The following is a 144,179-nucleotide window of genomic DNA, read 5'->3' as shown; positions in this document are numbered from 1 at the left end:
AGAGGGTGACACCAAGGTTTCTGGATGAGGAAGAGGGTGGAGAGGGTGGGCAAGGGTGGATAAGTCATGGGGGGTAGAGATGGAGGGCTCAGTAAAGAGAGAGGAAGAGGAAGAGTACCTCCATCTAGCACTACTACTCTTACTCCAACTCTTCCTCATCCTCCTCCTACTACTAATAACAACCTAGCTCCTTTTATTTTTAATGCATGATAGTTCGTAATATTCTTCTAATTCAGTGACCATAATACTGTTTGTGTCTTTACTGTAATGGCATTAAGTCTAAATCTATAAGGATGCAGAAATATTGGGTGTCACACAGTTGAGAGAGCTGTGGCAGGATGAGATCGAAATCTAGGCAGATTAGAAGCCCTGACCTTTCCCTGTGAGCGATTCACACCCACCGCCGATGTCTGACAGGAGAATATCCCAAATTGCTACTGCAATGAAGGATGGTGACTCAGGGGAAACACCTACTCAAAAATGAAAATGGGTCAGATCACCCTTTCAGTTGTTATAATTTGCAGGCTGTCGCAGTGAGACTCACGCTGTTTAAACAACTGGATGGTTTACATTGGGATGATCTTTTTTATTAAGCACACAATTCAGCCGCAACACGTTACAGCTTAACTAATGAAATTTAACTAATGGGAATATTAACATTCAATAGCACTTCTTATTCATAATAAGCATCATTATTTCAATTTGTACATGCCAGTTTCAGTCATGCCAAATGTTGTACTTGAAATGACAAATTCCAATTGGTAAGATTTACAGAAATCAGCTATATAACACAGACCTTATTAAGTCCTTATTCATTCACACTTGGCTGATTTTCTGTTTCCTGGTCCTGGAGTTTGGAACATTTGCCTGTAAGTGTGAAAGCTGCAAATGTTCCTCTGAACAAATAAAACGAACCATCCCAATACCACATTGAGGAGGTGGTCTCGGTTTGGTTGCATTGATTCTGGGGATGGTTTGCTTATTTCTGCTTCAGTGTGAAAGAAAAATGTTCAGTTCTGTGAAATGATTATAGAATGATAGTGTGAGACCATCAGAGAGCATTAGCAAAATCCTGTGTAATACTTTTCTGCAAAGCTTTCTTATTTGTCAAAGCTAAACTATCACTACACTACAAAATAGCCAGAAGGAAATGTGAGCAATTTGAGAACATGGCTTAAAAACATAATGATGCTTTCATAGCATGAGGATATTTATTTTATTGATGTTGTACCCTATTTCATGTTTAGATGACCTTTGTTTGATGTGGTTTTATAATGGCATTTACATTTTCTAGCATGTTATATTGCTGTTATTAAGAGGAACACAAATCAGGGAGCTCAGAGAGCCACGCAGTCCCTCAAAATCACAGCAAGGACAACAACAGTAACACAACTGTTGTAATTCAGACTTAAAGCACAAGATTTAGCACAACTAAAACTCACATGCAGACAATAATACTGTGTTTGTTTTTCATTGAAAAAAATGGTTAGGGTTTTAATTAAATTAATTAATTAGTAGTTACTTGTAATAAGTAGCATAGCATCAGGAAAATCTTGCAGTAAAACAAAGACAGGCATTATCTGGTTATGTTTCAACTCACTGAATTCCTCAAAGACAGGCTTGTTTACTGTCTGCACCTATGTGATGCACGTTACAGTAATTTGCTTTTTGTTTCTTCTGCTTGAAGCAACAATGTATTTTGAAATATTTAGGCCTAAGCAATTTAGAAAACACTAAATACAGACTAGTACATCTGCCATAATTAAACTGCCCATGTAGAAAGTAAATATGGGCTACAAGAACAGGGAGGGAGGCCTTTGAATGAATTGTGGATTATACCTAAACACATTTCCAATAGCAGCAGGGTATTTTACAATGTTTTACTGAATTGATTTTCCCTATCTTAAAAAAACAGAAAAGCAAAACTCTTCTGTTAACAAATTGTGTGTGAGTTCCTTGTGAACATTTTAATTACTTGAAGCATTGTCTGTAATACTAATGATTGAAACGGATGCACGAATAAATTAGTGTCAGTATCCATGAACATCACGTCGCTCTTTTAACCTACATGCTTAAACAATTACGTAGTTAATTGTTTTATTGAGATGATGCAAACATTAAAAAATATGCGTCAGTCACAGTGGAGTTGCATCTGTGCAAGAACAAGCCATCAGAGATGATCAACGCTCTAGTGGACGGAGGATTAAACGAGAGGAGCAAAGCCCACAAAACCCCACTTAAAAGAGTTTATGAAACACTGTCAAGACGATAGAGGACGACAAAGTGCTTCAATACACCAAGAAAGACTTTAACACATCATCTATTATTATTGTTTTATTTTTTTCAATTACATCTATCATACATAAGAACATAAGTAAGTTTACAAACGAGAGGAGGCCTTTCGCTTCCACCACACCGCTGGGGAGTTTGTTCAGATTGTGAAGAAGTGTCTCCTGTTTTCTGTCTTGAATGCCTTGAAGCCCAATTTCCATTTGTGTCCCCGGGTGCGTGTGTCCCTGCTGATCTGGAAAAGCTCCTCTGGTTTGATGTGGTCGATGCCTTTCATGATTTTGAAGACTTGAATCAAGTCCCCACGTAGTCTTCTCTGTTCCAGGGTGAAAAGGTTCAGTTTCCTAGCCTCAGTGCTGCTGGGAAAGTTCATTGGTCTTGTTTCCAAATCCAAGGAGACCTAATGCCCTCACTTGATAATAACAACGTTAGAGTTACAGACCTTAGGAAAAATGTGCTGAAGGCAGCAAAACATAGTGGTGTCCCCAGAGACAGAATTAACATTTCCAATAAATCCCGAGGCTGAGAGGGCTGTCCTAACCACTGTCTCCTGTCATTGAGGAATTACTCACCACAGTGCGACCAAAACATTCGCCTGACCAGCTGAATTCACAGTGCTTTTTATTCTTCACTGAGAACAAAGAGTTTTCAGGATATACTCAGACAAAACCACTCAAAGATTGTCATGATGACCATGCAGGACAGAAATTGATTAATATTCAAGACTACACAATATGGTTTCAGTTTAGCCCTTGAATGTATATTTCCTGGAGGCCATGCGCCTGGATGAAGGAGAGCAGGAGGCTGGTCTTCCTGATGAGAATGTAAACCCAGGAAGACCCGGGCCAAGCCCTTGCACCCCCAAAGCAGCGGGTTTGTGGAGAGAGGTTCAATAGGACTCTCGGCACCCAACTGGCCACTCTGGTGCTGAGTAACCAATGGGACTTCTAGCACTGTGGGCTTACAAGACGGTCCATAGGAGACATGCTGGCCTCTCTGATGTCTGGGAGGGAGTTCCCGTGGACCTGGTGTCTGGGTCACTGCCCTGTGCAGCCCCTCACCTCAATTATTTATCTGTGTTGTTTGCAATTCAGAAAACATGTGAAACGATCATTTTAGGGACACACGCACCCGGGGACACAAATGGAAATTGGGCTTCAAGGCATTCAAGACAGAAAACAGGAGACACTTCTTCACATAGAGAGGCGTCACAATCTGAACAAACTCCCCAGCGATGTGGCTGAAGAGACAATTTGGGAACATTCAAAAACAGACTGTATAGGATCCTTGATCACTTTGTTATTAATGGACACCAAACGAGCACGATGGGGTGAATGACCTCCTCTCGATTGGACACTTTCTTATGTTCTTATCAGACAAATTATATAAAATCCTTGTTTCGAGGCACTGTTAAAAATCAATGCAAATTTTAAAAAAATGCTCCATCGTTTTGCTAGTGAAGGGCTTTATAATATCTACTGCTGAATTGAAGCCAAAATTAAATGAATTCATATCAATCAGTTTCTCACTAATCCTTCATCTACCTTTGAGGACAGCAGCCCCAATTATGTCTGCTCCTAAAACTCTAGTCATCCAACAAACATGCTCTGTATTTAAGGTCTGTATTTATGCTGAAAACATAATAAAGAAGTGCCTTTGGCCTTAAAAATAAGCTTTAATCGTGTTAAGTGATATATTTGTTTAAAAATTACCCCCCCCCTCCATATATATAATATGATATAAAAGTCACAGCCGGACAGAGATACTTTACTATTTTAAAACAAACTCTTAATAACATTTTAATTTCCAAAGAGGTTATTATTCTTGCAGTTGTAAATGATCATCCCATGACGTGCCTGCGCCTCGAGTCTGCTGTTAATGTTCTGGATGATCAAATAAGTCATAACATAAATCAAAGTAATAGCTTTAAAATAGTATGTAAAAGTGAATTCATTACTGCAAACAACTGCCGCAGTGTACTAAGGTTTTAAAGTCTCCATCAGGGAGAGGGGATGAAAGTGGTGAAGGGTAATTATTATTGTACTGTAGAAATTAATAAACATAACGAATCTTGTACAGAGCTTTTGCTGTCTTAAAATCGTGGCTTGTAAATGATCCACGCGCCCCATTTATTATCAATCTGAGCACTTTAGTTTCTCTCTTGCCTGACTTCCACTTCCATTTCAAGGAAGTTGTTTTAATTCCCATATGATTCTCATGATAAGCACAATTCTCTTTAGAAATCGTTCCATTATTGTTTATTGTTTTGCTCGTTTGTTTAAATACAGCTCAAGTATTCTCACCAGAATTTCGACAGCTTTAAGGAAAAAAAAAACACAATTTCACAAATAGAAATTACACTCGATCCTTAAGAACTTAAGAAAGTGTTCAATCGAGAGGAGGCCATTCACCCCATCGTGCTCGTTTGGTGTCCATTAATGACTAAGTGATCCAAGGATCCTATCCAGTCTGTTTTTGAATGTTCCCAAATTGTCTCTTCAGCCACATCGCTGGGGAGTTTGTTCAGATTGTGACGCCTCTCTGTGTGAAGAAGTGTCTCCTGTTTTCCATCTTGAATGCCTTGAATCCCAATTTCCATTTGTGTCCCACGGTGCGTGTGTCCCTGCTAATCTGGAAAAGCTCCTCTGGTTTGATGTGGTCGATGCACTTCATGATTTTGAAGACTTGGATCAAGTCCCCACGTAGTCTCCTCTGTTCCAGGGTGAAAAGGTTCAGTTCCTCAGTCTCTCAGTAGGACATTCCCTTCAGACCTGGAATAAGTCTGGTTGCTCTCCTCTGAACTGCCTCTAGAGCAGCGATATCTTTCTTGAAGTGTGCAGCCCAGATGAGGTCTAACTAGTGCATTAGCTCATCCGGAATACTGTGTACAGCACTGGGCTCCACACTTCAAGAAAGATATCGCTGCTCTAAAGGCAGTTCAGAGGAGAGCAACCAGACTTGCCCTTGTTCTAAATGCCTTCTAACATAGAGTTGTAAGGTTTGATTTTACAGTTTAATCCTAACCAAGAGCTCAACCTAAAGCCTGCCAATCACACCGGTGAGTGAAGTCTGAACTAATTAAAACATTTGCCGATCAATGAAGTTAGTCCCACTGGACTTGCTGAAAACAACTTCAGATTTGAACCAAAACACATGCAGAGCAATATGAATCAGAAGAGTAGAATACTGGCTGTAATGAAAGGCATTAATCAAATCCGTTTACATAACAGGGATGATAGAGTTATGTAATGGCTTTTGGGAAACTTTCATTTTAATTATTATTAGATGTATCTGTATCAATTCCTCTTTCCTACAGGCATATTTTACAGGTACTTTAAGGAGAGGGTTTTAAAGACAAACACACCTTATCCTGATGACACAGGGCAAAGAAAGAACAGCTGAGAACTCAACAAAATTAACATAAAAATAATTAACTGCAGCAGGTGACCTGACTCAAGAATACAGTGAGAATGTATCTTCACAGACTGTTATAGTTCATGGATCACCAGTCCTTGTCAAAACACAGCATGTCCCTCTTAATAAACCCCCTTACCCCTCGCTCAACACTGTGGTGTGAAAAGAGGTGAACCGATGAATGGCTCTCTGGAGCGGCCAGGGACTCAAGCTTCAGTCTCGCAGTTCCTCCAATCAGGGCACTTCTAACATGATACCAATCTGAGAGCCACGCTCCACCAATATGAACAATGTCTGGGCCCTATCCACATACAGACGTGCTCAAATTTGTTGGTACCCCTCCACAAAAAACGAAGAATGCATAATTTCCTCTGAAATAACTTGAAACTGACAAAAGTAATTGGCATCCACCATTGTTTATTCCGTATTTAATAGAAATCAGACTTTGCTTTTGATTTTGTTTTTCAACACAATATTGTAAATGATAAAACAAATGAAAATGGCATGGACAAAAATGATGGGATCCTCAACCTAATATTTTGTTGCACAACCTTTAGAGGCAATCACTGCAATCAAACGTTTTCGGTAGCTCTCAATGAGACTTCTGCACCCGTTCACAGGTAGTCTGGCCCACTCTTCCTGAGCAAACTGCTCCAGCTGTCTCAGGTTTGATGGGTGGCTTCTCCAGACTGCAAGTTTCAGCTCTTTCCATAGATGTTCGATAGGATTCAGATCAGGATTCATAGAAGGCCACTTCAGAACAGTCCGATGTTTTGTTTTTATCCATTCTTGGGTGCGTTTAGCTGTGTGTTTTGGGTCATTATCCTGTTGGAGGATCCATGACCTGCAACTGAGACAGCTTTCTGACACTGGGCAGTAAATTTCGCTCCAGAATGCCTTGATAGTCTTGAGATTTAATTGTGCCCTGCACAGATTCAAGGCATCCTGTGCCAGGTGCAGCAAAGCAGCCCCAAAACATAACCGAGCTCCTCCATGTTTCACTGTAGGTATGGTGTTCTTTTCTTTGAAAGCTTAATTTTTCCGTATGCCAACATACGTGATGTGACTTGCCAAAAAGATCCAGTTTTGACTCATCTGTCCAAAGGACATTCTCCCAGAAGGATTGTGGCTTGCCAATATGCATTTTAGCAAATTCCAGTATGGCTCTTTTAGGTTTTTCTTTCAAAAGTGAAGTCCTCCTGGATCTTTTTCCATGGAGGCCACTTTCACTCAAATAGAGACGGATGGCAAGATCAGAAACTGATGTATCTTCACCTTGGAGTTCAGCTTGTATCTCTTTAGCAGTTATCCTTGTTTCTTTTTCTGCGATTCGCACTATCCTTCTGCTCAATCTGGGGTCGATGTTCCTCTTGTGGCCGCGCCCAGGGAGGTTGGCTACAGTTCCATGGACCTTGAACTTTTTAATAATATTTGCAACTGTTGTCACAGGAGCATCAAGCTGGTTGGAGATGGTCTTGTAGCCTTTACCTTTACCATGCTTGTCTATTATTTTCTTTCTGATCTCCTCCTCCTCAGACAACTCTCTCCTTTGCTTTCTCTGGTCCATGTTCAGTGTGATGCACACAATGATACCAAACAGCACAGTGACTACTTTCCTCCATTTAAATAGGCTGAATGACTGATTACAAGATTGGAGACGTGTAATACTAATGAAATAAACTAATTAGTTTGGAATATCACTATAACTTCTTTTTGAAGGGGTACCAACAAATGTGCCCAGGCCATTTTAGAATATCTTTGTAGAATGAGCAATAATTGATCTCTTTTCACAGCTTCTTTGCTTTATTCTATGACATACCAAAGGCATGCAAATATACATGATGCAGTAGCTTTTAATTTAATCACTATTCAGGAGGAATGAAGCATTATTTCAATGAGCTGTAAGGGTACCAACAAATTTGAGCATGTCTGTAAATGTACGTATATGATAACTGCAACACGGGTGACTCAAACCACAACTATTAATATTTCCCCATTGCTACGAACATGCAAATAAAAATAAACCCTTTTTTCTGCACTTTTTCTGTTTTTTCTTTCACTATTTTGCACACGTAATTCTTCAAGAAATAAATAGACTATTAAACACACATGGTTATCTTCTTTGATGAGGCCAGCAGTATTTGTTTATCTCAGATATATCCCTTTGTTTCAGGTATTTTATGAAACAAAAAACATCTACCAGTTCATTTTATGAAATACTTATTAAAACAAAGTTTTGCAGAATACATAATTAGTTTGTTTTCTATAATAACTAGCCACCTTCTGGCCCTAACAGAGTATAATAATAATTTCAATAATTTAGAGCGATTATGTGTCACAGGCGTGGAGAGCACTCACTGAGCCTGGCTTTGATAAATGTTTAAAAACTACTTCCACTAACAGTGCAAAGCAACGGGAACGGGAAAAGGCTTTATCTTGTCCCCTCTGGGGTTTTTAAATGTCTAAATGTTTTTTATTTTAAAGGGTCTTTGTGTTGAGGTGAGCTGTGTGTTCAGATCTAAACCTGCAATCTACGCTACAACGATATTTCAGACGTGGGAGGAGCTCTGTTGACAGCTGATAGTTCTTAAGAGCCCCTTTCACTGTAAAAGCCTCATCAAAAACCAAGTAGGGTTACGAAAATGTCAAGCGAACTATTATAACAATAAGATTAATAACAGGCTTCATTTAAAAAGGGAATTATAATTACTCTCTCTGACTCTCATGCTCAGCCAGCCCAGCAATCAGTAAAAGACAGCTGCATTTCATCCGCACCACACCACCCTCTCGACACCGCGCTCTGATCTGCATCACCCTGAGTGACTGATCCGCCCCCGGCAGGCCGGCCTCTCCACGCGGAGGGTTGAGTGTTTTACCGTGTCTCGGGGGGCAGTGTCGGTGTAAAAGGACCTCGGTGAGCCGCGCTGCTGTAACTGTGGCTCATTTCCCAGCGTCTCTTCCTTGTGCCACACTGTGCACAGAGCCACGGCCTCATCGCTCCTCTTTCATCAGCCTGTCTCCTTCATTTCTGGAGCTGCTGTTTCATTCAGTGTCAAACCTGTTCTGTTCCACTGTTAAAAAGAAAATGAAATAAACTATTATTTTACTGTGTTGTTATATTGGTAACACTTTAGTTTGGGTATCCATTATAAATTACTATAAATAATCTATCCACATGTTATTAACTATGTTATACAATGTTATATGACGTTATAATATATTATAAACACATTATAAAATAGTTTGGCTATAACATGCTAAAATATATTCAATGACATACTTTATAACATGTATTAAAACATATAATTAACATGCCATAATCAATCTATTATCATAAGCTGCCATTTCACTTATTAGCTGCTGTAAAACACCATTTAAATACATATACTATAAGAACACTACTTATATGTATATTATAACACAAATAGCAGGTAAGTTTATATGTTTATATTATTATCATGTTTCTACACATATGGAAGATATGGACATCATCATTCATTGGGATATGTAATATTTTCATGATCATTGGTGGAATTAATGAATCAATGTACTCTGGAATACTGTGTGGGGACTTGACTCAAGTCTTCAAAATCATGAAAGGCATCGACCACATCAAACCAGAGGAGCTTTTCCAGATCAGCAGGGACACACGCACCCGGGGACACAAATGGAAATGGGGCTTCAAGGCATTCAAGACAGAAAACAGGAGACACTTCTTCACACAGAGAGGCGTCACAATCTGAACAAACTCCCCAGCGATGTGGCTGAAGAGACAATTTGGGAACATTCAAAAACAGATTGGATAGGATCCTTGATCACTTAGTTATTAATGGACACCAAACGAGCACGATGGGGCGAATGGGCTCCTCTCGACTGGACACTCTCTTATGTTCTTGTTTCTAATGTATAAATTATACTTTTAAATGTACCTCATATTTGTGCTATAACATATATAGGTAGTGTTATATATATATATATATATATATATATATATATATATATATAATTATATTCAGTATGAGATCCTCTGGCCCCAGGGATGATGTCTGCAGTCTGTTCTTTGCTTCTGGTCTCACCTGCGCTGTTGGTGGCATGTGCGGTTTGTCAGTTTCTGTTCTGAAGGCTGTGAACGTGTTATAATTTCTGACATTGCTTTGGTGCAGCAGAATTTGGACCCACAGCATTGGAAGAACAGGCAGGTTGTAGATTTTGGTTTCCAGACATACCCCTCTTGTTCTAAACCCCCTCAGTGGTGGACAGTAGGGTTTATGTAATGGCTTTGATCCTCATAAGTATAAAAAGACTCTGTGAATCGTAGCCTAGTTACATTACGCATGCATATTTGGAGACATTCTTCTCTATTAGTCGTAGCGTTTGGCTCCCTGCCTCTTCATCAGGTCTTAGAAAGCTGTCAGAAGCACCAAGAAATGAGACCATTGCACACTTTTTAAATAATCTCACTGCACTGAAAACTTTTCAGAATAAAGAGGGGAAATGCAGGGTAGGCAGTTAAACTTCCCATCAGAATAAAAAGTGATTAGGCTCCAAATGAATGAATGAATAATTTAATATATATTCAGGTGATTGGATACAGGGAAGTTGTATTTAGAAAGTATTATCAGAGGTCTCACAACCAAACACACAAGGCTAAAGATCGATTAGCCGGATGTGCAGGAGCTGCCTATGAAAGAAAATGAAGAAGCTGGTTCTTGCTTACACCTCCCACACTTGCATAATTGCTTTAACCTGCATTTTCAATTAGCTCCAGTCTCTACTTTGCATAACATCACCCTCATGCTTTATTTATTACGTAGTTAAATGGATGCGTTTAATGCGACTCCTGAAATAATTAAATTTAGTGAAAACGGCACTGAACACGAAACAGCCCATTTCTGCAGGATTATAGTTACTGTACATCTATACAGACTAATCAGTTATTTGTTTTATTAAATACAAAAATGCAGTAAAATATTAATGGATTAGCAGATTGTATTCATGAAATCATTCATCTTAATAAATTACTAATAAACATAATCTTACATTTTCACTTTCGAAAACTCCAAGTTTAATCAAACTGGATAAAGCAGTTTCTGGATTAACGTTTTTCCTTACATGCTCTGTTTCAAAATAATGTTGCATTTAAAATCATGACTTATTACAGTTAAAACTGATCTCTACACAACCATTTTCAGTGCGATGAGACCGAGCACACACTCATTGTATATCTGTATGTATGAGTGAGGTATCCTGTCCACACAGACACTGCCCACAAGAGAAGATTCTGTCCGCAGCAGCATGCTGGATTTCTTTGCATTTCAAACATGGAACCAGCTGTTAGCAATCGGTGGAAAGCTATAAACCTGCTAGACATCGGAGCTCTGTTTCCAATCGGGCTCCTGCCTGGATCAGAGCCAGTGTCTGAAGTCACGGCTAAATCAGTAATAATAGTACGAGAGAGTGAACTATTGCATGCCTTAATTGCCACAGCTTCAGATAACCGGCGTCTGGATAAGGGCGTCTGCCAAGAAATAAAAATAAAAATAATAATAATAATAATAATAATAATAATAATAATAATAATAATAATAATAATAATAACCGGAGAGCAACAAAACTTCACACTTCAAACAGCAGGCCCGCCGCAGCTCATAGCCGAACTGGAAACAGCAGGCGGAATCCGGGCAACAAATATCTTCATGTGAATTAATACATTAATTCCCATATAAGCTATTTCCTGAGGTCTGAATTTCAGTGAACAGTTATCCATGGCTGTCTTCACATCCTTACATTTGAAAGTCTTACAGTGAGTTCTGCAGGCTCAAGTTGTGACAGATAGAGAAGACTTTTGGACACCAGTGATTTAGTAAACATCTGTCCTGTAAAGCACATCGACCTGTGGATGAACTAATGCAAAGAGTAATGGTCTATTTCTTCAGTTTAACTACGATTGTTGATCACACCCATTATTACATGTTGTGAAATCAGTGGATCTTTCTCCATATATCGCAGTATTTTTTTTATTTATTATGAATGGTAAATTAATATAGCAACCATTACAGCAGTATATTAAACATATATTAACAGGTTCTTGAATACGTATTTGTATAATAATATGAAATATATCAGTTCTTCTGTATAGGAGGATTTACAAAATGAAAAGCTAACCTTTGTGGCAAAATATGTTATTTATTGACAATTAGTTATTAGTCCTTTCTTTCTTTCTTTCTTTCTTTCTTTCTTTCTTTCTTTCTTTCTTTCTTTCTTTCTTTTATTGATGTTGTATGCTAGCTTGAAACTGGGTTGCCTTTGAAACAACCAACAACAAACAACACTTTCAAAATGATGAAAAGAGGGCACAACATATTTAGATTAATATTATTTTAAGTAAGCAGGAAAACAATGCATCTATTCCCACATATGTATCACAGTATCATGTTTTACTCAATATACTGAGGCAGCAGTAGTCCATATAATATTAGTTTAATGATATCCCTAAACAGTCACCAACATTTCACCTTCATTCTCCTGCAGGAATCGCTGTGATGGATGAATCACACATTGCTGAAGCAGCAATATACAATATTTTCTGACATATTTCTTTCAGATTTAAAGCATTGTGGACCCTCAGGGTTTCTGCTCTAAACTCAATGTACGATTTTATATCAATGGTCCCACACATGTCTTAAGGATGATATCAAGTTTATAATTTTGCACCAGATTATATTTTTCAGACGTAGACCCGGAGAGATTTGCCTTTCAGATAATATATTCCTTTTTCTTGTAAGCAAGCCTATTGGATTATCTACAATTGAATGTGCTATCTTTCAAAGACACGCTTGCCTGACTGAGTTACCTTTTGTTATTCCCCTGATGTCTTATTTCAAAGGGGATGTTATGAATTTCATTCAGTGCTTTTGTCTTTATGTAACATTTGACAATTGTTTTCAATTTCTTTCACCGTAAAGTCGGGCAATAAAGGTAAACTGGAAATTAAATTGATTTAAACCCAGCAGATTATTTTTAGATGTGTCAGAATAGAAAAAATACATGAATGGATTATAAATATCGATTACTGTTGTTTTTGTATTTATTATTTTTTATGCTTATAGCACAATAACATCTGGACAAATGTTAATGGTTTGTGACACTCCACAAATGATGGTCTACTTTCTACATGGAGATGAAAGCGGTTTTGCACAATGAAAATCGACAATTTCGCTTGTTCCTGCACTGCCACCTGTATTGTGTATCTGTGTTAACTTTAATGACTTCTTGTTAGAGCCAGACTGATCTTTCACACATAGTTTTTATACAACCAGGAACTCATTATCTTTGCTAAATGTAGGTGTATTATGCTTTATGACAATTAATTTCCTGTAACTCTGTAAGCCTATGATGTCTATATTTGGTATAGTAGTTTTATACAATTCAAGCACAGCTTTTTAAGACAAATACGAGCTCAATAGCAACATCTGGCCCTAAAGTCCTCCATGCTATGAAAAAAAAAAAAAAAAAGCTCAATAAAGTTATCAAATGCATTAACGACTTAAGTCTTGGGCCTCAATTTGAAGAGAAGAAACTGAATTCTGAATCAAGTACATATTAGGCTGGTTCGAGGCATGTACTCTATCTAGACATAGCTACTGATTTCAGCAGTGGAATACAGTCATTTCCAATCCCCTCTATAAACCTCTCGAGATCATACTTATAGTCTTGATTTCACAATTAAATTCACAGTCCCATGGGTTCTCCGACCACTTCTATGCAGATGATGCCCAGATCTTTCTTTTCCCTTTTCTGACCCTCCCATCCCCTCTCTTGTCTATGCTCTCTCCACATGGATGCACGTGAATCATCTCAAGCTTAACCTTTCCGAATCCGACCTCTTCTTTCCCTCCTCCTCTTCACCTCCTTCTGATCTCTCCATTTCAATCCCACAGGAGTCTAAAACACTCTCCCCCACTTCTTCTGATGAGGATCTTGGAGTGACCCTTGACCCCGCTATGTCCTGCTCCCAGCACATCTCCACTCTGACACACACCTGTCCATTCTTCCTGAGCAACGTACAGTGGATCCGACCCTTCCTCACCGACTCAGCTGCTCGTCCAGTCCCTGGTCCTCTTCTGCCTGGACTACTGCTATTCCCTCCTAGCCGGCCTGCTTGAAACTGCTAACAAGAAGAAACAGAAAAATAAATGAGTCGATCCACGCAAGCGCATATATGAGATCCCAGCTGCATTACCAGTTGGAGTTTGGAGTTTGAAGAATCCCCTTTTAATTGCTCTAAGACTACTGTAGAGTAGATTGAATCAAACAGTCTTTATTCAAGCCGCTTGGAGAAAAGTAATACACACAGACACGCAGGTCTCTGTCCTTACTTCCCTTGAATCATAGAGCTTACTTGATGTTATATACATCTTGCGATATCCTGGACAGGGTGAGTTTGAACCAATAAGGGGGAGACAACTCCCTATCTTATGATATCCTCACTATCTTCCTGATTAAGCTTAAACACAATATTTTCTATTTTATGCCCAAATATGGAGACATATGTGACCATTTCGTTATTTATATTCCACACGTATCTAACGCATGTCTAGATTGGCAAAGGGGAGTCGTGTGCCCACTTCCCCATCTTCTTGTGGTTTTACTAGTGGTTTTATATATATAATTAAAGTGAGAAATAAAGTAATAAAAACAAACGTGTTGGTGTTTTTTTAATTAATATACGGTCTATATATTTACTGAAAACAACAAAGATGCAAAAACTAAAAATAAAAGTTTACGTATATATGTTGTGGAAGGTTCTTTCAAATATGTTCATGCATCTTTAGAAACTGTATTGATTTCCCTTTTCTTTATTTAAAAAAAAAAAAGTCAAGTAACCCGACATTTATTAGAGACCGGCTTTTGTTTACGTGATTATGCAAATCAACCCGGCAAGTATTGGAAGTTTTTAATGGACATAAAAAACTGAGTAATAAAATTAATACAATAGCAAGAACAACAACCACAAACACATAATACAAATCATAATACAGTGTACAGTGAAGCCCTTGGTTGCTGTTGATAATAATAAGTAGAAAAACACAGCTATCCAGGCAGACACACACACACACACACACACACCGGAAACAGACATGACATAATTATCTGATTTAAAAGATAAGAACATAAGAACATAAGAGAGTGTCCAGTTGAGAGGAGGCCATTCACCCCATCATGCTCGTTTGGTGTCCATTAATAACTAAGTGATCAAGGATCCTATCCAGTCTGTTTTTGAATGCTCCCAAATTGTCTCTTCAGCCACATCGCTGGGGAGTTTGTTCAGATTGTGACGCCTCTCTGTGTGAATAAGTGTCTCCTGTTTTCTGTCTTGAATGCCTTGAAGCCCAATTTCCATTTGTGTCCCCGGGTGCGTGTGTCCCTGCTGATCTGGAAAAGCTCTTCTGGTTTGATGTGGTCGATGCCTTTCATGATATTGAAGACTTCAATAAAGTCCCCACCAGATAACCTGATTTCTGTCAATAGAAGAGCTGTGCTCAGATTGATATTCAGTTTATATACATTCATTATTAAACATCCTGTGCTGCATCCTGAGCTCTCCCTGTACATTTGAGTTTTCTTTTTAAAAAGCCTCACAAATGTCACAAGACTAGAGGTATTGCTGCTGTGTGGGAAAGAAACTGTGTAAATGGTATGTAATTAACATCAGCATATCATTAACAGCCAATTTGTCTTGTATGCAATGTATGTGTTGCATATTGAATGAAAATATGGTATGTTTGAGCTATATTACTACATCTATGCCTTTATGTTTAAGACATATACTTATTTCACCCATCAGGGAAATAAAGAGCAACCGATAAACAACAACTACAAAAGTGCAGTGAGATATATATTTATGGCTTACATACTTGGGATATGTACGGATTTGTTTTTTTCCTCTATGTGGTGGAACATTTAGGCTGAATTAATCAGACCCTCAACCAGGAATATCAGCCAGTGTTTTCAGAGCCCTACGGAGAGATATAAATCAGTGGTCAACAGACTTTATCTCATCTTCACTCATATTCTTGCAATTGCTTTTATATACCAATGGTGTACGAATGAAAAATGCTTTTGTTATTATATATTTAGAAGAGACTTACTTATTTTTACACTTTGCTCTGTAATGTGACATGCAACCTTTTCTAAATCAATATATCTCAGGCACCTCAAGTGACCCTGGATCTGCAGGTCTGACCCTCATTTATTTTGCCACAGAGCAACAGGCACAATTGGCACATTTAGGAGGAATAGAAGGTGACTTAACTCCCACTGCAGCCGATGATCCCTTCTTCTGAGAAAAGGAGTCTGATACCATAGTTATTCTGAGTAGGAAGTGCATTGATAGTGCTTAGTGGATCAAATAAATGCAGTTCATCAGTATTTGTCTGTGTGTCTGTGCGTGCGTGTCTGTGTGTGCGTGTGTGCGTGTGTGTGTGTGTGTGTGTGTGTGTGTGTGTGTGTGTGTGTGTGTGTAGATGTTGTTCTGAAGGTGACGGGCTGAAGTGCTGAAGCTCCCCTATTTGCCATTTCCACATGATCTCTCATGTGTCGATGTTCGAAATGCCGAGTGGATCAGGTGTCTGCTGGTAATCAACCCCGGCATGGAAAACATTCCACTTGCAAGGGTGAAGATATAAAACCATCCAGCCAATGGAAAAAGGCCATCTCTGTCCAGGCTCTTCGCATTGCCCTGGTCCTGCAGACTGCTTTGGCACTCTCTCTTATTGATACACAATCTCCACGCTGTGTTGTTAATTGTCATCTCCTAAAGGGTGTTTTGGGGGAAAACCACCATCATGAGTCATGAAGGGCTTGTGACCTGAATTTATTATGGGGCACCGCGGGGATAAATTATGTTTACGGGTTTTGAATGGGTAGACACAGGTGAATTATAGCACTGATAATCAATGATTGATGATTGATGATTGAAAGGGCAGTTAAAGCGTTGATCTGGTCAAGACAAGCCTGCCCTTTTGATGTATTCCTGAAACGCACAATGTGCCCTTGACTCCTTGGTCCTCAGACATTACACAACATATGGATGATGAAAGACAGTCACTAAAATCAAATCAAAAGGTGCAAGTTACTCATTGAAAGCATCACCTTGTGCCACTCTTCAATTGCGTCTTGTCATATAAATCAATATCTGGCAGAGCTGTGTCTCAGCTGATGGGTTTTTCTTTGGCTGATATTTTTGGAAATCTTTCAAAATGTTTTGGGATGTGGGGAGAATGATAGGCGTTCTGTGCTTCATAATATAAATTAGCGTGATACTCAAAAAATCCCTCTCATCTCTCATGCGTCTGCCTAAACACAGAGAAATGTGAAACCCCGTGACCTAGGGGCTGTCCAGATGACGTGATAGAATTGTGTTTTATTATGTGTTGACTAAGCCAATTGAATGTGATAATGTATATAATTGAAATATTTGATCTAGTCTGAGTCCTTTGTTGTGCTGACAGAGTTTTGTATTAATCTTGGGCTTATTTGAAAAATAAAAGAAGATAAAAGGTCAGCAGAATTAAACTTAATAGGTTATTTTAGCCCTTCCCTGTAGGTCTATGGCAGGATTTCTGCTCCAGTGTGTGGGTGGTGCTCCAGGATCAGTGAAATCAAGAGAGATGTGTTGCACCTTGTTTTTTCTTCTGAGGCAATTCCTGTAACCAATAAGAAGCACAAGAGCAAAGAAAGTTCCCAACCGCTTCCAAATAATATAACTTACTGTGAGATTAGAAATACATGAATGCTGATAATGTGCAAACATGTGCTGTTGCTTCCCAGATGGGTGGGAGACTCTCAGGGTTGATATCTTCTTCCTGGAGTGAAAAGTCTGAATCTTCACCCTCTGATTAATGTAAGACCCTGCAGGACATTTTGATTAATCTCGCCATGAAAGCTTCTGTGATTAGATTTTAAAGAGAGGAACATGACAACAAAAATTAGCTTCAATCAGAGAGTTGACTGTAAATGGCATGGCATGGCCCCAGGCGTCCGTCGTGACTTCCTCAGACCCTGGGAGAGGGGAATTATGTGAGGGACAAATGACTGGCTCTTCTCCTCGCTACAACAAAGGCAACAGGCTGAGGAGAGGCAGGGAGGAGCGCCGGCACGGGTGAGAGAGTGAGTGAGAATGAGAGAGGAGCACAGAGGGGTTAAGACTGTTAACGGATTGTTTATATGGTTATTGACATCGGACTTGGATGATGGACTTGATTTTGTTCAATTGACTGCCATAGTGTTTTGTCATGTTAGTAGATACATTGATAGACAGATAGATGAATAGATCATTGGGGATTTCACAGTACAGAATGATTTGTTGCTATCAAATGCTTGATTTAATTTCAGTCGGGCAGTATTTGATTTCACATTGCAAGGTCACACCACAGAAAGCACAGCTAGAGCATCATAGGCCGGACAAATGCAGCGTCCCACCTCCCATGGGCTCACAGGTGCCCAGAGACCACAGGGTTTGCTGTTGTGATTAACTTCAGTCCCTTCCAGCCCTGGCACATACTGCCAACTGCACACCAGCCAGTGGGCATCCTGCTCACAGTCCATTGGAGCAAAACAAGATCTGAATTGGCTTTGAACTTGGATTACAGGGCACCTGTGCATTTACTGCGGGCGATACACAATCTGAACAATCTCATTAGCATGTTCTCCCACTCCTTTTGTACGTTCTGATACAGTAAGGAAAGACGGTCCTGCCTGAGATGCCTGGTAAATTATGTTGTGTTGCACAGCATGAGAAATGGCAGCAATTTCAGCTTTTAACTTCCCTCAAAGACCATTAGGATTAGCTGCTTTCCTGACACAAAGAACACTTTCATCCTAAATTAATACTTTCATTAAAGTTAGCATCCACCAATATTCACTCCAGAGATCTGGGTACAATTATAATCACAATAATCATTTAAAGAAAAGATGAGTAGAAATAAAGCATATCAACCTTTAGAGCAGAAGAGAAAGGGACCTCAAATGTGTTTCTGTCAACACTGGACAATTAGCTGAAATTCATAAGGTTTCAATCAAGTTTGCCATTTCTGATTGTGTGCACAAGCATCCCCTCCACAGATTTGTAGAAGTGAATATAATGTAATCCAACATATATCTCCTATTTGTAGCACCTGCAACCCCTGGGATGTCATTAAAGTACTCAGGTGAGGAGTGTTTTGGAGAGCAGCCAGCTGAATGAAAATCAATTCATGTATACATTACAAACACACAACACACACAGAAAACCAGAGACTGGCAAGAGGGAGCTGTTTCAAAACCTTTTCTTGTTATTCACTGACTTCTCATCCTCTCACCTGCGGAAGTGACATACTCACTGGTCACAAAGGGGCTTTATATTCTTCCAATCAGTCATTAAAACCAACTTTGATCTGAGGCAAGAGAGAGAGAGAGAGAGAGAGAGAGAGAGAGAAGAGAATTTCCAGAGCAGAGCAAAAAATAACAAGATGTGTAAATATATACATAAAAAACTGAAAGTGATTATATTATTCCTGCGCTGAAGATTTATGACATTTCCAGGTCGCCACTGATGTAATATTACCATTACTGCCTCTCAATTTTAAGGGATATTATAATTAGATGACATTTAAATTGTTAATTACTTTATTATTCACAAGATCAGTTTATGTTGTGTAGCTTCATTGACATCATAAGGTTTCTGATTGATTCCAATCAAGAGTTGGTAAGAAAAAAATCGTCTGCTAAGAATAATAATAAATTGAATTAGGAAATACAGATTATCCTTTTGTTATTCTGTTAATTAATTCGCTCGTTACATACTTGACTTTAATTAATTCGTAAAGTGGGTTGACTCTTTAAGGGGATGGCAAAGAATCTGCTGGCAGGTATCGGCACCAAAGCACCCATTGTATTACATATATGAACTTCAGGAAAGCATTTTATGTAGAAGCTGTGAAAGATTAATCAATGAAAATCTATGGTTTTATTGATTCATTTATTTTTAAAGCTTCCTGTGGTTATCAGGGACTTCAAGACCAGTAACTATCATCCTCAACCTGGTTTCTGTCGGCTACCTATGGTCACCTGGTCTATGTCCACCCATACAGGCTGTTACAGTGTTTCTTGTTTGTAGAAATCTTCCTTTATATGGTTATGGTTTCTGTCAGAAAGCAGATACAATTAACATTTAAAGAGACAACTCCTGAAGACACAGTGTGACCCACGGTTTACGGAAAATTGCCACTTAAAATACATTTCAGAAATATCTGCCTTTTGTATTTTGTGTTTATTTAGGATACTTCCTCTATCTTTTCAAAATCCACATCAAGTCCAGCTCCGGCTCAGGGCAGGATCAGAATTCGAGCCAGGATTTGAGCTGAGCGCTGATCCGTTTAGTACAATTGCAACTTGGCTCAAGACACCGAGGAACCCAACCATATAATGTGAAGACCTGCTTTATAAAACTATATTCAGGTTAATACAATAAAACCATGGCATGTTTTCAGGGATTAAACTACTATGCTGTAATATACCACAGTAAATGTACTTTTATTTGTTCCTGAATTATTGTGACATGGTACAAACTATAGTATTTTAACTATAGTAAAGTACACCATGGTTTTATGGTAATTTAACTTGTTCCATAATCCCCTGGTACATTTACCATGATAACTGTGGTAAAACCATGATGGCTACCGCACAATACTGTTTTATAGGAGGATGTTGTAGGTTAAAACTTAAAATCTCAGTTAAAACCCATCACATTGTAGCTCTGCAGCTCGTTTGTGCTTCATAGGAGGCGCTGGAAACATTTGTTCACATCCATAACTGTGAGCTGGTTTTGTGACCTTTGGAGAAAATGAATAGAAGTTCCTATAAAACAGATGTTATTCCTTGTCTGCGCAAAGAAAGCCAAAATGCAGACAAGATAAAATGTTTTTAATTAACATAAGTTAATTGTGGACTGTCTGCACAAGAGAAAGTACCCTTGAGTCCCCTGCAGGCAGGAATCCACTATAGTAATAGTCTTTATGATACACCACAAAATTTCAGGAGAAGCGGTGTGTCTCTGTCACACCCATTGCCCCTGCAGGTTTGTTTGGATAGCCAAGCTCACCATGAGATGGAAAGGTATGTCCGGTTTAACAAATTCATATTTTATGTTTCCACAGGAGCTGGGAACACTGGCCCTAACGATAGCAGGGAAATATATATATAGTATAACCCCGGTTGCAGCAAAAGTTCCTGTGAAACACCTATACCCTGCTTCTATTCCTAGAAAATTGCTAAAGAGTTTAATAAAAAGGAATACATAAGTTAAAATACCATGTGATCTGAGAAAATAAATGTAGCAGTCTTAAAGAAAAGTACAAAACAAACACACACACAAAAACACTAGTCTTTAACCACATTGCTTCAGTGGGGCATCGGTGTCAACAGCAGTGTCTTGCTCTCTTGGCCATGGGGGAAGTCAACAGCTACAGAGAAGATACCCATCTAACTCATTAAGTCCCTCACCGCTGACCGGAACTGGCCTGGATCACCTCAAAACAACTCCCACTTTTCCAAAAATAAACAGAGAAAACCACTCACTCACTCCAAACCTTCAGAGCACGGGTGCAAAATGATACAGTGGGATAAACCCCTTCATACTGTTTATCACTCTCCCTCTCTCTGTCCACACCTGCTGTATGAATCACCTGATAGACAAGACAGGCTTACCAAGCAGGGATGCCAACTCCTTCTCTGGTCACAGCATAAGGAAATATTACTGTGCCACTGCTGTACTTGTAAAAAATTACCAAGAAAACACATATATACATCTCTGTTGAGTCTCTGTGATCCACCTGGATCAGTCCACCATAGTTTAGCTGTTAGATCTCTCAGTAAAAAGGGTATTTAAATCTCCAAGAAATAACAGTCCTCTTCCTGTCAACCATGGGTGTTAGTTCTCGAAAGCACAAAAGAGTTCTGACAAAGTTATTTGTGGGAAATGTGATCAAAATGAATATCTAGTGTATTTGGCATTTGCAAACAATTTCTGTAGGATTCGCTATATTGTCTGGCCACTCTGTTTCCATCGTAAAATCCAAGTGTCTTCGGATACCATCCACCATTGCATACACAATTAAACAAAGCAAATATTGTCAATCCTTGACGCGTGTGTAGCGATGTGGAATGTGTGAAAATCTAGACTGAAAATAATCGTGTTAAACCTTTGCAAATTGGTGTCACAAAACACAGGGAGGGATTAGCCATTACTCCATCTACCACAGTGAAAAGAAAAAGCAGTGGGACATGACGAGAAGAGAAAGCATGGAAATAAGTGTAGCATATTGGCAGAGCATTGCGTTTATGCAGACTGGGCTTTGTAACCTGTATTTCAGTCCTCCGGCAGACAGAGGCCGATATAGGCAGCTCATAAATCAACTAATTGAACAATCATCCCGCCGTGATGTAAGGACATAGATAAGGCTGGGAAGTTACACTAGAGCTCGCTGTGACTTTATCGCTAACTTGTAATTTTGCTGTTAATCTCAAGTAGGGTTGAGAAAGTAATAATTAAGTCAGCCTCCTCTTTCCAAGATATTGCGGTACCAGCATTATTTAAATTAGTCATTTATTACTTCAAATTATGTGCATTTGCATGTAAGTTATCAAATCCATGTGTATGGCTACAGACACTTTTTTAATCATGTGACCGTTTTATTCAATAGCATTAGGCAATGCATCACTATTTAGACCTGGTATTTAAAACGTTCACAAGTATCTTATTCGTCAACAGATGAATACAGAAATCAGAAAATCAATGCAGGAATATATTTCAGTGGTACAGGATATGTGGTACACTGTAAAGTGAAAATATTATCACAAAGAGTACAGGATTCACTTAGTCTGGTCTTCTTAAATCAGGTTGTGAAAACTTGGCCACATACAGAAACCATCCACAGAAATGGTGGAAACCCTTGGATGTGAAATTGAACACTGACATGAGAACTTGGGTGGAAAGAACTGGTAAAATTGCTCAACTTCAGCCCAACCAAGGCTTCAGCACTTTGAGAGGCAGAATTGTTTTCTCCAGTATGTTTTGAGAACCAAAGACAACTTTCTCATCAGGAACAGCCAGCTCTCTGTTGTCAAGCCAACACAGTTTCTCCCACGACAGGTCCATATTGTGTGCGCAGTTTTCAAGCTGTTGAAACATACACTTTGCTGTTGTAGTGCCATGCATGGCTAAAACAGCCAGTAGTCTTCAGTAACTGTGAGGTCTGCATTAAAACATGGGATAAATATTGCCAAGTGAGAAATCAATAACACCAGTACTGACGTCCAGAGCAGGAAAATGAAGGTCTATGAATCGGTAGCTCATTGCATGAATGAATGAATGAATGAGCCAATGAGCCTGTTTCAGTGATGGTGTTACTATTAGCAAGTGCAGTTTTAGCAGTGTATTTTACACCTGCTATGCTGTAAATCAAGTAATCTTAACCCAGACAGTGTTTTCCGCCTCTGCTTTCTGCCGTGCTATATTTTCTTAGTTTGGTTTCATAGTGGTGCCATTCATTTAATCTTTCATCACTGCGATACTTTCCTTAAATACCAAGCAAATTAGCTTTCCTTCTAGCTGAAAACATGATATATACACTCACCTAAAGGATTATTAGGAACACCTGTTCAATTTCTCATTAATGCAATTATCTAACCAACCAATCACATGGCAGTTGCTTCAATGCATTTAGGGGTGTGGTCCTGGTCAAGACAATCTCCTGAACTCCAAACTGAATGTCTGAATGGGAAAGAAAGGTGATTTAAGCAATTTTGAGCGTGGCATGGTTGTTGGTGCCAGACGGGCCGGTCTGAGTATTTCACAATCTGCTCAGTTACTGGGATTTTCACGCACAACCATTTCTAGGGTTTACAAAGAATGGTGTAAAAAGGGAAAAACATCCAGTATGCGGCAGTCCTGTGGGCGAAAATGCCTCGTTGATGCTAGAGGTCAGAGGAGAATGGGCCGACTGATTCAAGCTGATAGAAGAGCAACTTTGACTGAAATAACCACTCGTTACAACCGAGGTATGCAGCAAAGCATTTGTGAAGCCACAACACGTACAACCTTGAGGTGGATGGGCTACAACAGCAGAAGACCCCACCGGGTACCACTCATCTCCACTACAAATAGGAAAAAGAGGCTACAATTTGCACAAGCTCACCAAAATTGGACAGTTGAAGACTGGAAAAATGTTGCCTGGTCTGAAGAGTCTCGATTTCTGTTGAGACATTCAGGAGAGTCAGAATTTGACGTAAACAGAAGGAGAACATTGGTCCATCATGCCTTGTTACCACTGTGCAGGCTGGTGGTGGTGGTGTAATGGTGTGGGGGATGTTTTCTTGGCACACTTTAGGCCCCTTAGTGCCAATTGGGCATCGTTTAAATGCCACGGCCTACCTGAGCATTGTTTCTGACCATGTCCATCCCTTTATGACCACCATGTACCCATCCTCTGATGGCTACTTCCAGCAGGATAATGCACCATGTCACAAAGGTCGAATCATTTCAAATTGGTTTCTTGAACATGACAATGAGTTCACTGTACTAAACTGGCCCCCACAGTCACCAGATCTCAACCCAATAGAGCATCTTTGGGATGTGGTGGAACGGGAGCTTTGTGCCCTGGATGTGCATCCCACAAATCTCCATCAACTGCAAGATGCTATCCTATCAATATGGGCCAACATTTCTAAAGAATGCTTTCAGCACCTTGTTGAATCAATGCCACGTAGAATTAAGGCAGTTCTGAAGGCGAAAGGGGGTCAAACACAGTATTAGTATGGTGTTCCTAATAATCCTTTAGGTGAGTGTATATGCACAGCTCTGAAAAAAAATAAGAGACCACTAAACATTGATTTCTGAACTTGGAGTGGTCTCTTAATTTTTTCCAGAGCTGTATATGGTTGAGTCTTTGCTTTGAATTGCTGAGGGAACCTGCGGGAACTGCTGAATGTATCCTAAAATCATGTGATACTCTAAAATTGAATACAGTTGGAGATCATTAACTTTGTGATTGGTCACACCTAAGTAAAGTTAGGATCGCTAGTACAAAAGTGGTGGACTTTAGATTTTACCTGTAGAAAGAAAGTTAGAAGTGGGATAATTATGAAGAGTGAATAGTGACTTGGCTCAACAGTACAGCTCCTGCCCGGCCATGATCTGGGCAAAGGGCTCCTGCAGAGTCCCGGCTTGTGGAAGAGATCTGTGCGTAACAACGCTGAGAAGGGATCCTAGATTGGAGTAAATTAAATTTACCTGAGAGTTTGGGCTCCGCTCATCTGTGGCTGCTTGCTCATCCCTCGTCTCCCCTTTCTGTTTTGGCTGCCGAGGAGTGGTTTCTTGCCACCGGGTTTTCCTGATCATTCATCAACAGAGGCTGTGACATGAAGGACAAGGAGTACACATTGACCCGTTTATATTGTATTTTATAGAAACTGTTATTGTGATTACCAACACATTAGTGGGCTTGTGCCCTACATTGTACTTATTGTACGTACTGTGCTGCTCTGTGGGGAAAAACAATAAAATAATTGATATCGGCCCTTTCTTTGTTTCGAGGAAACAAGGTGGTGTCCTGGGTGTTCCTGCTTTGAACTTTCATAAGAGCACAAGAAAGTACCCAATCGAGAGGAGCCCATTCGCCCCATCGTGCTCGTTTGGTGTCCATTAATAACTAAGTGATTCAAGGATCCTATCCAGTCTGTTTTTGAATGATCCCAAATTGTCTCTTCAGCCACATCGCTGGGGAGTTTGTTCAGATTGTGACGCCTCTCTGTGTGAAGAAGTGTCTCCTGTGGGGAGATCGGATAACAACAGAACAATTTTGTTTTAACACACAATCTTATGCTCATCCTTTTAGAGTTCACCTGGCACGACCAGAAATCTAACCTCATTAGAAGTCAAATTTCACTAGAAATATGAAACCCCAACTCTTAGCCTAACCCTAATATTACAACATTCATCCTAAAATAGAAATCACAGCATTAGACCACCGGCCATAAGGCGTAAACACCCAGCCTTAATTCCCTGAGGTCTAACCCGTGGAAACACAACATTACTCACCTTAGAAGTCGAACTTGACTGGAAATATCAAACCCTGATCCAAACCCTATTTGCATAATCCATCTGGAGCTACAATCATAGGAGGAGAACATCAGCCACAGGGGTTGTGTTGTTTAGACCGAATGGACAATTCTCAGCTCATTTGATGAAGGTTCACACATTAGAAATGCGATGCTGCCCTCGTTGCAGATCAGTTGACCCTTGAATTATGAAACCCTAGGCTTAACCCTAAAATGAATACAATTAATTAAAAACAAGCATCACCAACTGATGTTAAATTAGATCTACTTAATACATGTTTTCTTTGTGAATATTTAAAAAGCCTGTTTTCTTTATTCTTTAAACAGCTGTGATGTTGATTAGCCGGATTGGATGATGTAGTGCATCATCTTTTCCTTTCTTTTCATTTCTAGTAGTGATATTCTGTCTACAGATCTAATTAACTCTGAAATGATTTTGGTAATGCAGTTTGAAGTGCCATGATTTAAAACACTGCTTCTGTCAATGCGTGCATTTGAGCGTCACTCTGGACTGACCTATAACAGGGGCCACCCACGATCCTGGTTTTCTCTTCAAGAGACGAGTCTGTTCTTGTTAATGTGGCGTTAGTGTACAGTGACTAAATCAACAAAATTGATATGTGTCTCTGTGCTTCCACTTACATGCAGACTTATATGTCCATGTGCAATCATGTCATTATCCCAAATGGCACATAATAGATGATCACATTATTATTATTTTTTTTTCTTGGCAGACGCCCTTATCCATGGATATATGGAGCATGATTTTGTGTTCTCAGGATCATTTCATGTACAGTGTGACTGGAGAGAGAGATGTATTTTAGACACTAAAGTAAGAATGCAAGAGAATAGCCAAGGATATGATTTCCCTTGTGAAAAAGTAGTATACTAAAAGTACACTTGTGTCAAAATAGTACAAAAATAGTATGCTATTAGTAAACTATTTTGAACTATTTTGACACAAGTGTACTTTTAGTATACTACTTTTTCACAAGGGTTCTGGATTGTGAATTCACAAAATCCATCATGTAAGTATATGAGCATCACTGTGTTCATGCTAAAGGATGTGAGAATCCCCCCTATGATTACAAAAGTGCAATTCAGAGGACAATAAGGATAAAGACTCATCCTTCAGTTCTGAAAGACAGATCACTGGTTACCTGATCAATATCAGCAGACTATGCTTCACCCTATGGCTTTAATCAGTATGGTGCACAGTAATCTAACAATATAATTCTGGAAATGGGATTCAAGCCTGGTCTTCATTTAGCACCGTTGCTAAAATCAGGCCCAGTGCCCAGTGAACTTGCTAAACTGCTTCTAGCTTATCAGAAAGCAAAAGAAAAAATAGGTGTCTGCTTTTCATAGGTCATAGATAATCCATGTGCAAATATGTGATACAGTCATGCTAACAATGTCTTAAATCAGTCATTACACACATTATCTCTGTCTATTAATGAGGCTTGGCAGCTCTACTCCTGACCTTATCTAATGAACATTATAATCGCGGTGCTGAGAGCTGTGATCAGCACTACCTGTTTAATAGGCCCTTAAGGATCACAACAAAAAGGCACATTGCTGAAGATGACTCATCTTCACCTAACTGATTTATAAGGCTGAAAAAAATTTATATTAATTAAGCATCACATGATCACAGTTTCTGCAAATGCACTTTCTACTGCAATGTGTACCTTCAGCAGCAAAACTATTAATATTTCAAATGCACCACATTGCATCTTGTAAAATCTGCTTTTAAATAAAGATTTAAAAAAAATTATGAACAGCAACTGGGAAAACGGTATATTTTCGTTATTATTAATGTCTACAAAAATAATATAAATGATTTCACTATTATCAAGATTTGCTTTCCAAAATAGTAAAAGCCAGATGTGCAAGTAATTCTTACTCTTTTATATATTTATTTTTTTGCAAAAGGATTTCAGGAAGAAAACTGAATAAAAAAGAACAGCGGCAGCAATTAAATGAGAAATGTGAATTTGATGCATTTTAACTGATCTGCATTTCAGCTGAGTTCCTGCTTTCAGTGAGTTGTGTAGCACCTTAATATTATAGGGAGGAAAACAGCTTAAGCACATTACTAGATAACGCAGCCTGTTGGTGGCACCACTCAGAGAGAGAGGGCGTACTGCGCGATTCTTCACAACTTCATTGTCACTGAAGCGAAAGCAGCAACATGGAATGTGTCTCATGTTTTAACCAATATTCTGGCAGATTTGGTATTCAGGAGAATAAAACTGCCATGGGACTTGAAAGATGAATCGAGGGCCCTAACAGTTTCACCTACTTTCAATGTTCAGATATAAAATGAAAACAAATTGTATTCCTCTTCTTCTTTGTCCAACGCTCTTTTAGCATGAGCAATGAATGTGAAAAGAGCTTCTGTAGCGCAGTATTTTGATTATGCCACATTGTAAGCACTCATCAATAGTTTGGAGGTTGCCTTCAGACTTGTTAAGGTGTGACAGATTTGCATTTTCCTAAAAGAGAGCCTGAAATAAAGCAATTATCCCCCAGCTGTTGAGGCATCTCTTCCTCTCTGAGCGCCGTGCAATTCCCCTCACATGCCTGTTCATTACAGCACCGCTCATAAACCAATAAACTCCTGTGGCGGCGACGATGCAGAAAAAGGGGGGAATGACTTTTCTCTCTCGGCACGCTTAAATGTTAGACTTCTGAACCAACTGCGGCAGCATAACCTCCTTGTCATGAAAAATATTATTTTCATTTCATGCCTGTTTAGATTTACCACACTGGGGTCAATTAAACCATTTTCTCTTTTATTGCAAATAAACAATCACAGTCTGAGGTGTGGCTGTTATTTACCTGTAGATATTGATCAATAAAAAACACTCCAAATAAGTGCAGGAAACCGTAAGGTCAAGTGCTGAATTGTTTTATTCCAGAAGTTGAAATATGAACAATATTGTGAATCCCCACTTTGCCCAATATCAAAACAGTATTAAACCTGCCAGGCTAGAATGAACAGCTTCTTCAACACAAATATCTCAAGACAACTTCGTAAACTTCATTTAACACAAATCGCATCTCGTACTACTTGTTGTTTTGGTCAGTAGGGAAACAAGCAGCCAAAAGCCTGAAATGCTACAATATAAATAATCTTCTCTGTGGTCTTTATCCCTTTATGAAAGGGAGCATGCAGATTAATCAAGTATAAGTATTGTATTTTGGGGGGCTATGATTCCTCCTCTGAGTATTTGTGTCGTTAGTAGAACTTTATGAAAACAACACACTGAAGACAAAACCTGAAATTCACACGAATAGCATTGACTGTTGTACAACAATGTGTTGCCGGGTACCTTCCACTGTCTTTATCCTCCTACAATGCAATGTGTTGATTAAATGAGACCAGTCTGAAGAAATTGTCTTTCAAACATTCATCAAAAGACTGCCTGAAGCTCCATTGATTCGGCATTAGACTTCTGTCTGTCTTTTGTAGTCGTCCCCGGTATTTACGTTAAAAAAACCTTCACTGGAAGAATCAATTATGTAATTTTGAAATAACACATGAAATTACCAGTACTATAAAACAAGTTATGAACTGTTATGAGTGCTGATTTATTTATTCAGTTAATTTGCACAAGTGTTTATAGGATTATGACTGTAGTGATATTGTGTTATGTAGCCAGTATGATAGTGGAATGCAAGCATGACTATTTAAAAAGGTTATTTTAGTATTTTTTATGACTCCAGCAGATTAATTTAATACATAAACAATAACAACAAAACAAATTGGGTCAAATGCAAAGAACTGAACTCAGTGTATCTGGGGATGGTCTCCTGGTTGGAGCAGAGACCCGAATAAAATAATACGCTGGATGAGTACTGTTGCAACATGGCAGCTTAAAACAGTCCCCAAGAAAACACAGCTAACTCTGTTCTCCGTAACAAACCCAGATTAACAGTGTGCCGTGAAATTATGTACAAAGGTTTTGATAATCAATCCCCTTCAATTGTAAATTATAAAAACATAATTCTCTTGCAAAAACTATATAATAAAATAGATTAAAGTGCCCCTTTATATATATTCCGCTGAGTAAAATGTGTTTCATCCGCCTCTTGCAATATGCATTTTCAAAGCCCAGTATGAATGTGACGTCACACAATCATCCGCTTACCGCTCTCCTGGGTTTCTTTACATGTATATATTGAGACTTTCCTCATTAATCTTGTCAGTTTTAACTCACATTCATTGATCAGGATGCTCCGTTGAGTCCTCTTTTATAAGACTTTATAAGAAATTAATCATCAAATACGTTTAAAACAAGGTATCAGATTTTAATTCTAAAAAGTGAACATTCTAGTGGCTAACGGGCAAAATTCAGAAGACTCGATCATTTGTACTCTTCACGACAGACACATGAAAAGAAAGGTTTGTTGTTGTTGTAAAACAAAACAAGTTAGCAGATGCAACATAATTGGCCGTATCCACATTTCCATGCCGGATCTATTTTATATTCTCTATGAAATGATCTATGAAATAGTTGAGTTGAGCAGATTTGAAAATGTGCGCACAGGCAGGAAGCCGATACGTCTTTTTGTTTGGGAGGAGGAGAGGATTGCACAGTGAAACACAAATGAAAGAGAAGAGTAACTGACCTTTTGGCTTTGGACCTGGGAGATGATTTGGTTTGGTTGCTAAGTGTTTGTCTGTCTTTAAGTATTTGTGTTTAGAGAGGGACCTATTTAAAATGTAGATAGGCTTACGGGAAGTTAGGTTTTGTTCATTGTCTGGTGTATTTAGTTTGACCACAGCACTATATACCAATCAGCCATAACATTATGACCACCTGCCTAATATTGTTGTGGTCCCAAAACAGCCCTGACCGTCGAGGCATGGACTCCACTAGACCTCTGAAGGTGTGCTGTGGTATTTGGCACCAAGACGTTAGCAGCAGATGATGTAAATCCTGTAAGTTGCGAGATGGGGCCTCCATGGATTGGACTTGTTTGTCCAGCACATCCCACAGATTCTCGATTGGATTGAGATCTGGGGAATTTGGAGGCCAAGTCAACAACTTGAACTCGTGATTCATCAGACCAGGCCACCTTCTTCCATTCCTCCGTGGTCCAGTTCTGATGCTCACGTGCCCATTGTAGGAGCTTTCGGCAGTGGACAGGGGTCAGCATGGGCACCCTGACTGGTCTGCGGCTACGCAGCCCCATACGCAACAAACTGCGATGCACTGTGTGTTCTGACACCTTTCTATCAGAACCAGCATTCACTTTTTCAGCAGTTTGAGCTACAGTAGCTCGTCTGTTGGATTGGACCACACGGGCCAGCCTTCGCTCCCCACGTGCATCAGTGAGCCTTGGCCGCCCATGACCCTGTCACCGGTTCACCGCTTTTCCTTCCTTGGACACTTTTGATAGGTACTGACCACTGCAGACCAGGAACACCCCACAAGAGCTGCAGTTTTGGAGATGCTCTGACCCAGTCGTCTAGCATTCACAATTTGGCCCTTGTCAAAGTCGCTCAGATCCTTACGCTGCCCATTTTTCCTGCTTCTGACACATCACCTTTGAGGACAAAATGTTCACTTGCTGCCTAATATATCCCACCCACTGACAGCTGCCATGATAACGAGATTATCAGTGTTATTCACTTCACCTGTCAGTGCTCATAATGTTATGGCTGATCGTGGTATAATAAATGCACATCTAGTTCATATCATCCATGCCTGTTTCCTAGACTCCACCCATACAGTTTCCCCCACAGTCCAGAGAAAAATATACTTCGCTTATCCGTGGAAAAGTATTAGAGTTCCGGACATGTAAACTTTGCTCTGTGTCTGCTACTCCTCCTGTGGCTTTACATTATGTATCTGTTACTCCCGTGAAGGTGGGAACAGAGTGTGTTTTTTGTGTGATAAAGAGAGACACATTCTTATAAACTGCAACACAAAAGCACATGTTCCGCTCAGTGAGTCTGCAGTGAGATCTGGTCTCTGGTGTCTTATTATTTCCTGTGCTTATGACTTGGAGCTCGACCAGTCAGACAAAGAAGAGTAAAGAATATTCCAGCTCTATAGATGAAAGCATTGCAGAAACCATACATAATGAAAGCGCACATAGTTTTAAAAGCTTTTAGATTCCTTCTCCCCATCCATTGAATACACTTCCTAAAAGAAGGGCTTTTCTTTCTGATTTATCAAACGCCCAGTGGATTTCTCTGGGTAGTGTGCCAGTGCCCTTTCTTTTCAAATCGGTGCACTATGAGTAAAACTAGTCCCTGAAGTGACTTTTATTATTTTTATTTCATAACAGCCAAGTTCAAATGGTAGCAAAACTAATGGATCTCAGAATAAGAACCTGAAAAAAACAGAAGCTATTAAAGATAAAACATCCTCAGAATGGCTGCTTTGTAATGTGTGTGAATCTCAGAGCGAAGGAATATTTTAATATATTTTTAGGAAGTAATTTATGAAGACATTTAATGAAGAACAGAGCCCAAAAAGATCGAGTTGATAAAGGTGATCAATTATAATGTAAAGTGGATCTTATAGCATTGCAAATTCCTGAGCATCTTGGTAGGATAAAGATGTTTGATACACCTAACAGATAACATATATAAAATAACATATTTCAGAACATCCATATCCATTTAAATACTTAATCTTTTGTACAGAAACATGATGAAATTGATAGAAATAAAGATAATCTAAATATTTAAAATTATAATGTCAGCGTGTTAAATAATTCTGTTTGAAATGTAAGTAGAATTAGGGAGCACTGCCAGACGTCTCTGTTTCATAGACCTGCGTGTTGACGTTAAAGTAACTTGGCACATATAAAGTGAATTAAGGAAGTTTCATTAAGGATAACAACATAGCCATGCCAATATTACTGAAAATACATTAATCTTTTTAAGGTTTAAAGACTAAAAAGTATGTCTGACAGCGTTAAAGCATGTTTTATGGTCATGCGATTAAAATAAAATGTATACCATGTTAATATTTTTAAAAGAAATGTATCGCGTTTTGACCTTCCTGTGCACTTGTAGTTGAACCACGGAAGCGATTGTGGTGGAGAAGAAATGTGAATTAATGAATGGCTGTGTCTGTCTTAAAACACTTTCTGATGGTTCAACAGACAGAAACAAAGTGATATGTCATCTCTGTGAATTTCAATCTCATAGAAGCACATCGAGTTTGAGCTATAAGCCAAACATCTTAATGTTCAAAGTGCCAGTCAAGGCAGTGTACAGCGTCAGATATAATCATATAGAAGAGCAGCATTACCTTGTGAAAATGTGAATGGACAATGTTGTACTGGATTGCTGGAATCAGTGGTGTAGTTAAGGGCATAAGCAGGTATATACGCCGTACGCGCACTTCAGTTGAAAGGAACTTTGCGGATGCCCATTGAATGGGAGATGAAATCAACTCCCTCATTACACTGATTCACAACTTCAAAGTCAAAGAACAGTCGCACAATAATATGTCCCATTTCTGAAGAAAAGCTAAAACCCATTAGAAATAACCCAAGGTAGGGTGTAAAACAGGGGTTGTAAAATTGATTCTAAAACACCAACTATGCAGAAAATGTTCCACTCTACGCAACAAACACCAAAAAAAAAGGTAATTTACCCAACATGGTCCTGTCCATCTCCATTTCAGTCCTCTCCCCTGCAGTCCAGGGAAGTGCGCACGCAGGGTGGTCTCAGGGTGTGAGAAATTAAATGTCCCTCATTGATATACACTGTGCAATCATGTATTTATTGTCCTCTCCTGGCAGGTGACAGGCAGGCAATCACCAGGGGAGGCAGCACAATGGAGTGGGATTCAATGACCCAGTCCTCTGTCCGCTTGTGTAACGAGCCCCCCACACAGAGGCATTGCGCTGCTTAGTCTACAAGACAGTAAAAAATTTAGCTCCAGCGAGGCTCACATCCCTCATGGCCACATCTTCAGCTCTCTTTCAGGTCCTCCTGCACTTTTCCCTGAAGAAGAACAGCTCATCTTTGCCAGCACAGCTTGGCAGCGGATGCAGAAGTGGTGCCCCCTTAGATCTTGTGTATTGCTTTTCACGGGGCGTCTTCTCTCACTTGGGAGATCGGCTGCTCCTTGGGTGGCCAGGTGTCTCACCACCGCAGGGGCTCACAGGTGTGGCATCTCTTCGATGAGAGCCAAACCACGCCCTGATCAAGCAGCTGTGCTTGGTTTAATGAATAATTACACATTTCATCATTATATACTTTTCTTTAAATCCATTTTACCATTTTAGTTTGTTAAACGCCAAATCAGCCTGGAAGAAACTGTAAAGATTGCAGAGATACACAATCACGAGCCTACTATGTAAGTAGGAAGACATATTGTAAAGTGTTACCTGCATGATTTTACCCATTTTACATTATATTACAGAAGGTTTTGGAAACAACCTCTCTGTTCCAGGGATGGGAGGCACAGGGAACTCTTATTCTCTGTCGAAGTCATTTAAAAAAAAAGCTATCTTGACCACCAGGACATATTTTGCAAACCTACCACCACTGTTGGCAGGTTATGATCTTAAGATCAATTAGTACAGTACATCGGCAGCAATTAAGCTATTCTTTAGCTAAGGCTGATAGCTCTCCATTTTACAATATTTACACCGTCCTAAACATTATCCTGTTGTGTTGGCTTATTACCTCAAGCATAAGCTATCTTATTGTTGTTGGCAAAATAGGAGGCACTATGTTTCCCTATAAATACTCTGGGAAACCCTGAAGTCTAAATCCGCTGCTTGTAGGCAGAACATTAATGAGCAAAACTGAAACAAAATATGGACGTCATATGGTAATTAACATGTGTAACAATACATATTTCATATTTCTGGAAACTAGCAAGAAAGCGTTTTCTTATTTCCCCGGGCAATTGCTACAGATTCATTAGGAATTAAAATGTCTTAAGAGACTTTTCTGTTCCCATTCATCTGTATAAACACAGATGCCCTCTTCTGAGGAAATTATGCATTGATCAGAATTCAAATCATGTCAAACACGGAAGAGCATGTTTTATTATTATTATTATTATTATTATTATTATTATTATTATTATTATTATTATTATTTTTTTTTTTTTTTTTATTATTTTTTTAGTGCTGTCAAGATGTAGGGTTACAGACGAGGGCTATGGGAAAGGGAGCAAGGAGGAAAACAATCAAGAACGCGAGGAGCATAATAAGCTGAAGTGCATCTAGCAGGGATAGAGGACTGATATTACAAGTGCTGTGGGAAGAGATGAGTGAGTAAGCGCCGGGATGAGGTCAGGGACTCTGCTGTTTTGACTTCGGTGGGCAGGTCGTTCCTCCACTTAGGGGCCAGATTTTATGAAAACCTTTGTGATTCAGTTCTTCAAAAAGCGTGAGAAAGTTGTCAAGTAAATACCCAGAATTTCGCTAGAGTTGAAGGAAAGCATAGACATATTACCCATAAGGTGAAACAAATTGTATAGATGGTCTGCTGTACACTATCCTGCAATGACTATCACAACTTCAGACGCGATTGGGTGGAATCTATACTGCAGCTGCAGCGAGGCATGAAAAAGCACTTAGTGGAGTGGAAGCTGAAATCCCATCTTGTAATGCAGGCAACATGCCCACATGAAACAGTACAATCTTTATGCTTTAATTGATCCCTTTATGTTTGTGCAATAACTATATCCAAGCGGAAGAATTATGCCGAACCGATCTGCAGAATTTGTTATGTCATGCGCGCCACACTATTGATTAAAGAAATGGCTGCAGGAAACATCGAAACAGGAAACCCTTCTTTTGCATAACTCTGTCTTGTTATAAATAATTTACTGGAACACAGCATGGTGCATTCTGGCATTTTCCTTTCATAAGAGGTTTCAGACTGTTCTGTTAAAACAATGTAACTGTATGTGTGTACAGCACTAAGTAGAGAAAAAAGACTATGTAATTTGTTTAAATTATTTAAACAAATCTTGAATTAAATCTTGGCCGGTCCTCCAGATCTGAAATTAGTTCATCACACCCTATCTTTAATACTGATTTAAATAAAATACATCAAACATTTAATGTGCACAGAAATTAAATTGGACAACAAACATTAAAAAGTGTATTTTAATGCGTGAGTTGCAATAATTATGGAACACTTAGAATGAATCATCATTAATTCCATGATCTACTACATTTATTATTTATTTTATTTATTTATTATGGTACTTATCATAAGGACTTCACACCTATATATTTTAGAAATAAAGAAGGTGGCACAATTATTTCGCATTGCTAAGGACTAGGGTTTTGCAATAATTTAGTTGATTAATTTTGTAGCAATGAAAAACACAAGTATGTGAAAATATACAGCTTATTATTATTTTACATTGTGTGGGTAGTGAGTTAGTGGTCTGTCTGTCTTAAAAGGTCGACAGTGAGCATCACCTGCAGAGGAGGCTATAAAGATTGAAATGTTTGAAGTTCATCTTTGCGAACAGCATCCAAGTCTGTTGAACTTCAAATTTCCCATTTTGAAGTAAAAGCAATGAATGAGTAAGATGGTGATTGGAAGTCGCCGTGGGCATCCAATGCCACCCGCAAGGTCTTCTGCCCGTCCTGAACCAGCAAAGCCGTGTTTTGAATGTGAAATAGCAGAACCATTTACTCTCACTATTGTATTTTCTCCCAAACAATAAAACAAGTGTCCGGACAATTTCCTGCTTCAGTTTTCTTCATCTCTGTCACTTCAGATTTCCAAACCCAAGACACTGAACTGTCGTAACTAAAACTGCAGCAGAAGTTTAATTTAGAGTTGAAAGTTTGTCATTCGTTTGAACAGAAAATCACTGTGTATCTCACAACAGTGTTGACTTTTTTATGTTTTTAAGTTTCTTTAGTTTGATACTTACTCACTTTGGAAAGACATTCAGTGGTGTTACCTTGGAATACATACATTTTCGCATTTGACCAAATATTGACATATTGGCAACAAGACTTTCAGGATTATTTTAGTTTTTTCAAAGTCAGTCAAAAGGTTCTTTCACACTGAGCACATTGTGTCAAGGCATTAAAATGTAACATGTCAATACTGTTTTTGAATATAATACTTCCTATGGAAGCTTTCACACTGGCCACATCACTTTAAACCAAATGGTGTCAAAAGTAGACAAATATTTTTTATTATTGCGTTGGCATTATTTATCTAATCTATCACCTTCCTGCTCTCAGCCATTTCATCATGACAACAAAACATCTCTAACAGAATGGATGACAAAACTGATGAATATCTTGACAAAGGTGTCAAAGTCTACTGAACTTCATGACAGAACTACTACAAAAAACAAGGAATACATTGAGTGAAATCACACACACACACTCTGTAACATGGCAGGTCCATGCTGTCTATTTCATATAGGCCTAAACAGTCACAGTTACATATTGTAATACAGTATGCCCAATTGATATATATACATCATAAAACATTTAATAAGATACACAAAGGGGTCTACAATCATGCTTTTCATTGCATATACAAATATATACTTAAATCAACTTTCCAGTGGAAACAAAATACTTTTCTGTCATTTATGTATGCCTTCTAAAAGCAATAATTATGATCATTATGATCATACAAAATGTGTATTTTTTTTTTAGATCCCCTCGAGTAGAGTGTTGGGACGGCATTTATTTTCAAACGACCCCTGTTATGCAAACCTTAAAACAGATATATTTTTGCAGAAGGTACTGGAATTAGAAAGTTACTATTTACCTTGAAAACAGTGTTTCCCTTCACTGATCAAGTTCAAACGCCAGCAAATTAGAATACAATTAGGTACCTGCAACCCCAGTAGTAGGTATCTCACTAGTAGAGTAAAGATATGTTTACACTTACTAGCAATAAGAAGCGTTGAAGCCGCAGACCCATGACAGTCAGAGCTGAGACCAAGAGAGGGATTCACTTCAGGGGGTTCAGAGAAGGACCAGGAGAAAGAGAGATATCTCCTCATAGAAGAGGCTATCAGCAGCTTCAACATACATTCCCAGAACCTCCTGCACGTGTGATTCATGTCCATACTTGGCTTCCCACACTTTAGTTTTTTATTGCATCACTGAAGAACATTGTTGAAGGGTATGAATACTTTCAAAGTATGGTAAAACTATATAGAATTAAATATACAAACATTGAGCACAAAGGAAGTCATCAAGACTAGTGTTTTGTAACTCCTGATTTGCTGCATGTGATCAAAAGCTAAGAGTCCTCCGTGTCTCAATGCTTTCCATTGTGCTGCTAAATGTCATAACTTCCCAAACACCCCACCCTCATCAGTGCTGAGATTAACTTTTCAAACAAACTTTACTTTGTCCTCGAACACAGACTCAGTCTTTTCCACACAAGGTTACATTTCCAGAGCACATATTTAATTAGTATGTGTGAAATTGCTGTTTGCATTTGAAATAGTAATAATAATTAAAAAAAACATTTCCCTTAAGCACATTAATTTTCAGATATGTAAACACAAAGATGAGTACTGAAGCATTTACAATTAGCAAGATTGCACAATTACGAAACATATGTGAATTTGCAGTTCTCGCCTACGCCTGAGAGCCGCTGAATATTCGACACCCAAATCAGCAGCCCCGGCGACACACAGGCGGTGATTACGGCAGAAACAAACGAAGCCGACGAGGGTTGTGATCCCGAGCGTCTCGAAAACGAGGATTTCAAAGGAGATGGAGGAGCATGTTGTGATTTGTAAAGACTCGAACATCAGTGTTAATAAAGCCCCGCAGGGAGGTGGATAATTGCTTTTTATTTTAAATACACCTGTATTCTCATTGATGTCCAAAAGTGGTTTTGACTGCCCTTGAAATTTTCCGTCGGCAAGAAGATTAGCAGGGGAGGAAAGGTGATGAATTCTAATAAAACTTTAAAAAGACAATTTCCACAGCCTGACAGTAGATGTTAACACGAGCACCGGTTGAGACGAAACTTCACAGTCAGCTCATGTGATCCATCCTTGGACAGTGACCTACGATGCTGTACATTTCCTTTGTGTCTCCATTTCCCTTTCCGTGAGAGTGATCCACCTGCGTCTCCATCCATTTGCGTTTTCCTTCCATCAGATGGTGTAGATACCTTTCTGCCTGGTGTTGATGGTTGACGTATTATGCTGGCTATAGGGATATGTGCGCCATTCCCAGCACCTCAGCATGACAAGTCTGGACTGAGCGAAGTAGGACACATCTCTGGGGTTTTCAAGTGGTACCTTCCGTCCTGGTGTTTTATCAACTAACCCACAATACCTCAAGTGGGCTCAATCCTGATTTTGTCATACCACAACCCCCCACTCAGCTCAACCCAACCCTACTTACAGGGGCTATAGGAAGTATTCCAAGGATTGGACTTTTTCACATTTTGTTGTGTTACAACCTGAAATGTTTAGGCATTTAAATGGGATGTATTGTTCCTTTAACTTACACAACCTACTCAACACTTTGAAGAGGCAGGAGATTTTTTGGGTGAAATAACAGTTAATTAAAAATGTATAAATTAAATGTTTTGGTTTGAGAAGTATTCACACCCCTGAGTCAATACTTGGTAGATCCACCTTTGGCAGCAATGACAGTCGGTAGTCTTCTGGGGTAAGTCTCTACCAGCTTTTCACATCTGGATTCTATAATATTCGCCCATTCTTCTTGCCCAAATTGTTCAAGCACTGTCAAGCTGGGTGGGGATTGTAAATGGACAGCAATCTTCAAGTCCTGCCACAGATTCTCAGTTGTATTCAAATGCAAGCTTTGACTGGGTCACTCTAGGACATTCATGACAAGTTTTTAAGCCTTTCCAGTGCCACTTTGACTGTGTGCTTGGGGTCATTGGCGTCCTTCTGACAGGTGAATCTCCATCCCAGTTTGAGGTGTTTTTCAGACTGAAGCAGGTTTTCCTCAGGCATTTACCTGTATCCCTTCATTTTTGTCATTTACCCTGAAAAACCTCCCATAACACTTTGCATTTAGACCAAATAGTTCAATTTTTCTTTAATCAAACCACAGAATCTCTTGCCACCTCTTATTGCAAATGCCAAGTGGGATTTATCAAACTGAAATAATGCAAATTTCCCCATACCACAAATCTCCAATTAATCAGGATAGCAGAAGGCATGTTAGTATTTACTCAGCATCTTCTATTTGTGTTATCTTTTCATCCAAATGCATCTTTTCATCATCCACTCTTGTTCTCAGGTGAGTCTTTCACTTTTAGAAGGGAGAACAGCAGCTCACAGATGTAAGATTGAAATCAATGTCAATGCTTCCCTGCTGAGATTAGGAAACTACAGGGATTGATAGAACATAAGAACATAAGGAAGTTTACAAACTAAAATGATTAATGGACACAAAATGAGCACCATGGGTCAAGGACACATGGTGCCCATTTTGTGTCCATTAATAACTAAGTGATCCAATGATCATAGGATTAGAGGTGATTCCCTGTGTTTGCTCCTCAAGGCTGTGGATTACTGAGGTTCAGTCATTTCAAGCTAAACATCGTCTGGTACACCAGATGCATCTGCAGAGAAAGTGTCGGCAAAGAGTCTGAAGGTGGCTCATCTTCTTATTATTTTCTTATTATTATTTTGTTGGCATTTATCAATAGTGCCCTCCTAGATTTCCCAAAGCATTAGAGATATGTGGATGGCATGACCCTGGCTCAGAGGTGGAGTCTTGTACACGCCTGTGACTCCCAGCAGACCCTGGACTGTATAGACATCTGGGTAAAGGACCACAAGATGCAGCTCGTTTGTGTGAGACAATTGTAGAAGTCCTCCTTCAGAGACTGGTTGTCACCCCCGCACAGTGACCGGTCAGGTCGCTGTACTCATAACTAAAATAAATTGGCTGCAATGAGATGTTGAGAGAGATACGGATGATCTCCTGTACATTAATGTGTGAGGATATAATACAGTTATTTATTTTTGTATTTTATTCAGATGTGGATTTTAATTATATTCTTGTGACAGCAAAGATATGAAATGGTTGGTATCAAAGACATGTGTTCTTTGAAAACCCTGTGATATTGTGGTGAATAAATCTGTGACGTGAATCTGTGTGAAAGTAGTTGTAGTTCTTCAGAGCCATGTGATTGATGGCTCCAGTGGGGCTCATCAGGATCAAAGGCTTCCTGGCACGTTGCAAAGCGTGTCCGCTGCCCTTCCTTGAACAGGTCCAGTTTAATTTGCGCTCACGGCTTGAAACAAATCGCTGACGAGTTTTTCCCTTCCCTGTGAATTCATATTTAGATTCAATTCAAGTGGGTGGTTACGATGGTTAGAAACAGCAGACCGGGCGCTGTCCTCCTTCAGGTCCTCCCTTCCCTGCAGAAAAGCAAGATCTCATTTCGCAGAGCAAAGAATCTCTTTACAACGTTTCTGCAGCTTGGCCGTCTCACTGTGGAGTGGCAGAGATCATCAGTAGCATTATATGTGAAAAATGACATTGAGGCAGAAGAACTTGTATTAGATCCCAGTAACGGAACAGAATCTTTGTGGGTGAAACTTTTGAACAAGAGATCTAGAGGATTAGTGGTAGGAGTGTGTTACAGGCTACCAAACTCAGATATTCAGAAAGATGCTGCATTGTACAGTGTAATCAGGACTGCATGTAGCAAGGATGGGGCTGTTATAATGGGGGATTTCAATTTCCCAAACTTAGACTGGGAAAGCCCAGGGACTACAGAACCAGAAATAGAAAAGGTTTAAATGGTAAATGACTGCTTTCTAACTCAATTTGTCAGGGAACCAACCAGAGAGAGCGTATGTATTGACTTGATATTTTCAAATGACCAAGATAGAGTCAGGGGGACAGTAGTTAGAGAACCAATGGCAAATTGTGATCACAATATGGTTAGCTTTGAGGCATTCTTTCAAAAAACAAGGTCCAAGTCTAAAACAATGGTCTACAATTTTAGAAAAGCAAACCTTGAAGGTATGAGACGGCACTTAGAAGAGGTAGACTGGAGCACACTGGATACAGAGTCAGTTGAAAATGGATGGGTATATTTTAAGAATATACTACTTGAGGCTCAGGAGCAATTTGTACCAAAACTTAGTAAACTGAGGAACAAAAAACACTGGCCAAAATGGTTTAATAGAGGTATGCAAACAAATATCAAGAGAATGAAAATGTTGTATAGTGCATACAAAAGGGATGGTGACGAAACAAAATACGGAGAATATGTTGAGCTGCAAAGAGATTTTAAGAAAGGGATCAGGAACGCAAAGAGGGAAATAGAAAGAAACATAGCTCTTGGACCTAAAACCAATGCAAAGAGCTTTTTTTCAATATTACAACAGCAAGCGGTCAATAAAGGAGGAAGTGAAACAGATAAAGGGCAAAAATGGAGGTATCTTGGAAAACGAACAAGATGTGGCAAATATTCTAAATGAGTATTTCACAGAGGTTTTTACAAAAGAAAAAACAGATGACATGCCACAGGTTGACAATCAGTCCAGTCAATCCCTAAGAGAGATCAGGATAAATGAGGAGGAGGTACTAAAGGGACTAGCAGAATTAAAAACAAACAAATCACCTGGGTCGGATGGGATATTTCAAACAGTACTTAAAGAAATGAGGGAAATTATTTATAGGCCTCTAACTCAAATATTCCAAATGACACTTAGAACAGGGGATGTGCCAACTGACTGGAAGACAGCAAATGTCACACCAATCCACAAGAAAGAGGACAAAACTGAGCCAGGAAATTACAGACCAATCAGTCTCACCTGCATCACCTGTAAAATGTTGGAAAAAATGATTAGACAGAAAATAGAGGAGCATCTCAATGAAAACCATATTCTTGGAGATAGTCAACATGGGTTTAGACGAGGCAGATCATGTCTTACTAATTTATTTAAAAAATTTGAACACGCAGCTGTAGATCACGTGAAAGCATATGATATGATATACTTAGATTTCCAAAAAGATTTTGATTAGGTTCCACACCAAAGACTGATCCTCAAATTGGAAGCTGTAGGCATTCAGGGTAATGTAAGTAGATGGATTATGAACTGGTTGATGTCTAGGAAACAGAGGGTGTCGATTAGAGGAGTCACTTCTAACTGGAGTGAGGTTGTTAGTGGAGTTCCACAGGGATCAGTACTAGGGCCTGTGCTTTTTCTAATCTATATTAATGATCTGGACTCTGGGATAGTTAGCAAACTTGTCAAATTTGCAGATGATACTAAAATAGGTGGCTCAGCAGATACAATATCGGCAGCACAGGCTATTCAGAGGGACTTAGATAATATTCAGTTGTGGCCGACACCTGGCAGATGAAATTCAATGTGGACAAGTGCAAGGTAATACATGCAGGTAACAAAATGTCCACTATAATTACACTGTGGGAGGTACAGATCTAGATGAAGTAACGCATGAGAAAGACCTAGGAGTCTACGTGGACTCCTCACTTTCTCCATCCAAGCTCTAGGCACCACACTTCAAGAAGGATATTGCTGCTTTAGAGGCAGTTCAGAGGAGAGCAACCAGACTTATTCCAGGTCTGAAGGGAATGTCCTACTGAGAGACTGAGGACCTGAACCTTTTCACCCTGGAACAGAGGAGACTACGTGGGGACTTGATCCAAGTCTTCAAAATCATGAAAGGCATCAACCACATCAAACCAGAGGAGCTTTTCCAGATCAGCAGGGACACACGCACCCGGGGACACAAATGGAAATTGGGCTTCAAGGCATTCAAGACAGAAATCAGGAGACACTTCTTCACACAGAGAGTAGTCACAATCTGGAATAAACTACCCAGCGATGTGGTTGAAGCTGAAAGTTTGGGAACCTTTAAAAATAGTCTGGATAGGATCCTTGGATCACTTAGATATTAATGAACACCAAACGAGCACGATGGGTCGAATGGCCCCCTCTCGTTTGTAAACTTTCTTGTTCTTATGTTCTTATCACTGTTAGAGGCATCGATGCTTTCCAAAAATGACTGAATTTCCTGGTACAAAGTCCATACTTCCTCAGCACACATGATGCCTCCAAGTGAATTATATGGTGATATAGTGTGGCCTGGTCCCTGATGTGCTTTTTCAACACCCAATGCAGCCATTTGTTTTACCATTCATAAGTCATTACAGCCACCAGCTTGTCCCACTGCAGGTTTAAATTCTCAGCTGTTTTCTTGAAAGAATTGATGATGTCTATTGCAGTGGTTCTGCCCAGCAATGCGACAAGAGACACACGTTCCTGATACTGCAGAGTCACTCTTGAGAGGCCAGTGTTTTTAAAGATGGCTTTGGTTTCTTTGCAAATCACATCAGATATCTGCATTAGACAGTCTATTACAGATTCAACATCTGTGAAAGCACAGGCAGATTGTGCAATTAGCTGAGCAATTTGGAAATTTTAATACATGCGTCTGATTCCTTGCTTGGTCTTTGTTGACCCAACAGCTGTGGATTCTTTTCTTTTTTTATTACGTTTTCACTTTGCAATTCTTTGAGTTTAGGATGTTTTGTGTCATAATGATGATGTGTATTGTTTCTTTTGGTAACTGCAGAGCATTCAAGGCATACCAGAGCTGTACATTGTGCACCCCTGGTCTAGGAAAATGGGAAAAGCTCATTGCAATGAATCCAACATAAAAAACAATCAAGGATTTGAAATATACCATTCACAGGAGCGAGTCATACATTATGTATTAAAGTCTAATCTATTAATGACACCAAATGTGTTTTCATAGCAGTTTAGCTGTAATATGCATATGATAAAATTAAGCTTTCTCCCCAATCCTCATTAATTAAACATACGTAATATTATCCTTGAATATGGAGATTGTTTATTTTAAACGATTTTGAGAAAAATAAAAAGTGAACGAGACACTAGATAAAGTCACTGCTATGACTCAACATCTTTCAGCTCGTGTTTTGTGCATCTAATTGTGAAGAATTCTTCCCGTAAAAACAGAAAGAGAATCTGGATCATTCCTTCCAACATGAACCCTTCTTTGCACAGTCTGTGTTTACACTCTTAAGCTAAGGTCAAAGTAAGGTCAAAGATCTGAACTGATCGTGAGGACAAGCAGCCTGGTCGGGGCGTGAGCCGCTACCAATGACGTGTATAGTGTGCGGTTTTATTAAACACGTTTAATATTTACGAGTCGGTCAGCACCGATCGTGTAGGGTGACGTGATCAGTGTCACACGGAGAGCGGCAGCAGCCAATGAGAGTTGAGCTGAATGAAGAAAAAAAGAAACAGGAAGACTAAACATGACAGGAGAATTAGATTTTCATACGTATTTATTCAAATACTTCAATGACAATGGTTGTTTTGGGGCAGATTATTTAAAAATACTTGAGTACAGGGAAAATAATATTTTCCAAATACCAGTTAGTATCAGAAATTGACCCAGGTCTGTGCAAAATATCGATCCCTACAATGCGATGATCACACTGTGGGATGGATAGAGCCTGTGACTGTTGCTCATCTCCAGCTCTCACAGCAGAGTATACAGGCTATTGCCCTCGCCTCCCCAGTCATGTCTTCACATCCTCTTTACGCTACACTTTTTGTGACAAACGCAAACAGCAATGGCAGCGAGCTTGTTGCGCAGATTTCTGCAGTTCTGGGATCGCGGTGGAGCAGTGCAGCTCTGCGCAGAACTGCGGACATCTGCACTACACGAACGTGACCCGTAACTGTCCAGGTCCATGTTTGTTTACTTTTTCTCCGGATGGATCACGCGTATTTCTGAGAGATTTTGGGGAGTTTGGAGGCTGTGTCGGACCACAGTGTGTGTCCCCTTGTGCTAAAGTGATTGTGTAGTGTGACTCCTGCACGACACAAAAGACATACATTTGGTGAAAAACGTTGTAAAGTGTGAGCTTCCCACCGTTCTCAAAATTGTGTCATATTGTAGAAATCGTGAAGTGTGACCCCAGCATTAGGACATCCCAGTGGTTCAGTGTCAGGTGGTTAACCTGTCTTAGAGACACCCTCACAGGGTAACACCCCCAGGGCAGAGACAGACAGTGCTGCATGGATGTGTAACAGAAGGTGCCTTATGGGTTAATGCTGTAATTCTGTCTGTCCTCCTATTGGCCAGTGTGGGCGTTGAGAACAGGTGGCCCCAGGAGAGCAAGAGAGGGCCATAGCATTTCCCTCAGACCGACAGCAAGGAGCAGCACCTCTGGAGAAAACATGGAGCAGGGATTGCCTTTCGCTTAACTATGTGTGAGCTGGAACAAGCTAGAGCTGGAAATATAGGTCTCTTCTTTGCATTAATTTTAAAAGACAGCTCTTCAGTTTGAACTGTTTTGTTAATTTGTTGTTTTTCTGCTTCCTTTTTGTGATAAACAATTAAAACAAAAATGAAAATGACACCATGTACTCAGTTGAACTTTTTATTGATTAAGATTGACAGGTGAGGTGAGTGAACCTTATTGTTGACTGTGCATGTTTTAATTTGCTGTTGTGTTCTCCTGCTCTGAGCTGTGTTGGGGGCCTTCTGTTGACCTCGTCCTTGTGTAGCCGCTGCAACCCAGGGGAAGAGACACAGAGAGGAGCCAAGGTCAGTACAGATTAAAAACAAAAATAAAACAAAATAAAAACGTACCTGCATCACTGAGAAGCAAGAGGGCAAACCCCCCCACACTGTGCATGACTGTCGTGAAGCTGGCTGCGTTTGCACTGCAGTTAGGAAGGGTCTAAGCCAGCGCAGCTTGCCATTCTCAGTTTAGATTTTAGGTCGGCTTTGGTCCGACTGTAGCATTTTTTCCAACCTCAATACCAATGGTATCGACAGTCCAAGGAGATAGGCGCTGTGTGGATGCTGTGCTTAAGGAGACTGGTTTCAACTCAGTCGAAGACAGTGGTCCACAGGGGGCCTTGGACAGCGGGTTCATTGAGGCACCAGGTAGGAAGAGAAAGAAAGCGAGGAGACCAAAGCACTCCCTTCAAAACTGGGAAGCCAGGAAATCAGCCCCAGTCAACTCCCCATCTCTATGGACATATCAATTTGCCTGTCCATCACTTAGAGCCATGAAATAAGGCTAATTTTCCCTTTAATAAAATATCCGTCCCAGAGAATCTGTTTCTCTGCTCTTAATCTGAGCTCCAGCTGCAGGTGCTTACAGATCTGGACGGGCTTGTTGGCTCTGGGACAGAAACGGAGAGTTTAATGTAATGCATGCCTAGTGAGCCTAGTGAAAATGTGTAAAAGGAAAGAAGATTCAGACGTCTTGCTTTGAGAAAGTAATCAGATATTCAGAAAGTACTAGTTGATTTATCAACATTGCGTTTTCAATAATCTAATTGCATCAAGGGAGAAAGTGCCTGTATGTCTGCCAAAGCTCAAAGAATGTTCTTCACTTATCTTTGGAAAACCTCTCACTTAATTATGAGGATGAAAATATATTTTGATGTTATTATGTTACGGTTACAATATTAAGTGTCAGATTGTGACCATTTCTTGTTCTTTTCACCTGAAATGCCCCACTTTATCAGTCACAATCCCAACAAAAGTCTTTCAGAAAAGTATTTATTATATTATTATAATTATTTGAATGGATTGATAAGGGAATGCAACAATTAAAGGCAACACTTCCTTATTATACTTCTGTGTATTGTATGTAGTATATGTATTGTATTTCAAAGATAATATTTTCAAGCTTTACAAATATTTTAATTCAAAAGATGAACTGAGAAAAAACGTTTAGAAACTAATGGACATTAAATTAAACACATCAACAAAACTGAATTGCAATATGTCGATGATGTTGTTGTTGTGTAGTGTTTGTAAAAGTGTTCGGCTTTTTTAATTCTTCAATTTCTATTGTAATACTTAGTACAGCTTTGTAGAAAGAAGAAGTAAAAAGGACATTGCATCTGAAGGAATGGCCAGCTCGTTTGATTTTGATTTGCATTTCGCAAGCCATTGTGAAATAACTTCCAAACCTATAATAAATTAATCTACTAATCCACCCAAGATTACATCACAACAACAAATCAACACACTGTGAAGTACCAGGTTGAGAATTATCCATTACATTTCCATAATGAAAATGTCTACGGCTGGAGAAATGCACTTTCATCAATACTAACCTTGCCGTGAGCCACTAATTAGATGCTGAATGTTGTTCTGTTATTTTATTGCAATGCCAGCCTTGCTGCGCATCAGAATTGGGCTGCCTTATGTTCACATGCTCATGAAGTTACACTTACATCAGTCAAATGCTCAACGAACTTTCCTTTGGTATACTCAATTATTTTATAGGTTATTTTAATTATTTTCTACTTATGAATATTTCTTTGTTGCTTATTTGTTTTTCAACCATGTCCTTTGTGCTTCAGTTAACTTATTTTGCAAGATAGAGGTGAGAACATTTTCATGCCTAGTGGAAGAAGAATGATATACATGTCTTACTGTCCACTAACACAGTCAATTGTTAATGTTGCATATGATGCATGTTGTGTTATATGTGGTTCCTCTCTGGAAGTCACTGCCACTCACTTTCCAACCTGATGTAACTCACTACAATGTCTGAGGTGAAGCCACTGCTGGATAAGTTTGAACAGGAAGATGGAAAACCAGGAAGTCAACTACAGCCACATTTTACAACCCTTATCTCCTTTAGACAGCTATACACAATCAAAACCTGTTTAAGTCATAAATTAAAGCATGTGCATTGGAAAGGCAGTGGGGCTACTGGTGTTTCAGGACAGATGCTCTCCTGGATCTTCAATATAATCCGATTTGCTCTATTACACACAGCAGCTGACTCACTCTGTGTTACAATATTAACAGTTCTGTATGTTTTATTACAGCTTCCTCTGTCCTGCTTTGTGCTTCATTTCCACAGATAACTGTGGTTATCATTGATCTTAGCAAAAAAGTAATGAATTCACATGTAGCACCCAACAATGTGACCACCCACCATCTGTAAATAAAAACACTTATCTGTGTTCTTCCGTCTCCCTAATGCATTCAACATCAAGTAAAAGCCATAGTTCAGATGTCAATAAACCTGTTACTTTTCTGCCCAAAAGCAGTTTATTATGGACATGTTATATATATTGTTGTTACTTCCCCTTTAACTCTCTCTTAATTCTAACAGAGGACATTTGTTCAAATAGCAGAAAGACAATGATTTGCCTAATTTATGTGAGATTAAGTTTTTACTAGAGGCATTAAAGAAGCAGCAGCACGTCTTTCCAATCACATGCATGACTGTGTTTAGTGTGAATAAATATTTTCCTCACCTTCAAATGCCAATGAACACGACTACAGATGCAGGTTTGTTTCAGAGCAGTGTGCTGAACTGTGTGTGCCATGCGGAGTTCAGATTGTTCTGGTTGCTGGTTGATGTGGTTGAAGCGACAATTTGGGATCATTCAAAAATAGACTGGATAGGATCCTTAGATCACTAAGTTATTAATGGACATCAAACGAGCACAATGGGGCGAATGGCCTCCTCTCGACTGGACACTTTCTTATATTCTTATTTTAAAATTAGACCCTGGTCTTACAAGTAACCTGAACTTAAAACTTGTGTGACAAAGTGTGTGCAGCTGGAGGACTTTATGCAGAGAAAACTTAGTATTGTGGAGGTTAGCAGTTTAATATATGTTCACACAATTCTGTAGTTCACTCTGATTCTTTCTTAGAGGTCTTGGAGAAATATTGTCCTGATGTCCTCGTGTGTGTCTGACAGCCAACAGGTGCTGTTGTGTATCAATACGACAAAAGTTGTTCCTTCGGCTGCACTGAGGATTATGCTATTGGATTCAATTAGCAGGATATCAAGCTCACAGGATATTCATTACACAGTGAATGAACTTTGTAATGTCACATTCAGCTATTCAAAGAGGGACAAGTTTAGGTGTTGGGAAATATATTCCATTAAGTTCATTTACGTTTCTCTTTCAGTTATTGTATAATACGGATTATAATTACAATATTACTACAATGATACTACAATTAATATATACATTAGTATTATTTTGTTTTGACATATTTAGTTTCATTTGATTATATTAAGTGCTGATACTTTGAAGTGACCCAGTGTGTTACAGTACTTAGACATCAATCTCTATCCCCTTGCTTTGTCGGACATTTTGATTTCATGTTTGAAATGTACCGAACATCAAACCCACTGAGAACACACAGGGGCTATTACTGCAGAAAGCATTTGTCTGTGCAAAAATATCACAATGGGCCTCGACATGCATAAATGGAAGTGATGTGATAAATGCCCTGAGGCTTATTAATTGCTTTTACACTTAGACTTGAGTATGAAAAAGAGGAGAAGTGCTCCTAGTGGAAAGATAAATAATACAGAGGAAATGATCACAAATCCCATTTTCCGCTCGAGGTGTTGTCAGGTCTGAACAAAAATGCTTCCTAAATCCCCGCTGACTCCCTGTGTTTTGCCAATACCTGGAGGGACTCGTACAGATGCATTTCTATGAAGAGACACATGTGCATAAAATAGAGAATTTTACAGGAAGAAGAAATGGGTGCCGATCACAGTGATTAGTCTGCCTACTGGACTTGGGATCTTTGGCTGGACATAGGATCACTGGTGAGGGAGAGAGAAAAAAGTAAATGCAAGAAACAGTTTCCATCGAAGATCCTCTCATGGGGAAAGACTGTGTCACAATCACCTACCTGGGTACATTGTTGATCTATAGAAGGAAAACACATTGTCAGGAAATCAGTCGATTACTTTAATGCAGAACTATGTTATAGAACTTTTGAAATCCCATTGGCACAACATGTTAGGTTTTTACCTGGGGACACTCAAAAAGAGTGTAAATGTGTGCAAGGAAGAGTGAATCAGTCCAAGTCAACGTCATGTCTGTGACTTGGTAATTTTCTCATCTTCTTTGCTTTGTGTGCATTATCACTGGCATTGTCCATCAAATCTAAAACAGTGCTCATTTACTCTGTCTAAAATATTGCCTGCATGTATAATGAAAAGTGCGGAATCTAAATGGAAGGAAGTTATAATAATTAAAACTATATCATTATACAGTGGAAGTCTTAGAATATTAGGCTGTATTTATAAAACGTGTACTGTTGCACTGATGGTACCTGTTTCCCTTCCTGGGAGAAAAATCCAGTGGGGAGGTGTCACAGTTCAGAATACTAATTTAATTCAACAAAGGTGCATTAAATTAAAAAAAAAAAACTTCCATTGACTGCCTTTTCAAAATAGCATGGTGAATGTATCAAGACTTTTGTTAAAATGGGTAATTGTATGCAATATGAAGTGTTTGTCCTTGAAATTGACTACGTCCTTGACTACACAAGCTCAAATGATTGCCTTATGTAGACACATAATTACATAAAATAAAGTAATTGTTTGTTTGTTTGTTTTTTTCTCTGGAACAGAGGGGGTTACAGAAGGATTTTCTTCAGGAATTCACAATCTGGAATGGGATAAATACAGTCCCTGATGACCACTTCACACTCACTAACAAAACAAAACAAAGATAAGAAGGAATCTCATCTATCAATCTACCAATCAAGATGATTGAGATTGATTACCTACTGAAAAAGTACTCAAGCAAGATGGTCTACATGAGCACCTCTCGTTTGAAACACAACTTTCAATATTTGAACAAAATGCAAAGATTTGAATTATGAATTAAAGATTCAGATCGATACATAGATTCGGTGGTCCTGCTATTAAACTGGATTAATCTACATATCCCTGCATGACATTTCCCTTTGGTATCAACTCTAATTAACCTTATTTGCATTGCATATTGAATACATTACCCATATTTTGTGAGCACTTTCTAGCTCTTAAGTAAAAATTGTTTTGCCATTAATTGAGTCCTTATTTGCATAAATAGGAATTAGTTGAAATCTGCTTATCTCAATTGCTGTCATTAGTGTATGCCAAATTCTTCAATTAGCATATTGCCTTGCTGAATCATGATCTTCTTTAAAGCTTAATGAGCACGTCTATAAAGATCTAGACTCATAGGAATTGAATTAATGTTCCAGAATATCCCAAAATATAGGGCCATTTGAATAAGAAGAAAACGATACAAAAGTGTATAACATACTCACCTGGTTTAAATAAATCAGAAAAGATATATTTTATGATACATATTCCATCAAAAGGGTAGTTTCTCTGAGCACCTACTTTTACACTACTTCTATTTGATGATGTCTGAGGAGTTGAGCATTGTACTTCCTGTCTGGCAGTCAGTGCGAGGAACATTGATAGAATGGAAAAGACGTTCAAACACATTTACCTCAACAGACATCATTTCATTGCAGGGTGTGAGAAGTGGATGGAATCCCAGAAAAATAAAATAAACCACAAATCTTGCAAACTTCATCCTCTTGAGTATCCTGGCTTCACTCAGCTGTCTTCATGGCCTGTCTGGAGGCTGAGGACGTGGGGGTGTTTGCAGGAATCGTTCATGGATCCAGAGATGAAACTCAAGAACATCTGACAAACTGTAAAAGCCAGAGAAGCCCGATAAGAAATAGCCGCAATCTCAGTACAGTAAATCAAACAATGCGGGTGAGAATGAAAGGGCACCTTGTTGGCGCTGTGGTGTCAGGCAGACCCAGAAGTGTCTGGCACAGACTAAGAGATGTAAGAAGTGTAATAAGATTGGATTCTTCAAAATAGAGGTCACACAAAACGTGTGAGTGTCGCTGCAAATGAGGCCACAGAGGATAGAGACTCATTCTATTGGGGATTCATGATGGGTGGTGGGGGTGCCGATGATAAATGGACATGGACTGGCATCAGTCACCTGCTATGACATACCTTTGCTGAAGGACAAGCTGAAGTGTGGGAAGTAGCCTGTCAGTGGAGCGGAAGGACAGAAAAGCCACAGCAGCCTATACCAGCTAGAGAGTATACATTCAAGTGGACAGTGAGAAGGACTGGAGGACACCATGAACATGTCTGCATCTACTCATCAAACAAATGATAAAAGATGTATTTTTAACCAATTAGATCAAGGCCAAGAATTGTACACACTTCTGCACTGTGCTTAGAAGAGGTAAAGAGAGGAGGAGAAGATAAAACTCCCTATGCAATCAATAAGACAGGCACATTTTCTGGGACACTTCACAGTGTCTGATACTTCTTTTGTATTGCTCTGTTAAAAGATAAATACTGTTAAGTGGACATTTAAAATTGTTATTCTGTGTTTATATAAGTATTATTTTCTATTATTGTGCGACTTCAAAACATTTACACTATCTCTGTAGTTTGTGTGTGTGGTCTGACTAATCAGATTTTCAAAACTCACTATCAGGGGGAGATCCTGATATGCATTTATTTAAATACTATATTTTTCCAACTGAGCCCATATATTCATTCACTTTTAAAACGAGGTTAATCTATATACTCACTACTTGAAATTTACTATCATATTTAATGTTATTCATATAAATCTAACCTTTCAATTTGACACACAATATTTTTCTGACAACAGAATCAATCTGCATTCATTCTCAGTGAAAAGAGAAATATTTACTTTTAATCAAATAAAGCTATACTTTTCCTGAAGCAGCCGAGCTACACTGATGCTTAAATCAATATTTTCAACATAATAAATCTCTATTACGTGTTATTGTTGTAGAATATGAGGTTTGATTCTTAAGATATTTTCAGTTTTCCTCTGCTGATGTGTCTGGATTTGCAATTTCAGAGGAATGTGCCCTGAAGTTCCATTAGGGATGGCAGAGCAACTTCCACAGCTTTGAAGAAAGATGTGACATCTCCATTATTAATGATCTGTGTTTTAACATTACATAATCTTCACTCATCTGCAGAATGTACTGTCAGGTCCCTGCAGAAACAGAAACAGCATCTGGCAAAACATATGAGAAATGGTGATTCCAACTGCTTTCAAACACACACATACATATGTGCAAGAAGAACAGATCAATGATGGACAAAGGAAGCTAATGAATGGATCCTAAGAGATCTAGAAGATGACCACATAAAAGATGGATAGATCTCCACTCCACACTGGCATCCAGTTGATTGCCCTTGTCCACTTCACCAGCCTTTTCCCACCTCCAGTGTCTCGCCTAACCCTATCTAACCCTAGCTTTCTTCTAATGATCTTCATCCACCATTTGGTTGGCAATGGCTGGAGATGATGATGATGACAAATTAGCAATGCAGCTCCTACGGAGAGTTTCTTCAGACCCCGATCTCTTGTTACACACAATTCACACTCTACACACTCTAATCATAAATTTGACAGTCCTGATTTGTGAATTGTGCAGACGGCTCATGTGAAGCATGGCAAACCGCAGGCTTTTTGTTTACCCTGTGAACTTGGCATAACCATTTCATGTTGATACTGAACTTATCGATTGCTTGCCTGCTTGAAGTCATCGTGATTTTGAGACTGAAACCTGCAGCAAAACTAAAAAATAGATTAAAAAGGTGCACAGGGACCCTCTGACAGTCAGTGCGATTTCCTTTTAGTTCAGTGCAACATGCTGGGACACTGCCTGTCATGGTGCAGGTCACTGATCTTGGCATATCAGAGCCGCCGGAGGTCCTCTGTGGGTAGTGATACAGCAAAGCCTACCTCTGATGTTAATTACAGCCACACTCTTTTCCAGGAACAGACCTCGTTTGCTTTCTTGTCGTTAGCAGCTAATTTCTATCTTGGTAGACTGTCATCCTATTTGGGAACCTAGAGAGCTGAGTGTCTTCCCCGCGGACTAAAAAGTCAGTTGCCGAAAGCTGCCACTTGCTTCTTCCCTGGAATTCGGCTTTTCTATCTTTGTTAGCTATTCTTGTTCTGCCATGAGTCAGGTTTTCACAGCAGTGCTGGTATTCTTGACTTCTTTTTCAAACCTTTCTTTTTCTACTGAAGATAAGAAGGTTTATCAAAACTGTCTTCAATCTAGTCACCTCTCTGGACCAAGCAAATTGTTTAATCTTAAATGCCCTCTAGTTCCAATTAAACCACCCCCTTTCCCTGAGTTTTGGTCCATGCTATGAAGGACCCACTCCAGCACTCTGCTCTTGTCCTGGACATTTCAACACTCATCACCAAACACGCCATTGGCTACGTAGACCCCACCTCCGCTGGGTAGGGATTCTACTCAAAGCGTTTCCTCATGCACAAAAACATAGTGGCTCCCACCCTATCTTGGACCTGTAGCATCTTACCCACTACCTCTGGGTCAAGCAACGTCACATCCAGTCCGTCCACCCAGGTGACTCCGTCACCAGTCGTGGATTTGAGGGATGTGTATTTCCACATTCTCACATATCTCAGACACAGCATTGCATCCAGTAGAACTAAGTATTTTATTCTTTCCACATTTCACACTAACGATGTCTTCAATATTGGTTTTGTAGTAAAAATAATATATAAGTGCTTCCTGTAGCTGTACAAGTAGGTATATGAACACAGACCCTTGATGTGAACAACCTTTTTATACAACATTGTGACTTTGCCAAGTGAAGGGAGCCATGGAAGGAAAGATGGGATTGCTGTGTGATCCAGTCCGCTCAATATACTTTCTGTTTGCGCTGTATTAATAGAGCAGGCAGCGACTGGAAGAAAATGCCTCGCCCTTGGGGAAATACAGTTACAAAACCTCATCCCCTCAAAATTAAAAGGGGAATGTGTGGATGAAGATTGAAATGATAAACTGTTTGAAGGTCAAATTAACACAATTTCTTAAAACATATATAAGTATATTTTCTTTATCTTTTTCTGTTGCTCTAATGTGAAGCCCACAAGTCCAGAAAAAATATATTTGATGCACATAGAAGTAAATGATGAGAAGAAATTGCCAAGTTTATCTTAAACAATGGAAGTAATGTTCAGACTGTACAATGCACTAGTTAGAGCTCATCTGGATACTGTGGACAGTTCTGGGCTCCACACTTCAAGAAAGATATCGCTGCTGTAGAGGCAGTTCAGAGGAGAGCAACCAGACTTATTTCAGGTTTGAAGGGAATGTCATACTGAGAGACTGAGGACCTGAACATTTTCACCCTGGAACAGAGGAGACTACGTGGGGACTTGATCCAAGTCTTCAAAATCATGAAAGGCATCGACCACATCAAACCAGAGGAGCTTTTCCAGATCAGCAGGGACACACGCACCCGGGGACACAAATGGAAATTGGGCTTCAAGGCATTCAAGACAGAAAACAGGAGACACTTCTTCACACAGAGAGGCGTCACAATCTGAACAAACTCCCCAGCGATGTGGCTGAAGAGACAATTTGGGAACAACAAACGAGCACGATGGGGCAAATAGCGTGCTCTCGATTGGACACTATTATTTTATAATGTTCTTATTATACTCATACAGTCCCAACATTTTAAATGATCTTCTACTGTTCTACACCATACTATACTTAAACATTTGTTAGTTTTTCAGTTGTTTCTCTGAGTTCTTAAAATGTTTAGTTAAATTAATGATCAAGAATATTATTAGTAATGCTTTTTTTAAGTTAATGTAATATCATATGAATGGTGTCTCTAATTATACAATTTGACGTGCAGTTTGGGCAAGAGAATGTCTCTTATACAAGAAGAGACCCTTTCACAAGGAAAATAAAGACAATCATGCCTTTAGAAAGAAAACCTGGATTCATATGAAAAAGAAACGGACTCTCCAAATTGGCATGTGTACTTTCTTTTTATTAATGTGTATACCAATACAAATCATGAATTGTTCAATACATTGAGCAAAAGTTTTCATCAGATTAAATATCAAATGGCAATAACAATGAAAACATATCTCATAAAAAAGCATGTACAGTGCTTTGTAATAAAATATATTTCAGTCTTTTAAAGATCACATTCAATATACTGTGTAGCATCTCAATAGTGCCAATGTTTGCACTTTGAAAACAAGAAATAGTCTGTTGTTCAATTGAAATTCCTCAGCAGTGTTTTGTCTTCCACAGTTAATGAACAGCTTTCATAAAAAAAACACACAAAACAAACCTCAACACACCACAGCTCACAGTCCATAGCTATCGTTGCTCTGACATGTTTTCCAGCTCATTGTAGCGCTCATAAGATTACCTTTCCGCATGATGTTCTTATGCATGTTACATGATCACTGACATACAGGCTAGATTGCTTTTATTAGTCAGGGAAAGGTTTGCAATGTTTTCCAGCACGGAAGAATAAGAATAAATAGTTGCATTTTCTTTAAGCACCAGTGATCCGTCTGCCTCCTGTTTGTGGCCGTGACTTTTTGAAACAAACAAAAATCCCATATTGACAAATGGGCCCCCTTTTAATTGATCGATTGTATCACTATTTGATGTGTATGAAGAAGTTTTATTTTCTCTAAACTAATGTAGCGTTAGGTTTGGATTTTCAGCAGATCCAAACATTGTATGGTTTGAGAACATTTGAGTATTTGTTTCATTACACTATTGAGTTCATTCCCAGGCACACAATAATCAGAAAATATAAGCACCAAATGAAGAGCAGCATGGGTTACTTTTCCTTGTGTTAAAACTATTTTCTCCATAATACATATACACACTCCACAGTCCCTGATGATGGTGATGATTGTTGAATGGCTGCGTGGCTGTAAATGCGGGCACACGCGTGCTGTAAATCGCACGACTGCTACATAGTTGCGGAGGAAAGGGGGTTGTAGGAAACAGGCAATAGGATTGATAGATGGCTTGGGAATTACTGGTGCACAATATCCGGTTTACAGTATTTTTAACTCTGATTCAAAAGATGAGCATCCTTGTGTCATGTATGGCATTTAAGGCCACTTTTATCACTTTTTGTGACATTCCCAGATAATAATAACACCACTCTAATACTCGATGTGTATAAACATTGTCTTATAGATCTGTATTTTTATATCCTTACATCAGTTATTACAGTACCCATGATAATTAAGCACCCCAAATATTGCTGTTTTTGTAAACCTTATAGATTATTCAAAACGAAACTAATGAATATATATATTTACTACTGTTGATTATGTTTTTGGTATATTTTATTTTTCTTAAAGAACAAAACATAACCAAGATTATTTCTTGACACAGTGACATTCCCACATTATAAGCTGAGAGCTCCATTGTTCCTGTCTTGACTGACCCTGTCCTCCAGTCTAGGTAAAGGTTTCATTTTTAAAAAGGATGAGTGATTCCAGTAAAGCAGATAAACTGAATTAATCTCAAATCATTTACAGTGGCAGTGTGGATAATGTGTGTGAATGCCCACCCTCTGTGTTTTGGAAAATACCTATTTCTTGTACCTCTTTGAGAGCAGCTTTCTGTGCTCAATCCTTAAAATAGACTACAGAACAAAGTGCTCGCCCTGACAGATATGCTCTGTGATGTCTTACAACTACCAGGGCGTTCGCTGGAGGCTCGATACACCAGGCAGATCACAGCATTTCAAACAAAGCAGCCTCGGCCCAGAGAGGGACACGAAATCTAATCCTGAGATAACAGAGATGACAGTTTACTAAAACATGCGATGCTTTTGATGGAAGTCAGATTTCACCTGGTAGCCGGTCCCTTGGACATCCCTGCACGTCACTCTCTATTTGGAAACGGCACAATGAAGTGATCAAAGTCACCTTTCTGTTTTATGTATTTTACCTCCGTGCCTCAGTCTCCACATCTCCAGCTCGGGACAGCTGTGCGGTGACCGTCAATCGAGGTTGCGTCATTAAGGCTCTTTACATTCTGACGAAGAGAGTCCGCTGGCAGTGCTGAGCGAAGACTTGATCCGGAAACGACTTTGATCACTTTACCACTCTGCTCTGATCATAAAGTCCATTTTGTCCTCATTAAACTCAAATCAAGAGCTGTGTTTTGCATGCCTTTATCTTTGTTCCATTTTCTGACCAGAAGGAAAGCCGTCTTAAAGGGGAGCTAGATCAGCTCCTGTAATAATGGTTTCAGGCATCTTTACGTGTTGCTATAGTGTGTAAGTAAGATGTATCACGCTCTTCCACTTTGACTCTATCATATAAGCGACTTTGGACATTTTAACATTGAAAACTCACCAAAACATAGCAGATATCAAAAGCCTACCAATTCCCAACTGAGAGACACATAGATCCAAGAGATTAAAAAAGGCCAAGAAGATGACCACATAAAAGATGGGAAGATGAAATGATAAACTTTGCAGGCGCGACCCAGAAAAGATAACTTGTAGATCAAAGCCAGTGGGAGGCAGTGGATCAATATGATATCATACCATGGACAAGCAATACTTTTAATCACTATGTACTAGAATTTAACTATGTAAATGGATAAAGCATCTGATTCTGAAAACCACTTTAAAAAAAGTTCCCATGAGTGACGCTATTCTCAAAAACCAGCGGAAGCATGTGGGAAGATTCCAGAGATGCCAGTACTGGAATGAACTGCGATTAAAATGATCGCTGCAGATGTTTACCAATACAGACCACCACAAACTACATTCAGAAAAGAATAACTCTGTCTTCACTGTTTTCCGGCAGCCATGGACACAGCAACACGTAGTCTATAGAAACTATAATCAAGAACCAACACTCAGTTGACTTGACTTGACTCAAGTTGCCGCAGGCAAGATCAATCTTTTGTAGTTTTTCTGCTGCAATTCCGCTGTCCAGGAGGTTATGACGTGACATCAGTCATTATTCGTTGAGTTGTAAATGTTAAAATCACCTATATGACATGCACTTAAATGCTATACATCTTATTGATACAATATAGCAACATACAACCATCATTTTAGGAAACCCCCTTGTTCCCCTTGAAATGGTGACAATTTGTCAAATTTGTTGTACAAATTAAATTATGTTTATTGCACCTTCTCATTCTTTCATAAACAAACAGGTCTGGTTGAGTTTCTAAGTGTGTTTTACCAAATCAAGACAAAGTGCAGCTTTTTAATTTCCCATTTCCACATATGCTATACTAGCTTTACAGTCAGTGTTTAGAGAACTTGAGACCCCAAACTCTGAGAGAGGATCTCCACAGCAGGGATGCCACACTAATTGCACGGCTTCCTGTGATTGCGACTGTATACGTAGGGTCTCCTGTTTCACTTTCATTAGACCCCTGTGTGCATCTGGGAAGGGGTCAGGGTTATCTAACTTTACAGGCTCGCTGTTTTTCTTAATATAAAGACCGCAGAATAAAAATAGTTCTGAGTCAATAAATATGAGTGCACCCTGGACACTGAAGTGTGGTTCACAGAACGAGATTCGATTCAGGAATTGGCAGAGGCCACCGAAGAGGCTTCCCATAGTCCCTTTAAAGCCGTATGAAGCAAGTGATGGAGCTGCTCTTGCACTAAAAACAGGACCCGTCTTCAAAAATCTGAATGAAGACAGAAATAGAGAAGAAGCATATAAAACAATTGTGTCTCAGTGGTGTGGATAACAGTGCCGAGGGAACGCTGGCCAGCTCTCAGCTTTCAGTGCCGCTCCCTGTCCTGTTTCTCAGGGTAGAGTTTGGCCGGTTTGAATCCCAGAGGATGTCCTCGGACTCAGGACAGAAGACTGTTACCCAAACAGAAGACAGACTCTTGACTTTCACTGTCGTAAACTAAATAAACGACTGTCACCTACGCTGTGTGTTTATGTAGGGATTCAGAAACAGGTCCAGGAAAGTTCAATTAAAAATATGTGAAATTTGAAAGCATGGCGTTCAGCTGTTCTGGAGTGATGCGCACTAATGCATTTTAAACTCTCCGTCCATGATGTTCATTTATATCCTTAAAAAAACCTAATGGACACTTATAAGGTAAAATTGATTTCTCCAGCATTAAGTCATAATAGAAGGGCACTCAATGTGCAGTAGTGGTTAGAGGCAGAATGAGGAATATGCAACGCTTCTTAAAATAAACTAAGAGGCAGAATACATTATCTTCTATTGTTAAGTAAATACAAATTAATCCACATTAAAAGAGGAAAATCATTCACTCGTATAATGTGTCAATCCTTACAACATATTTGAACTTAGTGTGTTATGGCCTGTCATTAACACCATACATTATGAATCTGCAACATGAGCTCATATATATAATTAAGTCTCATCAAAGTTTAAATCAAATTAATATGGGATATCAAAATAAACTATTTGAGTTGCAGTAACTCTGATCCAATAATATATGTACCACAACACTGCATTACGTTTTAATTCAAGGTAGACCATTTACTTTACATTTTATGTAACCAAAACAGAGGAGGCTATACGACTTCTCTCAGAACATTCCTGTTATTTTATTTTGTCCTTTATCTTTGTTTTTCCTATCTTTGCTTTTCCTTGTCACGCTTATCAAGACTGTATGTATGTTTGTTACCCGGCACATTGCTAGACAATTTGCTACTATGATGATTTAAACCATCTACCCATACCTGACAGGTTATTTACTGGGAATCTGTTTACACTTCAATGCCAGGTGCAGGACTATATATTACTTTGTTTCCTTTTTTGTATTCATTCTGGCATATTTTCTAGGTCACTTCCTCATATAGTATCGAAAACTTTATCTCAGCTGCTTTGTGGAGATAACAATGCATATGTTTCCACTGAAAACACTTTTAGCCTTTGTTGTCCAATTATTTTGAATTTGTCAGGCTTATCAGCTCCAATGTTTCTTGGGGAATATATTATATATATATAAATATATATGTATATGTGAGCGTGTGTGCGTTTGAGGCCTTTATTTGCAGTTTACAGTTGATTTTCAAAAGCTGTTGCACTGATATAATAGCAGATCCTTCCCCATGTCGGATTAGTTTTGATTTAATTTCAAGATTTCTCTCTCCTCTGAACAATCACAGAGATATACATGTGAGTCTTCAAAACACCATTATTAAAAACTGCAAACCAAACTGCTTCTGTAGTCATTTTCTGCCTCCGCCAGCATGCGCACCAATCCTGCAGGCAGACGATCCCTTTTCTCTCCCTGCTGCGCTTATTACCATCCCCTCGGCCTCTCTGTTGTGTTTTGCTTTTCACCTCACCCTGGTTGTGGCTGTAGTCACCTGTATTCCCATCACAGATCACACTTGTGATGGTGAAGGGGATTTAGATTTTTAAATGGTCTAAAAAGCCATTCTGAACTACTTTGTTTTTAGAGCATTCATTCTAGGTCCTTCAAATAGAAAACATCTCAAATGAAAGGTGTATCTCTTTGAATTGTAATCCTGCTCTGTAAATCATGTTTGATTCTCAGTAAGAAAGGATATGAAACATATCAATACTATGCATATCTGTTTTGGTATTGATTGGCTATTCTTTCTTTTAATTGTTTTGCAGAAAGTAGGAATAAAACAAAGTGCTGAAGCATTAAAAGCCCATTGAGCTCAGAGCAGACAGTGTATAATTAAAAATATACTGGTGATTTTCTTTGTGACAGGCAAAAGGAGATGTATAATATAATGGCAAGGTGTATAATATGGAAATGGAGGGTCTTTTAAGTTTGTACACTTTCTCCTCACATCCAGTTTATTTTTAAAACATGTATGTAACATACTCTGTAACTCGGAGGCCTATAAACCCCAGTTGGACTCACTCGTTCCAAACACGTAGGCACACAGCGATAGGTGTCACGTTGAAGAGAAAGCTCTGCTGAGGGATTGCATTCCCACCAATTGTCTCGTTGTACGTAAGATGGGCCAATTGAGAAAACCCATTTCCCCAGTATTTACAAGTTTATCTCTGCTTGGTTGTTGTTGGTGACGGCGGGCGACGGTTTGCTCTTCATCCCTTCCGTGCCGCACTTGGACGTGTCCATGAAGAGCATCCTTGGAGTGCACAGTGCTAACAGTATTCGTTTGTATTCCTTTCTGAAGTTTTGGTTGAGAAGCCCATATATGACAGCATTCAGGCAGCTGTTGAAATAAGCCATGAAGTAGCTGGTGATGAAGAGCCACTCAGGGATATTTGGCGCGACTTGCATCGGGTTGATGGCCACGGCTAAGCCGATGAAGTTGAGGGGGGCCCAGCACACGGCGAACAAGACAAAGACCACAAACATGGTCAGGAAGTTCCGCAGGTCGCTGGGCTTTAATTTCTGTTTGTTTTCCGGTTTGACGCGGTGTTTCACCTGGATGACTAAAACCCAGATCCTCAAGTAGCAAAAAGAAACCACCAGAAGAGGTACGATGAAATGGATGACCACCACCGCTATCGTATAGGAGGAGCTCACAGTCTGTGTGAAGGTGCAGGAGAACACGCGGGGGTCATACTGGAGGGAGCCAACAAAGAAGTTTGGCACAGTGGCGATGGCGGTCAGGACCCAAGTCAGACACAGGTAGCAGCACGTGTTTTTAATGCTGTAGAGTCGGTCGTACTGGAGGCTGTGGCAGATGTAACAGTATCTGTTGATGGCGATCGCGGTGATGTTGAAAATGGATCCGATGACGCTGAGTCCCATTATGAAGCCGCTGACTTGGCAGTGCAAATCCCCCATTTTCCATCCATTGTGGAAGATCGCCATTAAGACCAATGGATAGGGATACACAGCTACCACCAGGTCTGCGACCGACAGACTGACGACAAAGATGTTGCCTGCGAAGAGGGGAGATATGGGAGGTGGTTTAGCAGAGCAGAGTTTCGAGAAGCACACGTTGTGAGGCCTCGCACTCAATTCATGTCACTACAAAGATGTCATAAAGTATTCATATACATTATAATGAGACACCTTGACATCGAGATAATAAAGAGGCAAAACAAGTGGAGAAACAAATCAATGGGGCTCCCAAGATGCTCAACTGGTAACAACCTCCGTTAACAGGGCAGGTAATCTAACCTTATAGTCAAGACGGCGCTGCACTGAATCTGGGTAGCGTCACAGTCGGCTGTAACCAGGGATCCCTGTGGGGTGGGTTTGGGTCTTGCTTGGCACTTACTATGACAAGGTTCCGCACCAAAGACAGATTACAGAGTCTTTGTTTGAGAAAGTTCTTCTGAGAATAAACTGCATGCTTATTACAGGGTGAAATTCATTCAAAACACACAACATCCTCACACAGAAGTCTTCACCAAAGTGCCGGTCATATTTGTTTTACCAACTTAGCAATTCATCAGCTTTCACCTCTGCGCCCCCATTTAAAATGTATATCGAGTGCAAAAGGAGATGAAATGTTGAAGGCAGGCAACTGTAGAAATGACACATAAAGGTCCATTAACACATTCTGTACACACACAGCCCAACCCCGAAGCAGACAATAGACTCCATAAAGCACATCAAATTATAGTTTATTTCACAGACAGCCCCAGTATTAGAACACAATGTTATAATATTCTGAATCTTCAATTCGCTTCAATTCCACACCAAAGACTGATCCTCAAATTGGAAGCTGTAGGCATTCAGGGTAATGTAAGTAGATGGATTATGAACTGGTTGATGTCTAGGAAACAGAGGGAGTCGATTAGACGAGTTGTGTCTAACTGGAGTGAGGTTGTTAGTGGAGTTCCACAGGGATCAGTACTAGGGCCTTTGCTTTTTCATGCAAGCAATAAAAATGTCCACTATAATTACACTATGGGAGGAATAGAACTGGAAGAAATAACGCATAAAGAGTCTATGTGGACTCCTCACTCTTCCCATCCAAACAATGTGGGGAAGCAATAAAAAAGGCAAACAGGATGTTAGGGTATATTGTCAAAAGTGTAGAATTGAGAACAAGGGCAGTGATGTTCAGACTGTACAATGCACTAGTTAGAGCTCATCTGGATACTGTGTGCAGTTCTGTGCTCCACAGTTCTAGAAAGATATCGCTGCTCTAGAGGCAGTTCAGAGGAGAGCAACCAGACTTATTCCAGGTCTGAAGGGAATGTCCTACTGAGAGACTGAGGACCTGAACTTTTTCATCCTGGAACAGAGGAGACTACGTGGGGACTTGATCCAAGTCTTCAAAATCATGAAAGGCATCGACCACATCAAACCAGAGGAGCTTTTCCAGATCAGCAGGGACACACGCACAGATGGAAATTGGGCTTCAAGGCATTCAAGACAGAAAACAGGAGACACTTCTTCACACAGAGAGCCGTCACAATCTGAACAAACTCCCCAGCGATGTGGTTGAAGCTGAAAATTTGGGAACATTTAAAATCAGACTGGATAGGATCCTTGGATCACTTAGTTATTAATGGACACCAAACGAGCACGATGGGGCGAATGGCCTCCTCTCGATTGGACACTTTCTTATGTTCTTATGAGCCTGTAAGTCTGCAGTGTTACCAGTGAGCACTGCATTGCTGCACATTGAAATATTCCTCTGCTGTGGACTTGCAAGTGATGGCTTTGCGGTGCCTGTTAGCTGCCTATATTTCTCCTGTGTAGGTAAATGATTCATAGCACTGAGTTGTGAGTTGGCAGAAAAATGGGAGATTATAAAATAAAATAAAATGCATATTCATAATTATACATCTGAAAACAGCACAAGTCACACAACCTCACACAGCGCCTGTCATAGTAGCGGGAGGCTAATATAACCTCTGCCAGGGATAGAGAAGTGTTGTGTTAAAAATGATACCCACAATCATTTGGCAGTGCTTGTTTAAACCATGCAGGGCTCTATAGGTCAAACATTGTAGAATTTAAACACATTACAAGCTAAAAGTAAAAATAAACCATAACATTTCAAACTACAACACACAGAATGAAAGATATAAAAGGTATAAAGCACTCCTTAGGTTGTACGGAGTCAGTTCCCGAAGTGACTCAGGAGGTAATTTCACAGATGAGAAATATATAAAGTGACAGATAATAATAAGGGACTAGTAACCTCCTTTTAATGCGATGAGACCTGATTGTTCAGCACCCACACTTTGCCACGACCCACTTATAAATTACCCAAATAATACACAGAATTTCTGTTCGCTGCCCATCATACTCTCTGTTAGCAATCAAATTGATTCAGGAGGAAAGTTGGCCAATTAAGTTTTCTGTCCATTGGGTGCATGCGGCTCATTTCCGCTGATCTGTGCTCAGTAATTCCAATGAAGCAGGTTCATGTTTTACCGTGACTCGGCTATTCCCTGGGTATTGTGCGCCAGTTTTAATAGACCATTAAACAGTCAGACACAGCCGGGAAGCTTTCCTTCTGTTTTGGGAAGAAATGGCACATTTATGGGAACAAAAGGAGATCTAGTTAATGTCCTACCTTGTATACCTGCTTCTATCACTGAAATTACATGGATATGCTTTTTAATGTTTTGAACCAACCTGTCAGTTTGAGAGCGTGAATCCAAAATTAACAAACTGAATGTTTCGCTGGTATAATCAGTGGGGAACCTCAAAAGTATAATCGCTGTCATTGGTGGTCATTAGTATCACAGCTGCTACATAAATATTTTACAGCTGGACATGCTATTTTTAGCATTTTTAGAATTTTTAGTCCAAATGTTTTGTTTAGTTTATGTTCCTGGTGCCAATATATGATACAGAAAGTCTCTTCTTGCTCTCCAGCTTGATGATATGATTGATTTATGGGTCTTCACCTCTACTTAGGCTACACAACTGGGCCAGCCCTGCAGGTGAGAGCATCATGCAGTCTGCTTTACTTCTATAACAGCTGCAGATGTTCCCTCACATCCCCAATAAGAAACCATGGCCTTGGAAAGACCAAAACTCACCTGCCAATCACAAATTTCAGCAAAGACATTACATAGATGCAAGAATCTTCTGCCAAAGAGTTGCCTTCCATTGATGGAATTGTCATTGTCATTTAACCTAAACTACTTGAGACAGCAGAATGCATTTGATTAATTGAATGTGGAAATAAGTTAAGTTGTCTAATTATCTATATCTACAAAAAGCACATGTTAGAGGACAGACAAATCAGGTATCGCATCAATGCTTTTCGAGCAATTTTAGACCAATTACAACTAATCACTCTGAGTCCAAACCACATACTGATGAGTTTCAATTGGCGGCCACTACTGGCCATGTTCGGTATTGTCCATAAAAATAGTTTCTAAATTGAAAAAGTTTTCTTGTCTTTAATAACATGATTTCTGTGCATGCTTAGCTCTTGCTAAGGTTGCATTATATGAACATGAACACATATGCATAAAAAAATAATGTAGGGTCAATTTAATGTTTTGCATATAACTTTTTCAAATTAATTTCTATAATTGGCATGGAAAAGACTCAAATGTCTTTATTGGCAATATAGTACATAGTTTTCTGTCTGTGCTTTCAAAAAATGAAACACAATACTGTCCCAAAATCACACTACAGTGGACTGGTTTGAAAAAAGTTCAGAAAGGGGGGCTGGGCTGGACATGGCATAAAGTGAAGAATAAGTCCCAAACTAATTTAAATTAAAGAATAAAACAAGTGTTCAGCTCTCTTTGATGGACAGCCCTGTCTTTTTCTCTACAAATGAGTTTTCCCACCTATAACAGATGTCTGAATTACAAGACTGTCACAGGCAGCTGTGTGCATGAAAACACAAGCGCAACTGCATTCCTAATTATTCTAACTGTGCCAGATGGCGAGCAACCTGGGATTCTGCACTGGTCCCTGCTTTTATTGGATTTTACCACATGCTTTATGACAAGACGTGATAATGTGTAAAACTGGCTCTGCAGCACCAGGCTGAACATTTAAAATTCAACAGCCCTGAGAGTTTATAGCAGAGAACTGATCCAATTAATACTAGTAATGTGCATATTATTAGTCAATTAATGCTTAATGAGCATTAGTCCAATATATTCAGCTCTTTTCTATATCATTTTTAACTTCATATCATAGACTAAAAAAAAAACAAGTTCAATTTTTCCTTATCTATATAAATTAATTATACTTCTGTGCTCAATGCAAGGAAATAATTACATTACTTACTCCGACAAGAGGGAAAGTATCCGTGAACATTAAACAGAAGTCTCTGAATCACTGAAGCGGTTCTGTTTTGCACAATCTGTTGTTTGTGAAGCATCTATGATATGCTATTATGAAATGAATGCATGAGTAACATGTTTACTAAATATCAGCTTGACTTAATTAATTACATTTTCTCTGAGATTAACAGCAAATTATTCCTTATTATGTAACTGTCATGTCTGCTTGTTCACTGGATTTTTGTTTTTCTTTCTGTATAATTTTATTTAGGGAGGGTGTCATCCTTTATTAAAGAAAATACACTTTTTCAGCCAAAGTAACATACAATATACAAATATAAAACGAAAATATCTATGGGTCTACGGGAAGTTGCGTATGCAGCAGATTTGATGAATAATTCTGTACCTAAGCTGCTGATATGATATGCTGATAACCTGGGAATAGGTTAACTTCCACAGCAGCTGAAAACTCAGTGTCTTTTGCCAAAACTGCAGGTTCTAATTAACCTCCCAGCATTGGGGGTTATTCTCTTATTCGGACAACCACACTGAGCGTCAAGCGTCAAAGTGTGCCAAGGCACGGACTGCACTGAGCACAGGTGACAAGGGGCTCAAAGTACGGTGAGGAGGCAGTACTAATCACCCGGGTGGCTGTAAAATATTATGTTGCACCAGGAGAGCAATATCCCTGGTTGTAGCTGCAGCCACGAGCGGGACTAGAGCTTGTGGAAAGCCAGGAGAGGAGCCCCAAACCCGCCCAGAACATTGCTGGAGTCCGGGGACTCTACAGGCCTGCTGGGGAAACCCACGGCTCCTCCAAACAAGCTGTTAAGAAAGACCTGAGACTTTACAGAATCCCGACATCATGTCCAACGCCACACGGTGTCATGATACATATGCAAATAATACCTGCAATAACAACAAATAATAATAGAGGTCTCCAAGAAAAAGACCACTGGCACGGAGCCCTGTGCGGAGAACAAGCAGAATTATTAATAATAAAAACAATGTTATTAATCATTTCAGTTCAGCAATTAGATAACTGGTACTTAAAGCTATACAACCGCTGAGGGAAATAAAGAGAGCAGTGTATACAGAGCACTTCTGCACACAAATTGTGAGTCCTAATGAATCCCATAAATGGCAAAAGAGTTTCTGGGGGCGCTGGGGCAGTTCAACCAGGCAAGGTTTAAAAACCTGCAGTTTGAGGAACAATTAGCCACGAAATCTGCTGCATACGCAACTTCCCATTCACCACTGGGTGTTATTCTCGACTTGAAAGATAAATACATCAATATGTGTGTGTATATATTCTTCCACTTGAAATTGCCTTGATTGTATCTGTATTATTTCTAATCATGCCTGTTTTTAATCACTTAACACTGATGTAAATATTGACGTTTTCTTGAGTTTGAACTACCGCAATGAATACAATTATGGAGTTTACATTTTTTCTAACTAAATAACAAGTTAAATAACAATAGTGTAGTTACAAGTTAAATAAGTTGCTCTAATTTAATTTCACTCTTAAGATGTATCTTAAATTGAGTCAAAAGGTCATCAGTAAAGGCAATTAACAGGCCCTTCTGTGAACACATTTTCTTCATGCTTTTGAGCGACTGTTCTATTTTGCTGCAGAAATCTTTGTGTTTCAGGCTTTTCACATCTAATTGAAATGTGCCGTGTTATCCGCATTACGCAAAGAGACTTTACGACAGTCCCTGAAGCCCGAAGAAGAAACTGAACTAAAACAGTGTAAACAACAAGACTGACAGAGGGATTGTGGCGTTTACACAGCCAGCCCTAACTCAATTAGACTCTCACTGTCCCCAGGGTTATCTTACTTCTAACCAAACTTTGATTAGCATACATGACTTACTTACTGGCTGTGTAATAGGGTCTTCCATGGTTGCGGTTAAATACATAGACAAGAGAACTAATCAATTTGAAAAAAGATGTTTCTTTTTCAGCAGCCATTAATTGACCCCAGAAGCTCTCCAAGAAGTTCAAAGTGTCTCCTTCGTGTGTAGCACAGTTCACAGAGCCCAGCGTGACACGTCTGTCCTTGAGAGACTGTAATGCATCTGCTTGTTTGAATCGCAGCTTCATTAGCAGCATTAAGAAAAACTGACAGTCAGGATTACATAACAGTAAGGACACCCCGGACTCAGTTCTTTACCTTGAGATAATGCTGGTCCATAAGACAACAGAGGGGGTTTAACTGTCCCAATGACAACCTCCTTGTTATGTATTATTATTATTATTCATTATTAATATGAGAATTATCTACACAATTTCAGCTAAGATTTATTCGTTTTTGATTCCATTTGTGTTTCTCGTGGGAAGACTATTTATTTGCACGCACACCTCAGCTGAGCTTCACATGTTGACTAGTTCAATGAATCTGAAGGGAATTCAGAACTGTGCTGGAATTCGTTTTTTGATCTCAGTGTTACCAGTAGATTTCTGACTTTTGTGACCCTTAAACGGGCCTGTAATTTCACTTCTCATCAGCAGTGCTGTGATTAAACGTTATGTAACATGGACACAATTCAGCACCCAGTAAACGCTCAAGTAAAAAGTTATTGTTCAGCCAATAGAGGTGGGCAGGGATTGTACAGACATTATCTCTTCATTATTGATAGAAAGTTAGCAACTACTTTTCTAAGGAGCCTTTTTCTAGCGCCGGTTTTTTTTATTATGGCACGCTTCCAAGAAGACAATCTCCTGTCACCCCGTGAGATGTGTGCGCCTCTTTACAGTCTTTGTGCTCAAGGGAGAAAATTTACAGCCGATAAAACAAAACCCTCCTGAAGGGGTGAGGCACAGAGTCGGTGTGAAAGACATCCCCAGGCCAAACCATAAACATTTCTTACGATGCTTTTCTTCCACCGATGGTATTGCGGCTCATTTTTGACAACAAATAAATAAGTAATCACGATCTACAGCAGACTACCAGGCTTTTCTGTTTTTTTCGGGAAGACACCTCATTAAAAAACATAAAGGGACATATTGTCATGTGAGCTTCGGGCTCCGTGAGGACTGGAGAGACAGATGAGATACGGACTCTTCAATAAATGTTAAACAATGAAATGCTATTCACTAATTAAATAAACACATAAACCTGCCTGGGTAGACCAACATGATTGACTCCCAAAGCTTCAGTGTTGTCTGTAGCAATACTCAGCATGTTTCTTCACCAGGTATACATGCTGCTTTTATCGACTGCTGACTTGGCACGTCCTGATTTCCTTCATACTGTGCATTTCTACTGGCGTTCAATTAAATTCACTCAGCTGCTTACGCTGTGTTGGATTTCTACTTATTGAGCTTTCTTTCAAGTAGCTTGAAAACCCTCCCTGGGCTAAGTCCCACCTATATATCCATATGAAGAGATTTCCCACTTCTTTTTTTACATGTCACAGGAGCTAAAGCAGACTTACTGTGACTATGTACGAGCTCTATTAGAATAATGACTGCACTGCAAAGTCTGTGGTTTCAGTAAAACCTACAAACAGAAACTACACAAATACTACAGCTTTGAAGCGAGGCTTGAAGTAACGTACACTTTTTAAGTGACAAAAAGAGGGAGACTAAATTCAGCTGTTTTCATCTACTCAGCAATAGCCATGAAGCTTTCAATACCACAAATAAACTTCAACCCAATGCTGTGACTGTGAGTCCACAGCCCGGCTCGGAGTCACGTGGGAAGTCAGGGGAATGAAGGCCTCAGTACCGCCGTGGATCTCGGTCCTTCCCCGGCCGTTCCTCTGCACAAACAGCAAGTGGAAACCAGACGAGCCGTAATGACAGGCAGAGACACAGCTGTGATAACACACGTGAACCGCTGACATTGAACAGCACCATATGCTGCAATGTGATAGCGCTGCACTGAAATGGACGCTTCCGAAATGCAGAATCCCCAAATACCTTTTCTGTGCAAAGAAAGATCATGTTTGTTTTCCTCCTGCAGAGTCAGAATAGAATATCATAATTCAATACCCTGCAATTCTCTCTTAGTGTATATCCAATCTGTATCTAATATAACAATGAAAGTTTCATATTTTGTCATGCAAGTATACTTTAAAAGGGAATGGACGTTGCCTGTTTCAAATTTTAAAATGATAAATGATGAAAAAATATTTGTAATTTGTATTTCTTAAATAAATACATATATATATATATATATATATATATATATATATATATATATATATATATATATATATATATATTTCTTAAATCAATCAACCTGTGAATGCCGAAAACTATGAACAAATTACGGTGAGTTCAGCCTATTTTAAATACATTTCTGGATTCAGACTTTAAAACACAAAGATGGTTAAAATGGCGTGTGCAGTGATTTATTGCATTTAGTCCAAGGATCAATAATTCTGCATTTAAGGGTTTGAGTATGGAGCTATTAAACTGTACACATTATCATACTAAATGCTATTAAGTACTTAATTATATCCAAATTGATATGACTGAGAGACATGTAAAAACAAATACTTCAAATGTTTTGGATTGAAGGTATCATAAGTTGTACAGCTCTGGTGCAGATGTTGTAAATGCAAAGATTTTAATTGTCGTTTACCTAAATTGCACTGTAAGAAGAATGAGTTCATCTCGTTCTACAGGTTTGCCTGTCAGTGCCGCCAGTGAACGCCTTCTCAGATTCCCACTGTGAAATGTCACATAAACAAGAGTTTACAAGGCTGGATACTGAAGCTGTGAGACAAGGAACTAGATGCTTGACTCTGTCTTCAGTAATGGAAAACTATTATTATTATAAGAGTGCCTGCAGATGCACATCATTCATTGTGTAAAGTACTCAATTAACTGTAATGAACCACTGTTTAATACCTGCTAGTGTTTATTGTTTGATTTTATTAAATATTAAATACTCAATAATTAAAATAGCTTTGGAAGTAGCAAGCCACTTTTCAGAAGTAGCTTTAGCTTTAGCTGGCTACTTTTTTCCAAAGTAGCTTATAAGAACATAAGAACATCAGAAAGTGTCCAATCGAGAGGAGGTCATTTGCCCCATCGTGCTCGTTTGGTGTCCATTAATAACTAAGTGATCAAGGATCCTATCCAGTTTGTTTTTGAATGTTCCCAAATTGTCTCTTCAGCCACATCGCTGGGGAGTTTGTTCAGATTGTGATGCCTCTCTGTGTGAAGAAGTGTCTCCTGTTTTCTGTCTTGAATGCCTTGAAGCCCAATTTCCATTTGTGTCCCCGGGTGCGTGTGTCCCTGCTGATCTGGAAAAGCTCCTCTGGTTTGATGTGGTCGATGCCTCTCATGATTTTGAAGACTTGGATCAAGTCCCCACGTAGTCTCCTCTGTTCCAGGGTGAAAAGGTTCAGGTCCTCAGTCTCTCAGTAGGACATTCCCTTCAGCTCTTTTGTGTGTAGATTTAGCTTCCCCAGTGCTCGGAAATAGAGACCGATCACTATTTCTCTGCTGATGAATGGTAACGAGCTGAAGACAGTGTGGGCAAAGTTAATTCATGATGAGTGAAAGCTTATAAATATGACTCAATTTAAAAAAAGCTTTCAAACACAGACACAATAATGTTTTTCTCATTCTTTTTGTTAATTAAGACACAACATTATGTGTCTTAATTCAGTATATTGATCTGGTGCAAAATGTCACACTGACAATAATCTCTTATAATAATAATTTACTTCCGCGCTGCTCTCCTGCTTCCAGTTTTAGGGGTGATTACAACTGATGGAGGAGAATATCTGTAGCGCAGTATATAATAAAGCTAATGGGATTTAGGGAAAAGTAGGACATATTGAAAGTTTCTGATCTTAGTCATGCTTGCGGAGGTAACAGTAATTGCCTGAAGAAACCTATTCATATGAAAATCTGATTTCATAACACATATTCATATTGGAAGAATGACAAAGACTGTGTGAAGAAAAGCAGAATACAATTTCTTCGGAGCAGCTTTATGTTTCATAATAGTGAAATATGAAAGCCCTTCCCCAGTTTTTTGTATTTAGAAATGCTTTTATTTGGTTTAGACAGTCATACGATTTCATAAATTAGGTCACTGTTGTCGTCCCTGTCCCATATGACTTTTCGAAGTGGCCATACAATTGCCATGATGGCCGGGGGCAAACAACGCATGGGAACATGTTATTATAAACACACTTTTGAAATTGAAATGTTCCTGCTATTGCATCAGAAACTCAGATACACAGAATGAGCCGAGAGTCTCCGTTTCACATGGCGTGCTTTTCTGACATTACACTCAATTTTATCCGCAGGAGGGAATATAATGTTTGTGTTTTCATGAGAAGACCTGAGTGTAATCAGATGTCAGCCGCATTATAATGTAACGTTTTCTCTTCAGTATCACGATGACCCAAAACACAAGAAAAGCACAAGACACAATAATGAAGTGTCACCACATTTCCAACAATACCATTCTTGACAGGAAAATATCCTCTAGAAAACTGCTGGATTTTTAAAGCTAACAGACATTAATTTCAGGATGTGAACTATGCTTTTTACTGTGGATGTTGTCCAGGTCTGAGCTGCTGTAGTCGGAGGGTTGTGTGGTGGAGTAGGAGGGAACGGGGGAAAGTTAATTGTTGTGTAAATTAATCTTCTCTTTATTTTGTTGCGTTTGTGGTTGTTGATGATTATGATAATTTTCTGGTTGAATGATTGCTTATTTTTATGTGCAATCTATAACAGATACACAAGTCTCTTCTTGTCCTCAATGAGAGGCTTTGCAGTCCAGTGTTTTGGAATCCATGCCTTAGAGGGCTAAGACACTTCATGGATATAAAAATAAGTTATATAACTATGATCTTTAAACTTTAATAGTCCAAATCACATATTTTGTTGATGTCAAAGCCTCTCTGTTTCGGTATATCTCTCAAAATAAACAAAATCCAGTACGTGCCTAAAGTCACTGTTTTCCTTAAGCTATAAAGTCCCAACAGAAACAAGTGATTGTTGACATTGTGGTTTGGTGGCAGATGGTCCACCGGTGCTGTGTCAGTTCTCGAGAAGAAAACATACAAACAAATGACAGAGTAAATCTTTCCTGAATTATATTTAGTAAGGAATAACTGTTTCAATTACTTAATGTTCTGCAAGAGTCAAGCTTTCAGATTTATAAATCTGGTTACTAGTTACTAGTATACAAGCAAACCTTGTTTATTATACTTGTTAGGTGCTCTCCCTGTTGCTTTGAAGATTGTGTTGACCCATTATGTAACATAGTACTGGAGGGGCTCGAATTGTGCGGCAGGACAGCACTACACCTCCCAGGAGCTATGAAGCCACACAGAAGCCACATGAATCATTAATTGGAAGCACATGACAAGCAAAACTCTCCTGATTGGCCAGTGCTGGTATCAAAGCAGGAAGCAGGCAGGCCTTTGTGTGGAAGAGAGAAGGAGTAGGGAGTGTGCAAGAATGAAGTAATACTGGTGAAGAATTATTGGCTTCAAAGGTTGACTACTCTTTTGAACTGTTTGCTGTCCTTGTCTGGTTTTGATTTGGTGTGTGTGTAGAGAGGGACCTGTTTCACAACTTAGTTACGCTGCACTAAGATCTAGGTTTTTGTTTTCATTCACTCTGTCACTATAAATACTCATCGTTGCACCACAACCCCCTGTTTCTCTCTGTTTCCTGAGGCCCCACCTGGTCCAAGAGTCCAGCGCTGTGGCAAACCCCACAGTGTGACAATTATGACACGAAGATTGACCCAGATTCTGGCACTGACAATGATACAGAACAGATTTCCACTTCCCTACACAGCAGTGCATGAGGGCTGTGCACAATGACGTTTGTAATATGAAGCGTAAGAAACACAAACGGAATCAAACCCATCTTATGTATCATCAATGCCAATCATCTTCACTAGCTGTGTTGCTGTAACTATGGTTGAGTCTTATTTCCATGTATTTTATATAGTAATAATCACAATGTTTGTGTATATGTACTCTGTTGTCATCCAGGATATCGCTCGCTATTCCACGTTAGTGAAAGCTCTAACACGGCACAGGCACCCGGAGTAGCTCTTCAGGGAAATGATGGTACAGAAAGCTGAGAGACTATAATTGTGTCACATTGTGTAAATTGTTGACAGCAGTTTTCTATTTGTAGCTATATAGCACAGTCATGTAAGCTCCAGCCACTTTTTCTGTTTGTTTGTTTGTTTGTTTGTTTGTTTGTAAAGCTGTGTTTAGTTGCCTCCAGAAATTCTGCTCCCATCATTGCATGATACGCTTCAGCTTATGTGACACATTTCTAGTATTCAAATGTTTTTCTCCCAGAGCTGCCACCTCCTGTGCTTTTCAGGAATCGAGTATCTTTCTGCAGAAGATAATTACATTCGTACATGTGTGTGTTTTTCCTATGGTTGGCTGGTTTCCAGGCTGTGACCAGAGATCGCATCATGATTAATCAATCACTTATTTTCTCCAGATCGGGTGGGTTGTTCTGTTTATATAGGAAAACAGTGTGATATTAACTGAAAATGTACCAGATGGAATATTTGTATCGTTCCCATTATGGAAGACCTTTCAAATAGTGCTTCAGTTCTTGAGATGTGATGAGGTGAAGATGAGGGAGAGGAAATACTTTATTGTTCAATTACATTTGGCATATACACTACCGTTCAAAAGTTTGGGGACACTTAGAAATGTCCTTGTTTTCCACAAAAACATACATGACATGAGTTTGAATAGGAAATAGCAAAATGAATTGGAAATATAGTCATTGACAAGGTTATAAATAACGATTTTTAATTGAAATAATGTGTCCTCCAAACTTTGCTTTCGTCAAAGAATCATCCATTTTCAGCAGTTACAGCCCTGCAGACTTTTGGCATTCTAGTTGTCAATTTGTTGAGGTAATTTGAAGAGATTTCAGCCCATGCTTCCTGAAGCACCTCCCACAAGTTGGATTGGCTTGATGATCACTTCTTTCGTACCATATGAAAAAGCTGCTCCCACAACAGCTTAATAGGGTTGAGATCCGGTGGCCTCTCCTTTATAGACAGAATAGCAGCTGACTGCTTCTTCCCTAAATAGTTCTTGCATAGTTTGGAGCTGTGCTTTGTGTCATTGTCCTGTTTTAGGAGGAAACTGGCTCCAATCAAGGGCCGTCCACAGGGTATGGCATGGCGTTGCAAAATGGAGTGATAGCCTTCCTTCTTCAACATCCCTTTTACCCTGTACAAATCTCTTACTTTACCACCACCAAAACACCCCCAGATCATCACATTGCCTCCACCATGCTTGACAGATGGTGTCAAGATGTTTCCACTTGTTCTGCCCTACAGCGTTTCTTTTCCAGGTTATGTCAGCAAAGCTTCTCATCTCATATTAGCAAAACTGAACAAAATTAAATGAGACATTGTGTAAATTAAATATTTAGATTTGTGTGCTTAGTGCTGATCAGACATTGACTGGAGAAGCTACAGAATAGATCCCAAGAGATGGAAAAAGACTAGGAAGACAGAAGACCACATAAAAAGGTTGTTTTGTTTGTGTTTTGCATTGTTCATTTTAATTGTTCATATAAAAACAAGAGGTTAGTTTTGCATGTTATTGTTCATATTCAATATTCAGCAATTACATGTTAAAATATTTTACCAATATGTACTGTTAATTGGAAATCTGGAATTGAAAGGGTAAAAAGATGGGGGCAACATCTGAAAGCATGGTGTAGGTTTACTATCAGTGATTGTGAAACAGGGTAGATGTGTCATGATAACTAGAAGGTAACAAAAACATGTTGAAGCTACATGTTGAAGTATAGTTGAATAGATATTTGTATGTATGTCTGTGTCTATCTATCTATCTCTCTCTCTCTATCTATATATATATATATATATATATATATATATATATACACTCACCTAAAGGATTATTAGGAACACCTGTTCAATTTCTCATTAATGCAATTATCTAACCAACCAATCACATGGCAGTTGCTTCAATGCATTTAGGGGTGTGGTCCTGGTCAAGACAATCTCCTGAACTCCAAACTGAATGTCTGAATGGGAAAGAAAGGTGATTTAAGCAATTTTGAGCGTGGCATGGTTGTTGGTGCCAGACGGGCCGGTCTGAGTATTTCACAATCTGCTCAGTTACTGGGAATTTCACGCACAACCATTTCTAGGGTTTACAAAGAATGGTGTGAAAAGGGAAAAACATCCAGTATGCGGCAGTCCTGTGGGCGAAAATGCCTTGTTGATGCTAGAGGTCAGAGGAGAATGGGCCGACTGATTCAAGCTGATAGAAGAGCAACTTTGACTGAAATAACCACTCGTTACAACCGAGGTATGCAGCAAAGCATTTGTGAAGCCACAACACGTACAACCTTGAGGCGGATGGGCTACAACAGCAGAAGACCCCACCGGGTACCACTCATCTCCACTACAAATAGGAAAAAGAGGCTACAATTTGCACAAGCTCACCAAAATTGGACAGTTGAAGACTGGAAAAATGCTGCCTGGTCTGATGAGTCTCGATTTCTGTTGAGACATTCAGATGGTAGAGTCAGAATTTGGCGTAAACAGAATGAGAACATGGATCCATCATGCCTTGTTACCACTGTGCAGGCTGGTGGTGGTGGTGTAATGGTGTGGGGGATGTTTTCTTGGCACACTTTAGGCCCCTTAGTGCCAATTGGGCATCGTTTAAATGCCACGGCCTACCTGAGCATTGTTTCTGACCATGTCCATCCCTTTATGACCACCATGTACCCATCCTCTGATAGCTACTTCCAGCAGGATAATGCACAATGAGTTCACTGTACTAAACTGGCCCCCACAGTCACCAGATCTCAACCCAATAGAGCATCTTTGGGATGTGGTGGAACGGGAGCTTCGTGCCCTGGATGTGCATCCCACAAATCTCCATCAACTGCAAGATGCTATCCTATCAATATGGGCCAACATTTCTAAAGAATGCTTTCAGCACCTTGTTGAATCAATGCCACGTAGAATTAAGGCAGTTCTGAAGGCGAAAGGGGGTCAAACACAGTATTAGTATGGTGTTCCTAATAATCCTTTAGGTGAGTGTATATATATATGAGAGAGAGATAGATAGATAGATAGATAGAAGGGGGGGGTATCTCCTGCCACCCTGCTCCGTCTCCCCAGCTAATAAACCTCCAGGGCAGAGCCGTGTGCTGAGCTGTGTTTAACTAAACAACACCGCGTTGCATAACGCTGAAGATTTAAGTCTTTTTAAATGCCCTTCAATAAAGACCATTAACTCGTTTGGCTGAAATTGTGGAAAACATCCCGAATGTGTGGAGATCACGGTGTATTTTGACCAGTACTTTTGTCCAGCGGTTCATGTGCTCCACTGCTATGAAGGGGAACACTGTGTAGATGACTTCCTGTTACACAAAATGAATGCACACTTGAACTGAACCATACAAAATCGATCCCCGCTCCACGACTAACTATTACAAATGCTATCAATTGTCCTTGATGTCTTCAGTGCGTTTCCACTGTAGGCAAAGCTGTCACAGTTTGTTAGTGCAGCCAGCGGGGTTTCCTGCATCTACGCATCTGTCATTGTACACGGCTTAATTTTTCACTCTGACAAAACACAGTTGTTGCTTTTTTTATTGGTACACAACACTTCCAGATCAGATAATGTGCTCTATGGGCCCGACTCCAATTCTTTCATGTTTTATCATCAATATCATTGCTGTACTAATTTGCAATGTCTGTGAACAGTGAAGCTGCAGTTGACTTTGTGCCCTACCTCCTCGGAAGTCGTGTGGCAATTAATCCAGTGAAGAAATGCAATTATTCCAGGTTGGCGTATGAGATGTGCAATTAAAAATAAGCAATAGATCAGCCTTTTAGCTATTCTTTTATGAATCACGTCATTTGAGAGGTGGGGGTGTAAACCTATTGTAGCGATCTGGGACTGGGGTATGTGGGGTATGTGTTTGTGTTCAAGGGTTACTTCCTGTTATGCTTATGTAACTTTGGGGTTTAGTTACTTCCGGGGGTCAGGGGTTGGCCCTGCGTGGGAACACAGGGGAGCTGTGATTGGGGGAGCCAGTCACGGGGTGCAAAGTAATAAATAGGGGAGCCCCGGTTCCCGCGGGAGAGTTAGAGAGAACAAGAGAGTTAGAGTCTGTCAGTGAAGTCCAGTTCCAGCCTTAAAAGCCTGTTCGCAAATAAAGTTGTTGTTGGTTTGCATACTGCGCCTCCTCCGTTATTTCTGCACAGCGTGTTAGAACCACAACGAGAGCCGAGAAAAGCGATGCTCGTTACAATATGTTTTGAAAATCAACAGAAATGTATCTTTTGTATATATTTCATTCAATACTCTTAAGTACTTTCTTAAACATATCATTATCATATAAACAGTGTAATCATTTTTGTTTTAATTAATATAGTCACTAAACCCCAAAGTACATTAAGCTTATGTAAGTATCTGACTAATTACTTCCTCTTCTCTTTATTACTATTTCAATTATTGCTTTATTAAAATCAGTAAATTTGCCTGTATTTATTCTAATAACTGTGGGCTCTACGCATTATGGGACAGCATATTTGCAAATATAATCAGTTTGTTGCCACTTCATGGTCACCGACACAACAATATTGTTGTCCACCTTGTCCCTGAAGAGACCCATGATTATTCTCAATAGGTTTCCATCCATATGAGAAAACACAATGAAGAGATGAATGAATGCATTAATGTGCGCTGCCAGTGGGCAGTGATACAGAAGTGTTCTGTCCAAGTCTTACTTCACGGGGAAACAACTTGGCTTTGTGTTTCCTCCTGGTCGATAATTGAATGTATAAATAGTCAAGTCCGAACACGTTTGCCTGACAGTTTATGATTGCGTGGAGCCGTGTCTTCATTGACAGGGAATCTGCATTCCTGGAAGAACAGAGTCACGCTGCTTGTATTGACGGAGGATTTTAAGGAATTTAAATCTCTGGACACTCTTTGTCATATACATTTTTAGGGGTTGGAATTGGGGGGCAGGGGGTAACAGTAAAGTATTTTAAAGATCTTTTTCTACCAAAATATCTTTGAATATTAGAATCGCACTGCACTGCACCTGTGATTGCATTTGAACTTCCACCCTCAGACTTGTGCTCAGACTGGAATCCACACTCACAGACAGAGGTTTTTGAATTTGGTTTTATCAGTAAAGGGAACCATCTGACTCACCTGACCAGCTGCCAAGTTGAAAGTTCAGATTTGAAAGAGCTAAATCTGTTTACCATCAACTCTCTTTTAAAAGACCATCTATGTAATTAGTATGCCAATTCTTACATAAAAATGAATGAAAGTCAGTGGTCCTTCTTTCTAAGGGTTTATCCAAAATGATTAATGTATCAATTTTAGCATTGAAATTATAAATCAGTAACTATGTTACATAACTCGTGCTTTAAAAAACACAACACAAAAAACTGATCCATGTGAAAATGACAATTCCAATCCGGTCTTCTTTGTTTGCTAGAGGATTCCTCCTTCTATACAATGCAACCCTGTCAACTGCTGTGCTTCTAATTTGGCTGCCAAACTGAAGGTATGATTTGCTTCAAGCCAAAGAATCGCATTATGTATAAACAAACACATACAGTAATGGTTAATAATCCTGTTTTTCAATCTGGATTGCTACAATGTTGCCTACTGAGCTCTTGATGTGAGTTAAAGCTGTGATGAAGATTTTCTAATTTTTCCAGACTGGTACCTAGGTTGACGTCTCACTGCTTTGATGCCAGAGTCCAGCCGGTCGGGCCACTGCCTGTCTGTCCTTTTTAATATTGTTATGATTGACTTCAACCCACCAGCTGAAACCAGCAGCGCTTCCCTGTGTGATGAGCACAGCGCCGCAGCGAGGGATTACTGTCATCAGCCCTGGTTTGCCTAAGCAACACCGCATTTATTAGACAGATATCGCTGGGATGTTCCTCACACGGCACATGATCAAGATTACAGGCCAGGCACATTCACAAAATTGCTTTCAACCCCTTAGACCGTGATCGGCAACATCATTTGAAAAATAAAATTTGAATTATGATAAACAAAGTGTTGTTTTTTTACTTCTTTAGAATCGACAATTAATCAACTTGGATCATCCCTCCAGCCCTCATATAAGACTGCTTTCAGGCCATTCCCTGTTGTGGGGGGGCAATGACAATACAGCTGACTCTCTGCACACAGACACAAGGGTCACTGCTGCTTAATCAGCTGTGGTCTTCAGGCTTCAGTGACTCCCAGCTCAGCCCAGCAGCGTTCAGCTGGTCGAGGGCTGATCTGAGAGGAATCCCGGTCACCGTTAAATATGACATCATCACCCAAATCTCAGCCAGTGACGTGTGACCTATAGGACCCAGCTGCCCTGAGCGGTGACTGTTACTGATCTAAGCACTTTGAATTCTTATCATCTACCACAGAACCCTATAAGACCTGTGTCAGCACATGATTGACATCTACTTTACAACTACAAAGGATGCATTATAAGTAATCAAATTGGACCTCAAATTGGACAACAATGTTGCCTTTCAGACTCTAATTGCAGACTCTAACATCTGTGGATTCTACATCTGAGCTTGTGTGTATAGCGCCCTGCTGAAGCAGAAACATCTCCTGCCTGCTATTCTCTCTCCAGAGATCTTGACGTCCCCAGTGTCTCCAAGCGAACAGAAGTTTCCCCATTTGTTTTCTCAGGGAGTAGAGGGTTAACTGAACTGAGGAAAATAGAAAATAGCTGAAGAGAATTCTGGCTTCATGATGGCAGAGGCCGAATAAAGCAGGTGTGAGGCAAATCCCTGAATCACCCAGACAATGTTGAATGCCTTTTTATTTATTATAAACAACATTGGCAGTGGCAGCACTTCCCCTCTCTGTCTGCCTGCAGACACACGTGTCACGGATGCTGGAGGTCTCAGGGCTGAAGCCTGGCAGTCTCAGAGGCTCCCTATCTCTCACACACCTGTCTGCCTGCGACTGCTCTGCTCCCTTCAGTCACGCCTGTGCGGTGTATTCCCAACCCCCTATAGTCTACAATAAACCCTGCTGGATGTACGAAACTCATCTCTGCAACTCATCTCTGAATCCAACATGAATATCAACGCTTTCTTCATTACAGATAACATAATATCACAACATGACAGTATTTTTAAACTCGTAAATTCCCCTGGTTAATCCCTACACCATCTGTAGTAAGCTGACTTACTACTTAATAACTTAACTAACATCATTTACTCTTTCCAGGCAAGATGTTGTTCTCTTGTTACACAATAAAATACTAATGCATTTTTTATTGTGTTTTTTAACTGTCAAGGATCCATGGCAAGGCAACTGGAATACTTCCAACAGGTTGGGGTTTAAGGTTTAATTGTGATGATGCGTCTAATGCGCAAACCATCATCAGACTAATGTTGAGACACTCACAGAAGAGTTGTAACCCAGTTTACATACAACACGTCAATAATTACTGCTCAACTACAGATAATTATTCAACATGTCTTCTGATACTGAACTGAACAGAACAGTACACTGTGGATTTAAACAGACCCTGCCATACTGGGTTTTGTTCCAACTGAGCTCTTAATTACATATGTGACCTGTATATTGCATTGTTTCTTTAATTAAGGAGTCAATTAAGCAATTAAGAGCTCAGTTGGAATAAAAGCCAGTAGGGCAGGGAAACTCCAGGACCGCTTGGAATGTAAAACAATGGTGAAGAGACATCATTTGCTGCTGTTTTTATAGCCAAAACAAGTAGACCATATGACTAGGGTCCTGCAAATGTAAAGGATGAATAAAAACAATATAACTAACCTGCAGTACACCTCAAGATGGTCTTCTAGCCAGTAGAATTAGACTGATATGAGGATTGATTAACTAATCAACACATGAACCACCGGCTAATTATTCAATATCCTTTTATAATTTAAGATGCTTATGGCTATTCGGCAATCGATTCAATTAAAAGATAATTCAAAAGTGTGTATTTTAGGAAATATGGATGTACCTACAAACATACAAATTATGTTCGAGAGGAAGCATATTGCAATACACATCTGCATGAAAATTGCAAAAGAGCAAGAGGTTGATACCCAGTTATCAAACACAAAACTAAGCATCCAATCCAGTTGTCCCTGTATTAAGGCTGTTCTTATATGACTGCAAGGAGAAGTAATTGGATTAGCTATGGATGGTACACAATATTGATTAGTCACCCAAAGATCAACAAAAATGTTGTCGTTCCGCTTTTTGTCTCATTGGAACATGCCAATGATGGCTTTATTTAGCTGGATGTCAAATAGCAGGTTATTAATTCTCCCAAGAAAGCTGTAAGGATTAGCGACTGCAAGGAAGATGTTATGAAACAGTGAGAGCTCTGTATGACCGATCTTTCTGAAAGATTCCTGAAGAAAACCTGCAAATATAATTTCCCCTAAAAGGCATATTCCTTGATAACATATGAAAATGGCCAGTTTGAAATTAATTATAAAAAGCATCAGCCCCATCTAGGCTTTGCCTGCTGGACCGGATCTGGCTCAATGCATTACTATCAAGCTTATAAATTATTCCAGTCTAATAAAAACCTCTGCTGAATGAGATACAGGCTTGAATGAGAATTCAGACTTCTACAATATGTGACAGGAGAACTGATGACAATGGAAAGGGTTAACATCTCTTTGGAAACCATTTGGGAAATGATGATAAAACCAAAGAAGATAGTAGTTATATGCCTGCAAATCCAGGTTGCATACACAATATAAAGACAATTCATTCCCAAGTGGATGTTTCTACTGTTATGCTTTGCTACACACTCAAACAAAGTCAAACAAATGTGTGTCCTGCAACTTTTTTTGCAACACAATTGTTCGCACCATGCTTTTTCATTACAATATGTTGGCTTCAGATGTTTCAATGTATGGCCGTAGCTATAGGCAGTACTTTCTATTCTTTGTTCATATGAAGATGGATTGTGTACTGGTGGAATGTGTTCGGTCTCATGGGGGAAGGTGGGATTTGACAATATTTTATGGTTTTGTCTTTACTCAGTGTTTAGTGCAGCAATCTCTTTCTCATTTGAGATCTTTTTTTATAGACAACTAAAGTGCATTACAAGCATATTAAATATGTTTCAGAAGCATTGGATAATTGTTCTTAAAGAAAGAACATTCCATTTCACAAACCATTAAACAGGTTGCATTTTAAGCCTAATGTGCAATATGTACAGTATACACCATTGATTGGAAAATGTGTCTTAAACTTAGAAATTAGACCCAGTGAGATGCCAAGCAAACCAACTAGTGCAAGAATAGATACAGTATCAACTCCAACAAAGGACAGATACATTAAATATTTGCAAATTAACACAATGGTATTCTAAAGCCTACCAATGTGAGGTAACAAGCTTTTACTGGTTATTGCACCTCCTAGTAATGAATGCTAATGTGTTTCCAATACAAAGTCAATCAGGCAGCAGGGGGAAGGTGAATAGGCAACAGATGTTGATGTTATAACTCTCCAACCTATCAGTCTCAGCAATTCCCAGACATTTTCAATTTAGTATAAATTCAGGAAGATTAGCCAGAAAAGTAATAGAAGTCCATAAGTTGACCATGCATGCCACTCTTCTACTTATTATTTAATCATTGTAAAATGAGGGGCTCACAGGCACCAGTTAAATGATGGGGGTCAAGCCAAGGAAACCTTGTCTGACTCAGGTCCACTCAGCCCTGACCGTGCGTTCCCAGTTGCCCTCTGCTTCTCCCTTGGAAACTCTAGGCACAGCCAGTGATACTCAAACATCATCTCCTACATCAGAACATCAATCCACATCCTATCCTATAAGGCTGACAGCAGGGTCTCCACCAAGAGCTGCAGAGATTTCTTGCTCTCATTGTAACCAGACTGCTGGGCTGGACTAGACACTGCTGCCCCTGAAGGAGCTGGGATTGCGAGCCATGGCCAATAGGAGACACACTGTCATTGTATCGTAAATACCCTGCTCCCCAGGGACTGGTTTGGCCTGGATTGCTCTGGAATCCAGATCTGGTATGTGAGGGATCAATGGCTGGCCTTTTTGATGGGAATAATTTGCTCGCAGCAGTAGTTGATAAACACGCAGGTGACAGATTATTACAAGATGAATAAAGCTAGTCAAACACCAAACAATGCAAAATAATTATAAATACATACATAAGGTTATCAGAATAAAGTTCAAGAAATGTCCAGCTTCTCAAAAGCTTTAAAGTACATAAATACAATGTAATAAGCACACTTTCTTGGGTTCCAAGCAGCTTAGGCTACAAAACACATCGACACTCGAGAGAGCTACACCACTAACACCCTCCTCTCCATTTCCCAGAGACCTGGGGACCTGCATGGGAAAAAACATGGAACAGGAGACACACATTTGGCAATATGTGATTTACACTTTGCGCATTTTACACTTCAGTGTGTGTATTTACTAAATCTAAATTACAAACACACAATAATAAACTGGCCAGTAATTGTACAAAGACTTTTGTTTCAGTTAAATAACAATATCAAGTTCCGCTATAAATTAAATCACGCATGTATAAGTCTGGGAGGGACACCATGCATGGGTTAGATGACGTCATTACGGCCCCGCCCCGGAAGAGACACTGCAATAAACATCCGCCTTTCAGACCAAATTTCATAATTAACTCGTGCGATTTCATGTTTACTATGCATTCCACAGCTCGGACATTTAGGGAAAGCTCATGGAAGTAAGGTAAGTCAATTACTTTTCTATTGTCAATGTTTAACACAAAAGACAATTAAACACAATACAGCTGTAGCTTTATAGTTGCTTCACATTCTACTTATTTAAAACACTGTGAAAAGACTGAGTTGGAAGGATATATATATATAAAATATAAATTACATATAATTCTGTAATTTGTATATATGTTACCGAAGGAGAAAGAATGAAAACAGGACGTGCGTGACATCACGGGGGCGATGATGTCACACAAAGCATCACACTCTCTCTTGTCCTGCAGACAAGAAATAAAGAGGCTTTAAAGGATCCCTATGGATAACAAATGTACCAACACAATGACACACTGTACACATATAGGCAAAATGACTGATTGCAGTTTTACCCCAGGATCCCAAGTGTACAGGCAAGGATACAGTGCCTTTATATCCACCCTGCCATCATCTCACCTTTCTCCTGAGCAGAGTACTCCATCAAACTCCATTCACTACGCAATCTGCAGGAAGACACGGCGCTGCGCGGGACTCTGTGAATCCTTCCTATACGGTTTCAGAAGATTTCCTTTGTGTGTCTTTATTGCAGTTCAGGACACTTTTGCGGCTCAAAGGCGCTTTTTAATTGTTTATTTATTTTTATTTTTTATTGACTGATAAATCCTCAGTGCTTTAAGGCAAATTCTTTGCTGACAATCTGAACCGTCTTCTAACCTCTAGACAGTGTCTCCTGTATTCCTCTGGGATCAGTGTTGGCACCAAAAAATGTCCTGCTCTGTCTCTCATGATCCCCCCCATTAAAACACACTGATTTGAGAACAGGACAGATCTGTGCGGTTCCTTCTCCCCCAGGCTTGATAACCTTTTAACATTTATTCTTATGCGTAATATCATCTATCATCAAGTATTTCAGCCAAACGGCAACAAAAAACATCATTCTTGTGTTCAGATTCCACAGTGTCAGTTATCTAGAGCTGGGGAAGAACAGCAACCCTATTCCAGTTTGCTTTAATGACTTGCAGGGGATAAAAGCTCCTATGAAATGAGACGACAGCGCTTGTTTGTTACTGTGATGTTTAATGGGGTTGCGAAAGAGCCAGGTGATCCGAGTGCATCTTTTCAGATCCTCCTGACGTATAATTAGCCAATCACTTAAGCTAACCCAATTATGACGAGACAAAGGCTAGGTACATACCTTCGTTAGCACAAGACTGCTTTCCAATTCAGCAGTTCTGTATGCTATCTTAACTAAGGAAAGCTCGAAGGATTACTCACACTTTAATTCTGTGGAAACGTGGACAACTCCAACACTCTTCGTTTAACAGTGTGGTATTTTTTAACAAGGGGAAACAGTTTTCGAGTTCATTAGTGAAGTGATTGAGGATTTGGATTCATAGAGGTAATCATAATACTGAGGTCAGGGAAATGAGAAATGGTAACTGAATCAGGTATTTATTGAGACGTTCTGCATCTAATCAGGGTAAAATATGACTCATTTGAATGACACAGTAAAGCAGGACACATGTGTTGTATAGGTGCATCTCGCCCTTAAGCGATAAAGTTGGGCAATAGAAACTTTCTGACAATTCTTTATTAACATTTTTCTATTATGACAGAGCGGACTTTCTCATGTGCGCTGTTATCAGCTTTGAGAGCCTGATGTCAGAAAAGGAAGTCATCGCTTATCGACACAGCATACAGTAATACAGCTGCTTCAGACGTGGAGAGGTGCTGAATCACCCATCAGTGCATTAGTCGCCTACTTGACATCTTTAAAACGATATTAACCGTACACTGCATTGAACTGCTGATGCTTTATTTTAACCCTCATCAGCACACAATGGTACACTACATCTCAGTACTTGAAGGTAAGATTATACATGTAGTTAATCTATGTAAGTGACTCCATAAGTATGAAACCTAAATATCCCTCACAAATGTTAAATTCATAACTTGTCCATTATTTGTACAGTTCTTTCTATGCATGAAGTCAAGCAAAAAACATCTAATCTGCATCAGATCTCTTAGCACATAAAATATCTTTTTAATTACACTTCAGCACATCTTACTGCATTGGAACTGAAGCAAATGATGCACCGTTCTCTTGCCAAATTAATAATCAAACACATTATGTAACAACAAAGTAAGTATTAGCACTTCAATATCAATTTAACTGCCTTGTCATTGGGCTGGGGGAACATATTAACAGATGAATACATTAGCTATCTTTTAAAACATGAATCGACATGATGAGCAATATTATGCCGGTCACAACCCGCTGAAGAATGTGGGCACTTAAAATTTACAGCCTGTTCCCTCGAGCGTTGAATATATCACGTTTTTATGATTTCATAAACGCTTTGACGACCGACGGGGAGGGAGCACTTTGAACGTGTTTTCATTAAATTTTGTGAGCGCAGTCTTAATTAATTTTACAGATGAAATGGGTGCTTTTCTAGGGGTACTATAAAACATCTTTAAAGTGACAATTGTTTGTTCATCTTAAAGAGAGATTGAGCCAAAACACATTGTTGCCTGAAGGAATCCAATTTCAATTCAACACTTTTATTTGATCAAAGTGGAAGAGTAACGGACACTATGAAACTATTAAGTGTTCTTTATGTTTGTGTAGAAAACGGTTAACTCTTCACAAGAGTCCAAGGGGTTATATTGTGTTTATTGAAACAATATGCAGAATAATACCATTTTAATATATGTTAGAAATGCATGACCTTTAATTATGCACATGACAAAACTGTACCCTTTGTATAGGATATGTATCTTGACATATTTATTTTATGTTTAAATGTATGGCATGGTTAATTGTTACACTTTTAAGTGTGTATGATTGTGAATCCTTCTTCGGGTGTTATCCTGAGTGGGAAATCAAAGCTTCACATTATGGGATGCAGAACACAATCAGTAGATACAGAGAAGATGCACACAAGAAGTCGAGGCGCTAAAAGAAGAAATATTTATTTCACAGTCCAGTCCTGTCATAAGCAGCACTCAATGTGTTGTTTATTGTGATTGTACAATATCTCTATCTGAAAGATACCATTATATAGACATCGCGAAAACCCCAGAGACAAAATCACCAGAAACACTTTAAATGTGCATTAAACCCGACCAAGACTGGCCAAATAATCAACAGAGAAACTGTTTCAAACACACAAAAAACTGTGTAGAGATTGTTGTGTAATACCTACAGTAAAACACACCAATAAATGCAGGATTCTTCAGCCTGATTGACAAGTACGACACCACAAGGTTTAATTCTAATAAATTAGTAAGACATGATCTGCCTCGTCTAAACCCATGTTGACTATCTCCAAGAATATGGTTTTCATTGAGATGCTCCTCTATTTTCTGTCTAATCATTTTTTCCAACATTTTACAGGTGATGCAGGTGAGACTGATTGGTCTGTAATTTCCTGGCTCAGTTTTGTCCCCTTTCTTGTGGATTGGTATGACATTTGCTGTCTCCAGTCAGTTGGCACATCCCCTGTTCTAAGTGTCATTTGGAATATTTGAGTTAGCGGCCTATAAATAATTTCCCTCATTTCTTTAAGTACTGTTGGAAATATCCCATCTGGCCCAGGTGATTTGTTTGTTTTTATTTCTGCTAGTCCCTTTAGTACCTCCTCCTCATTTATCCTCTTAGGGTTTGACTGGACTGGTTGTTAACCTGTGGCATGTTATCTGTTTTTTGTTTTGTAAAAACCTCTGTGAAATACTCATTTAGAACATTTGACACATCTGGTTCATTTTCCAGGATACTTAAATGTTTGCCCTTATTTGTTTCATGTCCTCCTTTATTGACCCCTTGCTGTTGTAATATTGAAAAAAGCTCTTTGCATTAGTTTTAGCTCCAAGAGCTATGTTTCTTTCTATGTCCCTCTGATCCCTTTCTTAAGATCTCTTTGCAGCTCAACATGTTATTTGTATTTTGTTTAATCTCTATCCCTTCTGTATGCACTATACAGCATTTTCTTTTTCTTGATATTTTTTTGCATACCTCTATTAAACCATTTTGGCCAATGTTTGTTGGTCCTCAATTTGCTAAGTTTTGGTACAAATTTCTCCTGAGCCTCAAGTAGTGTATTCTTAAAATATACCCATCCATTTTCAACTGACTCTGTATCCAGTGTGCGCCAGTCTACCTCTTCTAAGTGCCACCTCATACCTTCAAGGTTTGTTTTTCTAAAATTGTAGATCATGGACTTGGTCCTTGTTTTTTGAACAAATGCCTCAACACTAACCATATTGTGATCACAGTTTGCCATTGGTTCTCTAACTAACCTCTGACATTTGAAAAGATCAAGTCAATGCATGCTCTCTCTGGTTGGTTCCCTGACAAATTGAGTTTAGACAGCAGTCATTTACCATCTCAACCATTTCTATTCCTGGCCCTGAAGTCTGCGCTTCTGCCCAACGTTGGCGTTGGTTGATGTCCTTCCCTCGCAGCTCCTTGCCGACATCTGATTAGACACCGTTGCACGTGAAGCTGTCTTGGTCACTGAAGCTCCTGCCAAATGCGACCCAACACTCACAGTCACTGAGGTTTCCTCTTGCAGCCATGCTAGACATAATTATAGGCAACCAGGCCTGTCTACCATTTTAACATGACCCTAAGATTTTCATGTAATTTTGAGTGGAAGACTGCATGACCACGTGTCTTGAAATGTAAATCCTCCAGCCCCTCGTATTGTTTCTCACACTGTACAAGATGCAGCACATGTCTTGATCTCCATTCATGCAGCTGAAATCCACTGAGTGATTTGCAGTGTCTATGTTTAGAGCAATAAAGGCACAGTTATCTAACTAAACTCCAGAATCAATTGTGTTCACGCTTCATTAGGCTCGTCTCACTGGAAATTATTGCTCCGTCTATAGTTACTTAGACGTGAACCCAAGAATGTGACATGTTCTCGACCAGAAGAAGAGAGAGTTGCATCTGGTTCTCAGTCTGTATGGGAGCTTATGAAGTTAGTTCATCTATTCAATCAACTGTGAAATGAGAAGTGAAGCGTAGAGGGAATAGTATTTGGTTTGGCACACATGAAATGGGACTTTGCGGAGCAGGACTCGTTGTGACCATCGTTCGTGTCTGTATTGCTTGGCTGTGTGGGAGACCTGTGTAATACTTCAAGAGCATGAAAGTAAAGGTTAGGTTGGGAGAGAGTTACAATGTTATAAGCTACTATTTGAAAGAAAAAAAAATAGTAACCCATCTCTTACTTTATGCAGTATTAATTTCTTTATGCACATTTCTTTCTTTCTCTTAAAGGACTGTGACTTTGTACTTAAAACAAGCAAACAAATGCCACACAGATTTACATCCTATGAAACGATATTGTATATTCTACTCAGAAGTCACTTCCCAATCTTGAAGTCAAGTCAAGTGTATTGTGTACAATGGCAGGTATGCAGATGTAACAGAGCATGTCGAGACTGGTTTTGTGTGTTTCTCAGCAGTGGGTTTGTCACTCGGGTCACTCGGAGATGCGTCTGTGATGGCAGTTCAATACGAGCTCTTGGCACAAACCAGGCTGGCCCTGCGATGAATGTGACAGAGATGTGGAATCCACGTTTTCGCTCTTTTCATGTTCATTTGTCATCTAGCAGCTGAATAAATGTTTGTATGCCTTTTCTCATTGCACTTAAACTAGGTGTTTTGGCCCCGTCGACTAATTCATGCCATGCTTGTAAGATATAGCGTGATGTAAATTATTTTCAATGTAAATTAACTCTTGGTTGCAGTTTGAAAGAGTCTTACACAGTGTTTACAGAAGGGAAATCGTTCATTACCAGCCTTCAAGGCCACTCTGTTCAGTGTGGACTTATTTGGGCCTCAGTGAGATCGTTTTCACCCTTTACTGGTCATGAGAAGTGGTTAATATGTCAGCACAAGGACACGGACAACACAGGTCAGCACTCGCATCGATACCTATGAAAGAACAGAGGTTTTCACAAGAGCCATTAACTCTAAAAATACATTTGTGATTCTCTCTCCACTCCTCGTGATGTTCTTGCTTGTCTTAGCAGTCACCTTTGGTGCATGAAGAATGGTTTGGATTTTCTGTGAAATGTGCATTGATATTACACACAATAACACTAGGTTTCTTGAGCGAAAAGCCTGGGATGCTGAAAAAGAGAGCTTTGTTCTGCACGGCCATCTCGGCACTCTTTCCTGACCCATTTTATGACTTTACAAGTGATACAAGGGTTTGAATAAATGTGGAGACACCATGGGGTGGGTCAGCAGTTCGCAAGATCATTTAATTTTTCTAATGCCCCACACGTTATGTTTTATATCTTTAACAGTTTGTTAAACAAACTCATTTAAATTTATTTGACTATAGAGATGATTGACCATAGGTTTTTATCTGAGTGATTCCATTTGGATGTCACACTCCATCACTTTTCTAAATACTAAACACACTAAATATGAGTACAACATCTGTGAAAGAAACAGTTAAAGACATTGTGGGGGAACAAACCTGCTGATTATAAAAAATGTTAAAGAAACCTATGCAGAAACTCATCACTGTCCTTAAAACAGCTTCACAGATCCAGCTGTAGAGCAATATATATTGTATTTTAACATCACAAAACACACTACACAGGAAATGTTATGAATCATGAAACAAATTGTGTGTGACAGAGCAGTTTTCTATTTCTCTTGCCCAAGACATCTAGCTCCTGGTAAAGATGTCTATTTACCTGACAATCCCCCACAGAGCCACATGTCCAGGGGCTGTTTAAGCTCAATGAAGCCACCGTGTCTGACGGGGAGATTGAATGTGAATTGTTTCTAAAACTCAAAATGTACACTGACGGAATCAGGCTGTGGAAAGCAGGGTTCAATTCGCAGATTAAAATGATCAGCTAACTATTTTTATGTTTTAGTTAACAGTGGCTTTAAGTGGATGCACTGCTTGACTAATTCATTGCAAGTCATGGCTTCTCCTGCCAAGCATCCGCAAAACAATTTCTAATGCTTCACAAAACCGATTAGGAGAAGTGACCCAATTAAGCCCTAAATCAAAGTTTAATCGGAGTCCCTTTAAGCCCACATATGTCACAAATAAGCCCACAACAGTTTTAAGAGTAATTACTTCAAATTGTATTGATTAAGCACTTGATATTTTATAGATTATTGAATTCAGACCTCAAATAACCAACCTAACCAATTAAAATTGTATTTTTCTATGATCAGAGACATGGAATTGTTGCAGTCTGCTCTGCTGGTGTGCTGGTTGTTGGGGTTGGAGCCGGGACTGTGTGGTCTGTGAAAGTCTGCACAGGTGCTTCAGAGGTGAGATGGCAGCCAGAGAAGCACAACCCCATTTTCTCTAGACTTGGTCACAAGTGCCAGGGAAATATCTGAGGCATGACCATCAAAAATGTAATCTTTTGGCAGTCCCATGTCAGAGATCTTTGGCAAAAACAGCTTCTCAAAATGCTCTTGAAAATTATTCTTCTCCGTCCATCCGTGATCCGCACAAAATTCGCAGCAAGCTTCCATCATGTTAATGCAGTTATTGCCGCCGGGCCAGGTGTGTTGGACGAATGATTACTTATTACTGTCAATACATTCGATCAACCACTTAAACCAAGGCAGAGTCACTACATGATCACATGCAACATACATCACTTTAAATGAAGACATGCATCATATACACCACAGAGAGTCCAGCAGCACTCCGCCCATATGGCAGTGTGATTATATTCAGAGTGTAATGCACCAGAAGCATTTGTTATTTGTGCATGATGTTCTTTGGAAGTTAAAAGCAATATGGTGTTGAAACATATGGTGAGTTTAATTTCTACAATACATTATCAACATATAAAATGAATATACGGATTACAGACTACAATATATTTTAAATATATCCCCATATATATGAAATTGTAGTATCTTGGTGGGGGGACGACAACCCAGTTTTGGGGCAATTTGTGGAAATTCACATCCTCACATAAACTCACTGTATGACTATTGCAAATTAATAGCTGGTTATAGATTATAGACATTTACAGCACTGGTGTATTTGAAACCTCTTAATTGTTCGTTGACCTTAGTAATGATAAAGCACTGGTGAAATCTAAAGCACTATTAAATCACCATTCCTGTGCCAAAAACATGTCTGATTTCATAACATTTTATACATCAAGCTTTGCATTTAATGATTTGCACGTCAGCCTCCCTGTTGCCTGATGTATAAGTTGTCGGAGTTAACTACACAAGTCCGTGCAGTGCTGCAGTGATCTTTCTTAGCCCTGGGCAGAGGGAGCTCTTTGGGAGAGACTTCAGTTCTCATTAGAAACCTTCTCTCTGCTGGGGTTGGCTGTAGAGAAAAGCACTAATAGAAACAGCTCTCAGCCATGACCTGCATGGAAAACACATTCACCAAAAATGACTTACATTTAGAAAGCCTTCTGTTTCTGTTTATTTTCTCTCCTTTTTGTTAATGTATATAGTTTAAGTAGGGGGCTGACAAGAGTGTCTGATTAGTTGTGATTCCCGACAGCATCTTGGCACCCATTTGCTCCTGAAATATTGCTGATATACATTATATGGAAATCAGTGAAAAGTTACTTCTTTCATCCATCAGTATTCATTCATCTTTTTTTGCTTATCTGTGTGATGCTGAGCTGGTAAGTTTGCATAGCGACCGAATGCTGCTGAAAGTTTTTTCAGAGAAAAGGGAAAAGCAATTTTGTTTTATAATTTCAACAAAGAGGAAACATTTCAAGCTTCCTGTTGTGTGAATAACCATACTCTGAAACTACGTGGGGACTTGATTCAAGTCTTCAAAATCATGAAGGGCATCAACCACATCAAACCAGAGGAGCTTTTCCAGATCAGCAGGGACACACGCACCCGGGGACACAAATGGAAATTGGGCTTCAAGGCATTCAAGACAGAAAACAGGAGACACTTCTTCACACAGAGAGGCGTCACAATCTGAACAAACTCCCCAGCGATGTGGCTGAAGAGACAATTTGATCGTAAACTTTCTTATGTTCTTATGTTCTGTCAGTTAATTGTCTACATTGTTGCCCATCTGTGCACGTGTGTTACTTGTTACTAATTATGCATTCTGAAACAAGGGAAATAATGATCCTGGTCATATATGTAAACAATTAGCTTTTTTAAAATATATACAAAGTTAAATGTTTTAAGAGAGCTGCCAGGTCACTGTCATATATGTTGTATCTTTATTCATAATCAGCTAACCTCATAATCCAGTCAATGAAATGATTCAACATCAGGACTGATATCTCCTCATGAAGAGGACCCATCAAAAGTGATCAATCATCTTTATAATGTTGAAGACAAACCGCAAAGTCATATTTCCTCAGCTGATGGTTATTTAACCCTATTCAAGTTTAGTTAGTTCACGTTACCAACTCAGAGCTTGACCTAAAAATGGAAAACAAAGTAAACACATTCATATGCACACACACACACACACACACGCACACGCACCCACATGAACACTGCAGCGACTGTATAGAGTGCATGGGTTAGGATTATACAGACTTCCATATCAATTAGGGATTTGATATACTAGGCAGACGGGCCTTCACAGAAGCACATGATCAAACCACAAACAAACAAACAAACCAACACAAACATCATTGTTGCTGCTCTCTTAATGAGGACATTTTTCCTCTGTTTTCAAACCAGACTAATTAGGTAGACAGCCCCCATCAAATGTACTGTAAGATGATTTTGTCTTACATATACTTAATATACATGTAACTGATATGGAAAAAGCATTTTGTTAATTAGTTTTGCCAACAAAAATGTTTGTTTTTTAATCTGGAATGTATTTGTTTGTTTCCTTTCACATGCTGCCATTTGAATTGTTATTCAACTCCGCTTGCAGTAACACAGGGAAGATAAAGACACACAAGTTTTTTGAAATTGTTTTTTATACCTTGAGGAAGAAACCTGAACTTCGAAGGGAGGCTCTCAGCGCCTATGAAAGTTTATAACAGTAAGCTGGTACAATAATTTGCACAATGACTTGACCATGCCTGTGCATTCCTTTGCCTATAAACTTCCATAAGGTAAATCACAGAGGTCACTGAGCCTAACTTACTTAACTAAACCCCGGCATTGCCTGGCCAACTGTGTGTCAATCTAGAATAGACTCGGGTATGACAGCCCCAATCAGAACAGCACCAGACTAAAGAGCTCAACCTTCACTCCGCAATGAAGAAGCTTTTCTTGTTTGAGCTAATTAGGAGAGCAAAGTCCTTTCATAAGAGCATAAGAAAGTGTCCAATCGAGAGGAGCCCATTCGCCCCATCGTGCTCGTTTGGTGTCCATTAATAACTAAGTGATCAAGGACCCTATCCAGTCTGTTTTTGAATGTTCCCAAATTGTCTCTTCAGCCACATCGCTGGGTAGTGTTTTCCAGATTGTTACTACTCTCTGTGTGAAGAAGTGTCTCCTGTTTTCTGTCTTGAATGCCTTGAAGCCCAATTTTCATTTGTGTCCCCGGGTGCGTGTGTCCCTGCTGATCTGGAAAAGCTCCTCTGGTTTGATGTGGTCGATGCCTTTCATGATGTTGAAGACTTGGATCAAGTCCCCACGTAGTCTCCTCTGTTCCAGGGTGAACAGGTTCAGTTCCTCAGTCTCTCAGTAGGACATTCCCTTCAGACCTGGAATAAGTCTGGTTGCTCTTCTCTGAACTGCCTCTAAAGCAGCGATATCTTTCTTTCTTTCATTATGAATGTGTGTTGTTTTCTCAAGAGAGATTACTGCAGCTATTCATTATCTACTTCCAGGGAAAAGGCCCAAAGCACTGGCTATGTGTCCACCCTTAAAGAAAAACTGGACGTGATGCCCTGTAGAAATAGATCTTGCTCTTCGAGGAGCGCCCACACCAAGCAGGCCAGCAGAGCGGTATTAATAAACATGCCACAAAAAGGCATCCCAACTGCAGCTACACAACCGCAGTCATATTTGTCACATCAATTACTTTAATTTATCTCACCAGCTGCAAAATTAATCTGAGCTCCTTCACTTGCGAGATATTTAAAGTGACACAGATCAAGCCAGTTAGTCAAACCCAATTTAGAAAGACTAAGTGAAAGCAGGTTCTTAATTATGGCATAAGAAAGAAACTGGCAAGCACTCAAGGTCAGTGCTTTATCGATCTTCATTTGAACATCGGTGTGGCACAACATCCTATAAAACCTCCACTGTTATTGTTAATGGAGAGTGCTGTTGAAATTTGACAAAATATGAAATGGTTTTATTTTAACAATGGCAAGAGTCTATGATGGCAAGAAAATGGAATTTAAATATATTGTTATACAGGAGACACAGAAATGAATACGCTTTTAACTTATGAGTACACAGTTCAGAATAAACTACATGTTGCAAAGTCACACACAATCTGTCCTTCTCTAGACCCAGAACCTGTTTCCAAGCTATTCTATTCTATTAATTAAACTAATCTTTACATCGCTCGTTAAAACTGAATTCAAATTGAGCAGGGTGAGCTTTCAGCATTTTGTTGTAGTCAATATATATCACATCAGATCATGAATTCGAACTGTCCGATCACCACGAACATGGAACATGTCAACAGAGCTAGCGTGTGCAGTCTGAAAATGTACAGATTGGAGAACACAAAGGCACCACAGGATCTGCGGAGATAGGAAGTTTGTTCAATTGTGCTCTCAGTCTAACTCCACTCTTGCTCCGTGCACTGCAGTCTGTTCCTCCAAGAAAGGCCATAAAGAAGTCAAAGCACTGCAAAAGCTACAGAAAGTAAGAAAAGCCAGCAGCTAGTCTCACGTTACAGTGAACATACAAATAATTTGTGCAAAGTCCTTGTAATCAAAGACCTTAAATTGCAACACATCCTCCAAACAATCATTGGTGTTCAATAAGTGATGGACACCTAACAGTTTGATACCTTATAACTCTTTCACTGCCCTTGAAAGATGCAGAAGCCTTGCAGACTCATTCGGATAGGACAATCTTCCACAAGCCTTGGGACACAGAACTCATCACACCCTCTTGGCAGGAGTAAATTGATAAGTATTGAACATATCCATATTCTTCATTTTTTGAACTCCAGAAATAAGCATAAATGAAGCACAGTTTGGTTATGAGTGGCGTAATCTGTTAAAATATTAACTGTGTTTATTTAATGTTTGAGTTTCATGAGAATTATTCAAAATGTTCCTTGTGTGTAATTTTAATGAATTACCACTGTGGACTTAGTTATCCACTCTTCTGCGGTTTACTATCTTGAATCTAAATTTAACCAGGAGTTAATGATAGATTGATTTGCATAGAAACCCTGTCTGTATCTAAAGTGATAGCAACCAATTCTTACAAGTTGATTTGTAACTCTCTCTTTGGGCAAGAGATAATGAGGACTTTCAAAAACACAAAATACTAACTCCATTAGATGTGTCAGACTAATATTAAGATTAACCTCACACACACACACACACACACACGCACCAATTTACAGAAGCCAATCAACCTGACGGCATGTCTTTGGGATGGGGGAGGAAACTGGAGGCCCCAGCAGGACTCCAGGCAGCCACAGAGAGAACACTGATTCTTTTCACTGATTAGAAACATTTCTGAGTTGATTTCAAATGCTTATTTCAGATTCAAGATGAAAGCAGAATCAGCTTCAGATGAAAAGGGAATCCATAACATTTCTGGGTGATGCCAACATAGATCATGTACAATTTCGTATCAAATCCGCAGATCCCTCGAACATTTCATCATTAGGTACCGCTGTGATTGATTTTTGTCTTTCCCTTTTCAAAGAACCAGCGCCGGAGGCAAAGCATGTAGTGCGATATCGAATTGAGTCATAAAGTGGAGCCTACATGTTTCCTGGTGCGAAATGTAGCAAATTAGTGTCTTCACATAATCTGCTAACCATTGAAAACCCTGTGTTTCCCCTATGGATTCCAGAAGGAGCTCCTGTAGGAGGACAGCGGGTCTCAGATGCTGCAGCTTGATATTCCTGATTACTGACAGCTGTTTGTCTGAAAAACAAGTCTGTCAGACTCTTGAAAGAGGATGTCTTTTGTTAGAAGTAAAGATCTGTCTTGATGTAAGTGCTGACAGGGATATAGTGTGAGCTCCGCTTGATCATTTGTCAAAGTGCTGATACTTTAAACGCACTCACCAGTATCACTGCATTCCTATAGAGGAAGATATTTTATGTTTTAAGTCCTCTGCATGCTTTGGTTCTCATCATATTCATCAGAGAATCTCTTCTAAATAACATTAGAAAGGTAAAAAGTTTAACTTTGCACCTTTTTCCTATTTGTTTGCAAACAATAGGACCCACAATGAAATAACAAACATTTACTTACTGACCAACACTTACTTTGTTGGTTTGTTTAGCTACAATGAACCAAAACTGCAGTAAACAAGGATGAGAGAGACTGCAAAACACTTGAACGGTGAGCAAGTAGAGCTAAGAATTGAACAGAAAGACGCTGTGATTGATCTTCCACTGTGGGCAGCAAAGCAGAGCGACAGGTCAGATGGTGCAGATGGCTCGGAGGAGGTCAGAGAGGGTGATGTCCTGGTATTGCGGCACTTTGGGTTTTAGCACTTTGGGAAGAATGGGCGAGTGTGGTCATAGGAGGTTTAGCATAAGGGATGGCTAAGAAGGTGAGCAAGAAGGTGATGGGAAGAGTGGAGAGCAAAGGTGAGAGCACAGGTGACGAGTCCATAGAAGAGGAGCAGTCCTGATGTAGGCACAGGAAACTGAGATGACAAGTGCCATCTTGGATGAGTCGGAGAGAGAGAGTTTTGCTGATGCAGGGAGAAGCAGCAGTCCAGTCTAGAGACAACGAGGAACAGGTCCATGTGCCGAGGAAAGTGGGCTGTTAGGAAAGGTTATTTAGAAACCAGGGGGGAAGTGGGGTGGGAGGAGGAGAGGAAGCCATCGACAATGACATCAAGGTTTCTGGCAGATGGGAGAGAGAGGGGGCTCGAACGGGCAGAAATATGGACAACGAGACCACGAAGGGGCGGGAGTGGAGAATGAGGAATGTAGAATAGGTCATATTTGGAAAGCTGGGTATGAGGTGATGTATTTTTCTTCCCTTAAGATAATAAATTCTAATATTTTTATAACTCTGAGCCACCTTGGTGCTTTCTTTGGAAATATAGAAACATGAAAATTATGATGTCAAGTGTGAGAGCAACTACATGGAAAGTTTGTTGTAATGATCCAAATATATTAACAAAAAACATCCTCAGTCTAAGGCTGAGATTTGAGAGATGAAGAACATTACAAACATGAATATAAATGACGAAGGGAAGATGCTCAGAAACGACTGGGATGAACTATAAACGTAACAGACAACTGGAATTGGAAATGCTGGTAGTACTGAAACACAAGTGTAATATTCCCACATTTATTACCCTTCCAATTCAAACATAACGATCAATGATAAACATGTAAAGTATGTAGCGGGAAATTCAGAAGTGGGTCTGGATTAAATCTAAACTTTTGAAAATCAGTTTAAAATTGAAACCAGGTAGTTTATTATGTGAGATCTGTGGCTGGGCCAAAGTGTGTATTTCATCAATTTTATGTACTTTTGAGTTGTTTTTAATGGCTGAAAACTATTCTCATAAATTCTTCGAATGTCTATTAAAATAAAATGGATGCCTAAATCTCTTTTGGAAAAGCCAAATTGAAAAACACATTCCCTCTCCCATATATGCTTAGTTCACAGAAATACACTGGACTGTCTGAAGTGCCAGCATTTCAGGTATATTTTCTTAGATGAGTAGTCTGAATTTTACTGAAAAATAGATAGAAGCTTCATCTTGTTTTATGGATGGAGATAACTAAACTTTCATGAACACCACACAGATATATATTATATCCTGTAGACCTGAATGCAGTATATGTTCACTTAATCCCTTTGTTCCAGCTTCTGTAATATCTACATAGACATCGTAGACCTTATATATGGAGTATATAATTAGTAATTATAGATTGCAAGAATTCGGGTTGCAGTTTTGTTTATTAGTATTATTCTCAACAGAAGGCACTAAAGTGTAAAGTGTAAAGTATAAAAGCAAATCTATCTAGCTGAAATCATCAGAGTGTCAGTTCAGAGATTATACTTCTGTCATAGATCACTTGAAATGACAGAGAAATGTGCAGAGAAATTAAATATTCAACAAACTCTGAAAGGTACCACTATATAGTTATATACCATGAATATAGTTTAATGATCTATATTGAATTAAAATCAATGATCTAATCACTGCATGGCATTGTTTTGAAATGAAGGGGGTACAAACACGCAGAACACAGAATAAAACATTATTTAAGAATCGTGAAGCTCACATGGGCCTTATTATCAGTCTTCTTTAGAAATTCACCTGCCTACCTCTTATTTTTCACTGTTGTAATCAAAATATATGTGTCTGCCTTCAAGTTTTATTTATCGCAGCCCGTGGTACCTTTGTACCGCAGTTATTTATACACTCTTCTCTCATTGCACCTTAATTACATGCAGAGGGAACACAATGGGAGTAGTTAAAAATATATAATTGCCATAATTTCTAAATAATCCCTGACAATGAAAATGTTTCCCCACTGTTTGTGGCCTAAGGAACAACTTGAATAAAACTTGGGGGATATCTTCATAAGTAGTTATGAATCAAACTTAAAGCGAGGAAAGCAATTCGAGGTTTCAGCTTAAACTGTGATGTTTTATTCTCAGCTGAAAGGAGAAAGACATCTACAGGGCAGACAGGATGTTGGAGAGAGAAAATGAAAAGTGTACATATACATATACATATACATATACATATACCAGGAAGAACAATCGTTTGCCAGTCTAATCTAGAGGCAGGGAAGGTACTAAACTGCTGGACTCTTTACAATATCTCTCTATCTCTTAAAGCAGAAATGCTCTGACTATGAATATCGCTGTCATCGCTGCTCTGTTCCCATGTGAGAAATCCCAGGCATCACTGAAACACAACTGCCAGAGCTTCTCTGTGCCAGTCAGAGGACAACGCAAGCTGAGGGTTCAGGGAACGGGTCTGCACAGGAAAACAGCCGCTCGTCGTCCTGTCCCTGTGTGGGTCCAGACCATTCACCACAAAACTGCTCAATCAGAAGAGATTCCACACAATGGGGGGAATATTCATTAAGAAATCCAGAGCTCTTGTGAATATACAGTCGGTGTCTGTATTGCTTGAAGTGAAACAGATTGATAGCGTTAGGCTGTATTTATTAAAACAACGCAAGTATTAATACTATAAATACTACAAAGAAGTATATCACGAGCCCCAGTTATGATACTTGATACTTTTTGTTGTTTTTAAACATTTCATTTTCATGGGCATGTATTATAAAGCAAAGTTCAAATATAATGCATTTAATCAGATTATTAATCATTCACACTGGACCAGTTAAGATATAAGTGACTAATTGGTTTTGGGAGTAGGAATTGATTTGATAAAGTGTTAAAATACCAGTTGTGCAACCAGGATCCTTAAGCTGGTGTCAGAGGCTGCCAATTACATGCAAAGACTGAATAGCGTGACAACACGTCTTGTGCATCTGTGGTCATGACTGTTCTCCTCCTGTGCTTACATGTGAGATTATTTGAGAGAGAATGGTCTTCCAAATGCAAACAACTTCATTAATAATAATACAATAGGAGGGATTATTTAATTATACACAGAAAAGATGTTTATATCAAAAACAGAATTGTTGATATCAACTTCAGTTGATGATGAAATATTAAAATGGTTTGCCATAGACCCGTCCCCCCTGTAAATGACTCCAATGCATATATGAGTCTGAGTCCACTGGGTAATTAATCAATTATAGCCGATATTAATGTACCAATCAGCAGGACTATGTGTTTAATGCGTTCACCCAAAAATATACATTAATGTGTCAATTAAGCCTTAACTCAATAGTAACTCGTCATGTGTTGCTTTTGAACACAAGCACATTGTGGAAACATTAAAACACAAGATTGACTTGTGTAATAAATTGGGATGAGAGCGATGTGACGCTGCAGGAGGACAACAACGCGGACAGAGAGCCTCTCTTCGTATCGGCCTCGAGTTTCATGATAGTCTTGTGAAGTACTTTGCGTGACTGTCGACTGTGTGGTCATGGGACCGATCGGGCTGTTCACCAGAGTGTAATGAGACTTCATCTTAATACTGCAAATACATACAGGCATTATTTTGTTGATGAAATGAGAATAGATAAGGTGTGAAATTAAGCAACTTTCAAACAAGTCTTGTGCTTCTTCCTGTTGTCATACTGTTGCCTGAGCAATAATGCAATTATTGATTTCAGGGCTTTGGAATAACCCGAGCATCACACATATTAAGAAACCCTTATTGAGCCTCACTTGGATCCATTTTTAAATCAATAATGTGGCAGATTTGTTTTCAAAAAATGCTTTCCTTACTCTGATACCTCTTTACAATAAATTCCCAACTGCAGGAAAAATAATGTGTATTCAATCCAATCTCACCCTGTAGCACATACATATTTCAACCTTTTTAAATATATATATAGAGACGAGTGACAAATTAAAGAAAACCCAACATGCAGTGTCTCAGTGAGGTGTTGGGCACCACGAGCCCCAGAACAGCTTCAATGCTCTTGGCACAGATCCTAGAGTCTCTGGACTCTACTGGAGGGATGAACTCCATTCTTCCAAAAGATATTCCCTCATTTGGGGTTTTGATGATGGTGGTGGAGAGCACTGTCTGACACGTCGGTGCAGAATCTCCCATAGGTGTTCAATTGGGTTGAGATCTGCGAAGGCCATGGCATATAATTCACATAATTTTCACACCATTCAGTGACCCTTGTGCCCTGTGGATGGGGGCATTGTCATCCTGGAAGAGACACTCCCATCAGCATAGAAATGTGTCACCACAGGATAAAGGTGACCCTTCCCTCTAAGGGGACAAGTGGACCCAAACCATGCCAGGAAAATGCCCCCACAGCATAACAGAGCCTCCGGACCCCCTCGCTGTAGGGGTCCAGCAGTCAGGCCTGTCCCGTTCTCTTGGTGTCCCACACATGCACTCGCCCACTTATCCAGAACACGAGCCAGTTGAGCGTCTGTGTGACTGAAGCTCTTGCCATTCGTGCCCCAATAATGACCCCTCTTTCACAGTCACTCAGATCCTTTCCTCTTGCCGTCTTGCCATCACCTGTTTGGAGGCATCTGCATTCATTATGTTCCTCCACCCATTTATTCAGGTTTTTCCATTAATTTGTCACCCGTCTGTATATAAATAAAACGTTGTAAACCCAAACATTATGGCTACTCCTGTATTAGAGGGAGTCACACTTCATGAGCTGGCTGAAGGGCTTTTTAAAGATTTTGAGAATAATTTGGGACACTGGGACCTTTAATGGACAGTCTGGACTGTCCAAGTTTAGTCAGGAAGTAATGACTGTATTCTGGTCCCCTTATGTTTAGCCAATTGTACCCCTCGAAGACACTCTGCTAATTGTTTAAATCTGATCTCTTGAGAATTTTCTTGTATGAAAAATGCATTGCAGCCACAATGGCTTTTGGACTGGTTGAATTACTACACTTTTGTAATGCTTTAAAATGTTTCTTGTGTAAACTGTAAGTCACCCTAGAGAAGGGCGTCTGCCAATAAATAAATAATAATCATGAAGCTCTTGGGGCCAGTTTCATAGACTCTGGACATTGAGGACTACCCGGTTTAATTTTGGATGATGTAGTCCATGATTAGAGAAAATTGAGGTTAGTGAAACCAGATGTTGTCTATCTGAACTATAGAAATGAAGTCCAATATCTCACAGAATGAAACACTCCAAGTACATCAACCTTGGCAATTTAAATGTAAATGTTATTTTCATCCAATGGCAGATTAAGGCCTTTTCGATTGAAAGTTATAAATAGAAATCATAATATTCCTGCTCATTTTAAAAATGTGGAGAGACACAAGATGCTGAATTCAATGAAAGATATCATTTACATATGCTTTGTAGTTCTAGCAATCTGTGCAATAGTCAACAATACTCTTATTTCTAATCATGTACAGCTTTAATTGCACTTTTTGGAGACACGCACACTATAAACCCCATCTAACTTAGTGCTCCGTCTCCCAGTCAAACAATTTATACTACTTTTGCGCTTGAAAAGATACGCAACCACTGGCATTGTGGAGGAATATGTGCTGGAAGTTATCAATGTTTTATTTCATGGATCGAGCTATTAACAAGGGGAAAATATATCTGAAAAACAATAAAACCTTTTATAAGTTATATACCCAATGCTAGGCTATATCAAATACCCTATAAACTCCCTAAACACATGAGCTCATCCACTGTCTGCCCTTGAGGGTTTATATAATATGTACATAGAGCTTATAAAGGTGATGTAATAAATCCTGTAACTACAACATCTTTAAAACAGTATGTGGGTATTTTATAGATTGCAAATAGGAACATTAACTGAAGTATGCTTTTCTATTTCAATATATATCAAATGCAATAAAATATTGTATGAGAAAATCATATAACAATGCCTGAGTTTTATGATCTGTACACACAATGGTGTGGATGTGTTACTATGTGCGTATCATTTATATATGTAGAATTTAAATACTAATTACTTGTTATACCTGTAGGTTCATGTCATTGTGTAGTGGCACATAACACAACCAGGGGTCAGGCACCGTGTATATGACTAGGGAGGAGAACTATAAGTATGCAATCATGCACATTTTCACAAAAACCATAATAACTACTTGAATTGAATATTGAGAATCATCTGCTTGGAAGCCACACTCTGAATGAACTGCAGCTTAACTACACATTACACAGGAATACAATATCTGACTGCATGAAATGTTGATAAAAACTCAGCCTTAAATATGAATGGTGACCTTGATCTAGGAATATTTTCAATATGTATTATAAATGTAACGCTGACTCTTGAGACTAAGCAGGTCTGCTTTAAATACTATTGCTTTTAGAGGTTAAACTGTGTGTCCTTTTGATTGCTGTGGCTCATTGACTCTGTCACAGACATGAAGCCTCTGTCAGAAAGACGCCTCTTGGGGCCCCTACCTGTCTTTACTACAATCCCAGCCGACAGAGCATTTGTTTGGGTATCTTATATAATCTATAGGCTCTCCGTACACTTATAATACGACTCACACAAACAGTTTATATTGCTCTTGCAGCTGGAAAAACACAAAGGAACAAAGTGACCGGCCAATCAGGGCTGCTTCTCTGGGTTTACAAAGGTAAATAAGAATGTCTACACAATGTGTCGGTAGAATGAAAAACATAATTATTGATAATAATTATAGGCTATATCAAATACCTTATATTACAACTACCTAAATATATGATCTCATCCACTGTCTTTCCTGGTTTGAGTTGATATAATATGTTTGAGTTTATAAAGTTGATCCAATAGATCCTGTAAATCTATAATAGCTTTAAAACAGTATGTGGGTATTTCTTATAGATTGCAAACAGGAAAATTAACTAAAATGTATTTTGCAATTTGAATATTAATAATAACAATAAAAAGAAGAAGAAGAATATAATTGTGGAAATAAAATAAAACTGGGTGCAAAACATAATTATGAATTTAAAAGAAAACATGAGAATTGCAACTGCTGTAAATTAACATTATTCATTATAAATCACTTCTGAGAAGTCAGACATTCACAGAGAAGCATTTCCATAAATAGTCATCTGGTGAATAAGCGTCATCCGCAAGATAGAATCAGTCTGTAAGAAATAAAATGAAATAAAGAAAACAAGTTACGAGGCCATTTTTAGAAAAGGAAATAAAAGAGAGAAACTGGCGTTAATAACTGAAACAAATCCTTTTAATTTAAAACCGACTGTTCAGACTGTTTTGCTCACAAGTCTACTGGACACCGATCTACTGAATATTGCATGAATATAGAACGCTATTATATATGAAATACATTCATAAATGTCCCTCTGAAATGCTGACCAAAGATGTGGCTGAAGTCATAGGTACGAGATCTTAAATCCGTCACTGTGCTTGTGTTGGCAACAGGCTGTGGAAGTTACTGTACAGGAATGTAAATGATGATGACATAACTACACGACTGTTTTCCTTCCTGACATGTTCCTCAAATTAAACTGTCATTTCACATTATTTTAATTTCCTACGGGCCAGTGGACTCGATCCAAATTCCCAGACAAGAAACACAGATCAAGTCAGGATGTTCTTCAGTGAACAGTCCTCTGCTGTCACAGTGGCTTTAATTAGTGCCACATTAGTGATTCCCGTTAATTGTAGATGTTCACTAGAGGGGCGCAATTACAGTGAGAAGGACTTCAAATGTTAATCGAAATGCACGGTTTTCATTTTGCACACATTCACACATTTAAAACTCACCTGACACCTAATATCGTGGCTTTAACCTGCAATGGCAGGTCATAGAAATCATAGTGTGCGAGTTAACAGGAGAGAGAGGGTATAATGACATTATTGCCAACAACAGCTCAGCTTGTCAAAGTCATCTCCAATCATGTGGAGAAAGCATAACGTCCCTTCGATACACTGCCATGACCTGATCTGCACAGCCCTTGGGCCGTAAGGAAGGACTTTAACAACAGACACAGATCAATGTATATATGGGATAAACAGATAAGACAGATAAAAATGGCACCTTTGTGTTCAACATTCCCACCTCCCATCGGCTCCAGAGAATATTTAGTTGAGATTTATTTTAATTATAACCTGGAAAATTGACATCTAAACGTGTAACAACCTCATGTCAGTCTGTGTTCTGTGAAATGCTGCATATGTGACAGTCATATCTAATAGCAAAAAAAAAGACTTAATCCCCAAATCAATAAAGAACTCAAGGGTGGACTTACCTGCACAGAATGGTCATACTTGTGAATCGATATTGTATTTGTGTGTGTTGTTGTGAAGAGAAAAGCTTGAGCTTGTAGACTAAAAACTAAATCAAATTTTCACACGATTTGACTAATATTTGTGGCAGAGCCTGACTTATGACTTATGAAGAATATACCTGCTTTCTCTTACTTGTGTACGAGACACGCTATTTAAAACTGGGCTGAAGACACATTATTACAATATTTGTTTTGGCTAATTGTGTGTCCGTGGTTTTATTGTTTTATTTGGCATTGTTGTAATTGACAAGTTATTGCCTTTTTATTTACTGTGTTCATTGAATATCCTCAGTCGACCCCCAGTTGAAATAAAGAGGTGTTGAAATATTATTCTCCATTAATACCGTGCCAACGATTGATGGAAAACTATTTGGGCAAGAGAAGCGGAACAATTAAATGACCTGCCATGAGACACTTACTTATCGCAGCTTTATACCGGCTTTTCTGTGATTTAAACCATCTTGCTCAAGCCAAAGTCATTTCCTGATTGCATTCTCTTGTGTGGCTGCTCTGTGTGCACATTGCGGGTCTCGTCTTTGGAAACTGGAGGAGTCCGCTACTCACGGCTCATCTGAACATTAACCTCCGCCTTTCTCCCACATTTCCATGATGTCAGGTGGACAGCTGGCATTGTGGTGAAAAATAAACTGAGCCCATGGAAACACAAGAAGTTATTGGATCATTTCTCATTAGGCTTCATTAAAATGTCTCCTGCAGAAGTAAAACACACGTGTAAACTCCGCCTTTGTCCAATTAACAGGTTCTTGTGTTGTCACCTGTTGTAACAGCTGTGTTCAGCTGCTCAAACCAGCCCCAAGAATTCAAATACAATACAACTGCTTCCATCCATCACTTAATCCACTTTCTGCAAAAGTAAATAACTCTGAACATAACTGATAACTCCAACCATGGCTAAGAAACTGAAAACAATACACAATATATAAATAAGCATTTGACTGAATGCATAAAGGCTCTTTCCATCCCTATCTCTCCTGTGTTTCTACTCTTTTCTTCTAATCTTTTAATATGCGTTGGCTCCTAGAGAAATGCGTTCAATGTATATATATATATATATATATATATATATATATATATATATATATATATATATATATATATACACTCACCTAAAGGATTATTAGGAACACCATACTAATACTGTGTTTGACCCCCTTTCGCCTTCAGAACTGCCTTAATTCTACGTGGCATTGATTCAACAAGGTGCTGAAAGCATTCTTTAGAAATGTTGGCATATATTGATAGGATAGCATCTTGCAGTTGATGGAGATTTGTGGGATGCACATCCAGGGCACGAAGCTCCCGTTCCACCACATCCCAAAGATGCTCTATTGGGTTGAGATCTGGTGACTGTGGGGGCCAGTTTAGTACAGTGAACTCATTGTCATGTTCAAGAAACCAATTTGAAATGATTCGACCTTTGTGACATGGTGCATTATCCTGCTGGAAGTAGCCATCAGAGGATGGGTACATGGTGGTCATAAAGGGATGGACATGGTCAGAAACAATGCTCAGGTAGGCCGTGGCATTTAAACGATGCCCAATTGGCACTAAGGGGCCTAAAGTGTGCCAAGAAAACATCCCCCACACCATTACACCACCACCACCAGCCTGCACAGTGGTAACAAGGCATGATGGATCCATGTTCTCATTCTGTTTACGCCAAATTCTGACTCTACCATCTGAATGTCTCAACAGAAATCGAGACTCATCAGACCTGGCAACATTTTTCCAGTCTTCAACTGTCCAATTTTGGTGAGCTTGTGCAAATTGTAGCCTCTTTTTCCTATTTGTAGTGGAGATGAGTGGTACCCGGTGGGGTCTTCTGCTGTTGTAGCCCATCCGCCTCAAGGTTGTACGTGTTGTGGCTTCACAAATGCTTTGCTGCATACCTCGGTTGTAACGAGTGGTTATTTCAGTCAAAGTTGCTCTTCTATCAGCTTGAATCAGTCGGCCCATTCTCCTCTGACCTCTAGCATCAACAAGGCATTTTCGCCCACAGGACTGCCGCATACTGGATGTTTTTCCCTTTTCACACCATTCTTTGTAAACCCTAGAAATGGTTGTGCGTGAAAATCCCAGTAACTGAGCAGATTGTGAAATACTCAGACCGGCCCGTCTGGCACCAACAACCATGCCACGTTCAAAATTGCTTAAATCACCTTTCTTTCCCATTCAGACATTCAGTTTGGAGTTCAGGAGATTGTCTTGACCAGGACCACACCCCTAAATGCACTGAAGCAACTGCCATGTGATTGGTTGGTTAGATAATTGCATTAATGAGAAATTGAACAGGTGTTCCTAATAATCCTTTAGGTGAGTGTATAGAGAGAGAGAGAGAGAGAGAGAGAGAGAGAGAGAGAGAGAGAGAGAGAGAGAGAGAGAATGAGAGAGAGTTTACAGTGAACATCATATTAAAATGACTGGGTGACCTAGGTTGTTTGGTTATTCGACGTTTCCTCTCAATGGAATCCAACAATCCAGCTCGTCTATATTTGAAAGGAATGTGAGTCCTGACCCACATCCCTCCTGGGACAAAAGCAAGGAAATATCCTCGGTTTCTCGTTATTGATCGATGGCTTAATATATTTTAGAAGCACACGCATTATTACTGAACGCGGCTCGGTCCCTCCAGCCGACACAGAGAGTCCACTGTTATGCAGATGCTGGAAATCTTGTGACAGTAGATATATGTCCACCTCTGGGGACGAGGGATGGAAAGAGAAGGATGACCAGGATGCTAAAGTGCCCTTGAAAGCAATACTTTTTTGAAAATATGTATGAATTGTTGCGCAGTGGAGGAGTTTAATGCAGTGTTTTTAACATGAAAGTGTGTGGCAGGATCAATCCCAAACACTCGAGCAAATGACGAGAAAATGAAAACACGGGAAAAACATGCTCAATTGCACATTAAAATTTACATATTAATTAACTCCTTTGCCCTTAATTTGCATGACGTTGGGTCAACAGCAGCTCGAGTGCAATAAAGTAAGACCATGTGACACCTGAGAGGGCGAGGGTCGTTTCAGCTGTGACTCGAGCTCATTGTCTCGACTGAAGTCAAAACACACGTCAACTCCGACAATTAATTAGACTCAATAAATCACAAAGTTGGAACCTGGCACATATGGAGTAGGCGATCAGTTTTGGAAGGGAAGACACCATGATCATTGTTTGCTTGAGTCAAATTTGAGTTACAAGTCTACATTGATAAATAAAAAAGGGGCACATACTAGTCCAGCACACCTTCCAGAATTCGGAAAACCCAGTTCTAGTATTTCCAAGGAGAGTATTTAAACAGTCTTGTTTGTTCACTTAAGCACTTTTCTATAAATGTTAGTTTTTGGACAACAAGCACCGGAATGATGAAGGATTAGAAAATCGAGCCAAGCATGTGGGGACCTCACAGGTACCGCTCTGTGAATCCTGTCCTGATTTGCGGTCTCCGGCAGATTAGCTCTGATGTTAAAGATTTCTAAGCCCTGGATTAGTTCTCTTTCAAAAGAGCGATCTCAGGTCACACTGAGTACAGAGCTGATGCTCTTGTTTGTGTCGCCTGCCTCTGAAATCCAGGGGTGGGGGGCCAGGACTATAACCCTGACCTCATATCCCTGCATATAAAGATTCAAAACATACACCGCTTCCAGAGACCTGGTTTTGAATATGAGAACGATTAGAAATGCTTTTCATCTTAAAGAATTAAATTACTGTCAACTGTTGGAGTATAAAAATCTATTAAAACGTTAAATGCTCCCTGTTACAAACCCTAATATAATATTGTCAAATGTTATTAGAAAACTGGTTGGCAGCAGTGTCGTATTGTAATAAACATGACTAGAGCTTGTTCCAGTTATTTCACAGTTGTTGAGAGTATGATTAATCAGAGAAAAGGCTCTGTTTGGGATTATATGTATTATAATTTAATGAAAAGGGGTTCCTCTCCTCCCACACCCAACCCAAGACATTGTCAGTGATTCACACCTGGAACGAGACTGCGGTTCTCAGAACAAGCGTTTGTTTGCTACATGTTTTGCCAACTACGGCAGCGCTGGGCAAAGATCAATATCCGAGGCTTGCCAAGGAAGGTGATGAGCTCATTGTGTGCTTCCTGGCTGACTCCAGCACGTGGGAGTCGGATACTACACACTACCATTCACACGGCACAGTCATTTATCCCAGGGCCAATCGGCCCAGTTTTGCCATCACTGCATCATCACGCCGAGTCTTCGTGGCCTCAGAGATGCCTGCTCTAGTTTTCACACAGAATTAACTCAGTCGTGCTCAGAAACAAGAGAAATGCATCTCAGAAACAGAGAGCTGAGAGTCTTAGCTCAAAACACTGGAGTCAGTAAAGAAATTCAGCCATCGCTCAGTTATAGTAGAATGTCAATGGTCCATATTGTGTTTGTGGACACCTACACATTAACCACTCACTCTCTGGGGAGGCTTTATATTTCAAGAGCCCTGTGTGAGTTATTAATAAATACTTCAATAAACGCTTAAATTCACACACTGACCAGGTCTAGTTGTACAGTCCTGTGTTTTCATGTGGTCAGTGGACCTAGGAGCTAGGATTTAAAGTGGAACTATCACGGTTCCTAAAATGTATGGTTTCATGCATCTATGTGTTGATAATGAATAGGTGATGGCATTGGTCTAGTTTGATTCCAAATCATAGTGAATGTCAAAGCCTTGCTGGCTTTTTCAGGGTTTTAGGATGTGTCTCGTCATCTTCCTGGAAATTGGAAACAGAGCAGAGAAACTACAGCAACTCAACTCATCACAATCACTACTTCTCTGAAGTCAACTTCCACAAAACTATGGCCGCCATGTTTTGCTGAAGCCCGGGCTGTCATAGCAGACATCACCCCCCAGAATGTTTAGATCGTCTTTCAGTCAATCTGTGATGCCTCTGCCCTCGGGTCCGTGGACATATTTGAAAAGAGGGCAAGATGACACACATGCCAAATTCTGGAAAACAGGAAGTGTCTTTGAAGAGGCGGATCCAGCAAAAAGTATGGAGGCTGAGAGCAATATATTGCCACCTGGTTGGGTACCAATCATCAGCTGACATTTCTATCCTGTAAACTGCCTAGTAAAACAAATGAAAAATATTCTTCTATTTAATTTAAAATGTAAATAAATACAATTATATGCTGAGCAGGACTCATAACTTCCCCCCAGTTATCACAGCACTGTTTCACTTCAGTGTACAGTCCTTTGTCTCAGTGACCGAACCCATTACAGCAAAGCTCAATTAGATTAATTTGCTTCAAAATCTATATATTTTTGTGTGTCTGTAGGTGTCTGTACTTAAAACACTATCATGTGTATTTTTCAATCTGTAAATTTCTGTACAAAAAAATTCAAGAGACTTATTTGGTAGGTATTTCGGCACAACACTGGCTTTTGAAATCCAACATTATTTGGCGAGTTTTACATTTGAAAAATGTTAGAAGTTACTTATGTGTCACAATCTAACTGAGAAAAACACTAATCGCAACACGTACAGACGCTTAAAACCATAATTTTTAGGAACCGTACAAGTTCCAATTAAAGCTAAACATTTGTTTATACGCTAAATAGTTTTAAGATATAAGCTAAATATTTATCTCAAAGTAAAGTATTTAGTTTGTGAGTTCCAGATTAAGATTTAAACGTAAAATGTATTTAGTTTCTGAAATACTTATTTCAAAGTTAAATATAAAGGCTACTAAACCTATATTTAGGCTTTAGTTAAATATTTATTGAAACTGGATATATTATTTTTTTTAACAGAGGGAGAGTACAATATTTTTAATTAATCTGGATATATTGAGTGTCATAGATATGTGTTCAGCTGACATTTCATTAAAGCAGAAGTCAAATGATGTATTTAATTCATAATCATGTTTATGATTTGCATATTGTAGTGACTTATAGCATGGGCACTGGTTTTAAATTCATATGTAATGGCATCTTAATTTGGGTGTTCAGAAATATATACTAAACCCTTATTCACCACACTTAAAGTACAGCGTCACAGAAGGTGTTTTCCCGAGAAGTTAAATTAATTTCTACTTCAGGCTCCTGAGTCGAGAGTTGATAAAGGGATAAAGACAACAGGGTTGCGATCTCCGCCGGGTCTGCCTTGACATTTTGATAGATGCGGTTTCACTGAAGCCCAGCTGCGATCCCTCAGGAGTGGACTCCGAATAACGAAAGGCTAATGAAATCAGAGAAGGAAGGGACGAGACCTGCCTGTTCCTGACAGACCTGCTAATAAACTGGCACAGATGATGTAATCCTGCTGCCACACACTGATAAAGCCAGGAAACCCTCATGTGTCTCTATTATTCAGGGTAATGTCACACTGGAGAAATCTGACATGTTTAAAACAGTATCAGAAACTTCTTTTAAGATGAGACTCCCTGTTCAAAAAAATAAATAAATACACTGTGATTATGTATTTAATTTGAGTTACTCTATTAAATATCACATGATTATATTTTTAAAAGCTATATTTTTAAATGTCTCCATAGATATACAGTTACTGCTTCATTAGCTGCAAAACCAATTAAAATAGATTCCCAAGCAAATTACTGGCACATTTTGAAATGGCAATTATATTTCTCTACATGATTACATCGCCAATCACAGTGCAATTGCCATTTATTAATTCCTGTTCTTAAACTTGGACTGTATTATCGTTCACAGAGAGAAGTGGTTCATTAGATTCAAACCTGCAGTAGAGACTCAATCTGACCATCAGGACAGTTTAGTTCATGTTATTCATTATTATTTTTTGCTCATGGAGACATTTCTAGTGCTGCCTAAAACATGTATACTTGTGACTGAGATATGAAACGCTCTCACTTCCCTCACTGGCCACAGTAAGTCAGGCGTTGGGTCTCTCCACCGAGCTTTGCCTCAATCGCAGCCTCTCGGCCACTCAATCATGTCAGACTATAAGGTAGGATCGTTTACTCAGCTCTTTCATTATTATCGAATTGCTTCCTCGGGGTGTATTGGTGGCGGGGAACCGGCAGCACAGAGATACAGAGATTGCATAGCTTCAGATGGCCGGAAAATTGTGAATCCTGACACTTCTAAAAAGTAACTGAATCAAAAATGTCACGATTATAGCCACCTCTAGCTGAAGCCACACAACTACCCAGTTGAGCAAAACAATGGTTAAAATCATCTCTGGTGCTGTTGCAGAGTCAGAGATGATATGATATGATACGAATAAGTTTATTTATAAGTAACAAACTCCGAGGGCCAGTTAAAACAAACAATACTGCGGGTCAACTCCCCAAAGCAATGACATCTATGACCCAGAGGTTTCCAAAGTCGTCACAGCATTAATGGGAGCCAAAAAATCCGTGTACTGTTGAAATGATTTGCCTCTGCTGTCTCTGTGAATCTGCTGCTTGTGTTGCAATACAGGCTGGAAAAGTACATTCAACCCCAACCATCCCCAACAAGTTCAATACTCAAGACAGATTAAAGAGTCTATGTTTGAGAAAGTTCTTCTGAGAAAAAACTGCATGCTTATTACAGGGTGAAATTCATTCAAAACACACAACATCCTCACACAGAAGTCTTCACCAAAGCGCCGGTCATATTTGTTTTACCACCTTAGCAATTCATTAGCTTTTCACCTCTGCGCCCCCATTTAAAATATATATAGAGTGCAAAAGTAGGATGAAATGTTGAAGGCAGGCAACTGTAGAAATGACACATAAAGGTCCATTAACACATTCTGTACACACACAGCCCAACCCCGAAGCAGACAATAGACTCCATAAAGCACATCAAATTATAGTTTATTTCACAGACAGCCCCAGTATTAGAACACAATGTAATAATATTCTGAATCTTCAATTCGCTTCAATTCCACACCAAAGACTGATCCTCAAATTGGAAGCTCTAGGCATTCAGGGTAATGTAAGTAGATGGATTATGAACTGGTTGATGTATAGAAACAGAGGGTGTTGATTAGAGGAGTCGCTTCTAACTGGAGTGAGGTTGTTAGTGGAGTTCCACAAGGATCAGTATTAGGGCTTGTGCTTTTTCTAATCTATATTAATGATCTGGACTCTGGGATAGTTAACAAACTTGTCAAATTTGCAGATGATACTAAAATAGGTGGCTCAGCAGATACAATCTTGGCAGCACAGGCTATTCAAAGGGACTTAGATAATATTCAGTTGTGGGCCGACACCTGGCAGATGAAATTCAATGTGGACAAGTGCAAGGTAATACATGCAGGTAACAGAAATGTCCACTATAATTACACTATGGGAGGAATAGAACTAGATGAAGTAACGCATGAGAAAGACCTAGGAGTCTATGTGGACTCCTCACTTTCTCCATCCAAACAATGTGGGCAAACAGGATGTTAGGGTATATTGTGAAAAGTGTAGAATTGAGAACAAGGGCAGTGATGTTCAGACTGTACAATGCACTAGTTAGAGCTCATCTGGATACTGTGGACAGTTCTGGGCTCCACACTTCAAGAAAGATATCGCTGCTCTAGAGGCAGTTCAGAGGAGAGCAACCAGACTTATTTCCAGATCAGCAGGGACACACGCACCCGGGGACACAAATGGAAATTGGGCTTCAAGGCATTCAAGACAGAAAACAGGAGACACTTCTTCACACAGAGAGGCGTCACAATCTGAACAAACTCCCCAGCGATGTGGCTGAAGAGACAATTTGGGAACATTCAAAAACAGACTGGATAGGATCCTTGATCACTTAGTTATTAATGGACACCAAACGAGCATGATGGGGCGAATGGCCTCCTCTCGATTGGACACTTTCTTATGTTCGTATGTTCTAATGTGCCCCTTTGGAAACCTGCCTCAGCGGTGCACTAGAAGTGTTACGGGTCTGATTACAGCTTTCAGGGGCAAGATGAGATCAACATTAAACTCACTGAAATTTGCAGAAGCACATAGTTCTCGCATAGAGACATGTAACAATGTTCCCTTGTGTGCTGGACATTAACTTGAGGAGAGGAGTTCTTGTGTGTTAATGATTTGTCTGGTTCCAGTGTGCGTTTGTATGTGTCAGCTCTCATTTTCACGGGAAAGCCCACTCTGTGCCGAACGTCACAGGAACGAGGGGAAGAGACCGGTGCTGAGAGTGAAGCCTGTTCAGTTTTAGCAGCAAAGCCCAACAGTTTGTGTGTAGAGAACATCACAGAAGACAACCCCCAGGACGTCTCTCTGAGAAACAGCTCAACTTCTGCAGACGTTTTCTCATTATTTCAAATGACCTGGCAACCGTCCCAAATGTAAAATGAAGTGTACAGCTAATATGTAGGAATCAACAGAAATACTATTAGTCACCATACTTCTCAATGGCTTTGCTTTTGGGGTTGGTTTGTTGTTTGTTGGTGTTGTGCATGAATTGTCACAACAGAAAGGGTCAGAGTGATTGGTATGGTTAGTTTGACACGGCACAATTAGTGTTTTATTGCAAGAAAACATGACTGAGTATGACATTTTTTGACTGTGTGTAAAGCTGAAAAAAGGGATGAGGGAATCACTCATCTAAAAGTTTTTCATGCATATATTGTATGTAAACTCAATGTGTTACTGACTCCTGTGATCTGTAAATAACAACAGGAATTACTGAACAGGAAAGTGACTAAAAGCTGTTTTTTTTCTGTGGGAAACAACCAAAATGCTTGTATTATGTAGATAGGGGCATACTTTGAGACCAGTTTATCTTTTAACTTTGTTACTTCCCTGTAAAACAGACGGTTATATTTTGGAGTTTGCTGATTTTCTCCTGCGTGTGTCGATGGAAACCTCAAAGAAGGTGTCAACTGTGCGAACGGCTCTCGTCTGGTTCTCCCCCCCAGCACCTTGGTAGTAAAAACCTGTCCTTTGCTGAATTACTTGAATCATTAGGTAATTATGAAATAAAGGTGCACAGCTATTCAGGGCTTTTTATGTCAGCAGCATAATCTTAAAATCTGCTCTAATTGTAACAGAGCCAGTGATGTCAGCATCTTGGTTTCATGGCTAGACAACTAGTTGAACAAACTGAAATTTGCACGGGTCAGCTTGATAGGAATTAAATCTGTGGTTATGTTTATCTGTATCAGGTCTAATGGATTCACATTCTGCCTTTGTTTTAATATGAGACCTCAAACAAAGACACAATTGAGCCGTCTCACTCACATCTGAATCTCAGCTACATGGTTTTACTCATTTATATATTATTTCCCCTTTTGGTTTATTTATTTATAATTTTATCATGGAGATCCAGTTTATATGTGATAAAATACACTATCTAGCTTTTCCTGAAAGATGCAATCATAACCGAACTGCACAGTCCTGCAGATCAGTGAGCTATACAAGCATGTCGTTCCCGAGAGGAGGAGGACACAGCGCCTGCGATGAACGGGCTCTGGGGAAGTCCGTGACCTTCACTGAGTGAAAAGAACAACTCTGAGAGAGTCACAACACTACACAACCACCTCTCCAACTGAAAGTGTATTCTTACTTTTTAAATATATAAGAAAAAAGCTCATTTGAATTGAGCTTGAGTGGTTTAGTAGGTAATTCCTCTGTCAACTACTTACTTCTGTTTTACTCCTAAAGATCGGTTCTTGTTGGCATGCTAACTGTAGGTTTTCTTCTGCGTGATGTTTGTCAGCCAGCGCTTTAGGCTGACTTGTGTCGTGTATGCAAAGTTGTTGTTTGTTTTGTCATGCAAACTATGTTGTTATAGTACAAGATTACAGTTCATACAATAACTTTTCAGATCTGTACTATTGCTTCAACTGACACAACAAAATCAAATTGAAAATGATATAAAAAGTTCAGAAGTTAAAATTACAGTGATACCAATGCTTAGCTTAATCTTTTATTTGATTCATATATTTATTAAATGGCAGCTCTCCTCCAATATGATTTCTCTGTATATACTGTAGAAAACTTGGTTTTATAGTTGATTCACTTAAATAAATGTGACAACAGTTGCTTGTATTTCATTGACTCATATCATTCAACATTAGACTTTTTCAGGTTAACAACAATTGTACAAATTCCAGTCCAGTCTCCGCAATGTTTTTAAAACTAGGAGGACCAAAGTTACTTATAAATGTCTTTCTGGCTGTTCTTATTCAATGTCAAATAAAACTATTATTATGAAACTTCTTGTTTCAGTTTTCCAGATCAAGAGATTCGTGTCTAATAGGATTGTTACTTGTTATTTGGAAGGTGCTGTTTTAAATAGGGAAACAAAAGTCGAACAGTAGTTGTACTTGTCCAAGATGTCTCTCCTTCTGTGGGTTTCCTAGCTGTTTTTCGTGTCATTCTCATATGAGAATAAGTAGCATCTTCTCTTTCTGAAACACGTGTGGTAAATGTCCGTGCAATCTCCTGATCTATTCATCTTCACCAGATCAATTACACACATGTCCTGTCCTTCGTTACTAACAAGCCGTCCAGTAGGTCAAGCGTGAGACACAGGGACGCACATCACACTTCAGACTCACACGGACAGATAGCCTTACAGTCACACACCAAAACTTCTAAAATAATTGCAGCACACTTTAAATTATTACTGCATTTAAATTATTTTTGTCCGCCAATACTGAACTCCCCTTTCAGGTTGAACTGTATACCAAACAGCCAGAGGTATTGTTTAACCTTTAAAGCGAAATAACTGTAACTAGAGGGGAATTTTTTAATCCATTAATCCTTGTTTAGAGAAAAATAAAAACATTTGTGTGTTTTTTTTGGGGGGGGGGAATAAAATCTATTGACAAAACTGAACAAACTGAACATGCACACACACACACACATGCACACACGCACACACATGCACGCACACACGCACACACACACACACATGTACGCACACACACAGACACTCACACACACCTCCAATGACAGTTGTAATCCCTGGACACACAGCTTAAGAAACTGTTCTTTGAGAAACTTGGAGGAAGTCAGTTTCTCATGGGCTTCGCTCTGTTTACTCCCTGTATATTTTGAGATGTGAAGCAACTTGTTGAACGGAGCTTGAACCCAAAAACATGAAGTGGGTCTGAATTAAATGAAAAGGCCTTGAAATGGTATGTAATGTACCTGGCACAGTACACGTGAAACAGACCTATTCCTGGTGGAATGATATCAAATGCCTTATTTATCACAGACGACCTGGATGGGAAACATCAATTTCATGAACCTGATGTGCTTTTTCTCTTGACATATATGTTGTGCCTTTAATTTTACCAGTCGTCCACTGGCCTCAAATCAAATGCTGTCGATGGCCTCGTGCTCCTGAACCGGGCATGAGAGGGTTTTATTTCTCATGGTTGGTAAGTGTTCCTGAATCACGCTGTTCCTATTTTCTCAAGACATGTTAAGCCACTGAACCGTGGAGAGTAAATCCCTCAGATCTGTCTTTTAAATTTCTCGAGATCATATGATATGTGACAGGAGGAGGTTGTCACCTTAGTGTTAAACAGCAGTTTTACATATAAATATAGAGCCAAACAAACATATTCGCCCTCCTGCATAAACTATGCAAATGTAATATGCAAAATCACGTTCTATTCAATTACAATTCATACTAAATGTGTAATCAGTTGGCCTTTAAGATATCCGTGACCCTTGCCTGGCAGGGAAGGTTACGGTCTCTAATGATCTGTTCACTAATAATAACAAGGATTGATTTTATTAATTCCAGAGTTTAAATTTAAACTGTTGTGTAGTTTTCATCATGGCTCATTTTCAATGGCTTTATTTTGGACAAAAAACACTCAAAACATTGCTATAGCCATTCAATCTGCCTGCGTTACTAAATACAATGAAATATGTTCCCACATAAGATTAAAGATTAACAAAGTGTATGAAGGGATTAAAAGACGGATTCCCTTGTTTGTATTATATAAGAGATGTCATCTGGTGCAATTTCTGACCCCTATCACATGACTTTAATTTATTATAAATCACACACATAAGGATTAGACACAAATATCTAAAATCTGAAAATAATGTTTAATTTCGATAAATATTAAAAGCAACCCCCTTCCCCCCCATCTAAAATGGTTTGGTCCAGGGACAAGTGTAACTGACCTACAGTAGCTGATCTTTGTTGTGTTATCGTGCTACTTTCTCCTAAGAAATAAATAATAACTCAACTATTTCTTAACAAAATGTACATCCAGTGAAACTTGCAACACGAGCATTTTAGTGTCCTGAAATGACCTTGGCAAGTCAAGGATTTTTAAGTACAGATAATTTAACGAACGTTATGACATTTATAGAGAGATAAGAGGTGTAGGAATGTTTGTAAATGCTGCTCTGTGATTGGCTGGTTTCTCATATGTGTGATTTATTACCTTTCTATAGTTATGACTCAAACTGACATGTCTAAGAGTTTTATTTGTTCTATAATGGGTTGACAGAGGCCTTGACAATATTCGATTCTAATTCATCCAGTCAGACACAGATGGAAATTTAGAAACCACATGTTTTAAAGAGCAAGAGAGAAGTTCATGTTTTAAGTGGCAATTATTATTTGGAAGGTGACAGTAATCCAAGGTTTTATTTTTCAGCAGGATACTGACCCTAAACACACAGCCAAAAAACTAAACTTGATGAAAGAGAAAAACGGGTGCTGAAATTAAATAACATCTCCATAGTCACCTGACCTTCATCTGTCCTGATACCAATCAAATATTATGAGATGACATCTTGCTCAGAAACATTGTAAGTAAAATACCAGCAAAAATCCAACTGTTTTCTGATTTGTCCTTTATTTGTTGTATTTCAGTAAACATTTCAGATGGTGTATAATTTGGACCTGCAGAATATCTCTTAAAACCTTGTGATTTGCCGAGGGGGAAAAAACAAAAAAAAAAAAAAAAAAAAATCTCTTTTCCTGATTCTATAAAACTAAGATTTTTGCGGCCAAAAAGTCAGTTTAGTTTAGAACAAATATGTTTCTGTTAAAAAGGAAAATGCGGTATTCTTTATGGATTAAATCGTGAAATTAAAGCATTACATTGTTTCTCTTTTCATAACACATTCCAGCTAACAGCATTGCATGTATTTCTTGCAGCTATCGGATTTCATATTTGTAGTGAATAGCTTACTTTCTCAAGACCCACTTAAATCCTGTTTTTAGAGATACAGTGAGCTTTCGAAAGGGTGCAGTCCTGGCTGCTGTATGAGCTCAATAAACGAGAGCATCTTGACAATTCCTTTGAAGATGTCACAGTACAGGACACATTTCAACTCAAGTATAGGCACGTGTTTCCAACCTACGTCTCATAAAGAAGTCGATTTCCATGCTTATATTTAATTACATCCAATAGTCCCCTTGCTATAGTGAATGTCATTTAAATATAGCTGATACAGAGGGCATAGCGGTGCAGACTGCAGGATAAATGTATGCTTTTTCTACAGTATTAACACAGATCATTGTATTGTTATTAAATATGTATGATTTACATAAAATAATGAGAATTATTATTATAATGACTGTCATAAAACATGCACAGAGAAAGATACAAACTGGAATAGAAAGGGTTCAGGTGTGGAGATTGGGCTGGCCATGACAGGGTCTTGATCTGGTGGTCCTCTATCCACACCTCGATTGACCTGGCTGTGTGGCATGGAGCATTGTCCTGCTGGAAAAACCAATCCTCAGAGTTGGGGAACATTGTCAGAGCAGAAGGAAGCAAGTTGCCTTCCAGGACAAACTTGTACGTGGCTTGATTCATGCGTCCTTCACAAAGACAAATCTGCCCGATTCCAGCCTTGTTGAAGCACCCCCAGATCATCACCGATCCTCCACAGAATTTCACAGTGGGTGCGAGACACTGTGGCTTGTAGGCCTCTCCAGGTCTCCGTCTAACCATAAGACGACCAGGTGTTGGGAAAAGCTGAAAATTGGATGACCTTACTCCAGTCCTCTATGGTCCAATCCTTATGGTCTTTTGCAAAATTCAGCCTGGCTCTTCTTTGCTTCTCATTGATGAAGGGTTTATTTCTAGCTTTGCACGACCTCAGCCCTGCCCCTAGGAGCCCATTTCGAACCATCCTCGCCGTGCACTTTTCTTTTTGTGGGTCACTTGATGTCATCCTACGGTTGTTGAGTGACATTCAAATGAGTTGGCGGTCATCCCGGTCAGTGGAGAGCTGTTTTCGCCCTCTGCCGGTCTGTAGCTTGACCTTGATCTTATGAACCGCCGTCTTTTAAATTTTAAGGATGGATGCAACCTGAAGCCTACTGTATCCCTCTGCCAGTAAAGCCAGAATTGAACCCTTCTTTTCCGCATTCAAAACTTTCATTTTCAACTCTTTTGGTATTGGCAATAGTTATTTTTTTATTCCAATTACTTTTGAGGTCCTACTAGCACTGTTTTTGCCATTCAGCTGGTCCTATTGCAAGGGGATAGTGATGACCACAGCAGTGGGTTTTATACTTTTCCTCGTTTAATAAGATTTGGTTCAGGTCATCACCTAATCAGTACCTCATTCAGTAGTTGGAATTCAACAGACACTAGACTGGAATAGCTGCCATACATGTAGAGATGCTGATTTAACAGAAAATTGCAGTGATCTCTTAATTTATTCCAGAGCTGTATGCATTATAAGCATTATACATTCATGCTGTACTAAAAACCATGACAGTTGCACTGAAAAGTTTTCTATATGCTGTGGCCCAAAGGTATGAGGAGTAATACGACATTAATGCATTCTCAAAAGTTGACCTCTCCTGCATTTATATTTTACCCTATACATCAAGGGCGCATTGATTGGGTATTGTAGCCTATTCAATTTCACAGAGGATCAGAGCTGAAAAGTGAAGAATCACAATGGAAAGACATACAATCTCCCATTCACCTTATGGATTAGCCGGTAAACAAATAGGAGAGAATGCAAATGCTGCTGTCAGTGAAGCGTGCCCCACTTCTCAGGGGTCATCCGTCTTCGGCTGGACTTGACATGTGCATCTTCCAAACAGACAATGCTTTTATTCAGGGTCAATATTATGCATTTTTCTTTGCATAATAGGCCTTTAAATCAATTATGCTGATATTTCCTTAAGCATAGATCAACAGCTTAAACACTAATAGCTTTGAACAAGGCTATCTGCTGACCTCCCTAATTGATTTCCATGGGGCAGAACTGACCAAGAGAAGGGCATTGTTTTAAATATGGCACGCAAACAAGCAACTACAGGTAATGTACTTCTGAGCTCTGTGGTGCCTGGAGTATAGTGCATCTTTAGTACGTTATAAAAAAGCACTTTGTTTAATCAGTAGCAAAGTCCTTTAAATCATTTTAATAAGGTCCTCTACATCAACTATCTATTAAATGCAAAACATTGGATGCAAGATTGCTGTGCTTTAAGGATATTCCTAGCCTTTAAACTTAGTATATAATCTGTACTGTGTGCGAACAAGCTGTGTGTGTAAACAACTCAACCTCAAATCTCTTAATATAAACACTCAAACTCGAACACTCGAACCTGGAGGTTCCTGTCAGGTTTCGAATGACCCGTCTGCACCCGGGTCTTTCTGTGCTAGTGCGGTATCAGTGAATTATTATTGGAAATAGAAAATAAACTGTAGAAAATATGTCAATGGGGTTGAACAGTGTGAGTCTGTGGAAAGAATAATAATAATGCCAATGTTCAAATACACTGTTTACTCATGCGGGACCTTGTTAACTAACACATATAACAGTAACAATATATTGTTTTCTTTCCAGTGTTAGAGAGAGAACCATTTACAGCCTTCCCTCATAGCATGACCAAGTTTGGGCCGGGCATTTCAATTAGCAGTCAGTGGGGCTGGCATTATACAGGAGATGGAATTGAGACAAACAACAGTACAGTGGTAGGAAATCATTCAAGAGTGAAAACAGGCAACAGTGGGGTTAAAGGGGGCAACAGTAACTTCCTTCTGGGTTCTTGTGTTTGTGTGTGATCTCTTTTCCATGCATAAATAATATGCCATGCCATCTTGCAGATTAACATGCATTTTGCTTTATCACTAATACACACAGTTTACCCAAGGGAATAGACTCAACACTGTTCAATGTTAAGCATGTAAAAACACTACTGTGAAAAAAGTACAAACATCTATATTTGAGTCTGGCTTGAAATGTTTTAATGGCTTAGTCCTTTAAAAGGAATAGTTTTTACTGGGAAAAGTTTCACATTATGGATTGATATCTGCTTTAGATCAAAACGTTAGACAACACTTTTTCTTCGAGGCTGCATTCTTTACCAATTTGTTGGTGTGAATTAGAAGAAAAACAACTAGAATTGAATACGGCCACCAGATGTCGCAAAAAATCCAACTTCAAAAAGCACTTGACTGAATCTGACATGCCTATCATGATTGTCATTGAATTGTTTGTAGTCGTCCAAAAACAACAGAACAAAATAAAGGACACTGATATGAATTGTATAACGTATTTAACTCCGTATTGAGCACTTAAAATATTATTGTTTGTATGATGATGATGATGATGATGATGTTGATGATTATAGTTGTTATTATTATTATTATTTTGATTATCACCCAAACACGAACCCATTATCTGGACATGTTTTCACAGTCAGTACCTGGCTGCATATTTTACAACCATGCTGACTTTAAAGGGGAATTAGCGCAGTTCCTAAACCGCTTGCTTGACATAAGTGCATAAGTATAGTATCCGTGCCTTTTCTGTTCCCTCTATCATCGAGTAACTGCATGTGTTTTACATGTAACTCTGCACTGTGATTTGCACTTGTTTTTAGTTCACTATCTATACTGTATCATTTGCAGAAGTGTGTTTTGTGGCACCTGTGGCAGCAGTGTGCAGGAGTGTTCAGGGCTCTGGACTCCGGGGTCGAGGGCTGTGGGTTCAGTCCCAGGTGGGGGCACTGCTGTTGTACCCTTGAGCAAGGCACTGTACCGGGATCACTCAGAACAAACCCGCCTGAGTACATGGGTCATTGTCACAATGGTAAGCTGCCCTGTGCAAGGGTTTCTTATGTGGCAGAAACGTGGCACTGTGACCAAATGTCTTCCTCAGTCCACTGCAGAGAAACAGGTTTTATATTTTGCTTGGTTTCAGTTACCTCAATGCAGAAAGAACAGGAAGTTCTTTGTTTGTTTTTGGATAACATCTCTGGATGGATTCTCCGTGCACCAAGACGGAAGAGTACAGCTAATCTGGAAAACTCATATATCTCAAGCAGGACTTCTTCATCTTCATTCCTATAGGCAATGACGGCAGGACACCGAAGGACAGCCTTTTGTAAGACACGGCAAAGGAACACCAGAAACGAATATTAAAGACAGTACAATATGCCGGTATGTAATATTGTGGCGATTCTGAAGCCAGGCCTCAGTGACCCCCGGTGAGGTACAATGCATTCAGGGGACTGTAATCTATATAGTGACACGGGGGTGTCATGAAATATAAATTAATGAATCAACTGAACTTCACAATGACAGACCAAAGTGAAGGAATTTCAGTTTGGCAGATGGCTACTATAACTGCATGTGTTCAGAATGACTAAGAATTGCTGCACAGATTGATTTAAAGGATAAAAAAGAAGCCATTCTTCTTTATTGGAAGATCATGAGGAGGTGATGCCTGTGAAGACATTCCCAGCGTCTCTCTCGGGTCTGTGTGCAGTGCCTCCGTGCCTCCGTGCCTCAGTGCCTCCGCGCTTCTTCTAAAAAGTTCATGGTGATGCTTTCATTCTCCTCCAGTACTGTTTGCCATCCGAAGGAACACGGCCAGAATTCAACTCTCAGTTTGAAAGTTTGTTTAACTGTATTAATTTCCTTTACACTTTGGACTGTATATTTTCCATCAACTCTTTGTGAAGTTGGGGGAAAAATTGTCTTGTTTTGCTTACAGTGTTGAGACATACTTGACTTTGCCACCATTTATATCCTGAGGAGAACATTTCTGCTCACTACCATCAGTGCCACAGAAGAACTGAATGCAGCCCTGGCACTGTGCAAACCCCCTTCAGTACAACTGAGGAGAAAACAAATGAAAGAGTGACTGCATATTCCATATTCCCATTGACTGCAATCAGAGGAGAAAGGGTAGCAGAAAATAGAAGACAATTTACTTTGTACAACAAAACAAAAATGATCTATCTCTCTCTCTCTCTCTCTCTCTCTCTCTCTCTCTCTCTCTCACACTGTGCTAGTACTGCTCAGCCCCAGCGTGTCTGTATCACTGTTATAAACCAGCACAACGGGGAACACTACACACTAGTGACACCATGGCCAGCTCCGCACTAACAATGGCATTCGCATCACGTGTTTCTGTGCGGTTGTGCAAATTCCCGATTAACTGCCTGCTCTAAATTCAGTTTCCCAAACCAAACTCTGGTACACTGTGTCTTCTGGAAAGTTTCCCAAGGTCTCATTGAGTAAATAAAGAGCTCGATTAAGTAACCGAGCGCTCAAATAGAGTAAATTTATGTAGAATAACCAGGCGATGCAAAAGTATCTGTCCCACGGGTTCTTATCAAAGCATATCACACAACCTTTGTTATTTTCTTCCATATTCTGACTTATTAATGCATCTTTTTAGAATGAGAGGTTTTGGCAAATGAGAGGAATTTATGAAAAGCAAGTTATCTTCTTCTTATCAAGATTTGGGGATTGGAAATGATTCATATAAGAATAAGTGATGTTTCAAAGTAACTTCATACTGACAATATGACTGAAACTGTTTCAATTTACCTGCTCCTGCCATAACGTCAGCGGTCATCCATGTGCTCAGATGAGGGTGGACATCATATTATTTTGTAAATGACCCAGAATGTATAAACAAGTTGTTGAACCCTGAACCTTGCAGTTTAACCTGCAGTAGAGTATAAGTTTATATACTTTATGTTGCTTTATGTGGTAGTGCTTATATGTGGGCAGTTTTCTTATGACCACATTTCAATTATCTGCTTTTTTTTCACAGATTGAATTCTAAACTGTGTTCCGGAGCCATTAAATGATAAATAAATAATTTACAAGCACTTGGAAGTCAGTTTGGAAAAACAATTATAATATGACCCATCTGCCTACAATAGGGGTATGTGCGTCCCAAAGACATGACCAGGATGATACAATCTGACTGTTCATGGGATTTTGGGATGGGCTTTTCTGATGTGACTTCTGCAGACATGCTCTGATTCAAAGCTACATGTTATACATGTAAAATGGGCAAAGTTTTACCGCCTGAACTGCCCTGGCTCCCGTCCTCGATACAACGAATACAACGAGAAGCAACAGGTGTTTCTGAGTGAGAACGCGAGAGCAGCTCAAAGGGATGAACTGTAACGGTTTGTTTTTATCTACATTGACATCGGACTTGGATTATGGACTACCAGAGTGCTTTGTCTTGTGTTTGTGGTTTATCAGGTATATGTGTGGTTCAGGACCTGTTTAATGTGTGGTTTAGGCTCAAAGGAGCTAGGTGCTCATTTCATTGTATGTTTGTCTGCTTTGGTTTGTGTTCGTTTAGCACTGTGACCCTGGGTATTGTTTCCTAAGCCTCACCTTGAGAGTCAGGACAACGCGTCCAACCCCACATGGTGTCTCAACATACATACATATATATACAAGCAGTGCTCACTCCAAAACCTGGTCTCCAAATGTAGAGATGATACAGAAACTGCAGACAACACATACGAGCATGGGAAGACATCTGCTTGGCATAACGAGCAGAGACAGACGAGCAGAGGAATGGGTCCGAGAACAAAGATATGTGTGTAAAATCATTGAAAGAGTGAAAATGTTAAAATGGCAAAATGGCCCGGACACACTGCAAGAAAAACAGACCAAGGAAAATAAAGCTATAGACACTATAGAATGGATCCCAAGGGATGAAAAAATAAGAAAAAGAAAGTGAGAAGTAAACCAGAAACTCTGCTGGTGTGATCTGGAAAAGAGACGCTGTCACTGAAACAAGTGGAAACATTTTGGGGAGCCTTCACCCAGCAGTGGATCAATTAATGCTGCTGCTGATTATGATGATATATTAAATTAATATGATCCCATAATAACGTAACACAGCTGATTCATAAGAATGGTTGTCACCTGAAAGTAAACAAACACAAGAATAGTAATAATCACCTCCATTCAAAAGAAAACACTCGGGAGAAATAACCACATTAAGATTTTGCTGTACAATAACTCATAAAACAGAGAGCAGGATAGGAGCCGTGGAGATCGCGTCTGTATTTCTCTCTGAACTCCCAGGACGATCGTCCGTGTGCAGTAGGACGGTACATAACTCACGCTGCTGCACTTGAGAAACAATGGGCCTTGCGAAGTGCTCTGATTTATACTGCGACGACACCAGCACGCGCTACTGCTGCTGCTCGGCCGTGTCTTTATTAATGCAGGACACACAAGGACGTTTACATCTGACTGGCTTTACAGCTGCCTCTAAAAGGCCATACTATCACAAGCTGCTTCAGCATTAACTTCGGAGTTCAGCCTCTTTCATTCATCCCGGTAATGAGATCCACACGCAGTCCCTGCAGAATCCGTCGGTTAGAATTATATGCGACTCGTAATCGTCTATATTCTCCTTCACACTTGCTTAATATGCATGTCATTCCTTTAGCATTAAAATAGCCTCCGTGCCCGTTGTATTCGTGCATTGTTTGTACTGATGTTCTGCTCAAAGTATCAGGTTTTTATTCCTGATAAAAATGTCTCAGGTATGCGGCAGGGAAGCACTGCACATAATATGTATCTCTCGTCAGTTATTGACTCTGATGACACATAAGTGTTTATGAAAAGAAAATTCTTCCCATCAAAGGAAAAAAGCCACAAAACAGCATCAATCTAATGATTGAGTTTAGGCTTTCATTCGTACCAGTTCTCTCCTGAAAGGTCACGATGTTGTCCAATCGCAAACTCTGCCTTCCTTGGATGTTTCTGATCAGTAGGACATTATGCAGTTATCTGCATGGAAACGCGGTACATTTCTCAGAAGTGAAGGTGCAGATAAACAGATCGCTAACCTTGGGTAAGTATCTGTTACTCTACATCTCGATCAAAGCATTTCACTTCATGTATCGCTGCTCTCTCTGATGATGAACCCAGGCTGCAGAGAGATTATGAATCTGTAGATAACAAGGCAATGGTAAGAAGCTCCCTTGCAATATCTATCAGTGTCTCTTGGGGGTTGTCAACCTAATAGCTCGGCTCAACCTTATCTTGGCTTTACAATTAGTCGGAACAGGCAACAGGAACAGGAGATGTCTGCCGATGCAGTGAGTGCTCTCATGAGAGGACACTACAGAAACACAAAGCATGTCACAGCATTACAGGTGAACAACAACTCCCACACATCTGAGCTGCCTTCAAACTGTCAACATATAAGAGTTTAATATGGTGTTTCCCAATTCCTTTCACATAACAGGCCATTACTACTGATTCAGCGCGGAGGCAACTTAGTCTTCAGATGTTTTATGTGCAGAACATGATGACTGAGCTCATACACTCTTAGAAGTAACGTGTTGAAATTCAACACAAAAAGAATTGTTAATAGTTCTATAGTTTTCTACACAATATGTGCAGGTACTGTCTTTCTTCTATCACAATCGAAGTCTCTTATTTACTGTTAACCATAATCCTCTGCGAAATGTATCTCAACCAATCGCCTTCCACACACCCTTCACTTGAGGACAGCGTCTACAAAACCTGTTCTGTTGCCACGAAATTATAACAGGTGAGTATCATTAATGTATTTGAAACCTTAGTTTGTGTTCTGTTTGAGTTAATTTTACAATTGTAACAAAAGTCATTAATTATTGTATTAGTACAGAAGAGCTGGGACCATGAGAAACAAAACCCCTCAGAATGTTGACTTTAAAACTCGAAATTGAAACTTGTAATCTCTAAAGTTCGGGTTTGACATGAGACATTCTTGTGTTTTCTTGGACATATATATTAGATATAATGTGTGGCAGAGTAGTATATCTTATATAACGTGCAGAAGATGATCATTTTTGAAGGGTAGCATCACGTGGGTGATTCGACACTTTTTAGAAGGACAGCTTATGGTAGTAGTAGTAGTAGTAGTAGTAGTAGTAGTAGTAGTAGTAGTATAGTAATAGTTGTATACCCACTATAAAAAAATAATATTAAAGACAGTACAATATGCCGGTATGTAATATTGTGGCGATTCTGAAGCCAGGCCCTAGTGACCCCCGGTGCGGTACAATGCATTCAGGGGACTGTAATCTATATAGTGAGGTTTAAATAATACTTCATGGTTTAATCAAACAGAAACGGATACATTATCATGTTACTTCACTTCTGACCTGTCCAGGTAACATATTTCGTGTTTATTTTTAATTATTATTTATTCAATCAGTCATGTTATTTACATATCTAAAATATCCAGATTTAAACGTTTAACAGATGTTCATTTAAAAAGTGGATTATTCCACAGCTGTTTAATACATAATATGCTGTATATAACTAACTAAAAAAAACAGTATTATCCATTATTTGACATGATATAAGTAATTTTCAGAAAAGCATCTTTAGAGTAAATAAGTACAATTCATTCAAATGATTGCATTTGTTGTCTTACATTGTTTGTGATTGTAATTTTGTTGTGTACTGAATAAATTACTTAATAAGACAAAGGCATCTGCTACATGTTTGCATAGTAATAATTTATATTAAGGTTTCTCTGTTTACATTAAATAACTACCACATAGGTTCCTTTGATAAAGAAATGTTTTGTTTCGCTTTAATAGGCCAACGTGTTGAGTAAAACTAACACATTACAGTGCTAATGAAAGAACACATTATTTGTGCTAATATTCCTACACACAACCTGTGTTAACTTTAACACAACATGCGTTGTCCTTAATCACACTCAGTAATGTGTTAAAAAACAACACATCATGTGTTGTTTTTAACACATTTGTTCTAAGAGTGTAGTGTATTACATGTACAACTCTTTGAAGTATCTCCTTAATGCCTGGCAGTTTAAATGTCTACAAAACATGTGATCCACGGTTTCATGTTCTATACAGCATTGGCACATCCGGTACAATTCAGCAACAGACGCACATTTCTCTCATCAAAGTTTCAAGGAAAAACAAACATTTTGTTTAATTAGATAAGCTTATCCACCTTTTAATATGGGAGAATATAAAACTTTACATTCCAAACAAAAAAGGGGGGAAATCAATTAGCACACATTTTCAGAGGCAGTGTGGCAGAATATATTATGAGGCTGAAAACTATCAAGTGAGTTTAGATCTAGGCTGTGAAAAAAGCTAATCCCAATGACATAACCCCATATTTGGAAATGCACTAGCGTTCCCCTGCTTATTTTAATTGAATTGAGCACAGCACTAATTGAATTAGTGGCAACCGTACACTCCTGTAGCTTCAGGTTAATGTTGACATTAAGTCTGACAATTATATCTGTTTCTTTCTTTCTTTATTTTGAATCATGTACTGCCTAAAATTGCTTTCACTTGAGGAAACAGAACAGCAGATGAAAGAGATACACTTTGCATTGAAGCTTTAGAAAATCTAGGACCAAGTTGACAGCAAACCGAAGGGAATCATCTCAGTCTGAAATAAGAGAGACAGGTTTCAAAAACGCACTGATGTCCCAGGCTGGTTCTCACACACACCTTCTCCCCTGGACAGTTGAGGAATGCATTTTAACATTTCTGGGCCAAACCCTGGACAATGTTCCCACAAAGCCACGTTAGGGTTACTGAGTGATCTCAGTATTACTCACACTGAGTTCTCTCTGTGCTGCGACTTGTGTCAGGATCATGTTTGTTAAACTGACAAGTCCACACAGCGCTGAGCAGAAATTGAGTTTTCACTTCTTCACAGATTGCTAATCAAAAGTTTAACCACATTAATGCAAATTCCATGTAGTGTAGATTAACAGGCATCCCAGCTAGCACTTATTTTTGTTTCAGGGGGATGGTCAAATTATAATTTTAAGTGCCAATGAAATCATCACATTCTTTGTTGACTACAAAAAAAATGTCAGAATGGCATTTCTTTCTGTTTGTGGATGGTTGATGTCTTTGAGATTAAATTCAAGTTTTTTATCGAAATGGAAATAAAGTACATGCAAAGTTTTAAACCAAGATAAGAATCATAATTACATTTCATTCATATTTAGTTAGCTCATTGTCAGCTTAATTTGCATACTGTAGTTGTTTCTAACCAAAGGTTTGAGATTTGCGGTGGGTAAGCACTTCATCAGAGCAGTCTTAATTACCTCCACTACTCTGTTCCTGACCAGTGTCACCTGAAACGACCAGGGTGGTCAAATGTAGCTGTTTTCCAATGCCAGAGCTGTCCCTCTTCACGTCTACTGCCAAAATGATGAACCCTAAAGTTCCGTATCATTGAAGGTAAAAGGTACTGGGTAAGAGTGTGCACCAGCCGGGCGGAGATGCAGATGCTGGGGCAGGTGGCGGTGCTGGACTGGACTGGACTGCTGCAGCTGGCATAGGTCGGCAACACGAAAACTGATCACAACCTTTTACTTTTTACACTGGGCGTTGTGAGGGAAACACTGGGGTGCTGTGTTTTGCCTACACAGGAGAAGAACATCCATACAAATAGAAAGGTTTTAATTTCTGTAATGCACGATCTGGGATAGATGGATCGATTGATCGATAGATAAATAGATGCTAATCAGTTCTGCATTTTATATAACAAATCAATTGAAATGGTCTGTACCAAAACTACAAACTACAATCGCTTCGCATTAACAACTGCACCTGCACAGTTACTTTTGCAACATGCTTTGATCAGTTTACCAGACCAGTCCAGGTGCTCTTCAAACACAATGTTTATTTGGCTCAAATGAATTTTCAATGTCAACTTAATAAATGCCAGATGAATTTTATAGACATGCTAAGTAGCAGTTGAGGAAACAGGGGGGTGATTGCTGGCTCTGCTTTGACTGAAGTCCACTTATCATTGATCTAATATTGGTCTCCACACGTATTAACTTATTATGTGCAAATAATTGCAGACTTAACAAGGACATTTTTCAATGCATGTATAGACTAAATGCCAGCAAGAATAAAATACATATTACACAACACGTTCTCCCTAAACACAATGTAAAGCATCTTTAAAGTCTTAAACAGTCACATAACATTTCATCTTGTCTAACCTATGCTGGTGTAATTATATATCATATACTTTATACAAAAGACTTCATGTATACAATTGCATGCACATTTTTAAATAGTGTACTGTTCTTTATTTCATCCTCTAAAGTCACCCATTAGTCGTCTTTAAATCGAAGCAAATTGTTCTATAAAGTAACTGACTTTCTCAACAACCAAGTACCTGAACTGAACCCTCAAACCCATCTGTTCAGATGATTGACCTTCCTTCTGTCCCAACTCTTGACACTGATTGCTCGGTTATTTGAACCCGGATGGCCGGTGTCTCTCCATCCCTGCTTTAAGATCTGCAGGTTTCGATTGTCTCGATGTGTATATTCTGTGCCTAGACATCATGAACTTCCCTGCTTACAAAACCGGGTTGCATACTAGAGGGGCAGACAAGCGTAAGTAAAGGCAAAGTGTAACTCGGTGAACCGTGGGAATTATATAACACATCCAGTACCCTGAAGACCCATGCCTTCACAGCACCAGAGCCCAGTGCCCCAGCAGACAGGCGGGGTGGGTGTGTGTCCTTTCACTCCTGTGTGGGGCAGGTTTTCATGCTGTTTTCGTTTGCCAGCGTCGTGTAAAACACCCGGTTTGTGTTCATGTGTTTTGTTCTTTAAACTCGTATCAAACACTCTCTTGAAAGACATGATGGTATTCAATCAACTACAACCGTTTACAGATACCCCATGGTGCGTAAATGGATAACATCAGTTGAATCCATATTTAAATAATACATTAAATCATTGTTAACTGCAATAATAATAATAATAATAATAATAATAATAATAATAATAATAATAATAATAATGAACGGTATTGATTAAGGCGCAATCCAAAAAGTTTTAACTAATACATAAATACGGTGGCCGGGGGGTGAAGTTTCTTCCTTACCTGCATTCCTGAGCTTCTTGTTGCGGAAGACGGACAGGATGACCAGCAGGTTGCCCAGGATGTCCACCACGGTGGTGCAGATCAGCACGCCGGCCAGCGCGGCGTTCACCCCGGCGGACGGGCTCTGCGCGGCCAGGCTGCTCCGGTTCGGACCCGGGGAGCCGCAGTCCACACAGCTGCCGTTCAGGTCAGACAGATCCATGGTCAGCATCAGCCCCCATCGACACTTGGACAACAGTCCGGACACGAGTCTGCGGTGCCATAAAGTGCGACCCTCACTTGTGGTTCAGGCGGCTCCCAGGTGGCAGATCCTTAAATCCACAGATTGCGTCTCAGCACCCCAGTGTGCCGGCGCGCACTGTCGGGTGTTTGAGAGCTGGCAGTCCGGTGGCCTGGGAGTCACTTTTGTCCCTCCATCCCTCCCGCCGTCCTGTCACCGCCGGAGTTTGGGCGCTCTGGTCCTGTGCCCGCTGGTACAGATGCTGTGTCCATCATGTCATCCCCCTGGTGGGTGACGCGGGGGGTGGGGTGCTGGTATATTTGCTACATCTTAAGAAGTTGGAGAGAGAAGCGGCGGAGATCCTGAGCAGTGTGTGCAATCCGCAGCTCAGCACAGGACAGCAGTGAGCATCGCCATCGCCTCAGTGTCGTCTTGTGCTGCTGCTGCACTTTTACACATGTGCGGGTCACACACTGGAGACACTCAGATCCCACTGAGGACAGCAGCGCACAGACACGCAAACTGCCCCGTCCTATCGGCTTACACAAGCCCCGGGGAGGGGGCACACAAATGTCTAAGAGACAGGAATTGTTTTAATTAAACGTATACTCATTATGACTAATATGTATAAGCATTATTTCATTATTCCCAGTTAAACATGGTGTACCAGTTATAATTGATTTAATGTATGTTGTTAAGTTTGCATTCCGATCTTTATTTAGTTCCCAGTAGTTTATATAGTAAATAATAATGATAGTAAATATACTTGTATTATATATGTAAAATAGTCATTAAGTAATTAATTGATTGGAGAGGGGGTTATCTGCGTTGTGTTATTAAAGGTCGTACAGTCATCTTGGATTTAATCGCAGAGCACATATATCACTTCGTTTGCTTTCATACATCGTCACTCACAGTCCTGGGATGAATAATGTCTGAAGGGCAGAGCTGCTGCACCACCGGGGCCAAGTGTTTAAGAGGCCCCTGGGAGCCCCGGACCTGCCCCTCAAACCTGCGTCCTTCTGGGTCACTGTATCACCCAGGGGACTGTCTCTCTGCCTCGTTGAATGGCTCTTTACGGGACTACAGCATACATGTGTGCTCCAATTTATTCATATTGTTTGGGAAACAGGGCCCCCACTTGATCAGAAGTGGAATTGAAATCAATAAGAAGTTAATGGAAGGAAAACGAACCCTATGGCAAGCCAAATGATCATTTAGAGATATCTCTACATGCATTGGCTTGCCATAGAACCCCCCTTTTAAGAGGATAACGAGGACAAGGAAGCAAGTAGAGAAGACAAACATTAATCACATTGTCTTATTTTAATTTGCAATGACATCGAAAATGTTTGAGCTTTAATGCGTCAGGGACTAATAATACTAGCCTAATAAGTAGTGCAATATAGACATACATACATACATACACTTTGTTAAAACTGTAAAGACTAGCCCTGCTTTTCACAGAGAAAGCTGGAATGCAGATCTGATCAAGATTAAGCAACATGATGTGTTGTTTTTTAACACATTACTGAGTGTGATTAAGGACAACGCATGTTGTGTTAAAGTTAACACAGGTTGTGTGTAGGAATATTAGCACAAATAATGTGTTCTTTCGTGAACACTGTAATGTGTTAGTTTTACTCAACATGTTGGCCTATTTAAGATAAACAAAACATTTATTTATCAGAGGAACCTATGTGGTATTAAGAAACCTTAATATAAATTATTACTATGCAAACATGTAGCAGATGCCTTTGTCTTATTAAGTAATTTATTCAGTACACAACAAAATTACAATCACAAACAATGTAAGATAACAAATGCAATCATTTGAATTAATTGTACTTATTTACTCTAAAGATGCTTTTCTGAAAATTACTTATATCATGTCAAATAATGGATAATACTGTTTTTCTTAGTTAGTTATATACAGCATATTATGTATTAAACAGCTGTGGAATAATCCACTTTTTAAATGAACATCTGTTAAACGTTTAAATCTGGATATTTTAGATATGTAAATAACATGACTGATTGAATAAATAAAAATTAAAATAAACACGAAATATGTTATACGTGCAATGTTGGCGAGTGTAACAGCCCCACATACAGACTCCAGAGCAGCGTGTCTTGTGGTCAGTGAGTCAGAGGATCAATGCACTGCACAGCCTCTGCAGGCCCTGTGGAGGGAGAAGCGTCTATAGCACAGCAGGCCTATGGGCAGGTCGAAAGTGAAGTAACATGATAATGTATCCGTTTCTATGTTTGATTAAATCCTGAAGTATTATTTAAACCTCACTGTATAGATTACAGCCCCCTGAGACACAATACGTAAACGCATTGTACCGCACTGGGGTTTCCGGGCCGGCAGGGCAGGGACTCGAACCCCGGTCCCCTGTGTCACTGAGGCCTGGCTTCAGAATCGCCACAATATTACATACCGCCATATTGTACTTTAATATTCATTTTTAATACTGGGTATACAACTATTACTATACTACTACTACTACTACTACTACTACCATAAGTTTTGTATTTAATTTTAAAACCAGTGTCTCCTGTTCCACACTTTCCCTGTGACTGACAGCATCCAGTATTGAATAAAACAGTCTCCTCAGTTTGATTATACATGGCCTTGTCTGAATTCATTACCTTCTGTCTTTGGTGCTTTTAGACAATAAACAACCTTGCTTTTCACCACACCAATGTCCATGGTACTTCCACGGACATCAGAGGATCCCAGTATTCACTTCTGTTCAGAAAATGAATCTGACTTGTTTACAATGAATGATAGAAAATGTCGGAGAGCATGTTCTTGGACCCTTCTCCACACAGTTTATGCTGACTCCATCTAAAACAATCACTAGAGTGTGTTTTTAAACTCTCATGGCTCATCTCATTACCACAAGACTTGACTTGTTCTAACAAATAAAGGTGAAGCTAGATGTGTCCAGTTATTTTTTGGAATTAAGTTCATTAAGTCATCAAAATAAAGAAGGCAGCATAAATCAAATGTTCTCATCCATCCAATACTAATATGTATTTACTGTTTTTAATGTTTTCAATGTTTCCCATACTTTCATTTTTATAAATATGAGATTTGTTTAAGTTAGTTTGTCAATAATATAGATGAGTCACATGCATGAAATAATAAATAATAAAACTGCAAACACAGAATTCACTATCTCATATATATATATATATATATATATATATATATATATATATATATATATATATACATATATACATATATATATACATATATATATATATATATATATATATATACATATATACATATACATATACATATATACATATATACATATATATATATATATATATATATATATATATATATATATATATATATATATATATATACACATACATACATACATACATATTATATATACATATATGTTTGGAAATATGTTTGTCTTCTACTGTATTCCTGTTCTATTTGAGTGTGTATCTGCAGAAGGATACTTTTGTCATTTGTGCATTTTCCAACTTGCAAGCCTTTTCACACACAAATCATTCTGCACGTCATTGCAACCACAAAGGCTAAACGGGGCTTCCCAAAAGAGGAACTTGCCCTCAAAGAGAGACGCATCTTAGACTTCACAGAATTGACATCCTGTTCTAGACAATGGTCTTCTATAGCTGAAGTACGCACATCCGATGGAAAGCTGGACATCTCTAAATAAGACTGCAGCTTTGGGATGGGCCTCTGTCTGCGCCTGTATCACTGCCTGCTCCAATAGGAAGGGAGTAGATTTCCCCCTTTGGACAGGTGATCAAAATGCTTGTAACCAGAACCATGTCCAAATGATTGGAATAAAGCGAAATTGACGGAAACTGCTGTCCCTAGAGTTATTTTGTAACAGCGTGCAGGGCAGCGTAAAGATCTGCTCTGATTACTTCCATCAAGAGATAAACCCCCTTAAAAACACATCCCTTTTTAATTTCTTCAGCGTTCAGTCTTTACTACTTAAAAGTATCCATACCCATAATATATTGCATACATAACAGATAACAGTTTGACATTTTAATTAATACAGAATCTTTAGATAAGTGTCATGAATTAACCCCACATCACGTCTGGAGGTCACAGTCTCCTGAATTCTAGTTACTTTCCCCTCCTGGTTTTCAGCTCTGCTTTATTGTCTTGTTAATTAGATAATTACTCATTATCACACACACCTGTTCTCCACAGCCCACGCCCTTGGGCTGTGTATTTAAGTCCCTTTGTTCCACCAGTAAAATGCACTCCTGTGGCAAGTCTGAGCTGTTATCTGCGTGCGTGCGTGCGTGCGTGCGTGCGTGCGTGCGTGCGTGCGTGCGTGCGTGCGTGCGTGCGTGGCCTCCACCTGTACTTTATTGGATGACTCTTGGGTTCCCTGTACTGAGCTGCTGTTGGTCTGATTGTTGACCACCTGCCTTTTTGTAAACCACGACTCATGTACCTTTGCCATTTCCTATCCTTTACTATCTGCTTTATATTTTGCCCTGCGCTCAGGTCTTAGACCCTTTTGCTTCAAAGGGCTTCTGTTTAGGACTTTGACTGTTACAATAAGATTCCAGTGTCAAATGTTCATGCCTTAATGGCTTCATCAAGTTCTTTACTGAAGTCTAACACATTGTGTGTTTGCTATTCTTTCCATATTACACTTCTCAGCAGGCACAATGTAACAAATCCAAAGCTTTTCTAATTATGTTTGCACTATACAGATGCTTTAAATTAAACTGGAATTCAATCCTGGAATTCAAAATGTGAGTTGAAGTGATTTTATACATGGGTGAATGAAACGGCTTGTTACAGTTGTTCTTTCTTAAGCCTCAATCTGGTGACTTAATCAACATTTTAAAGGCTTTATATAATATGTGTCATGCACTCTGTATGCCTTTAAAAACTCGCAGTGATTCAGTTATATAAATCATGCTGTTTGCTGACTAGATGCATTTTGCTTCCACACAATTGAACCCTCCTGTCCTCTCAAGCAGTTTGAGTTGAAGGTTCAGTTTAATTCAGGCTTTACTGCAAATATTCTAGCAACTGCAGTCTCATGTAAAATGTTTTGTACAAGATGAATCTAACCATCAACAGTAATCAACGGCTGCAATGAGCAGCAGGCAGAGGTTCTGAGATGTGCATAAAAAAAAAAAGTGAAATGTATTTGATAGGTATTCGAATAGAACATCATACAGGATTGGATTTCATTTTGATTTCATGTACAATCAATACGATCGTGCACAATTACACCCCGGTGTGCTGCGCTGTTCATCATTAAACACAGGACATGGCAACTCATGCGTGGAGCGCTCCAGTTACAATACAATTACAATTTTAGACTTAAAATAATCGTCAGCATTCCTACTGCCAACTGCAAATGGAGTTCCTCAAACAAGACGCCGGGCATCTGTAGCCAACAGCCCCAGATGATTGTAGGTGATGCAGAGGATAAACAGAAACATCTGTTTGGAGGACAATTTGGAACTCGTAACTCCGTTGGAAATAATAAGACCCCAACCCCAAATATGAAGAACTTTTTTAAATTGTAGCTTCTTCTGGCAGCCTATATAGGGACAATTAATCTATTCCTGAAGACAGACAGAGATAAGTAATCTGCTTAGGGAACTAGATGCAGACTCTTATAAATTGATATCAGGCATGCCAGGTAACAGAGTTACTGGGGTCTAGATGGATTTATGAAGTAATTTGAAGAAGTAACTTACATCCCAGCATGTGTCCTGTTTAAACAAGTTTCTAATAAGATTTCAGTAAATCAAACAAGATCTCAGACTCCAAGAAGAGGAGAGAGGGATGAGAAACCCAACGCGGGCCCATCTCAATATAAACACGGGCCTCGCTACACCTTACCCAGCATCCATCGATCTGCGTTTCCCTCCACACCTGTCACCCTCACAGTCGCAGCTCCTACCACATCCTCCACATCCATCACTGCATCACTCCCTCGTCTTCATATGCCACAGGCCTGTCTTGAGCTGCTCGACCCACGTTAAGATCCAATCAGCAGAGCCTCCAGTTTCTCTGGCTTCAGTTTGAAATAATTGCATGACTGCAATGTGCATCGATGTCTCAGCCTTATAATCTGGTAATTGACCAAAGTGCTCCAGGTCCAGGTGAGATGGCATCGGTGCTTCAGAGCAGCTGTGTGACAAGCTTGCCCTCTGGTTCAGGTCCGCAGATGCATAGAGCAGTAATTACCACAGTGCTGTGCGGTTGTTGCCCCGAGCCATTCCCTGCTCCTGTGTCACAATATCGAGAGGAACGTAGGGGGGCAAGAAGGCCACCTCAACACATTGTTACCATTGCATTGTGTTAGTTCTGTATCACAGAAGAACCAGAGAGCACATTAACAGCGAGGACAACAGTCTAGCATAACATTTTTTAAGTGTTAAGTGTTTGTGTTTAGATGAAAATAAGTTGACACGTTAAGTGGGCGTTGTGCCTCAATCAGGGGGTTAGGGTTCAGTTTGAATATCCTGTTTCTATGCATATCTACTGGAGTTTTTGTAAGCACACATACGCTAACTGCTCTGAAATGAACATGAGAACATAAGAAAGTGTCCAATTGAGAGGAGCCCATTCGCCCCATCGTGCTCGTTTGGTGTCCATTAATAACTAAGTGATCAAGGATCCTATCCAGTCTGTTTTTGAATGTTCCCAAATTGTCTCTTCAGCCACATCGCTGGGGAGTTTGTTCAGATTGTGACGCCTCTCTGTGTGAAGAAGTGTCTCCTGTTTTCTGTCTTGAATGCCTTGAAGCCCAATTTCCATTTGTGTCCCCGGGTGCGTGTGTACCTGCTGATTGCCAAATGTCTGTTGGCACAATACAGGCCAAAAAGCTGATTGAACGAATGCCTTACTTTGATATAATGGGAACTGTAGGATAGTTGCTGTCCAGCTGGAATCAGTTCTGTCAGAATCCTTGGCTGATGAAACGGCTCATTTGCGTCAACATAGCACAGCTCTCCACCGGCAGGGCGACAGACTCAAGACCAACCTTCTGACGCAGGAGATTTAGACACTCCACTGACTTCAGAAGGAATACATCATTGCATCGAGCTCGAGCCCCATCACAGCCGGACACTCTGACCTGGGGAGAGCGAGCTGTGAAGCTCCTCTTCTCAACAGGGTTTATCTGCTTCAGGGTGGCACGGCAATGAGGTTCTCACAAGACAAGTCCTGCTTGATTGGTCTTCTACAGGAGACCAAACTCCAGCTGCATCCTGATCATTAGAGTCTCAGCCAGGTGGCACTTCAGGGTGCTGTTCTTGTTGGGTCATGTGAGAGCAGGTGAAGCTCAGCAGGACTTCAGTCAGGGAGCTGTTTTCTATTACTGTTTCCACTGTCCACACTTGGGTGCACCTCGGCCTGTCCGTGTCACACCTTTACTCCAAAACATGGCTGCCTGAATGTGCACTGCATTGTCGTTAAGTACAGCTGCCCCAGGAAGTGAATGTGAGACACCAAAGGCCAAACATAATTCAAACAAAAGTTACCAATTTTGTTTTTAGCATCTTTAACCTTTCTGTCCTGTATTTTCAATGTCTTTATTTTGTCACAGTACTGTAATGCAGCCCAATGCAGTCCTTTCTCCAGCAGGATTTTCGCGATCTTTTCAAACACTTTTAAATGTTTGGATTGAACTTTTCCAGTTCTCAGCAGCTGTACTGTTTGTGTGCTTCAAACCCTGACGTTTGTGTGTTCCAGTAATTCAATATTGCGTGTGCTGTGAGGTGGCAATACATTAATGCCATGTGCATGTGCTTAGTTTACTGCAGCCAGTGGTTCTGCTTGTGATGACCATCCAATACACATGTGTTGACTAAAAACTATACTGGGACAGAAACTCCACAGTAGTTTGTTCCCCTCATGTTTTGTAATTCAGTAATTCCTTTATCAATGACATGCACAAATTACTTAATAATTAATAACTGTGGCATCATATTCTGTCTGTGGTAATAATTGCAGGAGAAAATACAAGACTGTCACAGAATTTAGAGTAAAAATATGATAATCTGTACTGAAAACTTGCCTGTGTTCCTGCAAGCGATCAATTACAGAATGACAATCTGCGAATACAGTACAGAAACCGAGGCGGCAGTCAGTGCTGGGAGTCAAACCCTGATCTCTCACTCTACAGCTGTGCCAAAAGATCTGGAGTCTGATTACTTTGGACTGCATTACTGCGCGGTGGAGCACTCATAAACCACAAACATAAACATCTCCTTTGTCTGGAAACATTTGTGGACGGATTTGAAGCTTCTGTAACAGAAACAAATACAAAACCAAAAGGTGGAGATGTCTTATGGGAAACCTGTTAATATCAAAATTAAGAAAATTAAATAATTATTTATGAAGCAAAGAAGCATGATTTTTACTGGCTGTCGGTTTAGTCATTCGAAAATTTAGTATCTTTCTCACGGAGCAGCCTTCAAACCCTGTGGAGGCTTGATCATAAACAACAA

At 39.4% G+C, this 144,179-nt stretch overlaps 1 protein-coding gene and 2 long non-coding RNA genes across 3 annotated transcripts; all 3 read right to left on the bottom strand.

The window, feature by feature from the left end:
* Positions 1–14,676: 14,676 nt before the first annotated feature.
* Positions 14,677–19,360, bottom strand: LOC136759594 (uncharacterized). The gene is made up of 3 exons (XR_010820059.1): positions 17,477–19,360; positions 15,621–15,722; positions 14,677–15,224 (listed from the first exon to the last, which is right to left on the bottom strand). It is a non-coding gene; the product is annotated as an uncharacterized LOC136759594 (long non-coding RNA).
* Positions 19,361–21,278: 1,918 nt separating this feature from the next.
* Positions 21,279–33,586, bottom strand: LOC136759593 (uncharacterized). Its single transcript, XR_010820058.1, has 3 exons — positions 33,489–33,586; positions 25,034–25,154; positions 21,279–22,997 (listed from the first exon to the last, which is right to left on the bottom strand). It is a non-coding gene; the product is annotated as an uncharacterized LOC136759593 (long non-coding RNA).
* A 22,958-nt stretch (positions 33,587–56,544) lies between these two features.
* On the bottom strand, positions 56,545–136,114 carry mtnr1c (melatonin receptor 1C). Its single transcript, XM_066714760.1, has 2 exons — positions 135,455–136,114; positions 56,545–63,375 (listed from the first exon to the last, which is right to left on the bottom strand). Exons 1-2 carry the CDS (start codon positions 135,663–135,665, stop codon positions 62,510–62,512), a joined length of 1,077 nt encoding a protein of 358 aa, XP_066570857.1. The 5' UTR covers positions 135,666–136,114; the 3' UTR covers positions 56,545–62,509.
* Positions 136,115–144,179: the final 8,065 nt, after the last annotated feature.

This window comes from Amia ocellicauda, chromosome 10 (genome assembly GCF_036373705.1).
Source record: "Amia ocellicauda isolate fAmiCal2 chromosome 10, fAmiCal2.hap1, whole genome shotgun sequence".
In the NCBI taxonomy this organism is placed as follows: Eukaryota; Metazoa; Chordata; class Actinopteri; order Amiiformes; family Amiidae; genus Amia; species Amia ocellicauda.
Note: the sequence above shows the minus strand (reverse complement) of the source record. Positions and strands in the feature narration are given on the sequence as shown.

What these genes read in the sequence shown, in the direction of transcription:
- mtnr1c (XM_066714760.1), bottom strand. Translation starts at nt 135,665, where the DNA reads ATGCTGACCATGGATCTGTCTGACCTGAACGGCAGCTGTGTGGACTGC. An exon ending in CAAGAAGCTCAGGAATGCAG is followed by an intron (nt 63,376 to 135,454) that starts GTAAGGAAGAAA and finishes CCCTCTTCGCAG; the next exon opens with GCAACATCTTTGTCGTCAGT.